The 115,394-nt window shown below is 42.3% G+C and overlaps 13 protein-coding genes across 19 annotated transcripts; 11 read left to right on the forward strand and 2 right to left on the reverse strand.

The window, feature by feature from the left end:
- Positions 1-2,261: 2,261 nt before the first annotated feature.
- matn1 (matrilin 1) lies at positions 2,262-8,114 on the forward strand. 2 transcript variants are annotated; one of them, XM_041054006.1, is made up of 10 exons: positions 2,263-2,570; positions 4,075-4,259; positions 4,356-4,520; positions 4,601-4,823; positions 5,774-5,896; positions 5,997-6,169; positions 6,257-6,488; positions 6,593-6,745; positions 6,856-6,936; positions 7,061-8,114. In XM_041054006.1, the coding sequence occupies exons 1-10, from the start codon at positions 2,483-2,485 to the stop codon at positions 7,108-7,110; spliced, it is 1,473 nt and encodes a 490-aa protein (XP_040909940.1). In that variant the 5' UTR covers positions 2,263-2,482; the 3' UTR covers positions 7,111-8,114. The 2 variants fall into 2 exon arrangements, with proteins under 2 accessions (XP_040909941.1, XP_040909940.1); XM_041054007.1 differs by lacking the exon at positions 5,774-5,896 and having other exon boundaries at positions 2,262-2,570.
- Positions 8,115-8,834: 720 nt separating this feature from the next.
- sesn2 (sestrin 2) lies at positions 8,835-18,277 on the forward strand. Of its 2 annotated transcripts, none has more exons than XM_041054000.1 (11): positions 8,835-9,663; positions 11,154-11,219; positions 11,996-12,184; positions 14,087-14,269; positions 14,677-14,895; positions 15,058-15,196; positions 15,282-15,397; positions 15,563-15,646; positions 16,105-16,211; positions 16,320-16,464; positions 16,715-18,277. In XM_041054000.1, exons 1-11 carry the CDS (start codon positions 9,322-9,324, stop codon positions 16,799-16,801), a joined length of 1,677 nt encoding a protein of 558 aa, XP_040909934.1. In that variant the 5' UTR covers positions 8,835-9,321; the 3' UTR covers positions 16,802-18,277. The 2 variants fall into 2 exon arrangements, with proteins under 2 accessions (XP_040909934.1, XP_040909935.1); XM_041054001.1 differs by lacking the exon at positions 8,835-9,663 and adding an exon at positions 10,095-10,213.
- Positions 18,278-18,475: 198 nt separating this feature from the next.
- Positions 18,476-34,086, forward strand: yrk (Yes-related kinase). 3 transcript variants are annotated; one of them, XM_041054002.1, is made up of 13 exons: positions 18,510-18,607; positions 24,108-24,151; positions 25,083-25,328; positions 26,045-26,147; positions 26,737-26,835; positions 27,019-27,122; positions 27,314-27,463; positions 28,458-28,622; positions 30,125-30,304; positions 30,637-30,713; positions 30,801-30,954; positions 31,503-31,634; positions 32,513-34,086. In XM_041054002.1, the coding sequence occupies exons 3-13, from the start codon at positions 25,106-25,108 to the stop codon at positions 32,719-32,721; spliced, it is 1,596 nt and encodes a 531-aa protein (XP_040909936.1). In that variant the 5' UTR covers positions 18,510-18,607; positions 24,108-24,151; positions 25,083-25,105; the 3' UTR covers positions 32,722-34,086. The 3 variants fall into 3 exon arrangements, with proteins under 3 accessions (XP_040909938.1, XP_040909936.1, XP_040909939.1); XM_041054005.1 differs by lacking the exon at positions 28,458-28,622 and adding an exon at positions 29,252-29,407; XM_041054004.1 differs by lacking the exon at positions 24,108-24,151 and having other exon boundaries at positions 18,476-18,607.
- An 11,914-nt stretch (positions 34,087-46,000) lies between these two features.
- ahdc1 (AT hook, DNA binding motif, containing 1) lies at positions 46,001-53,312 on the forward strand. Its single transcript, XM_041053558.1, has 4 exons — positions 46,001-47,209; positions 47,339-49,062; positions 49,538-51,299; positions 52,440-53,312. The coding sequence occupies exons 1-3, from the start codon at positions 46,001-46,003 to the stop codon at positions 51,291-51,293; spliced, it is 4,689 nt and encodes a 1,562-aa protein (XP_040909492.1). The 3' UTR covers positions 51,294-51,299; positions 52,440-53,312.
- A 2,543-nt stretch (positions 53,313-55,855) lies between these two features.
- On the forward strand, positions 55,856-60,295 carry LOC121192049 (methyltransferase-like protein 24). Its single transcript, XM_041053603.1, has 5 exons — positions 55,856-56,262; positions 57,302-57,400; positions 58,262-58,398; positions 58,591-58,858; positions 59,520-60,295. Exons 1-5 carry the CDS (start codon positions 55,906-55,908, stop codon positions 59,823-59,825), a joined length of 1,167 nt encoding a protein of 388 aa, XP_040909537.1. The 5' UTR covers positions 55,856-55,905; the 3' UTR covers positions 59,826-60,295.
- Positions 60,296-61,520: 1,225 nt separating this feature from the next.
- Positions 61,521-69,405, forward strand: wasf2 (WASP family member 2). The gene is made up of 9 exons (XM_041053819.1): positions 61,521-61,642; positions 63,054-63,217; positions 63,414-63,548; positions 63,697-63,850; positions 64,811-64,928; positions 65,085-65,206; positions 66,098-66,256; positions 66,560-67,041; positions 67,891-69,405. The coding sequence occupies exons 2-9, from the start codon at positions 63,085-63,087 to the stop codon at positions 68,046-68,048; spliced, it is 1,461 nt and encodes a 486-aa protein (XP_040909753.1). The 5' UTR covers positions 61,521-61,642; positions 63,054-63,084; the 3' UTR covers positions 68,049-69,405.
- Positions 69,406-70,510: 1,105 nt separating this feature from the next.
- Positions 70,511-72,850, reverse strand: gpr186 (G protein-coupled receptor 186). Its single transcript, XM_041053862.1, has 2 exons — positions 72,784-72,850; positions 70,511-71,531 (listed from the first exon to the last, which is right to left on the reverse strand). Exon 2 carries the CDS (start codon positions 71,501-71,503, stop codon positions 70,511-70,513), a length of 993 nt encoding a protein of 330 aa, XP_040909796.1. The 5' UTR covers positions 71,504-71,531; positions 72,784-72,850.
- A 3,400-nt stretch (positions 72,851-76,250) lies between these two features.
- On the forward strand, positions 76,251-77,969 carry cd164l2 (CD164 sialomucin-like 2). The gene is made up of 6 exons (XM_041053876.1): positions 76,251-76,329; positions 76,755-76,841; positions 77,040-77,132; positions 77,219-77,260; positions 77,460-77,619; positions 77,876-77,969. Exons 1-6 carry the CDS (start codon positions 76,251-76,253, stop codon positions 77,889-77,891), a joined length of 477 nt encoding a protein of 158 aa, XP_040909810.1. The 3' UTR covers positions 77,892-77,969.
- A 1,911-nt stretch (positions 77,970-79,880) lies between these two features.
- Positions 79,881-88,269, forward strand: sytl1 (synaptotagmin-like 1). 3 transcript variants are annotated; one of them, XM_041054239.1, is made up of 16 exons: positions 79,881-79,990; positions 80,399-80,507; positions 81,372-81,498; positions 83,375-83,529; positions 83,638-83,755; positions 83,840-83,897; positions 83,989-84,025; positions 84,108-84,148; positions 84,445-84,567; positions 84,726-84,892; positions 84,994-85,096; positions 85,393-85,554; positions 85,932-86,010; positions 86,122-86,221; positions 86,482-86,687; positions 87,778-88,269. In XM_041054239.1, exons 3-16 carry the CDS (start codon positions 81,374-81,376, stop codon positions 87,918-87,920), a joined length of 1,617 nt encoding a protein of 538 aa, XP_040910173.1. In that variant the 5' UTR covers positions 79,881-79,990; positions 80,399-80,507; positions 81,372-81,373; the 3' UTR covers positions 87,921-88,269. The 3 variants fall into 3 exon arrangements, with proteins under 3 accessions (XP_040910173.1, XP_040910175.1, XP_040910174.1); XM_041054241.1 differs by having other exon boundaries at positions 83,378-83,529; XM_041054240.1 differs by having other exon boundaries at positions 79,906-79,985.
- Positions 88,270-88,398: 129 nt separating this feature from the next.
- LOC121192488 (zinc finger protein with KRAB and SCAN domains 7-like) lies at positions 88,399-91,394 on the forward strand. Its single transcript, XM_041054242.1, has 2 exons — positions 88,399-89,346; positions 90,192-91,394. Exons 1-2 carry the CDS (start codon positions 89,172-89,174, stop codon positions 91,085-91,087), a joined length of 1,071 nt encoding a protein of 356 aa, XP_040910176.1. The 5' UTR covers positions 88,399-89,171; the 3' UTR covers positions 91,088-91,394.
- A 229-nt stretch (positions 91,395-91,623) lies between these two features.
- Positions 91,624-93,554, forward strand: efcab1 (EF-hand calcium binding domain 1). The gene is made up of 6 exons (XM_041053373.1): positions 91,624-91,699; positions 91,905-92,063; positions 92,759-92,863; positions 92,973-93,124; positions 93,324-93,428; positions 93,504-93,554. Exons 1-6 carry the CDS (start codon positions 91,624-91,626, stop codon positions 93,552-93,554), a joined length of 648 nt encoding a protein of 215 aa, XP_040909307.1.
- rbm48 (RNA binding motif protein 48) lies at positions 92,672-95,482 on the reverse strand. Its single transcript, XM_041053372.1, has 5 exons — positions 95,354-95,482; positions 94,929-95,119; positions 94,685-94,830; positions 93,816-94,375; positions 92,672-93,741 (listed from the first exon to the last, which is right to left on the reverse strand). Exons 1-5 carry the CDS (start codon positions 95,480-95,482, stop codon positions 93,679-93,681), a joined length of 1,089 nt encoding a protein of 362 aa, XP_040909306.1. The 3' UTR covers positions 92,672-93,678.
- Positions 95,483-95,649: 167 nt separating this feature from the next.
- Positions 95,650-106,764, forward strand: pex1 (peroxisomal biogenesis factor 1). The gene is made up of 24 exons (XM_041054114.1): positions 95,650-95,841; positions 96,835-96,981; positions 97,124-97,207; positions 97,354-97,468; positions 97,768-98,462; positions 98,594-98,713; positions 98,855-98,975; positions 99,172-99,278; positions 99,454-99,539; positions 99,640-99,772; positions 100,019-100,115; positions 100,219-100,389; positions 100,519-100,673; positions 100,763-100,949; positions 101,133-101,299; positions 102,326-102,460; positions 102,560-102,624; positions 102,782-102,924; positions 103,337-103,440; positions 103,558-103,734; positions 104,128-104,370; positions 105,288-105,482; positions 105,713-105,843; positions 106,423-106,764. The coding sequence occupies exons 1-24, from the start codon at positions 95,734-95,736 to the stop codon at positions 106,505-106,507; spliced, it is 3,771 nt and encodes a 1,256-aa protein (XP_040910048.1). The 5' UTR covers positions 95,650-95,733; the 3' UTR covers positions 106,508-106,764.
- The last annotated feature ends 8,630 nt before the right edge of the window (positions 106,765-115,394 follow it).

Here is a 115,394-nt window from a genome sequence, read left to right on the forward strand (position 1 = left end):
GGACTTACAGGAATATTTCCTTTTTCAGTAGGAAAGCAAATATGCCATGTCTTTATATTAGATTTCTATTTTGCTACCAAAAAGGTAAATAGAGAAGGAGAAAAGGGAAAACAGAAAATAGCTCTACCAAATCTAAGCCTTTGGGGTTATGGTAAATTTGCTAAACTGATATGTAAATGTGCCGGCATAAACATGTCTTCTGAGTATGTGCTGAATAGGAGAAAACCATTGAATTAGTGCTGAAAATTATGAGCCAACACATTCCAACACATGAGGAACCAGTACATTTGGATTTGGCTTAAAAACTGACATAAATCATTGTTAATTAAAATGGTTACTGATTAATTTTCTGTTGTTTGACTAATAGATTAATTGACCAATCATTCGGCTTTCGATTAATCATCTAAGTCATGTTGACTGGTTCAAGCTTTTAAATGTTTTAATTCACATTATTGTAAGTTAAATATTTTTCGGTTTTGGACTGTTGGTCAGACAAACTGAGCATTTTGAAGACGTCACCTAACAATTTTGCAGCATTTTTTCCTGACTAAATGATTAATCAAATAGTCAAAAAACTAACTGACAGATGAATGAACCAATGAATGTATTCGTTAGTTGCAGCCCTACTTTGGACATGTAACGTGATTAGTAAAGGCTTATTGGAACTGACCTTAGTGTATCACATGTGAAATAGCATGTCATGTCATAGATATTTGAATTGGCATTACAGCAGACGGTAATTTTTATCAGTTAAGACACATTTCAGACCTTTTTCTCAACAGTCCTGTTATTGTGTAACTCTAATCATATGCAAACACAGGATGATAAATGAGTGATTTTCGTGGCGTTGTGAAATAGTTCACAAATCCTGATGGATGCAGGTAAGGCTCGTCCAGCTACCTGCTTATGTTTGTGTTTGTCCCGCATGCCAAGCAGACCGGGTTACATAACCTATGTGTGTGTATGCTTGTGTGTGTACTGATTGTGTTTGTGTGTTTGCTTAAAATATGTGTACGTGTGTGCGAGTGTTGTGTCTTCTCCCATAAGCCAAATAGCCAATTCCCAGTGATGGCACGCTGTCCAGGAATAACATCTCGAATCTTTCATCCCCAACCCATCATGACCATACACACACACACACAGTTGATTTTGCAGCTTGTTTGGTTCAGTAGAAAATCTGTCTGGCCAGTTACTGTACAGCCTCAGCCCCAACTCCTCCTCTCCTCCCAGACTACCCCCTCAATTGCGGCTTGTTCGGGTTGTGTGTGGAGGAGGAGGAGAAGGAAGGGGTGGTGGGGCGGTGAAGAGGAATGCAGGGTTGGGTCGGGCAGAATGAGACGTCGGAGGGAAAAGAGGGGTCTCTGTTTAGTGTGTATGTGGGCTCTATAGAGAGATTAAAGATGTGTATGAGAGCTTATTGATGAAAGAGTGTTTTCCTACTGTGTTTACTCCACTGGGGCACACTGCCTACCTGACAGTGGAAAGGAGGGTAATGGAGAAATACGCGAGAAGAGGAGTTAAGGGGAAAGGGAAATGTTTTTTTTTTTTTTTAAATCAGGGGATCTTTGCCTTCAGTGAGTTAGTTTGTGTCGTATGATCTGTGGTAAACTTGCTGTGCACTAAAATGTGTTAAAATCAAGTTGGCAGCTTTAAAAACCTTCAAAAGTAGGGAGGAAGAGAGAATAAGAGAAAGTGTGGATGTGGATAAGAGAAAGTGACAGAAAACACAAAATGTTATGTATAATTTAGGAGCACTCAGCTGAACTTAGCTGAACTTACAAAACCGGGAACTGGCATGTATACCTCAAGTTGTACAGAAATGCATGCTTATGCAGAAATGCACACGCATGCCAACGTGCAGGGCAGCGGGAACACTGTCGGCTGTGTATGGTGGCTCGCCTTCACTTCCGCACCATAAATGTGTGTTTGCTATACGAGGGAACACGGGGAGAAAAGAGGAATTCATGTTGGTGTTTATTTGAGCTTTGGCCAAATCCAACCTGGGGCGACTGCATTGGCGGGCACTCTGCACCAAACCCCAGCCGCTCCTGTACCCCCAGCCAGTCACACACATACTGTACTCACTCAGGCCTTCAAGCGCACACCCAACACAAATTTTACTACTTTCACACACACACACACACATACCTGTCCATCCTAGCTGTATCAAGGTGTGTTTGTCTTTCCCTGCCCACCGTTTTAGGTCCTCCCAGAGCAGGTATTTCCCTTTCTTACCCACAGACACACACACACACACACATACACTGGAGCTATAGAGGGGGGCTGTCTGTGGGCCGAGTGTGTGAAGCACTTGCATTGATAACCTGCAGCTCAGAGTCACTCAGTCTCACTTTGTGGCCGTCCCCCTTGCCTGGAACTCCCTTCGCCCTGCTCTGTCTCCTTTCTGGCTTCTCACTCCAGGACCGTCCACGGACGTGCTCGGACCCCCGCGTTTAGTCATCACCCCTCTGTTGCTGTCACCATGACGCCTACCCCGCCGTTGTTTCTGCTGCTGCTCGGCCTAATGGGAGCTCAAGCCACCATGGACCTCCGCACAGCTGCCGCCATGGGTAAGAATGATGACCTTTAACCCCTAAAGTTGATCCTAGTCCTGCCTGGTGATGGTGTGATGTCTGACTATTACATCTTACCCTGGTTTTTACTCCTTATCCTAAAAAAAACTGAAATCTGATCTCAGCAGGTGACTGAGAGGTGAAAGACATTCTTCTAAAAATCAATTTGTCCAGATAGTGAAGAAGCCAACTTTATTTCTTGCCTGTGTTCAGTCTTTTTCATATATCCAGGGTGGTACAGTGTGTATGTGGAGTGGAATAAACTCCCAGAGGTAACAGAGCCAAAGGAGAGGAATGGAAAAAGTTGATTTTTTTTGTTTTAATCCTGCTTTATGTGGAATTTAAGTATTTGTTTCAATAATTGTCTGCTGTGATTATTTTGTTAACACAAAAGATTGTAATCCCACAATTTTAAAGATTTCCCTGTTTTTTGGTGTTATTGGATATTTATTGATCAGAGGCTATTGATTTGTCAGTATTACAGACAGTTATGGTTTTGTTTTGTTGCTGGTGTTTAAATGACTGGTTTCAAGTAGTGTACATGCAGAATTTGGATGACTGTTTCGGGGATGGAGTGCGTCAGTTGATGCTCTGTGCTTATGTGTGTGTGTGTGTGCGAGAGAGAGTAACAGTGGCAGAAGTTGGTAGGAGGGAAAAACTCAAGGGAGGGAGAGAGGTGAAGGGTGAGAAGGGAGATCAGTGATGTTTAACAGACACTGTAAGTTTGAGCGAACCGGCAATTTGTTTAGCAAGGCCACAGACGGCTGAGCTCACACTGTAAATGCTACCCAGCATATGCTTTACTATTATCAGACAAAAGAAAGTCAGAAAAGTCAGAAAATCTCTGACAAAGTTCTCTGTCACACACACGACACAGCTCTATCAGGTGTTTTCAGCTGAACAGGTAAAGTTTCAACAAAAATGTGTGCATCAGTATTATTTCATCAACCCCCCCCCCACCCTCAAAAAAAACCTCAATGCCCACTTTTTCTGAGCTTTTTCTGAAATTTTAACCACATCTCATGTTCTTCCTCAGTGGACTGAATTTTCAGAGTTGGCAGTCAAATAATGATAATTTATTGATATTTTTATGTAAGATACGTAAGAGGCTTTTAAAAAATATATTTCAAGCTGTTGGCTTCTCGTTTGATCTTTCTTTCTTCTTCAGCCTTGTTTTTCTGGCCAAGCTTTCCTCCATCTCTCCCTCCACCTTTCCCTCTCTCCACCCCTGTTGCTTCCGTGCATCCTGTTTTTCTGTTTCCACCTACCTTCTCTCATGTACATCTCACCGGCCCTCCATCACTCCTGCCCTCCCCTTTTTCTTCTCACTACCTCCTTTCTCTCCATGCTCCTCCCACCCTCCCTTTTCCTCTTTCCTTCTTCAATAACTATTTCTCTGTCACCATCTACATAACTGGAAATTTTTGTGGGCCTATACATTTTATACAATCTATTAAAATATGATTACATGATAATCACATTTCTCTGTCTCCGTGTGCAGCGGCAGGTTTGTGCAAAACACGTCCCACAGACCTCGTGTTCATCATTGACAGCAGTCGGAGCGTTCGTCCTTCAGAGTTTGAGCAAGTCAAGGTCTTCCTGGCTAAAGTCATCGAGGGGCTGGATGTCGGACCCAACGCCACCCGTGTGGGAGTTGTCAACTATGCCAGCCGCGTCAAGAACGAGGTATAGATATTTAAACATGTATTAACATGTTTTTGTCATTTGTTGAACCACTTTATGTCAAAGATCCTAGCTGACCTTGCTTTCACCCAAATGTAGGTGTCTCTTAAAACTCACCGCACCAAAGCTGGACTGATTAAGGCTGTGACCAAGATCGAGCCCCTGTCCACCGGAACAATGACCGGACTGTCCATCCAGTTTGCCTTGAATGTGGCCTTCAGTGAGGGCGAGGGCGCTCGTGTCAAATCTCCTGATATCAGCAAGGTCAGATGCATATTTTACCCTCAGTCTTTCATAATTCTGTGCATCATACTTTATTTAATTTAGCACCTCTTCCATCACAGGTTGCCATCATTGTGACAGATGGGCGTCCCCAGGACAATGTGAAAGATGTAGCCCAGCGTGCACGAGATGCCGGCATTGAGATTTTTGCCATCGGTGTGGGACGTGTGGACATGAGCACTCTGAGGCAGATGGCCAGTGATCCTCTGGACGACCATGTGGACTACGTGGAGAGCTACAGCGTTATCGAGAAGCTCACCAAGAAGTTCCAGGAGGCCTTCTGTGGTAAGTCTGGAGGAGAGGGGAAGAGGAAACAAGAGAAGAAGAGGGGAAAAATGTTGGGGATGTTGTTTGGGTTCATATTTGCAGTGGGAGAGAGGTGGAGACAGAAAAGAGGGATTAGTTCTTAGTGAAAGAAGTAGGGATCACTGAAAATAAATTCTGTCAGTGTGGGACAATCATTATCCATGCCTTCATCCCCATGGAGAGAGCTGTCTGCTGGCCACCCTATACTGAGGGTAAGGTTTCAGGACTGTCATCTTTTCATTCCAATTTATTGTTCCCTCCCTTTTGTCCTCTGTTCTTCCTCAACAAGACTACAGTATATTCACTCAGCCATGCAAACTCATTAAATATTCCCAGTGAACGAGGGCATCAGGGCAGAAACAACCTTTTGGAACGAAATTCGCTCCTGTTCCTCAGTCAACTCTCACATAACCGAGAGGCGAGACTGATCTATCTGTAATTACCGATCCATTAGTGACAATCATTAAACCTCTAATTAGTGATGCCCTTCGGCGCTCCCAATCTGCTGCAGTTTTGACTGCTGCCTGCCACTCGCTTTGCAGCAGCCAGTCTCGCTGCAGATGTTTCGTCTAAGGGCAAAGCAGCATGATCGCAGTGTTGGATTGTTATTGGATGAGCCTGAGCACGTTACGTTCAGAAACCGACAAACAGATGTTGTTTATTTAAGGCTACTCCAATCTTTTCCACCTGTTTGTTTTAAGGATCCACTGGATTTATGCATCATCCATGCATGTTAAAACATTGTTGAGGTCAACTGCAGGTCACAGTGGATCATTAAAAATCTGTGTTAGATTTTCATACTGACATAGTTTCATTCTCTCCTCCTAACCCCAACTACCCATCCCCCTCTTTTTGTGTGTGTGTACTGTATGTGCCTCTACATATTTACTGTGTGTACGTGTGTGTTCTGCATGCACACACACACACAGTGTCAGACCTGTGTGCCACTGGGGATCATGACTGTGAGCAGGTATGCATCAGCACCCCCGGATCATACAAGTGTGCCTGCAAAGATGGCTTTACCCTCATGGACGATGGTCGCAGCTGCAGTGGTGAGTGCATGTATGTGTCTATGAAGGTATTTGTCCAAGCGTGATCATTGTGCTACCACATTAACAAGCTTTGTTGTGTGTGTGTGTCTGACATTGCCAGCTTGCAGCAACGCAGCGACAGATGTGGTGTTCCTGATCGACGGCTCAAAGAGCGTTCGTCCCGAGAACTTTGAGCTGGTCAAGAAGTGGATCAACCAGATCATCGACAAACTGGATGTTTCCGACAGCAAGGCTCACGTTGGACTGGTGCAGTACTCCAGCTCGGTCAAACAGGTATGTGTCCGTCTTTCGCTCACAGGATCACCAGAATGAGCCACTTACCAACTCCCTTATCAATGCGCGGTTTCTATCATCCCACAGGAGTTTCCCCTGGGCCGCTTCAACAACAAGAAAGACCTGAAGGACGCTGTGAAGAGGATGGCCTACATGGAGAGGGGAACCATGACAGGTCAGGCCCTCCGCTATCTGTTAGAAAACAGCTTCAACCCAGGTCAGGGTGCCCGACCTGGAGTCACTAAGGTGGGCATCGTCTTCACTGACGGACGCAGCCAGGACTACATCGGAGACGCCGCCAGGAAGGCCAAGGAAAACGGTAAGGGGGAGAGGAAAGATTATGTCTTTATACATGAGTGTAGTGTAAGTAGACTATTAAAATACTTATGCCAGTCAGATAAAAGAACTGCGTGTGTGTCACAGGCTTTAAGATGTATGCTGTTGGGGTGGGCAATGCTGTGGAGGATGAGTTGAAAGAAATTGCCTCTGAGCCAACTTCAGAGCACTACTTCTACACCGCTGACTTCAAGGCTATGACCCAGATCGCCAAGAAGCTACAGATTAACATCTGCCAAGGTCAGAAGTTCACATTAAATACACACATTAATAAATACCTTCATTATTACTTGTTATTTCACTATAAATACTGGTGCAATAACTCAAAACTTGTGCTTTTGATCCCACAGAGGAGGACCCTTGTGAATGTGACTCCCTTGTAAAGTTCCAAAAGAAAGTAGAAGATGCCCTACAGGCACTAACGAAAAAATATATCCTTTACAACAGGTGAAATGTTCTGAGAATATGAGGTTGGGTTGGAGGGTTTAAATGCTGTTGTCATATTTTTTGTCTTTTTGATTGTTTTCATGGTTGCTTTCCTTGACAAAATCTTACTAGAGAGTATGTCGAAGAGGATCGCCCTGCTGGAGAACAAGATCGTCTGAGGACTCACATCCCACTTTTCCCTATACATCTGCACACTCACCCACCTACACACGCAAAAAACACACACGCAAACAATTTTTACTTCCTGTAAAATACTGAAGAGGAACCCATGTGTGTGTTTGTGAACCCTGACCTCTGCTTGTTTCCTGAGCTCTCCCAAACCTTCTCTGCCTCCTCCTTTCTCAGTCTAAGCTCCTCCATCCTTGGGTCTCCCAGGAAATGAAGCGCCGGTTGCCATGGGGACCACACCTCAGTGTATGTGTGCGCTCCTAAGGTCATCCTCCATAGCCAGCCTGTGTGTTTGTTAATAAAACTCTTCCCTCATAGGGAAATGGTGACGGTACACTGAAGGGTTTTTTTCTTAGTTGCTACCACAGTGTTGAAACTTCCCAAACCCCAAAGAGTCTGTCTCGTCAAACGGAGCAGCACATCACCTCTACTTGTCTGTTTATATTTCACTGTCATCTTTCCTTCTCTTTCCCCTCTTATCTGAAGGCTTCACCTTTCTTCTCTTATCCCCACACAAAGGTATCTAATATTATAAATGGTATATATATATATATGTGTGTGTGTGTGTGTGTATATATATATATATATATATATATACACACAGGTAAATTAATATAAGATATATGTCTGATAATAATGTGGTACACCATTGATGTTTTTTATTTTCCTAAATAAAGGTGATTCAGGAAGTACATATTATAAAACTGTGAAACTATTGTATGCCAAATTAACAATTATAGACACATGCACACACACAGATAAAGACTTATATACAAATGCACACGGTTTCAGTTGATTTAGACATATAAAGACAATATAAAATCTAGAATATCTCTACGGTCTGTGCCTCCTAAAAGTGGGCTTTGTGGACCAGGAGGGCTAGATGGGTGTTTCCAGTAAAATGGTGACTGGTTTCAATTCACTGCCAAATTGCAGTTCAGTACAAAGTCTTAAAAAGTACTTTTTAAAATTATTTTCAAATTGCAGTGATCAGTGCAACATTAAAGTTGAATCCATAACCTGTTGTGGATCCCTTCACAAAGTAATGGATTGATTTAATTTATTGTTTTTCAAGTAACTGTCATTAAAAATTTAGCATTATAAAAGCTTTTTTCTGTTTGACATTATAAAATGAAGGCTTTTTCTTGGATGACAGTTTAAGACATTGCCTAAGGCTCTGGTAAGTGTGATGGGCATTTGTTCATCAGTGTTAATATTTTACACCTTACATAATGAGCAAGAAAAGTAGATACTGAGCTACAGTAACATAAAGTAGTACATTTTTTATGAAGCTAATGTCAAAGTTTGCGAAAACACGTTGATGTACAACAGTTTATATATATATATATATATATATATATATATATATATATATATATATATATATATATATATATATATATATATTTTTTTTTTTTTTTTTTTTTTTTAAATTTTCTAGTAGTTTTAGTATAACACGTGGTAACAAGTTAAATGAATTTAATTGAAGAAGCTCAAAACGGTTTACCAAAAAAAAAAAAAAAAAAGAAAATTCTTCTAATAAAACAGAGCATATATACAGAGATTAATTTAAAGCGAGAAGAAACAAGGCTCCCTGTTGTTCAGCTCATTAGCGGAAAGTTTCGAACGCGTCACGATGACGTTGCATAAGAGGAAAACGGGCTCCCCTGAACAGATGAACCGGCAGCTGAGATATGCAAAGTCTGTTTGGTGACTCATGCAAGTTGATTTTAGACTTAAATTAGACTGAGCCGTATTCAGGGAGTCCGGTACAAACACAAACCACTGGCTCACAGTGGTTTTTTTTTTTTTTTTTTTTTAATCATCGATCAATCGTCAAATGTGCTGCTGATGCACTTTGCAGCATCTGCTAACAGCGGCTAGGCTAGCTCAGCGAGCTAACCGGCAGACCGTCCGTACAGTCAGGTAGCCCGGTGTGAGAAAGAGGAATAGGCTACCTGGTTTCTTTGAAGGTGGCGCGTCTTTGTTAATGATTCGTGGAACTGATGATTGCGCAGTGAAAGGAGACAGGCGACACACACCTTAAGTATTTGGCGGTTAAGAAAACCAACGCTTGCATCAAGCTAACGTTAAAGGTTTGGTTTAATACGTAAGCTAGCAGCAGCTAGCACTAAGGTTAGGTATCTCAGCTCAGGTGCTTCAACAGTCAGTCCGAGGAGTTTCCGGGACCGAGACAAGAAATGGCCAGTAAACCCACGGCAGGTTTCACCTGCCAGGCTAATGGCGACAACACACCGGGACGAATGTCCGGTTCTGGCCGCTCATGTCGCCACCAGTCCGAGTCAGAGTCCGACGTTGCGCCGACTATGAAAAGCTTAGCACGGCTGTGCAGCAGGGACGGGGAGGAGCGGGCAGCTGCTCTGGAGGAGCTAAACCAGGGGGTTCTGGTGTGTTTAGAACTGGACCGACCCGGTTCGGCACGGCTGAGTAAACAAACTCTTCTGCATCTGCTTCGGCTGTCCCGATCCTGCCCGCTGCCGGACGTACGAGGGAGAGCAACCGAGCTCCTTAGGACCGCACAGGTAACGTTGGGACACCGTTTACAGTCCATGATGTTTACGAACCTACGGGGACACAGAGGTGGAGGCGGGAGATGGGGCATCAATGGGGCAAATAATAACTCTCCAACAAGAAATATTTTAATAAAAGACCGAAGTTTGCTATATCAGGACTGTTGCGTTTGCATTTTATATGGTTGACATGGTGAAATTTCAAGGTCGGGGTCAATGATTGGTTAATAGACGAGATGACCTCGCAGCTGATCGGCCACCGTTATCAGCTGATTACCATTTTGTGTTAGATTGCGGGTTATTTCATCAGACGTTGAACTGTAATGAGGTGATGCAAGACTCTGCTGTGGTGTGCACAAACAAGCAGGCCGGACACGCCCCCTCTCGGTGCCCTGAAAAACACAGCAGACACACCCCCCCGAGTCTCCTCACAGCCCGCTGCACCTTTTAGAAAAAGAAAGTTATTCTGCGTTTGTTCGCACTTACAGTTTATTTGCCTTCACTGTCGGAAATAACAAGAGGTGACTACTTTTTTTCTTTTGCCGGCGTCCCGATGATGTCGGTGAGTTTAACGGATGGGTTGATTAAAACTGTCTGCGATTTTTATGAGCTTGCAAGTTATGAAACGGGTCTCTCCAGTTACAGTACAGCTGCTCCGGTCTAAGTAGGTCCAGTCAAGTTCAAGGGGTTTGAAGCTGTCTGAGGATATTTTTGGTTTATCTTAAAATTTTCTGCGTTACAAAACTATTAAATGTTAACGTGGAATGTTGTTGATTCACTCACAGTCCAACCTTTTAGTTCAGATTGTTTGCAGAATTTTGAAATGCAGTCATACATCAACCCGTATTTAAGGAAAAACTGGAAATCTTAAGTGATTTCTGTACTAGATATTGAATTTGAATTGAACTTTTTTCTTCTGTACTGAGGCCAACAGAACTGTACTTTGGGCTGTGAATGAGGGGAGAGTCCCCTCCCTCCTTAAAAATAGCCTGGCTTTACCTGAATCAGAGTCATGGATCATAAGGACCTCTGTGATTTAAAAGGACAGTCGTTGATAGAAAGGACCCACAGACCTTGACACTTAAATGCAACAGCTTCTTTCAATTTCCTGTTTTGCAGGATGTCAGGCATTTCACCCTACATATGACGACTCTGTTGTTGTTCGGTCTGTCTGCTTTGTTTAAATTAACAAAAATTTAAAAAAATAAAAAATAAAATCACATTTTAAAGTAAAGCTGATACCGAACTTGAGACAGTTCATTGATAGTTATGAGAGTTTGCTGTTTTTCTTTTTCTTTGTCGTGATATGAGATACTGAAATCAAGATTTTAGGTTTTGGACTGTTAATTAACAAAACAAGTATGTGATGTGCATTTTTTGTAATGTTTTCTGATATTTAATAGATTGAATAGTTAATCAAGAAGATAAGTGGCAGATTAATCAGAAAATGAACTAATTATTATTTCACTGTATGATTAACGTGTCTTCCTTCGTCCTACTAGGAGCAAGGAGTTGAAGTACCTCGGGCTCTGGCCTCAGGTCCAAGTGCCTTCATTCCTGCAAAAAAGGTGTGTGAGACCTATTTACGTACATTTGTTCATATATATTATAGTTGTTCTTGTATGAAACACATGAGACGTCACATGTAATGTCCCAATTAAAACCTGGTCAAAAGCGTTACTTGTGTTAGCAAGCACTGGCAGTGTTTAGCAGTGTTGTTTCACTTTGTCATTTGATGTTTATAAGTTCTGATACCCTGGAGTCCTGGCTTGTTGCAGGCTGGCATCATGATAAACAGTCAGATCAGTTTCTACATGTTTGTGTCAGTTGTTACTATTAATGTAGAAGAATTGTACTTGTGAAAGATGCGACCATTTGCCCCCTTCAGTATTAATATGCTTATTTCTAAATTTTTTCTTTAGTTCCACATTGGCTTATATTTATTTTTTGTTGTGTTTGTCAGGAAGAAATATCTTCCTTTTTTGTGTACCACATATTTTGTTATATTTAACACTAAAGACTTGAATAAGTAGTGTGGCTAATTATTCTGCTGCAATACTGCGGGGCCTGTTGCCTCATGTCATCCAGAGAAGCAACACCAGAGAAGTGTTGCAAAAGCTGATGACTGAAAATGCTGATTTCATACGTGACTCACTCCAAGTTTTCTACAGGAGAAAGTGGGAGTGTTTTATCATCCCCGGACATTTTCTGCCTCCAGAGGCTGCTTGTTTCTGGCCATAAGAGAAACATTTTTAAGTAAATCCTCGCCAATGTGTCCTCAAGCAGTGAAGTGAGTCAGTTGTCTGTTTTGAACATGTATTTGGTCTTACTTTTCCTCTTTTAGATATTGAAAGAAGAACTGGACCAGGACATCCTGGTCGAATCTTTTCTTTCACTGGGTCGTGTGGACCACTTCACCATGGTGATGGCCCTGCACCCTGCCTACCTCAGCTGCTTCCTGAGGACCCAGCATGCTTTGTTGGAGCTGGATGGCCCTTTGCCCCGTCACTGGAGACATTACATTGCTATTATGGTAAGAAAACCACATTGTATGATTTTTAACCAGTGAGACCTTTCAGGACTTTCAGATTCCGACTCCTGGATCTGATATACAGTCCTGAAAACAAGGAGCTCAACTGTATCAATAAAAATTACTCAAATAAAAGTTTTTAGCAATTAACTGAATTTAAAATTGAGCTAATGTTCTCATTGATATGTGTTACATCAACTGGAGCTTTGTTTGCAACGTTAGATTTGTTGCGTTTGATTTGCAGTGCATTGATAGATCTACAGTTTACATGCACAATGAACCCTTAGAAAACAAGGTGAAATCAAATTTACTCTTTTTGTGTTAAATGAGGCTGAAATAATAACTATAAATGCTGTAAAGCCTGTAATTGGTTTGTAAAAGGCTTCAGGTACAGTGACTCTATCCTTTTCAAGCACATGCAAGATATTGCAGGACTAATAACTGAAACATTCAACATAATGGCAGATTATACAACTGTTTTTGTGACCAAGTCAGGGGTGCTTGTGTTTAATGATTTGTTTCATTTCATACATGCATTTAATAATTTGGGTTTTATGGTGCTGCTGTTATTCCTGTTTCCACTAGCAGTTGGACAAAACCATAATGTTGCAGTCACAGAGCTCTATTAATATTGCTGTAATGCTGTTTCCCCTGCAGCCCACTGCTTTTACAGTCCCAGTCTGTTCAGCTGTAGCTGAACCAATAAAAAAAAATGCTTTCAGACAGGGTCAATGGCTGAAACCTCTGAGTGAAGTGATACCATCGCACAAGTGCTTTTTTTATTTCTTACAGAACCTGTCACTGTTCCATAGATGGATGCGTGTATATGCAGCTAGTAAAATGAGTGAAATTGCACATATGTATGCATGTAGGTGTGCTAAAAATCGTAGCAAACACTGACAGTAATAGCTATCGTCAGTGCTTGATCTTTACGAACCTTACTCAGACCATTTTTGCTGCATCTGTGAAAAGGACCTTTGACAGACAAGTGCACCTGTTGTTAGAGCTACAAATGTTACACGGCTTGTACAGTTTACACTTCAAGACATTTTACACTATAGCTTACAGAACAACCACATGTTTTTGATGTGATGTCATTATGATCCTCCATCTTGGACTGTGAAAGAGGTCACTGACTCATCAGTGTTTCATTGTCCATTGAACCAATGGGATTCTTTGTACACTGGACTGATCACCTGCTGAAGAAGGGACAGATTTGAGACACGCTCCTGTATATCTAAAGATTTAAGAGTTGGGTTCTACAGACCTAGATAATAGATCATTAAATGTCAAGTTTGTCTCCTGACTTGTCTCCTTAAAGGTTTTCTATTTTTTCAGGGTGTAGTAGGTTCTTCTGCTCTGTTTTCCTCTCTGTAAAAGTTACAGAACACCACTGGGTTGTAGGTAAATTTAAGACCACTACAACTGACCATTAAACAAAAACAGTTTTATTAGTATTGCCCATGGGGGGGGGGGGGGGGGATGACTGTGACAGAAAAGTCAGAAAATTTTGTAGAAAATTATATGATCTTGAATTAAAGAGAAATATGACAGATGCATTCCTGAGAATTATCCAGCTACTACTTCATAGCGAGCCACTAACAGGTCTGTCCAAGCCTGTCATCCTCCCATAATCATTTAATGACTCTCATCGCTCGTATATACATCACATTAGCTGTCCTTTCACTTCAGAAATGCCAGACATTAAACTCATAATGATCTACTGGTGGAAAGGTTCACCTGTGTTGCTTCAGCCTCCCAGTCCTTGATATTTACGAGCACAGACCATTTTTCTGCATTATGCAGCTGACACACACAGATCAGAGATCACGCATTGTTTTTAATGGATGGGTACTTTCTTTGTTTCCTCACATGTTGTCTTGGGCTCTTCCTTATGTGTCGCAGGCCGCAGCCCGACACCACTGCTCGTACCTGGTGCAGCAGCACAGTGCGGGCTTCCTGGAGGCTGGAGGAGAGGAGAGCTGGCTGAGCGGCCTGGAGCACGCTCCCACCAAACTCCGCAGCCTGCAAAAACTCAACAAACTGATGGCACACAGACCCTGGCTTATCACACAGCAGCACATCCAGGTCAGACACAACACCCATTTGCCCACTCACTCTCTCACACCCTCTCACCAGTTCTTTTTTTTTTTTTGGCTCATACTCTCATCATATACTGTAATAGTAATATGGTTTCACACTTGATATTTCTGACCTACGCTTTCTCTGAAATGTGTCTCACTGACTCACTCACATCTCCCTACATAATAATCACTCATTTTGTGTCATCAGTGACAGATGTAGTTTCACATCCTTAAAATGCGATCCATGGTGGGATTTTTAACAGAAAGTTTGTTTGTTCTGTAGAGGGCATAAATTTGGACACTCAAATAAAATGGCACGCAGCTTTAAAAAAAAAAAATACCTCACAGATGTCAGGGCAGTCCCTCCAGTAGTTGTTGGGATATTTCATTATCTGCTCCTCTGTTCTGCAGGAGCTGGTGTGTCCGGGCGCAGAGCCGCGCTGGTCACTGGCTGAACTTATACACGCCGTGGTCCTGATGGCACACGCTCATTCGCTCTGCTCTTTTGTGTGGGGCTGCGGCTTGAACCCGGAGCCCGACCACATTGGAGGTCACACCTTTCTGCCTCCTTCACCAGGTCACTTCCCACGTAGTCCCCACAGCCCCGCACATGAGGACAGCAGGCAAGAGGTGAGTCACTCAACAATTAGTTTTTCACCGCAGGTATGACAAGTCTGAAATGTGAACAGGCAAAGGATGAAGAGGTCACCAGTCACACTGGTTTAGTAGCAGTAGAGGACGCTAAGTACTAAATAAGTTTGTTAAGCCCTTTTCTCTTTTTATCTCCACCAGTTGGTTGATGGTGCGATGGAGGTGGAGGTGCTGATGAAGAGGATGGTGGAGCTGCAGCAGCAGCAGGAGGAGGAGGAGTGCACACAGGAGGAGATGGTTACTCGCTTTGAGAGGGAGAGGAGCGAGAGTATACCAACAGGTACAAACATGCCGGTTCTTCACTCTATCACTCACCTAGTTGACATTTGTTGACTCGCTTCTTCCTGTTTGCTGTGTTTGTTTAGCAGCGGTGCGGGAAGCTCCACCCGACATGATGTTGCACCTGGTGGAGGATCCAGAGTTCAGATACGAGGACTTTGCACCCAGAGGAGAGCAGGCACCACCCACCATGAGAGCACAGGTAGTTTGAAGCTTCTTTTTTTTTGTTTTTGTTTTTGTGTTCAGTTTCATCATCATCAGATAAACTATGACACAAGTTCTCAGTTTATTTGAACACTGATCAGTGACCTAAATTTCATAGTTTCATAGGCCTGTTTTTGTTGACGATGGTGTCTGATGTGTGCAGGACTATTCATGGGAGGACCACGGCTTCTCTCTGGTCAACAGACTACTGCCAGACATGGGCCAGCTCCTGGATGAGAAATTCCAGGTACCCTCAAATTTAATGTAGTAGAATTACACTAATTAACACCACTAAGTTTATTTAAAAAAAAAACTATATTAAACTGATGTGTGGATAACATGACAGGTCTGTCAGCTCCAGAGAGTTTCAGTGATACACAGTGTAAACTGAAACTAAGATCTGGAAGAAATAGCATGGACCTACATGTTTGTCACACAAAACTGGTTAGTGCCAGGAAAACAAGTGACTACATGTGTACACTCAGATTTTTGCCTAACCTTTGCTTTACCTCGTCAGACCTCTAAACATTATTCAGATGCTCACACCTTTTTAACATGCAGCCTGTAATCATATTTTTCCTGTAATGATATATATAAATTGCTCTTTCACATCTTGGTATTTGATTGCAGAATTTAAATTCACTTGACTAAAAGAGAAGAGATGAATTTTCTATATTTAAATGCGACAAAATAATCACATGACAGGTGGTGAGCAACTTGACATACCACAGGATGGCCATGCATGAGGGTGTGGACACTCACACTCTGAGAAAAGCTCTGTGGAACTACATCCACTGCCTCTACGGGATACGGTCAGTTTCACACATGCTAAACTGTAAAATGTGCAACAGAAATATTTTAAATGCTTTTGAAAGCATTCTCCGCTGTGTCACTAACTTTTGTTACCTTGCATTTCGTAGATACGATGATTACGACTACGGCAGCGTGAACGTGTTGTTGGAGCGCTCTCTGAAGGTGTTTGTTAAAACCATGGCATGTCACCCCGAGCAGACCACGGCACGAGTTTACCATGCCTTCTGGAGGCACTTCAGACACTCTGAAAAGGTATAATTGAGTTCAAATACGCACCTGACCTGACCTCTCCACTCACAAAGCATGAATCATGTCTCTCTTTAGTTCCTTTTCAAAAAGACTGAATCATTTGACATTTCGGTGTGTCCTCTTTTCTCTTCCTTTTTGAATGTCATTAGAGAAGGAAGTGTTGAAGACAGGACTTGAAAGTGTGTTACCCAGTAACCTGAAGGTGATGACGACATGTTTCCTTTTTCTTTTCTTTTTTTTTTTTTTTGTGCAGGTTCATGCAAACCTAATAGTGATGGAAGCCCGGCTACAGGCAGCACTTCTTTACACCTTGCGAGCCATCACACATTACATGAGATGACACAGTCTCTCTCTCTCTCTCACTTCTGCAGATACTGAGCCAGCTGTGACATACCAGAGCCCAAAGCATTACACAACAACGCCAGAAAACTTTGCACACATGCACGCACGCACGCGCACACACACTACAGTGAATGTTGGTATATGCATATCTAATGTTTCAGTGTTAATGTTTTGATGCTGCTTTACAACTGGAATATATGATATTTAAAATGTGTTACTTATTTTGCACTGAAATATATCAGGGATGTGTTTCCCACTTGAGCCTCGGGTGGCACATGTATCTGTCACACACAGACATATCTACATGCTACCTGCCAGGTGCGTGGGTGGTATTAGGTCTGACTTAACTAAATAATCATTGTGATTCAGGCGCATTTCCTGTGCAGACTTGTGGTTGTTTATTGGACATTCCTGTAACGACCAATATCTGCTCACCACTTTTCAGCACACTTCAGTCCTCTCTTTCTGCCGCACGTGAAGGCTGAGATAAAACAACTTGTATTTTTATATACAATTAAAAAAAAAAAAAAAAAAAGTTACTTTGTTATCAAAATCAAACAGTGTTGTGAGTTTGTCTGAATTTATTCTGATGTTCTAGTGGACATCATGTGGTTGAAAAAACGTAGTGTCCTCAATATCAGCATTTTGTTGTTTTGATTTAAAAGCTAATGCAAGAGGAAAAAAAAATATATATATATATACAGATATACAGATAGATGAAGTTTCTTACGTGTACATAGTAAGTCAAAAACGGCCAAACAAGCCTAAATTACTGGAGATCTCTTCGAAGTTACATTGACACACCACACGATGGAGACAAAGGCTTTCAGAAATTGTGTCAGTCGTTATAGTTTATCAAGGCAGCTCAATGTTCAGTGTGAACTGCGGTAGGGTGACAGTTGACTTCGTGGTGGAAGTGCGGGGTCTGGTTGCGATACGTAGGTATACGCCTATGATGAAACCCGTTTACAAAGTGGCATCAGCAGGAGAAGCGGTAGTGGCGTGCCGGTAAATCGCACAAAACATGAGATTCCTCCTCCTTTAAGCCCCTCTCACGTTTCTTTTTTTTGAACGCGGATATCGCACCTCGTTCAGTCTTCCTGTACTTCGCACCAGGGAATGAATGTGTCGCATCTCGCCCTGCAGCTGCACTTCAGCCAGACACCGCGGCTCACTCGCGCTAGGCCAAGCAGCAGTTACCACAGGCTTTCGGTGTGTGTGTCTGTGTGTCTGTGTGTGTGTGTCTGTGTCTGTGTGTGTCTGCGGGCGTTTTAACTCGAAGCTGGTTTTTGTCTTGTGCGCTCACAGCAAAAACTCCAACTTTAATGACAGCCCAGTTTAACCCACTTTGTCCATGTAGCCTGGCGCGAGCGACAGCTAGGTTTTTGAATTATAGCAGTGAAAATTGAAAATTATATTTAAAATTTATTTCATGTTCTTCCATTTTCCTCTATTTGGAAGGCTAATAATTCTTGGGGGATCCGTTAATAAAAGTTTGTTGTCCCTTTTTCTTAGAAAAAAACAATATTATTATTATATATTTACACAGAACTACGCGCGTGTTCGTTTGGGGTGGACCTCATCGCGCGCGTTTAGTCCGTTCTCCGAGTCTTCCGGACGAGTCGCGCGCTCACCTCTCATTTCCCTTGCGCAGAGTAGCAGCAGCAACAGCATCAGAAGTAGCGCGCGGCTTTATTCGCTCCCCCCGTGCGTCCCGCGAGTGTCCGGACACCGCTGACCCTCATCACCTTCTCCGTTCGCCTGGAAGCAGGATTCCTCGGGATAACGACGAGTTTTGTGTCGGGTATGTCCGCTGTGTTTATCATATAGTTTCTGTTAATTGTGAACTAGAACAGGAGTGATTTCTTGTTTTAGTAGAGCAAATGGTTTACCACCAGCTGATGGGAATCTCACTTGACACAGGACGCATGAGACATGGAGATCTGTTTTTTTTAATATCACATATTACACGTATTCGTTAATTTTAACTTTGTTATTGTTCTGTATAGGTGGAGGAAGTTGCCTATAGTTCACATCTCTGTGTACAAGTGAGAACAAGTTACTTAGCAGTTAATTAACTTAGTTTGGTGAACGAAGACTGAAAGCAGCAAACTAACCCTGTACATATTTAAAATAAGTCAGAACTCTGTCGATTTCAGTGTTGTGAAAATTGGGTAACTTTGGTGTGCTGTTAAATAAAAGGAAGTTTGCCTCTGAGAAGTTAATCGAGTGTGGCCATCAGTACTTCCACTCTTCTGCTGGACAGATACCACAAAGGATGAATATGTAGAAATCAAACGGCCAGTGTTGCTGTATTGAAATAGTGGAATTTACCAGAGTGTAGTGACAAGCACTTTCAAGTGGGACCTCTTTGTTTGAAAGACCTTTTAATTAATGACAAGGCTTTATCAGTTTTAGCAGTAGCACATTTAGTGTCAAATCTGAAAGATCAAAATATTAGGATAGGCTCTGCATTTGTCTGTTTGTGGGTTTTTTTGCGAGTCTACATCATCTGGTGTCAACTGGACTTGTTTGTCTCTAAGGGTTCTGCACATCTGTCAGATTTTTGGTACATAAATTCTCAAAATGGTCTTCTAGGTTTCAAGTGGTCTGTCTGTCAGATTATATACATTTTGCTTCAGCAGCAGCAGCATACTCCTTTATTAAGTGTCTGTGATTTATTTGGCATTGCACCTACAGGAAACCACCATGAGGAAAAGGCAGGGCTGCATGCTTCCTTAACATTTCCATCTATCTGAGGTGTTTGGTCTGATTGGTGCAGGTGTTTATTCCCTCATAATGATAGGCCAGTCATTCCTCCATTTCCAAATCTTGGTTTCATGACACCAGAAAACTTCTTGTGGGTCTGCTCGAAGGAGTTGTCGTGGAATTTTTAGGGTTGGATGGGGAAAAATGCGATTAGACTGTCCAAGGCCATACTTCATCACTTCCTGTTTCTTTACGAGGTCAGTTCCTGTCTTTAGCCTCGGGCTTAGGCAGGAAGGAAGGGGGTGTGGATATATTTTTTAGTTTGGTTGGGGGGTGGGGGGGTGGTAGAACTAGACATTACAGTTATCACAAAGTCTCACCCGATGTTAGCACCCCCGGACACCACTGGGTGGAGGGTGCCAGCCGAATGTACTCTGTGCTGATGAGAATGTTTTCAGCCAGCAGTGTGGCCTTCTTCTTTCTGGTCTCATAGAAATAGGCATGTAATGTTTAAGAAACAAGATCCGGCTGCTTAACCTCAGGAACTACCTTCATGTTAATGAAATTTATGTATGCTTTCCAACAAGCCACCTCAGTTCTCTGTTTCAAAAGGAAGTGATGACTTCATGTGGAAACAGGATGTCCCGATGACCGAGACACCTTTCTTTTCCATTGTCCTCTGTCTCCCTCTCATTTTTGTGTGTATGCACTCTATGTGTATGTGTTATGCGTGTGAAGGTTCGGTGACTGCCTTCTTCCCATTGTCCTATCATTCCTGCCCCACTCACACTCTGCATCCTGCTGGGCTTCCTGCTAATAATGGAGAGAGTCGGAGAGAAAGGGACGTAAGAAAAGAGCTGGAGAAACACGAAAAGAGGAGGATTGGAGAAAGTCTGAGCTGAGCCACAGAAGTGGTTTAAAAGTACAAAAACTCCACAGATCTGAACAATTGTGTGTGTGTGTTTCCCAGTGTTCCCATGGTGAATTCCCCCACTGGGAGCAGCTTATCTGCAGTCCACTGTGCAGGAAAGGGTGTGTCATTTGGATTTGGATGTTTGCGAGTGTGACGATGGAGGGTGATGCCATTGTGATTTTATAAGGGTGCACTGAATGCATGCTAATTCTTTGTAGGTCAGAATTTATTTGCTTCCCTATATTGTTCAGAGAGTACAAATATACAGCAAATTACTTTTCTGCAGTTGTTGTTCAAGGTCTGTACTTTGTACTTGAGTTACTTAATTTTTTGCTACTTTACACTACTACTACTACATTTTTTTTACATTTATTAGTTACTTTTCAAATTAAGGTTTTACATACAAAACCTGTGATGACATATAATGTGTTGTTATTGATTAAATTACCCAACAGTATACAGTAGTTTATATTAGCTCTACCATCATTACAGTACTGCTTACATGCAAATGTATGAATAATAATGGTCCAATAATTTAACAATACAAAGAGGTTCATTTTGCATAATGAGCACTTTTACTTTTTAAACTTCTAAGTACATTTTGTTGGTAATTCAATACTTTTACATAAATTGAACGCGGGACTTGGCTGCGCGGCTATGTGAGAAAATGAAACAACCCTTGAAAAACGTCAAGGACGTGTATGCGCACTATTATCTCATTATTTGTCTGTCTTTGCTGTTACAGACTTGTCACAAACCATTACCACACGTCTACCCACCAGAGGAAGCTACCTGCCTTTCGCAAAGTATTATGATTTCCTTTTCTCGTGGTAGTAGTATGATTTAAAAGTATTTGTTAGTAGCATAAATGTTTAGGAAACAGAGGCAAATATAAATAATGACTGTGTAGCATGTTTACATGACAGAAGTTTTTTTATTTTGTTTTTTGAAAAGCAGCACAGTCGATCCTAAATACTCCATGACTTGAAAATTAGATTCAATTCAAACTAAGATTAATTCCTTTTACAGCTGAACTCTGACAGTGTATCTTGTTTTCATCGCTTGGTTTCAAGAAGCAAAGAGGAACTCAGGCTATTCTTAAGTTTCTCTGGTGTGATCACTTAAGCAGCACTTACACAGACTCTTTTTACACACATAAAAAGCACCAGTGAGTGCACAGTTCAACTGCTCAACCCCCACTTTACCAACCATCACCCCTGTCACACACCCACACACTCACGTACACTTTGCTGTAGTACCTCAAACATTTTTGGCAGATTAAAAAATAAACCAAATTGTTATCACAAAGCACAGACGAGGAAATACACACGCACTTGTTTGTGTTTCATTCTGCACCTTGACATGTTACATACCAGCATGTAGGTGCACAATTGCATGTCTTGGATCTGTGTTGGCACTCGCTTGGTGAAGCCTTTGTCCAGTGGAGCCATGTCTTGTGTCGTAAATGTAGCTTTGGAGATGAATAGTGTTTCCTGACAGTGTTTCTTTTATGTATCAGCTCCTCAGGTCAACTCAATTATTAGGTGCTATTTATGACTGTGTGTGTGTGTGTGTGTGTGTGTGTGTGTGTGTGGATACGTATCCCTGTTATTGTGCTAATGCTGCCTGTGGTCATCTGCCAAACTCCGAAAAGCTGTGAAAGAAGAGATGAGTGAGAGGACAGCGTTGACATAAAGATGAAAGGGAAGAGGCCAGTTTCACCCTCTGTCACTTCTGCTTTTTGTGGTTCATCAGAAAGAGAAAGAAGTTATCAGTTGAAGGGTGGATAGGGGGAGCATTAAAGGTTATTGTTGGAGGGGTGTGGGCCAGGAGGAGCAGAGAAAAACAGCAATAGAGAGGAAGATGTGTTTGTGTGTGTTTGGCACTCCAGCTGCTTGTTGTGTGCGTGTGGATGGAGTCTGTCCTCAGTTTCCAGGAAAAGGGGGGAGCCATCACAGGGGTGGACAGGAAACTCTAACAGGGCTAACTTCCTGTAGTTCTCCTGATGGCTGACCTGATAGTGAATGAGTGTGTATGTGCATGCTGGCATCTGCACACGTAAAATCTTTGCATATTTTACTCTGAGTGAGCAACAGACTCTTTCAAATGAGGCCCGTAATAGTTTATGTTGCTTTAAAGTGATTGAGAGGAATGTCTGGGAATTTGTTGTGCAGATGGGACAAACCTGGCACTGTTCTATGGAAACTGTGCTGCTTTTTTCATAATGAACATGAATTACTTTTTTTTTCTTTCTTTTTTTTGTCCCCTTCTGCCATAACCTGTATTGTTCTTCCTGTGTGTGACTTCCCTCACATTCCTCAGAAGGTCCGGACGCTGCAGTCCGGAGTTTAGTCAGCTTGAAAAGTTGCCAGTTTGAAGTTTTGCAGGGCTACTCAGCTGCCGGTTTATTAGGTACACCTCACTAAATCCAGTCTCACACAGCAGTCCTGGAATAAATCCCACCTTCATTAAGGTTACACTGCTCAGTTTGGTTGAAACCTTTAGGGAGGTGTTGGTTCAACTGTGTGGTAATTTAGGAGGCTTTAGCTGGCAGTGCTGTTAGAGCTGGATTACACTATGTTGAGAGGTGTTTCTAAGATTTTGCCTGCCCCATTTTCATAAGTGTTATAAACAACATAGTTGAATCTAGGACTGAGCGTTGCAGCCTTCATGAATATAGGATTTACTGAAGGACTAATGTAACAGACTGCGTCATTTTAAAGAAACAGTTTGGGTTTTTTTGTATGGCTTATATAAATAAGATAGAATTAGTTAATTAATGAGCTTATAGGTTCCTAGGAGATGGATTTTTTTTTTTTGAAAGAGCCGAGGAAGCTGCTAAGCTAAGCTAAGCTAACTGGCTGCTGGATGTAGCTTCACGTTTACTACCATCTTCATCTTACGCTCTGCAAGGGAGGATTTCCCAAAATGTCAAACTTATGTTTTAGGAAAAGTGTACATGATAAATCTTTGACTGTTGCTCCAAAAAAAATGCCATTGAGAAAGGCAATTAGCAATAGGTATTCAGGTTTTCCTGAAGAAATGTCAAAAACAAAACCCCAGTCATGTTGATGACTGGATGCAGGCGTCTGTGCGCACAACTGTAAAAGTGTTTTACAGCCATCTCTGTATGTTATTTCCTCTTGATGTTGGCACCAAGTTGTGTTTTGTCAAATCGTCCTATTGAAACAATGTGGTCCGCTCAAAACTGGAAGTCAGGATTGCATACGTGTGTGTGCACATCGACACAATGATCTTCGTGATACGCATTTTACACTGTCAGTGGCTATCACCTTTTTGCCAATTATTATATCTATAAGTCTGTTTCACCACAAACCTTAATGTCTACACACAGGGACACGGACACACACACACACACACACACACACACACAGCTATTGACCAGAGAGAATGAGTGAGTACCCTCTCTTGAAAGCGTTTGGCAAAAGGGAAGTGGCAAACCTCAGATCTACCGCTGCCTTCCCTTATCGAGCTGTCTCTGACTCTCCCTTCGCATGTCTCTTTATTCACGCTTTACCACTCTTGAGCATTTCTCTAACATTCTCCACCACGTTTTCCCTCTATGGTTCTCTGCCACTCATCCTCTCTTTGCCCTGCTCTCTCATTCCAGCCGTTGTCACTCACCTCTTCCTTCTCTTTCCCTCTTTTTTTTTTTTTTCAGTGGCGATGGTGATTGGCAGATGATCTGACAGAGGAAGACATCAGGTGAGAAAAAGTTAACTTCTCCTTCTTGCCTGACCTCCTGCTCCTCTTCCCCCTCCTTCTCCTCCTGCTAGAGGGAAGCTGAGTTTTTATTTAAAGTTTGTTACTTCTCTCTTTGCAGTTTGCTTTATTTATTTTTATATTCTTTTTTTCACTCCAGGGTGCTCCCTGTATGTTGCTCATGTGTTGCTTTCACTTTCGACCAGTTTTTCTCTGAAGTCTCAAGCTTCATGAAGACAAGAATCAGGGGCAACTTACTACTTGTAGCAGTGTGAAAACTGACTTAGTTCTATGTTAAATCTTGTAATGATCCTCTAGCTTCTTGTTTTTTTTTCTTAATTTTATTGATAAATTGTGATACTGTAATTAATTATGCAGTAATCAATGTCATTTAAGGGGCACTTCAATGATTTAGCACATGAGGTTCAATTTACTACTCATACTCATCCTGTGTATAATGTCTTTCTAAAATCTGAAAAAATAACGTGGCTTTGACCCGAAACCTAAAATTTTTTACTGATAGCCTGGGTCACAAACTGTTGCTGGGAGGGTCTCATTGAGTTGCATTATGGCAAATGTAGGATCTGTTCTTTTAGGGGCATGACACATATTATGGACTAAAATACAGAGTATGCTGGCCTCTGCTGCTCTGGTGCTTTTGAGGTGAAATACTAAATCGCTGAAGTGCCTCCTTCAACAGACTTAATTTTGGATTTGCATATTCCTTCTTATTGTTATTCTAAACAAATGTTTGCTGTTATCTCTGTAAACAAGCAAGTCTTTGCTATGGATTATTTTACATCTACTGGCTTTTTAAGAAGGCCTTTATGAGCTGCATACAGCTTGAACCAAGTGTATAGCATCAAACATTAATAAAGACAAAAAAAATCTTGAAAAAGTCAGAGCCCTTACTTCAGTTCTGCTCCTTTCATAGACGCCGTCTCCGTGCTGGTTATTATGGGGTGTGTCTGTTGCAAGCAGAAGAAGTCCACCAAAGCAGCAGCAACAACATCAGCAACAGCAGTAGACATTACAGATCTGTCTCCTAGCAACGCAGATGGAGGGTTGTCCTCAGTCTTGACTCAGAGCCATCAGACCATCCCAGACTTCAACAAGGGCTTCGCATGCAGCACCATCTTCCCCAACACCAACACACACCAACGGCCTGGATGCATAACGGGTATGACTGTGTGTGTGTGTGTGTGTGTGTGTGCGTGCGTGTGTGTGTGTGTGTGTGTGTGTGTGTGTGTGTGTGTGTGTGTGTGTGTGTGTGTGTGTGTGTGTGTGTGTGTGTGTGTGTGTGTGTGTGTGAGGCCACCATGAAAGTGTCTCACAGTATTACTTAGATAATAGAAGGTGAGAATCAATAGTACCTGTTAACAAGTTTGAAATTAAAATTTAACCTGAAATGATGCCATATTTGTTTTTTCTGCATCCCCCCTAAACAAAACAAAACACTGTGACAAAATATTTGAAACCATTTAACCTCAGTTTCCTCCTTTTTAGCCTGACATATGGAAAAATCATGTTATTCCACACTGTTCGACAGTATAACGTACATATTTTGTTATCTTGTTCCACTTAAGATATATGATGTTCACACTGAGAAAAAAATTAAAACCCATGTCCTGGGCATGATTTTATGTACATTTTCTCCAAAATTGAGCCAGAGATATTTGTATCTTTGGGAATTTTTGGATCTCCGCTAGAATTTGAAATCATGTTCTGTGGGTTTTAACATGTTTAAGTGCACAGCGTGAGTTTGTAGACTGATCCACCATCAGGCTGCTGCTTGCTAAAACTTAACTGTAAAAATGACCCCAGAAGACTTAACTGGAAACGTGTTGTATGTGTGTGTTTTCATTTCCGTGTGTCTTTGTGTGAACATGTATGCAGGTGGTGGAGTCACTCTCTTTATAGCTCTGTATGACTATGACGCTCGCACTGAAGATGACCTCACTTTCCAGAAAGGAGAGAAATTTCAGATCATTAACAATACGTGAGTACAGGCAAAACACAGACACAACTGCATTTCAATCATCTTTATGCAGCGAGAGATAGAAAATGAATGTTAACTATATGTGACCAGTGTTAAATGTGTGAAATGAGATCAGCTCTGACTCCCAGATGGTAATTAATTTTGTTTGCATACATTAAATGCCACAGGCTACAATTAAATGCCATCAATTGACACTGTGAACTGTCAGAGGTCTAAACTGCTTCTGGTGACGCTGACAAGCTGCAGAAATCTAAAATAAGTTTGAAAGATGACGTTTAATTTTGCCTTTGCTGCCTGGGTCATGCCGTAATGTCCCTCAGCCAAGTTCACGCTCATGCTCTTTATCTCCTTTCTCATCTACACACCCTTTGTGTCTTCTCTTCATCTGTATGTATACACAGACCTACTTATTTAAAAAGACTGGTGTCAGTTTTTACACATATTGCTCATAAGGAGGAATAAATAAGGAATTTTGTACTGGCACTATTTAATTTTATTTCACTGTTGTGAAAAATATCATAAATATGAAGTATGAGCTTATGTATTTCATCTCGACGAGCAAACTGATGTTTTGTGTGTGGTTTGACAGAGAGGGAGACTGGTGGGAGGCTCGATCTTTGGACACTGGCAACTCAGGTTACATCCCCTCCAACTACGTAGCTCCTGTCGACTCCATACAGGCTGAGGAGTGAGTACACACACACACACACACACACACACAGTGTAGTGACAGCTACATGAGGTGCGCTATCAGTACTGATGAGTTTATGCTGAAAGATTTTCTCAGTGATTGACATGACGTCTGAGGGCAAATGTTGCTTGATGTGTGCTGTTGCTGTGGTGACCTATGGCGTTGTTGTCATGGTGACAGGTGGTATTTTGGGAAGATGGGGAGGAAGGATGCGGAGAGACAGCTGCTGGGCCATGGCAACCAGAGGGGAACTTTTCTCATACGAGAGAGCGAGACCACCAAGGGTAAAGAGACCACACACACACCTACACACACAAAGACAGACACACATACAGTACTCTCTTTCTCTTTCTCTTACTTCTCTAAATACATAAAAGCTTTCAATTTTTCTCTCTTCCTGTCTATCACCTCTACCCTGAGCTGTGCGTCTCGGTCCTCACGTTCCCTCCCTCATTCCATGCTCCTCTCTTTACAGGTGCTTATTCTCTGTCTATCCGTGACTGGGATGACAACAAGGGAGACCATGTGAAACATTACAAGATCCGCAAACTAGACAACGGTGGCTACTACATCACCACGAGATCACAGTTTGACACTGTTCAGCAGCTGGTAGAGCACTACACAGGTGAACCACATAAACACAACACATGACACTAATTCACTAATTCCTCTTTTTTTCTGCCTTTCCTTCAGAGTGAGGAAGTGTTTAAAGTGGTTTCAGCAAATCCAAGAGGAGTTGAACTGAGGTCAACTGGACTTGGATCTTGAAGATGTTTCACCTCTCATCCAAGAGGCTTCTTCAGTTATTCACTTCTTTCAGTCAGAACTGAACAAGCCTACTGGATGAGAGGTGAAACCTTTTTAACCGTAACAACCTAGTCCAGCTGCCCTCGATTCAGCTCTTCGTGGTTCCAGGTTAACCATGACCTGGATGACTGAGGAAGTATTCATGTTACACAGCCTCTGCTTCCATGCATTTAGTCTTAAAAACACCTTGAATCTTTGCTTAATCATTCACCAAATAAATTAAATATATCTTATTCAGCTTCTACTTGATTTATGACGTTAAGTTACCTTGAAGATTTGTTAGTTTCACCACTTTCACTTTGGTAAAATACTTGAAAACTTCTCCTTCTACCACTGACCATTAGTGACTTTTAAAGCTTGGCAGTGAGTCTGCCTGCAGAAGGTTCACACCTTCCACTTCCTCTGCTCTCTGTCAGTGTAAATCTGCCCCCTAGTGGTTTAGGCTGATAGAGCAAACACTCTGCAGTATGTGCACTTTTCTTGACACCATCCTCATAAGCCACCTGAGAGATCAGGGCACATATATGATGGACTTTTTCTGCTAGTGTTTATTTGTTTTTCTTACTATCTGTATGGTCCCTGTGTTTTCTTTTCTTTTGTATCTGTACATGATGTTGCTGCTGCTCAGAATGTGTGTTTATGTCTGTTTTGCAGAAATTTCCTTGTGTCTTTGTACTTTAGTTTTTGGTTTACTTTTCAGTTGCATAAGCAACCTGTCTTGTTCTTTCTTTATCTCTGCGTTTGCTCTGTTTTCTCTTCCTCTTGTCTCCTTTTTCCTTTGCCTGTCTGCTCGTCTCTCCTCTCTCACTCAGAGAGAGCGGCGGGACTGTGCTGCCGTTTGATTGGCAGCTGTAAACGGGGCATGCCTAAGCTGGCTGACTTATCAGTGAAGACCAAGGATATGTGGGAGATTCCCCGTGAATCCCTCCAGCTGATTAAGAAACTGGGCAACGGCCAGTTTGGAGAAGTCTGGATGGGTAGGAATATGTTGCAGGGGTGGGAAGGTAACAGCAGGAGCACACCTGGATAAAGACATATTAAAACAGGAACAGTTATATATTATATGTTCTATGTCTTGGTTATATTCAGTTTACAAAAATCAGAAATATTTCTATTGTAAAGACACAAGCAGACACACTGTAAAGGCCTGATTATCTGTCTGTGTTGTGCAGAGTGTCTGCTTATACCTGCAACAAATAAATGGGCTGAGCACATACACATAGTCACCACACACATAGCTGTTAGATGTAGTCTGGACCACCTTTTGATTGAAACCTGTAGCAGTGAAACAAATCCTTGAAAAATCCCTGTATGTCATAACAATTACACAGAGGCAAATGTTAATTAATAAAAATGTGTTTTATATCCAGGTATGCAGAGCTGTTCCTCTCCTCTCCTGTTGTTGCATGTGCATGTTTCATCATCTCACCTCACCTCTTTGTCACCCCCCCCCCCCCCCCCACCCCACGATCTTTCTCCCATCTTTCTCCAATCACTTCACATTTTTTCTCCCATTCTCCATCACCCACTCTTCCTGTACTCCCACTCTTTCATTTCCTTTTCCTACATCTCCACCCTCCTTGGCTCCATTCTCCTCCACCCTTAGGGAGTAATGATGGGCTGTGTTATTACCTGACCAAGCCCTGTCTCAACTCCACCCCTCTCACCATGGGCCTTGGGCGGGATGCCTGGGAGGTGCCCAGGGAAACACTGGCCCTGCAAAAGAAGCTGGGACAGGGCTGCTTCGGGGACGTGTGGATGGGTGAGACTGGTGCCTCCGACCTCTAATGCCCTCTATAGACTTAGAGCAGAAACTATCTGTTCAGCATCCTGTGTAGTGTCTGTTGCTGTCCAGTAGCATAGACTGTTGGTAATGCTGGCTGCAGCTAGCCATTCATGTTAGTATGTGTAAGCAAAGTTTGTTTTCCCCAGTAAATCATATATTAGCTGGTATTCCCACAGGATGCCCTTACAGTTACACCTAAGACCAATTTCTTGTTGAAGCCGTCATACAGTTTCCCCGACTAAATCCCAGTGTGTTGGATTTCTGAGCCGTGCAGTTTCTCCCTGAAGCCAGTCAAGCTCTGTGCCTGTCCATGTAGCTCAGGCGCTGCTGGTGTTGATGTAAGACCAGTAAACCTCCCTCTCTCCTAACATCACTCTGTCTCATGTCATGCATGCCTTCCAAAATAACAATCATTTGCATGCACCAGGAATTAGACCATCTGTGTTTTCACTATGGAATGCATGTTGTATACTTAGTTTTTATATATATATATATTTTTTCTTTTTTTTTCTGTATGTGTGTTTGTGTCCCCCATACATGTATGTAGCAAGTACTTGCACAGTATATACAGCCATCCACCTGTCATTATGCCAGAAAAGTAGTGTGTGTGTGGTGTGTATGCTTGTGCAGTATATCTCTGTGTGTGTGTCCATGTTCTGTGTGTGCATTAACATCCCCTTGTCTGTATGCCAGGCATGTGGAACGGCACCACCAAGGTAGCAGTGAAGACTCTGAAGCCAGGAACCATGTCCCCCGAGGCCTTCCTGGAGGAGGCTCAAATCATGAAGAGACTTCGCCACGACAAGCTGGTGCAGCTCTACGCCGTTGTGTCGGAGGAACCTATCTACATTATCACTGAGTTCATGAGCCAAGGTAAACTGTCATGCCTGTGATGCCCTGTAGATACAATATGTGTCAATACTGTTAGGTGGAAACCTCACTGACTTTTAAAAAGTGAGTTCCTAAGAAGTAAAATGTGTACTATTCCATAAATAGACAGCTGATAAATGTATTGAGAAAGCTCATACTGTTCACAAGGTGTCCAACTTTGGGATAACAATGCATCTGCAGAATAAGAATAGTAAATATTTAATAGAAATAACATAATATATAACAATAGAATGTGTTTTTGCTTTTTTTTTTAACCTGCATTTGGATCATATTAAAATCATGGTCATCATGATGCCACACCCTTTCTTTTTCAGGAAGTTTGCTGGACTTCTTAAAAGATGGAGAGGGGCAAAGCCTGAAGCTGCCTCAGCTGGTGGACATGGCTGCACAGGTGTGTTGAACACACACTGACAGACTGAAACATAAGTTTATATGTCTGCTATAGATCTGAGCTCCTTTTGCCTCTTCGTGTGCGCAGATTGCAGCTGGAATGGCGTATATCGAGAGGATGAACTACATCCATCGTGACCTGCGAGCAGCTAACATTCTCGTTGGAGACAATCTAGTGTGCAAGATCGCTGACTTCGGCCTGGCCAGGCTCATTGAGGACAACGAGTACACAGCTAGACAAGGTAACAGCATGTGATATTAAGTGAGTATGTGTGTGTGAGCATGAAGGAGACTGAGGAATACAGACTCACACAGTGCGATGATTTAAGGGCCAGTGTGTAGGATTTAGTGGCATCTAGCAGTGAGTTTGCAGATTGAAACCAGCTGAGTGCCCCTAACCTCACCCCTCCCTTTACAAGTGTCTAAGAGAATCTACGGTGGTCTTTCAGGTGATGTAAAAATGCAAAAGGCCCTCTCTAGAGCCAGTGTTTGGTTTTTCTGTCATGGGCTACTATAGAAACATAGCTGACTCTGTGGAAGAGGACCAGCTCCTTGTGTAGATATGAAGGGCTCGTTCTAAGCTAACGAAAACACAACACATTCTTAGTTTCAGGTGATTATACACCAATGAAAACATAATGATGATGTTCCATTTCTGCCAAGAGATCCTCCCTAAATCCTACACACTGTCCTTAAAGAGTATCTGCCTCTGCCTCCATGTCTATATTTTTATACATATCCTATCGTTATTATATGATTATGCATCTTCACTGTGTTGCCATGGTTTCAGGGGCGAAGTTCCCCATCAAGTGGACCGCTCCAGAAGCTGCACTGTATGGACGCTTTACCATCAAATCAGATGTCTGGAGCTTTGGCATCCTACTAACTGAACTCATCACTAAGGGACGTGTACCATACCCAGGTACTACATGCTACCTGTTTGTTCAGTGTATTTTTATTTCCCAGTAACGGGTTGATCGTCATTGGGAGTGAAAATTCTCCAACATTAGGCATTTTTCAGCTAAATTCTTATAAAGCAACAATCTGGAAAAGTAGTTGCAGATGATTGTGGAGGGTTAGAGAGTTTTTTAGTAGTTAGTTTTGGCTGGTGGTCACTGAGCGGCTGTACTGTGACTTTAGGGCCCAAGTGCCTTGCTCAACAATGCATCAAAAGTAAATGGAGCTGGAGGGGAAAACATTTCTTAAGAACCTGCCACCCTGCTGACCAAATTAGTCAGCAGATCATGACCTTTCCTCAACCAAACATCCCTGGTTTTACTGTATGTCCTTAAGCACTGATTCTATTGGGTGAATCTGAAAGAGATTTAATGAGTAATGCTTGTAAAATGTTATTGATACACTGACACCTGATTTTAAAAATGGATAATAATTTGCAATTTGTGGTGTTTATGTAAAATCAAAGTTGCATTGTTCCTTTACTCCAGACATTTTAATTTGGAGCTACTGCCTGTTAAAATGCCATAATACAACTTTATGTATGTTTTCATATGTATGTTTTCATCTTCGGCCGCAACCATATTGTGGTGTATTCCAGATTTTCATGCAGTATTTTAAACAAACAGAATACTGGTAGCCAGTAAAGTCAATGTATTATGTACTGTTTTGATCATATCTGGGCATTTTATTTATGTTTGTCTTGATTCTATTTATTTATTTATTTATTTATTTGTTTATTGTACTTTTCTCTGTATTTTGTATGTGTTAATTCAACTCTTTTTCTCTGAACCCTCTCTCCCTCTCCTGCGTCTGCATTCCCCCCTCCCTCCTCCACCCCTTTAGGCATGAACAACCGTGAGGTGCTGGAGCAGGTGGAGAGGGGCTACAGGATGCCCTGTGCCCCCGGTTGCCCCGCCTCGCTCCATGAACTGATGCTGCAGTGCTGGAGGCGGGAGGCCGATGAGAGGCACACTTTCGAGTATCTGCAGTCCTTCCTGGAGGATTACTTCACCGCCACAGAGCCGCAGTACCAGCCCGGAGAAAACCTGTGACCACACACTTGTAGGACAGACATGGAGCAACAAATGGAAAAACAGAGGCAGACAGACAGACCTATACACAAATACACTGACAGACATGTTGTAGTAGGCTAAATGTACATGCTGTCATTGTATTTGTGCTCACATACCCTAATGGAAAGACATACATATGCACACATATAACACACGCATATGAACATACATATCATTGCCTTGTTTAATTGTTTCCCTTTGGTCATCGATCACTGCAGCCCGTTCAGGACAGATCAGTCAACCATGCTGAAGAGCAGAGTCGGAGCTCTGCTGATCAGGCCTTGCAGTAATGTTGCTTTACTCTGTAACCATGACAACAAGGCCCTGAAAGAAGATGTAGATGGTTGGGCTGAGGTGGGGGGAAGTCGAGTTGGTACATGATGTGTTCTGCTACCATATAGGTTTATCTCTCTCTCGCTGAGAACAGTGTTTTAGTAGATTAACTATTTACCTGAGATAAATGCAGTGTGTTATTATAGAAATGAAAGCAGATGCAACAGGTTATTAGGCAACAGCTGGAATGCTGTTTTTGAAAAATGTCAGAATGAACCTCATGAACCTGCGTGGTCTCTGAGTAGATTATGTACAGACACGGGCTCTTCTATGTAAGCTTTAAGAAGATTGACGTTCCTCCGGTAACTGAACAAAGGACTGCTGTAAACCGTGTCATGTTATTTACATAAGAAGTCTTTTAACCTGTGCCTTAAAGTGGTCAAATTAAGGGCTGTTTTAGATTTCTAAGTACCTTTTATACTGTTTTAGCAAAGTCTGAGAGATGGTAAGGAATGCTCTTTGTTTGTCAAATATTTTCTATGACAATTTTGTATGAACTGTCTCTGTTTTAATTTAACACAGATATATCTGTGCATCACAAAGATTATAACTAGTTAGCATGTATGCAGTTTCCATCCATTGGGAGGGCAGGGTGAAATGTTACACATAAAGGGCAAAGATTAATGTCACTGGAGAGATAGTTGTATTTTCGTGATAAGAATGTAACCTTTGTGTTCAGATTCTCCTGTCATGTTATTTTAATAAAGATCAGATATCTTTCCCAAGTTAAGGCATGTCTCTTATTCTATGTGTATTTGAACAATAGGTGCTGTTTTAATTGGTGTTTTCTCACAAATAACAAAGACAGCAACCATCACATAGAAAAAATCATGATTATATGGGAATGATTCTTCTTTAATGTGATTTTCCTGAAACAAAAGGCTGACGTGAAGAAGCATTTCTTTGTTTTACCTTTCAAGCAAAATGTCCTATTTTCCCTGTTCACTCAGAAAGTGGAACTGATCAAAAAAATAATAATAAAAACAATCTTGAGCCAATTCAATATATGTTTGGCTTCTACACTATAACAATACCATTATTATATTAAAAATTTACCTAAATACATATTTTAAAAAGACATGCTTTAGCTGTAGCTTTGAGTATTAATATAAAATATAATATGATATTGGTGTTCTTGGTGTCCCAGACAACCCACTCTTTCTCAGCCTCTCTCTCTCTCTCTTTCTCTCTCTCTCTCTTTCTCTCTCTCCGCTGTCTGCTTCATTCACACTCACGCGCTCTATCTTCAGTAAACTACTCTTCCCATAGTTCCAGAGGTGTAATGTGAGGCCAGCTACGGGTGCCCGGATGGCTTTGACAGTCGGGCACGTTGGAGAGGCACAGCGGAGACTGGGGCGCAAGAGAGACACAGAGCTGGAATTGCAGAGGCAGAGACGCACGGGCGCACGGTCGATTTTCGCCTCCCGCATACTGGGGAGTCCCGTGCCTGTCACCAAAACCGGAGGACAGGGCTCGAGCGCGGTTATGTCAGCACCTTAATTGGGGAGAAGACTGTGAACCAACGTCCCTTCTCCCTATTTTTTAATTTCTCCCCCTTTTATTTTTTTTTGCTTTTCCATCTTTGTGGGTGCAGATATTGATGTGAGCCAGAGGAGCGGTTTTTCCGTTGAGTCGCACGAGACGGTGGCGCGCGACGGCAGGAGGAGACAACGTTTACATTGATGTGGGAGGACTCTCTCCCTCCGAGGTGGGGAGCCCAGATGAAGGGGAAATGCTGCGCGCTGACGGCTGCAGCCGTCAAGGCAACGGCTCCGTGACCCGGGCGAGGAGAGGAGTAAAGCACCGCCACCGACAGCCGCGCGAGTCGCCAGCCCCGCCAGCCAGCGTTGACACCGCAACAGCTCCAGCAGCCAGCGCGAGCCCCCAGACTCTCTCTCCCCCTCTCCCTTGGTGAGTGCGCGTGCAGCGTCTTGTGTACACAACACCAAAAAAAAAAAAGAAAAAAATTGCTTACTGTCCGCTCGGCCAGTTGTGCTGCGCACCTCTGACTACGTTTCTTTTTGAGTTTTTTACATTAACCTCATCGGTGCCGTAAACGGACGGAGCTCTGCATGCGTACCGCTCGTGCTGCTGGGTCATCTGGGCTTTACTGTAGGCATGCAGCGTGTGTGGTTAGATCTTACATGATGATGTTCAAACACACAAATACGCAAACACACGCACGCGCGCGCGCACACACACACACGCAGTGTGACTGAATGTGCGCGCAATGAACCCTGTATACCCCCACCTGTTTTTTTTAGATTTACAATATTCTCACCTTTTAGCCTCATTATCACTGAATTTATATACAGTGTAGGAAAAGCAACAGTCTACAGTACCTGCCCAGGTACTGTCACATTGCTGGCACACACACACACACACACACACACACACACACCACACACACACACACACACACACACACACACACACACAGCCTCTTGTTTATTTGCCGTCTCCATAGGTTGGCCCTGTGGGTGAGTTTGATGGGACTTTTCTAATGATGAATTTACATACCAGTGGCAAATACCAGAAGTCTGACTGTGAGCCCAGCTTCTCATGATGGACAGATGTTTGCGTTACATATAAACAGGAGACACAGAGAGCCCCGGTGAGCATCCGTCCAGCTCCTGGGGGTTTCCATCCCGGCAGCCCGCCTGAGCTCTCAGGGCAGTTAGGGAGGACACAGCAGCAGCACATCCTGCAGTGGCAACAGGGCCAGAGTGTTGGAGAGACACGGCGTACTCATGGTGGTGATTATCAGCTCTTGTCTGTGGTTTAGTGGGGAGGAGGGGCTGGGGGGGGTGACAAAGGAAGAAAGAGTGCATGAGAAACTGAAAGAGAGGACAGGGAGCGAGGATGAGAAGGAGAAGGAAGTCAATGTCAATGTCTGGGCAGTGACACTTCGTTATTTAAGGGCCCCTCTGAGACGTGCACAGGCTGCCCTAGTGCAGGTGCTGTTGGTATGCAGAGTGATGCTCTGTCTGTCTGTCTCTCTGTCTCACACTCACACAGTCTCACTCTCTCAGTCGCTGTTTGAAGAGTGAGTTCTCTTATTGGCAGGTCCACTTGGACATAATGAATAATTTCAACCCTCTGAATGCTGGAATGAAAAGGAAATGGCCTCACCTTGGCATGCAGCCGCTGTCTGTCAGACTTGTCTTGAGTGCATGGCCCTGTGTGTGTGTGCGCGTGTGTGTGAGTGTGTGTGACAAACAAAGAGAATGTGAACATATAACAGCTTAGGCCTATTGTGCCTCCTACCTGTGTGAGCGGGGCTAGTTGTCATAGCAACGGCCTTGTAGCTCCGTTGATGTTCCTCCTGTCCTCATTGGCAGGGTCAGTGCACCTAACACACCACATCTCGTCTCAAAGCTCTGTGTGTGCGTGTGTATGCATGCACATGTGTACTTCCAAGTGTGTGTGTGTGTGTGTGTGTGTGCGCGCGCACTGTGGAAGTACCTTTTGTTTGTGCCTTGCTGCAGTTCGTAGGCGTGTGGGTTGATGGCACAGACAAGTCAGAGTGTGTGTGCGCGCACACGCACATGTGTGTTGCAGTGTCACAAAGATGCACCCTGCTGATATGACAGCCGACAGCTCAACCAATCACCTGTTTTCTCTTTCTGCCTATCAGCATGTGAGGTTGCCATAGTCAGACGTCCTCTTGATATGGAGGTCGTCATGGAGATGGAGAAGACAGAATGGACACATATTCATGTATGCGCACACACACACACACAAACATACACAGACACATGATACATGGATTGGTACAATATTTATTGACTTCCTCTGATTTCCTGGTGCTTCGGGAAGTTTTGAGTTCAGGATGGTGCAACCTGTTGAATGGCTGAATAATGGTTTTAGAAGAGTGACAGTTTATTGATGCACCAGGTCCAAGCATGAAGTAGGCTAGCCTGAAAGGATAGAACCCGTCATCAAATCTCTTTCTGGTCCTGTCATTAATCTTTCACCTCAACGAACAGAACTGCACATTTACTGCCACCAGACAAGCTCCAGTAAATCAGAGGATATCCTACCAGAGATTGAGTCTGTTCAAACGCTGATTCTCCAAAAACAATCTCACAACTACAAAGCATCTCATTTCATGCATTTGGCTTCTAGCTGTGCGCAAGATTTGTCAAATGCAACAAAGGGCTTTTTTTTTTTTTTTTTTTTTTACTGGTTACAGATGTTTTGTGAAAGTCAGCTGATCATTCTGGCACTCCTCTTTGAACTCTTCACAACAGATATATTACTGCCATTCAGGAAAAGGGAATCTACACCAGCGTTGTGAATGAGTCAGGCCATTATTACTCAGCACTTGAAATGCCTCCCAAAATACACGAGAAATTGATTTTAGGGCACAGATTCACGTAAACAATTCACATCTATTCACACTGACAGAATCTGGTTGGTTAGAGCTCAGAGCTTTCTTCCAATGGCTCAGAGCTATCAGAAGATAGCTTTAAGCGTAAACTGTGATGCTGAGATGCAAATTATATTAGTGTTTCTTTTGCTGTTTTTTTTTCCCCAAATCAGAGACGTCATACTGAACTGCAAGGTTTCCAGTATTTTAATACCGAGTCGTAGGACATTTTAGGAATATTTTGAAACTTTCAATGTTTTTTCACTATGCAACAAGCTACTGGCAAAAATAATTAGCCATTACTTTGTCCTTGGAGTGAAGGGTACTGTCTTTTACGACTCCTATTAATCTAATCGTCACCTGAAGTGAAATAGCTTTCGCCACAGGCAGGTAAACGTGGTTCAGCTCCCACACACACACACACACACACATACAGGCAAACACACACACATACACACAGATGCACCCACACACACAGCAACCATTTAGCATTAGTGTAAGCAGTGTTTGTATGCTCCATTCTGTCACCTCCCACACGGTACATTCATAAAACGGCTCCTCCACGCCAAAGGCACTGACTCAATAGAAGACATCTCCCCCTTCTCTTTTTCTTGCCTCCTTCCCTCTTTTAACCCCTGTGCCCCCCCCCCCCCCCCCCCCCCCCATGTATCTGTCCTTTAGTCAGTCCCTTCCACTGCTTCTTCTTTTTCTTCCACTTATCTTCCTCCCTCCTCCTCCCTTCCTTTTCCCTCCTTCCCTGCATGTCCTTCCTCACCTACCTCCTCATTCTCACCCCCCTCCCACCCCCCACCCCCAAGGGCTGGTTGCAGCCGGTTTGAGTCTGACAGTGGAGAGGAAGCTTCGACCTCTCACCTCCGGAGTATGAAGGGAGGGAGGCAAGAGGAGAGGGATGATGGAGGGCAGCGGGGTGGAGGGATGGGTGTGGGGGGGGTTGCAACTGCAGGAGACAAGGGAGAGGTCAAAGAACTGGAAGGATTTGAGAAGAAAGAGGGAGAGGAGAGCTGGGGGAAGGGACAGGGAGAGAGAGAGGACAGGGGGTCAGGGAGGAAAAGGAGTGATAAATGAATGGAGAGTGGCAAGATGGAAGGATGAGGACGGAGAGATAGAGCGTGTGAGAGGATGAGAAGGAGAGAAAGACAGAGTGTGAAGCTGCTGTGTACCTCCCTAACAAGCTGGACAGAATCAGCTCAATTATTAAAGAGGAGCGAGAGATGGGGAAAACACGCAGACACACAGACGTACACGCACAAAAGCATCTCTCGGTGTCTGGCACACAACACATACTCGCCATCTCACACACAAGCAGGCGCGCACACACACACATACATACTCTACCTATCTGTAGATCGACATACTTACACATGTACAGTATGTCTGATTTTTGTGTTTCTTCATGCTCGTGCGTCAGAGTTGTCTTTGTTTTTAGCGGTGTGTGAGTGTGCGTATACATGTGTCTGGGTATGTGTGTTGAAAACAGTGAGTCAGAGGATAAGCAGAGACTTGTTAGTGATTCTCCTCAACACCCCCCCCCACCCGCCCCCCGCCACCCCCCCTACCCCCGCCACCCCCCTACCCCCCTCCTCAACCCCCACCCCCCCTCACCCCCCCTCCACTCTACCCAATTTGGCTTCAGCGCCGTCTCAACGTTCCAGCACCGTGGCTTCAATGTCGTCCCATCAATATGAACAGAAAATCAGAGCACTGAGGGGTCTGTCTATAAATCCCCACCGTGAATATAGTTTTCACCCTGTTCCCTTCCTTCCCTCTCTCCCTCCCTCCCTTCCTCTCCTCTCCCTCCTCCTCCTCTTCCTCTCTTGCCCGTTCCACCCTTGTTTCTAGTTCTCTTTCTTCTTTCCCTTTTCCCTCCTTCTCTGAGGAAGTGTATGCCCCCAAGGGACCAAAAGATTCGCTACCTTCCAGGAGCGAAAGAGATTGTGTGTGTCTCTCTGTGTGTGAATGTGTATCCTCCACGTGTGTGTGTGTGTGCCAGGATGATAGTGTGTGTGCGTGAGAACACACACTTCCTGAGACAGAAAGGGAGAGAGAGGCAGGGATGAGCAAGTGAAGAGCGAGTGAGAGAGTGAAAGCAGGAGGCTGTGGAGGGGGAGGAGAGAGAAAGAGATAAGAGAGAAAGACAGAGAGTAGTCGGGGAGAAGGGGGAAGATGGATGAATGCACTGCGCACTGAGTGTGTGTGTGTGTGTGTGTGTGTGTGTGTGTGCGTGAGTGAGTGAGAGAGAGAGAGAGAGAGAGAGAGAGAGAAAGAGAGATGGTAGGGAGATGCAGGTAGACGGAGAGGGACGGAAGGGTTTCTTATCCTCTCAGCAGAAGTCATAATTTCTTAGAGTGTGCACAGATGTGTGTGTGTTTGTGCGCATGCCTGATTGTGTTTGTGTCTGAGTGTGTTACCTCGCTCAGGCTTGAGGCCAAGAACCGGAGAGGTACAGTGGTGTAGCGTCGGTGTGTAGTGTGAGCAGCATGCGTGTGTCTGTGGGTGCTTTTTGAGAGGTGTGTATGTTGAGGCTGTGGCTGATGAGCTGTCAGTACCTACAGTTGGAATGTTCACAAGGCGGCCATTGTTGTTCAAACAGCCAGCAGCCTTCTCCTTGGCAACGGGCGCTGCAGCAGCGTCTCCCACAGCAACTGTGGAACAGGAGTATGGAGGGAGGAGGAGGAGTCAGGAAGTCAGGGCCGCAGCACAGAGGCCCCTCTCCAAAACACTGGCCTCCAGGTCTGAGTGTGTGTCGGGGTCCAAGCATCTGGTTTGTGTGTCCTCTGTGTGTGAGGTAGAAATGCATGACTGTGTTTATGTGTGTTGGTATGTGTGGTTTTTTAAAGTGTGTCTGTGAGTTCTCGCTGGCGTGACTACGTGGAGCGTGCATCTTCGCTCGCATTCGTGTGTTTCTGTCTGTTTGTGCGTACATGACAGCTGAGTGTGTGTGTGTGCGTGTGTGTGCACCTGTGTGAACTGTAAGTGGGCGTGTTTCTTGTGTTTGCACCTAAGTGGTTGGTTTCATCTTCTTGTATTTGCATGTGTTTGTGTGTTTCCAGAAGTATCCCTGTGTGTCCTTGTTTTGTGTGTAATCCTGTATGTGCTTTTTTGTACGCACATGTGCACACACTCCTAGCTGTTCCCAGCTGGTGCGGTTGGTCACATGACCTGACTGAGGGGCAGCCATCAGCAGCGCCAGGAAACTGCCTGCAGGAGAGCGAGAGAGGATAGAGAGTGTCAGGCTGAGTTGAAGATGAGGGAGGGCTGTTGGGGAGTGGGAGCGTGTGTTGTGGGAGAGAAAGCGGGGGTGGGAGGTGTATGTGTGTGTGGGGTGCAAGAGAGATGAGAGAGGGAACCGTGAGGAAGAGAAATGAGGAGGGGGGGTGAAGGAGGAAGAGGAAGGGGTAATACAGTCCTCCTTGCCTTAAAATAACTACAGCATGTAGGTTCCTGACAGTCAGATAGTGAGACAGTCAGATGGGGGTGGGGGGTCCTGGCTATGTGTTGTCTAGTGTTTGGAGCTACTTCTCTGGTCCCCTGTGTGCATCCTTGGCAGAGCCGCCACTGTATCTGGTCTGTGTGAAGTCTGTTTACGTTAGATGTGTGTCTGTGTGTCTGAACGTCTGTCTGCCTTTTTGTTTGTCTTCACATATGGTTTATGTGTTGGTCTCTGTTCATTTATAGGCTTTGTGTGTGTAGTTGTTGTGTGTGTGTGTGTGTGTGTGTGTGTGTGTATGTGTGCACGTGCTTGCTCTTGGCAGGAGATATACAACGCGCACACTGATGATGGGGATCATTAGGAATTTCCTGCAGCTGGGGAGGTGGTGGTGTTGTTTTTTTTTGTGGGGGGGGGCAACATGGATGGGTGGGATGTGAGTGGGTGAGAAAGAGAGGAGAGGTCAGAGAGAAAGAGAGTGTGAGTGAGTGGGTGAGGGGTGAGGGTTTGTATGTAAGTACGCTTGTTGGACTGTCTCTGTTTGAGTGACGTGTGTGTGCATGGAGCTGCTGCCCAGCAATGCCCAGAGTTCACCTCTGTTCTGAAGGGTTGTTGGTGGTAAATTGTGTGCAGGCATGTTGGCCCCAGTAGTGCAATATGTGTGTATAACATTACTTGCCCCCTCTGGCACACTTACACACACCTCAAGCTCTCACACAACTCAGGTCTGTTGATTGGAAGAGTTCGGAGATGCTTAAATTTTAGCAGTTCACTGTTGCTGCCTGTTGGGCTACAATGCACTGTGGTCAAGACAGTGAAGACCTTATAACTTCAGATTTGCTTTTTTTTTCCTTTTCATTTAGTTGAATTAAAACTTTCCACAACTTGGCCAAGTATTGAATAAATATTGAAATATTTTTCCCACAGTGGGAAGAAAAATAGTTCCTTCAACTCCAACATGTCGACATATCATTTTAAGATGAAGTGTAGGTTTGTTTTAGGTTGTGGGGGGTTGCTGTTGTGTTCTGTGATGTGGCTTAAGTTGAATAAAGTTCTTTTTTTTTTATTCTTAAAGCTGATGTGAAATACATTTCCATTTTACTTTGGCCTTTGGCCTTTGGCTAACTGGCCTCATATTTGAGTTGATCACCGCACACAGGCAGTGTTTATGGTTCATCAACCACTTTAAAGCGATGCTGTGTCAATGTTATATAATGTGTGATGTTTCATTGACAAAGTCAGACTGGTGTTTACCATCTGGAATACAACATGACACACTTGTTTCCTCACTGTTTCCCACTGAAAACATCTCATAAATGACTCCAAAACAGTTAGTCATCAAGTTGTCCAACAGTTTTGTTGTTTGTCTTTTGCATTATTTTTCTCATAATTCTCTTGGCGGATGTTTTTATATTTGTAGGAGGAGTTGCGCGCTGTTGTGTGTCTTGCATGATGGTTTGAGGATGCTGGAGCTGCCGGTTGAGGTTGCATCAGGGTTTAGGTGGTGTGGAGGAACGAGAGGCTGATGGTAGCTGAGTTTCTGCACGGTGTCATTCAGTCTCTGTGGACCCCCTGACCCACTTCCCCCTCCCCACCTCTCTTTCTCTCCTGGCCTCACATACACTTTCTCCATCTCGCTCCATCTCTCTGTTTTACCCCCCCGCCCCCCTCCCTTCTTATCTAAACCTCTCTGTGGAGCTCCCCCCCTCCTCCCCTCACAACCTCTCTCTCACTACCTTTCTCTCTCTTTCTCTCTCCCCTCTGTGTCCCCCTCCCTTACACCCCCCCCCCCATGCTGTTTCGGTGCTGCTGCCTGTCTCTTAGCAACAACTGCACACCCGTTAGAGCTCAGTGAGTGCTTTTACAAACACACCCAGGAAGACACACTCATACACGCGCACATTCACAGACACACACATGCGTGCCTGCACAAACACATCCACATCCACACTCTCACACACACACACGCAGGGTCTAGTTCCTCATTGAGGGTAGCTGCTGGCAGGCCTGTGAGTCTGCAAGCCTTTGTGGCAGTGAGATAGATGGGAAGAGAATAGATATGCTGTACAGCTACCATGTACAGAATGATTGTTCCTCTCAAACTATGCACAACAGGGAAACTGCCCAAACTGGAAAATGACAGGTTCTAGTCTCTGCTTTCACACTGGCATGTGCGCACACACGCTCTATGGCATGTTGTGTTGTTGTCGCCTTTTCCTGTAAACACACAATAGCACCAAAAACTTTTATGAGCAGATGAAAAATGTACAATATCAAAAATGTTCAAACAGTATCATTCATATGAGAGCTGCTCTTTGTGAAACAGATTCAACAGATCATCATGTGGGAGCAGCGCACACCATCGGCTGTTTTCACAGAGACAATACTACGCCACTGTGTGTTCCAAAGCCCCAGAGCCATTCACAGTAAAATGCACCAAAACGCATTTGCTACGTATGACGGTGAATATATTGGGATGGCGGCTGATGGATGCCAGGAGTATTTGCTTAAACAATGAATCATAGTGGGAGCGTTTGATGGGCTGGCATCTAAGCCCTGTCAGGATGCCCCCCGCAGAGCACAGTAGAGGGATATTTGCATGTGTGTCTTTGTTTTGTGTGTGATTGTGCATGACTATATATGTGTGCGTGTGTGTGATATGTATGTCTTTATGTGCAAATCGATGTGTGAGTGTGTGGGAGGATGAAGCTGTGGGGGCATATTTGCATGTGTCTTTGTGTGTTGGTACGTGTCGCTGTGTGTGTGTGTGTGTGTGTGTGTGTGTGTGTGTGTGTGTGAGTGACAGTGCGCGCATGTAAGTGTAAGCACATGTGCAGCAATGTTTAATTAAAGCATGTGTTCTTCTCCGTCTCTCACACACCGGTCAGATGGAGCCTTAATTAATGAATGCTGTTAATTAGACGAGAGAGAAAGTGAGAACGAGAATAGGAGAGGAGAGACGGAGGGATGTAGAGAGAGAGAAAGTGAAGCAGGGAGACAGTGGGCATGGCAGAGAATGGGTGAGGGGGTTAAAGAAACTATGTCTAATGTGTGTGTGTGTTCATCTCCATGTTTGTCTGTCCCAGTTGTGTCATTCCTCAGAGCAGCAGATCGTTGAGGTTGCTCTGCTCCATGTGTTCAGCCCCAAACTCTGCTACAGCAAAACTCTCCCACTCCTCCTCCTCATTTTCCTCTACAGCTTCCTTCTTCTTCTTCTTCCTCTTCCTCTTTCAACTTTTCCCCCTGATATCTAAAATCTGTTTGCTTCAGTCTGTTCGTCCACTTACCATCATTTCCCTGTCTCAATCACGTCTTTCACCTCCTTGAACTCCCTCTGTCTCTTGCCCTTTCTCATACTTTCTCACCCATTCCCTCAGTCATTCTAGTGTCTTTCACCTCCTCCGCTCCCTGTTCCCTTCTCTTTTCTTTCTCTCTCGCTCTCTGTCCTTCTCCCACCCTCCTAATCAGAGCCATATGTTGGAGAGGGAGGCAGAGAGATCTGACGATGGACAGGATTGTGTTGTATGTGGAGAGTGTGGAGCAGTGCTGGAGCCAGCCGTGCGTGTATGTATGCGTGCAAAAGTGGCACGCATGCTTGTATTTGTGCTTGAATCTGTGCACGCTTGCAGTCACGTGTGAGTATGATTGCACGTGTGGTCCAGATTTCATAAGATTTCTGTTTCTTCTGGCTGTCCGTCCTTCCAGTTCTCCTCTGCTCTGGGTTTCTATAATCCTCCAGTCGTTCCTGTCTTTCTGTCACCTTCATCTCTCCATCCTCTTAACACCTCTCTATTCATCACCTCTCTGCTTCCCCCTGGTGGCTGCGATTATTCACACATTCTCATTCTTCTTGTACCCTCCAAGTCTAGTGCTTTGTACTGCATGAGAATAGTTTTGGTAAAATGTGGCGTGCTGTGTGAGTATGCCTGTGTGTCTGTGCTTTTCACCACTATGCAATTGTTTATTATAATTTCTAGATTTTTACAACATGTACATGCAGTCACTCAAATATGGTGAGATTGAAAAATGTGGCAAAACTCACTTGATCTCATACATGACACGTCTGTTTCTTCTAGTCTGGTCATCATCATCATATAGTTGTGATCAACAGTGTGTGTGTTAGTCCAATAGGAGAGAGTAAAGTGGGTCTGGCTTACTTGTGTCCCTATGATGTGCTGGCACACGCCGAAATGAAACACTAACTACAATTACACTTTAAATTTTTATATTGCAAGTCATCTTCCAAAATAATTGAGTCTGATGTGAGATGGTGCAGCCCTCACCAAAATACTGATTCTAGTCTGGTCTGATGCGTGCCGTGACATCATGTACTAATCTCTTATTCTTTCTGCTCCACCCTCCTCCACACTCCTTTCTTTTTCTTGTTTTCCCCTCTCACCCTCTCTTCCACCTCCATCAACTCTCTGTCCCTTCCTCTATCTGTCTGTCTGTCTGTCTGTCTGTCTCTCTGTCTTTCTCTCACTCTAGCAACCATGGGCAAAAGACAAGAGCAGAGGGGAGAGGGAGAAGTATGTGAGCTCTCCACTGCAGTATTGATGACCCAATGATCCCCTGCAGAACAGAGCCAGTCAGGCAGACAGAGTGAGGCTCAACTCAGAATCAAAATCAGAATCAGCGCCACAACCATTCGGTAAAAGCAACCAACTGAGCGGGATATGAATGGTAAATGTAATCTAATGTTGTAATGCTGCTGTGTGGGTGGCACAGTTAATAGAGTAGAGTGCATTACAGATTAGGTTTATGGCCCATTGCCAAAAATGTTGACGATTCCATCACAGAACCACAATTCCATCTGTGCTGCAAGTGTCTGATTTTTATTTGTACAGTATATTTGATGCCTTACAATGACCAGTATATTTAGCGATCTGGAGTTTAGATTAAATGCATTAAATGCAACAAGGAGATGTTAACTGATTTGTGGACTTCCTATCCCAGTTAATAATAATATTTTTATCTCTGTCCTCAGGTATTTGAATCTTCTTGCTAGCTGTTAAAGGAAGACAGCTACAAAGAAGAAACACGAATTTACATACAACAGAAAACATCCCTCTTTTCCCCCCACCACCAGCAAGACCAGACACTGAATGAGTGGCTTGTCAGATCACCTTTTTTCAGGCCAATCTGGGGCTCCAGTGGGCTGTGGTGGGAATCAAGCAGAGGAAAAAGGGTGTGTGGAAGGGTTGGAGGAGCTGGCAGAGCCTGAGCTCTGGACTGGGGAGCTTGGGTTCCAGGCGGAGTCCCAGGATCCCTCCAGCGATGGACTGGCACCGGTGACCTCCGACCCCTTTCCCCCCTCATCTCCTTCTGTCCTCGCCAACGGCCTCCACCTACAGAGAAGGCTGGGGCACAACACCTGTCGGCGGAGGCAGACGGAGACTCACACTACTGCTGAGACACATTCATTCACAGAGACGTTTAGAAACATGCAGACGCACATAGACCCAGATGTGCATGCGCAGGCTGTTTCACACACACACATAGATAATTGTGGACACATGGATATCAATGCACATACAGGTTCTGTAGGGTCAGAACACTCCAGAACTCTCACACCAGAGACCATACACACAACCTCACCTCAACCCCTGTCTTTGACACTTGGCAATCATCCTGCCTCCACCAATCAGCTGGCAGCCCCAGTCCTCACAGCAGAGACAGACATGCCCTCAACCTTTTGTCCAGTCCCTATTGGCCCCAACCCAAACACAGGCTCCTCTCCTCTTCCTGTCGAGGCAGAGAAGAAGTATGCACTCCGTAGCTCTGGACGTCCCCGCTTCCCCTGTCACCTGCGCAAATCCTCCCGTCTGCGTCGAAGCATAGAGGATGGGGAGAAGAAAGCGTTGAGGGAGAGGGGAGGAGAGGATGGTGATGAAGTATTAGAGGAGAAGATCTGGAGGATTAAAGAAGAGGAGGTAGCAGTTGGTGAGAAAGAAGAGCATTCATCTGTGGAAGCTGTTCTCCCCACACCTCCCTGCCCTACAGACATCGCTCTTGCTTTAACCGTACCCAAACCTGTACCTAAAGCTATACCTAAACCTGGGCCCAGACTTGGGCATAAACCTGGACCTAAATCCAGGTCTAGGCCCGCACCAAAATCTGTCCATAAAGCGGGTCCTAAAAGTGTCATGAAACAGCGCCAGGCAGCGCAGTCCATTGCTCATCGTGTTACCCCTCATCTCCCATTTGCGAACACATCCACCATCCCTGCATCTCTACTGACTGTGAAGGAGGAACGTGTTGCAGAGTTGGGGGTGTGTCCTCCCAATAACCGGAGATGCGGACGTTTTGTTGGTGTAAGTTAATTTGTTGTTACATATCACTATAATTGCTCATAATACATTATACAGTGCCATATCATGTATAAAACAGATGTTTTGACCATTTGCAATTGTCTATGTTTTATGTTGGTCTTTGCTTTACAGGTGAGGAAGATTGTTGTCAAGGTGGCTCGCATTCCTGTCAGCCTTAGCCGCAGACAGAAGAGCTACAAGATTTCCAATTTGGAGACAATTACAGGTACAGAGAAAGGCAATGATGGTGGGCTTGAAGGCTCAGAGGCAGCTCGAGAGCCAACGGCGCTTCTCCGCATGAAGAACAATGGGAAGAGCGTTATGGTGATGTTCCCTCCTGGAGAGTTGCCTGTTATTCTCAAACGCAGGCGGGGACGGCCGCCTAAACAGGCTCTGCCAGGAATACCAGGAGAGCCTCCCAATGCTGGCAGTGCTGGTGGTAATGTAGACCAGCCCAAAAAGCCCCGGAGGCGTCGTCGGACTAAACTCCCTTCTCCTTATCCATCTTATGTTAATGATACCAACGATGTGAAAACAGAGTATGGGGATGTTCTGTCCAAACTGGCCTTTTTAAACCGCCAGCCCCCTGCCACTGGCCGCTGCTCTCCACCCCGATGCTGGACACCCAGTGAGCCAGAAAGCTTTCATACCCCCTTGGAAAACCCTGGAATATCCACCCTACTCCACCGGCTCACTGGGTATAGACGCCCGCGGGGTGGCAGAGGAGGTGGCATTGGAAGAGGTGGAGGAACAGCAGGGGGGATTGGGGGCAGTGAGCGCAATAAGAGCACCTTCAGTGACTTCTTTGAATCCATTGGCAAGAAGCGGAAACTAGGCCCCCTGTCTGAGCATGGATTACCTAGGAAAAGGGGGAAGGGTGTGGGTGGGGTTGGCAGGGGAGGGGGTATTGTAGGAACTGAGCCTGGGGGAGAGAAAGTAGTCAGGAAGAGACGTATGAGAAAAAATGGCGCATTTAAAGGAGAGGGGGTGTCCATGGGGCAGGATTGGCCCAACGGGGCAGGTGGCTGGGGAGAGGAGGGGGGTATGGAAAAGGAGAAAGGTTTGGGTGGGTTTCAGCTCTGCGGATCTCCAAGGGGGGGCTTTTCCTCTTGTGAGGTTGGAAGGGGGGGCGCCTATAGCAGTCCAGGAGGAAGCAGAGGGGTTGGGCCAGCTGGGGAGGACTCACAAGGCCTGTTTGCTGGATATTTCCGGTCTCTGCTTGACTCGGATGATTCGTCAGACCTGTTGGACATCTCCTCCTCACAGTCAGACCCCCGCAAAACTTCATCCACCCCTGGTTATGAGCCATCAAGCCCGGCTACAGGTCACAGCTGGTCCCCTGCATTCTCCAAGTGGTGCTCCAAGGGTGGTGCAAGTTCTGGGGCAGAGGGTTCAGCCCAGACACATTGCTCTTCAGCCCGGCCTCCATACAGCTATGGCAGCCTGGCCCAAACGTCACCCACCACTTCTACCTACCCCAAATCCACTCCTCCATCTCTCTCACACTCTCCTAGCTCCCCCCACCCTGGCTCTTTTGGCCATTACTCCTCTGGCTACTCCTCCTCTTCCCCTGCAGTGTCACAGAGATCCTCTGACTGCAGCTTTGCTTACGGGTCTGGACACAGCAGTGGTAAAGCAACCCCTGTTGGCCAGATCAGTTATTCTAGTTACCAGGCAGCAGCCAAGCGGGGCTTTTGTGGATATCCTGCAGGTCTTTCCTCCATGGTGCGGGGGGAGTCAACAGGACCCACGTCACCTGGAGGAGGGTACATGTCTGTGGCCAAAGGTAGCCCATTCAGCTCCTCCTCCTCCCCAGAAGGATTCAAACAGTACAACTCGAGCCAGTGGAGCTTCAGGTAAATCACTAGTGGCAGCTTGTGATCATTAAAAATCCTCAAAAACCAACATAATGAATTCAAGAAATGTCTGAATCTAACGTTATATGAAAGGGTTTTAAATGAATATGTGATTAAATGTTTTCTTCCATTAAAAAGAGAAGTACAAACTAATAAAAGTCTGACCGTTGCAGGATCAAAGTGATGTGATCTGCTTAATATAAATGTTTCACTCCGACACATCATTTTCAATTATACCATGTGTTAATAAACAGTTGATACCTGGCATTAGGTAACTCATTGCTACAATGTGCTCTGTTGTTATCAAGCACAGGAATACAAAGTTTTCTCTTCAGGTTCCTATATATCCTTTATAGTGTATATAGATATATCCTATATCCTATATAGTGAGAATATAACTCAAGTTCAGACATATTACTCAAGTGATGTTTGTTTTATAATTTGCGTTGCTGTTTTTCTGTGTTTTTTTCTAAAGACAAGGTTATGGTGGCTGGTCAACAGACAGCTTTGGGCCTCAGTATCATGGCTTTGGTGAATATGGCTCCAATGAGTCCAAAGACATCTTGGATATCTCGAACTACACCCCTCAGAAGGCCAAACGACAACCTTTTCCTGAAAGTCTATCAGAATCCTCCTCAGACTCTTCACATCTTGGATCTGTACCCACTGGTAGTGGGCCGAGCTCCACAGGTGGCACATACAAACAGAATGAGGCTGCTTCTGTTAGTGCAGAAGGGGGCCAGTCAAGTCTCTCTAGCCTGGAGAAGCTGATGATGGATTGGCATGAGAGTGCTTCAGGGCCCTCCTATAACTGGAGCCAGAGCGTCCTCTTCCAGGGTGGGGGGACCAGCAAGCCCGGCCGAGGTCGCAGGAAACGGACTGAACCACAATCAGAAAAAGAGGGGGGCTCTGCTTTACACTCTGATTCCCCATCCAGTCCCTCACCAACGCCTACTCCAGGACCTAAACGGGGAGGGGTTGGTGGACGGGGAAGGGGATCTAGAGGAGGCAGAGGGGGTTTGTCTCCATGTCAGAGAGAGCGGCCATCAGGGGCTAAAGGCAGGGGCAAGGCTGTCTCTGCATCAGGGTCTGGAGGAGTAGTGTCTGCTGGAGGTCCAGAGGGGTCTGGGTTGTTCCAGGAAGTGCTGGACTATTACAGCGGAGACAGTAGTAGCCTCTCTCCCCTGGCCACTCCCAATCCTGCACCACCTTCCAGCTACCTCCAGGACCCCTGTGAGTACCCCTCCCCTTATTCTGCCCACCCCTCCACACCTTCCTCTGAGGAGCGATATCCAGCCTTATACCCTGGAGAGTCCTCCTCTTCCCTCTCACCCAGTGTCTCATCTCCCCCTTACCCTCCCAAGCCCACCCCTCCTCCGCCCCAGTCTTACCACCCAGTCCCGTCCAGGACCTTTTCCCCCTCCTGCTCTCCCTCACCAAGGGTTACACCCCTCTGCGGCACTGCACTGAGTCCCTCACATCGCCCCCCTCCAAAAGACCCACAGTTCTCACAGTATGACTCCCCCAGTTATTGCAGCTCCCCCTACTGGTACGGACAGACGTCACACAGCGGCAGCCCCAGCCCTCACTCACACAGCACACACTCAAATACAGCCGTGCACACACACAGCAACCCGCACACAAGTCCTCACGGAAATGCACATGGTAATCCACTCACTATCTCAAATGCAAACACACACACACACATAACCCCGACAACCCATGACACACATCATCACAACACACAGCCTCATGCAAACCTGAGCTCACACACCAACACCCATCCCACCTCACACCTCCAGAGCAACCCCCTCACCCTCTCAAACCCTCACACCAACAGTCAGCCCCACCACAACGCACACACTAACCCCAACCCTCACCTCCCATCCCATGCACACTCCAACCCCAGCCCCAGTCTCCTCTCCCACTCAACACCTGTGCTTTATGAGGAGCGCAGCCCTCCCTCCACCATGACTGCCCACAAGCGGGATCTGACCCCACACCCCATGAGCACAGGCCATCGCCAGGGCCACCTGCCTCACTCCCCCTACCCCAAACCTCCCCTGGACTCCTCGCCCCATCAGGAGGACACTAGTGGTTTCTCCCTGTCCCACCAATCCTATCAGGGAATGGGACACCGCTACCCCTCCCAGGTGGCTCAGGGAGGTGGGGTGCTGTGCCAGCTCCTGGACCCAGCCAGTGATGACAGCTTCAGCGTCACCAGCCTGTAACAGCAGGTGAGTTTATATAACTTTCATACGAGCAATAAGGCCATCAAACATCTAGAGGACTGTTTGATTAATAAGAATGATCTTTGTTTTTGTTTAAAAAATATGACATAGAAAGTCTTTCCAAATATTTTTTTTAATTTTAGAATAAATTAAAATTTAGAATGCAAAATGATGAATAAATAAATTTAAAAAAAAAAAAACTAAATAAAATAGAAATAAAACAACCCAATAAGATTACTAACCCCTATATTTTACAAGCTCACCCCAACACCTACCTCATGTGCACACACACACACCTTCAGCTAACTCCTCACTGGCTGGGGAAAAGGCGAACTGGCAAACAAACACACATAAGCAGACAGGTACATACTGAGATTAATCGAAAGGCAAATGATGCAAAACGTTAAAATGGGTAATAAAGGGCTGCCATGTATGAAAAAATTTCTCCCTTGAGCTTCTCAGTGAATATTTTATTTTCTCAAGTTTGAGAAAAAAAAACACATGACATCTTGAAGCCACTGGGATATAGAACGACTCTTGGAAGAGTTCCAGTGTAACAGTGTGATACGTCTGGCTATGGGAACTGTGACTGTGATTATTTGTTTTTGTTTAGAGTTAAGAGCTAATGTTTCATTGGGGGTTTCAAAAATTTCTACCAGTGGACATGGATGCAAATTGAAATTGAGTACTTACTAAAACCCACACCAGTAAATATGGTGTTCTGGACACAGCAAAGGGTGCAAAGGCTGTTATGACAGGATGTGTTCCTGAAAGCTTAGATTTGGAAAGATGAGCCCTATACAATACTTTAAGAGACTGGGTCGAGCACAAGATGGCTTCATGTTTGCAAATTGTAGCTCATTTATAAGGAAGTAATTGGTGCATTTGAATGTGTTTTATGGTAGCTCAAAATATATTCAAGCTGAGCTGAGACAGTCCATGTAGACTCTTGAACTTAAATACAAAAAGGTAAATAAAAAAATTGAGTGCATATGAAGGAGATGTGTTTATAAAGACCTGATTAAATAGTGTCAAGGTACATTTCATTCACTTCATATTATACTTTTCTTTACCGCTGTCAAAAATAACAGTCTCATTTTACTCTTTCTCTTCGTCTCTTTCTCTCTCCTTTTGTTTTTCTTTCAGGTGCATTCAATCCAAGCTTTTACAGATTTGCAAACATTTTTTTTTTTTCATTTTTCTTTAAGGCAACTTCTTTGTGAGAGACTGTGAAATGAAGGGTGAGAATTTAGCTGCCAGCTTTGGACAGTAAAGCTTTAATTCTCCAGCACTGACAATCAAAATCAACCGCAACGTAAACACCCAAGCATGTAAACACACAAATGCACACACACACACACACACACACACACACACACACACACACACACACACACACACACACACACACACACACGCATGTGCAGATGAATTCACTACCTAGACATGAACACATAGAATCATACATGTGTACACTGACTCACATGCTACGCTGAGGGAATGGCCAAGCGGAGCTGACAGATGAATACCAGACGCTGACGGACAGAGACAAACCTATTTCCTCATCCTGTTGAGTCCTGCTGTGATACATAGAGGACTCCGTTCCCCAGAAGTCTGTATCTCATCAAATCTTTCTGGTCTTGTTCTGTACATCTGCAATATGGACAAACTAGGATCACACTGCTCTATCTCTCTTTCTGTTTCTTTCCTCTGTCCTCTCTCAACCCCCCTCCTTTGCTAAACCAGCAACCGTGTTCTGCACTCGACTCACCAACACTGCATTTCTGTCTCGTGCTCTAAACCTGAACCGCATCTGAGCCCAAATCAACTTTTTAAATACCATGAGCCTTGCAAGTGTCCTGCTCTGTGCACTCCTTGTGTTGTGACCCATAAGAGAAAAGTGGACTAAACCAGTTTCTGCTCTCGAAATACCAGCATCTGTACATACGACTCCAGCTCCAAGCCAGGGGCCCCCTCTTCACTCTGAAGGTCTGTCATCAACACGCCCTCCTCAGCGTTCTGCCATGGTTTCTCTGCTCTTTGGGGGTGGGGGTGGGGGGGGGGGGGGGTGTAAGGGTGGGGGCGAGCTTGGTGGGGGGGGTCTGCAGCATGGAGACTCAACATCCTGTGTTTTGCTGTTTTAACTACAAGGGAAAGAGACATTGAAATCACACAATGGCCCCAAAGAGACTCTTGTTTTCTGTGTGCAAAATGTGAGACAGATTTGGTCTCAAACACAGGTTGTGTTTGCGTGACTGCAGTAATGCATGTATTTGTGTGTATGTGTGCATATATGTGTGTGTGTGTGAGTGTGCGTGCGTGCCTATGGGGTCAAAAGGAGTGAAGCTCCCCAGACACCAGTCTTGGAGGGGCCTCGTTCTTTCTTTCACTCTCTCCCTTCTTTTTTCTGTGGTCTTGTGTTGTTTGGTGGTTTTTGTGATGAAAAAAAAATTGTATATCTGTCTGTTACATATCATGTATGTATCTGAGGTGCAAAATATTTAAATACACATTCTGTTCTTGCCATTGGTAATCCTGTCTATAGCATACTGCTTCTGTAAGGGATTAAGGGAGGTGTGAGCATGTTTGTGTGTGTGTGTGTGCGTTTTAGAGCCTCCCTGAGTATTGGGCTTTGCCCAGGCTGTCTGGGACTGTGAGCGAGAGAGTTCAGTCAAGGACACAATTCGACAGGGAGTGAAAGGGAGGGGAGGAGAGGAATGGATGGCGGGGAGAGCAGGGGAGGATGTGTTGGAGAGGAGAGAAAGAAACCAGACTGAGGAAATCAGAAAAGAGTGTCGGAGAGGTTTTGAAGCCACTGAAACAAAATGCACAAAAATGTAGTGCTCCAAAATTCTTCATCCAAATAAGGAAATGTACTAAAGCACAGCGTAAAGGCTGGAGGTACCAGAGAGCTGACAGGAAGAGACCCATGCATGTCCTCACAGGGACTCTTGCTATAATACAGCAAATATTGTACATCTGCAGCTTGTGTGTATTGTGTATGTGTGTGTGTGTGTGCCAGACAGAAAGGGAGAGTGAGAGAGAAAGAAAGCAGATGGGGGGAGTTTACTGGCTGCATATTGTGTACAGTTTGTCAACAGGCTGACTAAATAGACTCAGACATGGCCGGAGGAAATGTGTTTGCTGTGACATTCCACTGTAAGCTGGAAGGGGACACGCACTGTCGACAACACTACATGACAGACAAAGAGGAGGAGGGTGGAGAGCAGCAGCTCTCTTACACACTTTTCTTTTGTACTATATTTATACATAAATAACAGCATTTCATTTAAATATAAAATGAGCATTCTCTGTGCTGAATCTAAACAAAATTACAGCCAAACTAAATCCCGTACTCTCAGCAGGTTTAAGGACACAAATCTGTTTAACAATTTCTCAACAGTCAGTGGGAGGAGAAGTATTCAGATCTTTTACTTAAGTAAGTGAAAGCAGAAATATCACAATGCAAGAACCCTCTATTACTAGAAAAAGTCCTGCATTAAAAAAACTTAAGTAAAAGAATCATAGTACTATCATCAAAATGTACTTAAAGCAAAAGTAGAGGTAATCATTATGCAGCAGAATGCCCCCTGTCCGTAGCCTACATTAGATTATTTAATAATGGATCTGAGCAGCATTTTAATGTAGCTGGTCAATAGGGAGATAATTTTAACCACTTTATGTTCTGTTGGGTTGCATAATCTAAAAGCACATATCATAGCCTATCTTATAATCTCATCATAGGTGTAGTATGTAAAATGCTAATCTATGAAGTAACTAGCAGGTCTGACTGTCAAATACATGGAATGGAGTGAAAAGTACAATATTTCCCTCTCGTATATTGTAGAGTAAAAGTAAAAACTAGCACAAAATATAAGTATTCAGGTAAATTAGCTTACTTCAAAGCTGTACTTAAAGTACAGCAGCCTAGTTACTTGAGTAAAAGTAATTAGTTACGGAACACAAGCAGTGACTGGGCTCAGTTTTTGTTTTTGTTTTTAAACCCAGTCCAATAAAGGAATGTTTTGTTTTTGTGACTTAACATTTATGGATGTGGTATTTGGCAAGAGAAAAGGTTAGATTAATTAGGCTATGAAGAAAAAAAAACCCTTTAAGATCATTATTAAAATTGATACCCTGAAAAATACAACTTTAAAGACAAACAGAATGTTAGTGTAGGTGTAAGATGAAGTAAACTTGGTAATGTCAAACCAGGATATCTGTGTGTAGTTGCAGGGCCAAAATAAATGGAGCACTGTCTGTGTTTATTCATCACAGAACGAAGAGCACAATTTGTGGAGCGACTTGAAAGAAATTTCCTTCACCTTTTCTGTGTTGACAGAAATTAAAGAGGTAAAAGTCCACACTTGCTTTCAGGGGTTAATTGTGGGCTAAATTAAACGGCAGTCACTGTGTCAATAAGGCCACCAGGAATGCGCTTCGTCATCACAACTTTCCCCTGGGGGTAAAGAAGAAGAAGGAGGAGGAGGACGGGGAGGAAAGAGGAGGAGGGAAGCTCTCAGCTGGGACTTTCCTCACTGCCCTCCGGAAAAAAAGTTAAATCGCAGGGCACCACACCGGAGATGTTCCCCGGTGTCGCCACGGAGGAGGTATGCGGACCTGTGCGCGATGGTGGGGCCGAGGTAGTCTCCCCCTCCGCTCGGGAATTCTACTTCTTTTAATCCCACCGTTTCTCCTCGCGCTCCAGCTCCTCGTTGTGGTCGGGCCGCGGCTACCTCGAGCCGGAAGGGTCGCGGCGGCGGCGGCGACGGAGGAGGAGCGTGAGGGCGCGGTTGCCTTTTCCGTTATCAGCATCGAACCGGAGAGGAACTCGCGCCGTTGGGGAGCCCCGTCCCGGCGACCGGGTTTGAAGGAAGAGGATGAGGAGGAGGTGGTAGAGGTGGAAGATGGGGAAAGGAGGGAGGGGACACGAGCCTATGAGGATGAGAACGAAATACACTGGCGCCAGGTAAGTGGTGGAGCACGAGAGATAAAGTTGAACTGAAATGTTTCTGAACCTTTGCATCAAGAAAAGAACAGATATTAATTGAATCACATAAGAGCTGTTGACTTTTGGGGGAAAATTATACATTTTCATCATCTTCACCTACAGGAGCTAGATTATATACTGAATATTACATGAAACACTCACCAGTTAATTTTATACCATACTGATTATTTCAAAGCCAAATAAAGATTATTTAAAATATACTGACACTGAACAGAGTTTAGGCAGATATGGGGCTAAAGCCACTCAGTGTAGTATAGACGTTCAACTGAGCTCTTTTTACAGCTATAAAAAGATGCTGCGGTTTCCTCTCTGGGTTTATTCATTATGCTGGGTCAGTTTGTGCACAGCCCTGTGAATTATTGCAGACATGATGGAACAGGTGAGCGCAGAGGGAGAGCGCGGCCCTGACCCCAGATCAGAGAGAGAGGTGACAGCTGTTCTCTCTTTGCCCCTCAGTTGCACAGTGCTTCAACCTCCATCTGTGTTTGTGTGCGGGTGCATCTGCCCCCTCTTTACCTTCGGACTCCTTCCCCTCACTCCCCTCCTCGCCTCAGCCCCCCGCCTCCCTCTCTTTCATTCTCCTTTTCCTCTCAGTCTCTTTTTCTGCCCAAGGCTAAACTCTCTGACTCATTCTGTGAATCATCACCCCTCTCCACCTCCTCCCCAATGAGGTTGCCATGGTGACCAGCACAGGGTTCACTCTGAGTCGGGTGGGGGTGGAGGGGGGGTCTTTCTTTGACTGTGTGTGTGTTTGTATGTTACTGTGCCTCAGGCAAATGTCTTACAAGCAGCACTGAGGTCAGAGCCTGTGACCTGCCTCCTCAGCACTATTACCTGGGGCAAGGGTTGCAGCAGACAGACTCACACGCATTACTGTCATTCCTATGCATTATTATTCACCCCCCCCCCCCCCCCCCCCCCACTCCACATTCCCATGAATCTGCTGGTGTTCCTTGCACATATCAATATATTGATAAGTATGTCTGTATGTTCCCAGGTTGGATCCAGAGCACTGGAGGTGCAGCCGTGGGCGGCCGACAAGCCGTCATTCGCAGCAGAACTCAGTCGTATCATCACATACATCACCAGCCCACAGGTAGGTTGCACAGAATATCACATAAAACATAGTGCTGCTGTCAAATAAAAACATCAACTCGCTGGCAGAGTCGGAATTAAAAAAAATCAGCCTTGTTCAATCAAAACACAGTGTTCACCTCTCTAATTGGTTCATTTCAACATGTTTTACTGGCTTGAAGAGGTAAAACTATCCAGTATTTTATCAGAAAAAAACACAAACATTAAAAAAAAACTTCTTGTGACCCCTCAGATTTATCTTGGGAGGGTCCCAATCATTCATACTGACAATCACTGTTCCAATATATAGGGCCCTGCTTGAAGGTCTCAGGCTATACTCTGACTCATAAGGGACCTACAGATGCAGCCAGGAGTTAGATCTTGCCAAGGCTTAAGAGTAATCGATACAACTTCACTTTTTCAACTGCTACTTCTTCTTCAGTTCACTTTTTCATTTCTACTACTGCAGACATCCAGTGTAGGGGTTAACATAGTAATATGATCAGTCAGGCGCTGTCAATATGCTGGCAGCAGAATTCTGCCAAATCTGGAGCCAGTAAAGCCTTTCAGTTCCAGACTGGAAACTCCCGAACAAGAGTTAAGACTTATGTAACACCAAGTGCTGGTGATCTGGGAGGGAAAATTATATGTCTGCTGATTAAACCTACTATATTGCGTTGATTTTGATCATCTGAATCTCACATTTAAGAGTCAGTTTTAACTGAATCATCCACTTAAAGGCATTTGGAAACATCACTTAGCATTTCACACAACTTCTTAAACTTCCTCTCCTCTTAGTGTTATGTTAATTGTGTGTAAGACTGTTCTCCGACCTCTGTCCAGTTCATGTCATTGTGACCTCTCCTCCTCTGTCCTTCACCAGCTGAACTGCTCCAGGGTTTTATCTCCAGGTCAGGCTCAGGCCTCGCAGCCCCCTGTACCTTCACACCACTGGCTGCTGTGTGCCGAGGACTGGCTCCTTCCAGCTGCAGACAGACCATGTGTTGCATACTCCTTCAGGTGTGCCCATATGTCTATATAGTACATGCATGTGTCAGCACATGTGCTGTGATGCTTATGCATTCGTATTGCTGGCAGAGTTGGAATAAAAAATGCAATGCATATTTAATCATGCATGCAATAATCTTCAAACCACCTCTGTGCTCCCCTGCCTCTCTGTCTATCTTTTTGTGTTTGTCTTTGTCTCTCTAGTATGGATGGAAGAGATGCAGACTTTCTAAAGACTGTGTCAGGGCTAGGATGTGAAGTGCACAGTTTCGATCCCAGCAACTCCAACAAATCTTATGGTCACCTTGGCAACAGTTTGGCTAGTAACCATGGTGATGGAGGTGTGGTTAGCCAGCACAAGATGTGGCTGGAGTGGCGCGCTCCAAGGAAGCGCAAGCACAAGACAAGAGGCAACCTGGGTAGTGTTTCTCAAACACTGGCAGACATCATGGCAGCTCTGGGACATCACACAGTAAGGCACACGCGCACACACACACACACACAAATTTAGAGAAACAGTGCCAAACAAACATACCTTAAGAGTTTTTTCACTCCAACATACCCAGAAAGCTCTCTTACTTGTACGTTCCCATGGCAACAGGGCTCTGCGCCATCCCTGGCTGCCATGGCAACAATTTAAGTGAGTGAATCACACACTGGCCTAGTTACATCCTGCATCCACAAGAGGGAACTACATACCTACAGTTTGAGTATGTGTTGGTTGACAAATAAATAAAAAGCGCCTGGATACATTTAGAAATATTTAATAATGATTTTAACATGATAACAAAGAAACAGGTATGTAATGGAAAGCAGAAAAGCTGGACAACATGAAAAATTATAATACGTTCTTATAATTGAAAATACAGACAGTAACGGGAATTGTAATGAATACTGACAAAATGTTTACAGTTCTGGGAACAGCAGTTGCCTGATATTAGGATGGCTGGCTCAATTGCCTGTCATTTTAAGAGCAAAATAGTCCCATCCTCTAATTTGGAAATTTTAAAAATAATTTTTAAAACACATATTGAACTTTTTATTTGTACTGTGAATATATGATAATCATTATGCAGTCCTAAAAGACATTAATTAATTTTTATTTTCTTCTCTGTATTCTCTGTTTTCATTAGGTTCACTTTCTATATGCTGACCTGCTCAGTGCTGAGTGGCGAGTTTTCCAGAACTGGATTGAGTCAGGAACTCTGCAGAGTGTCCATCATCTGGTTGCCACAGTGCACCTGCAGTGGGCCGGGTTTGAGGTGGGAGGAACTGATGAGGAAGTGCTCCGCTATTGGTTCAGCATCCTACAGGGTCTCCACGCATCTGGATTCAAGCTGGTCCACAGCTCTGCAGGAGAGGGTCACAGTGTCCTTAAACGGACAGTAGCAAATGCTCACAGCTCCTACACACTCAGCTGGGTCAACACAAGACACTGACACTCACACACGAATGGGCACAGGTGTACACACATGACTAGACATTGTGGATGGCCTCAAACAAAAAGGAGAGGAGGCTTTACATAGTTGGTGAAGTTTCTTACAAAACTTTTTTCCCCTTTCATTTCAAGCACACACATTCCTTGACATGACATCTCCCTCTAGTGGAGATGAAAGGATCTTCCCTTTTTATGACTCCACCCTCAGAGGGAAACACTGTTGTCTGTACATAATAGTGGCTAATTTGACTAAATATGGAGCAGAAGGGAGGCTTGCTGATTTAACTGGGCAACAGCGCAATAATATGATAATTACAGCCACAGATTTTACTTTGTCTCACTTGTAACATAAAAAAACAGCAAATATGTAAATTGTAGCTTCTGCTGGATTGTGTCCTGATTACTCCAAAATACCAAACAGCTGTCTAGTAGCCATCGACACATTTCACTTCTTTTTTTTTTTTTTTAGTTGATCAATAGACAATAGATAATAATATGATACGATTATATCAGTGTCATATTATTATCACACAGTGCAACCCATTTTGCATTAATCCAGCTGTAGTTTGAATGTAGATTCAATCGGTTATTTGATGTATTTATTTATTTAAGTACATCTCTGCAGGCCTTAAAATGCTCTTATGTGCAATGATTGTTTACACTGAAGAGAAGCTTAAATTATATTGAGACTGATACTGCCTACTGTGAAATATATAGAAACTCTTCCATTATACTGATGTATATTTGCACTGTTCTGTGTACTGTATGACAAAGAAGAAAACAATGAAACCATGTTACAAATGTGCATTTATATCACAATAAAATCCCAAACTAGCCAAATCATCCTTATACAATGTATAGAGAAGTATACAGTTACAATTAATAAATTCATATAGAAGTTTATTCTGCAGAAGAAAACAAAGATGCATATGCATCTGTTACAGAGCGGTCTCTATAGTAGGTGTAAGCATATGAATTACAGTTTATGTGATACCTAATCTGTTCTCAAGTGTGTGTAATTTGAATAAACTTGAAGTTTTAAGTAGTCATTCAATGACAGCGTTTGTGTTTTCCTTTTAAATGTATTAGCACTTCCTCTATAAATCAAAATTAAAGAAGGGATGCAACAGTGACTTAATGTTTGTTCCAACACAAATAGGCCTGCACGCTGGCTCTGCACCGCAAGAAAAGGCTATAATTACTATCATGTTGCAACGTTCAAACAAACAAGGTTGTCTCAGTACAATCCTTTGACACAAGGTCATAGGCTGTAGCCACTTAATAAATGACCCTTTACTGGATGATGGCTTGATTCTCCTACCATAAACCTTGTGTACTTTCATTTTACCCGGGCTGAGCTGAGGTAAGGGATGCACTTAACATTCACCCGGTGAGGTTCACAGGACAGCTATTTATCCTCTTAAGTGCTTTTCTCCACAGCGAGCTCTTATTCATAAAGGCCAATGCCAGTCATTCCTCGGACTCGTTCCAACTCGCTGAAGCGCACGTAGGAATGTGCTTCTGCCTCCACCCTGCGTTACGCAAATTACGCACAGATGTTTGCCACTAATCAGGGTGGAGTTGCGCTTTTTACGTTGAAATTTCCACATCCTGTACTCAGCAGAAACCTTCGACGGGCGCCGTAGCCAATCAGCTTTGAGAAACTCGGTCGCTCGGCCAATGAGAAGTTCACAATCCCGGGACTTTTGTGATCAGTTTCGCCCGTCCGCATACCGTACCGCTCAACGTTTCTTGTGGAAATCTTGAGATAGGACAACAACCAGAGTGTATAGGGACAGTCTACAGACACATTTGACGGTAAGTGAAGTGTGCGTTTAGTCAGTGTTGTTTTCATGAAGTGAAGAACCTAATTGTACTTTTGTTTGGCTGTTCCCTCAAAATAAGGAGCGCCTGCAAGTTACTTCCTGCTCTAACAAGGCCGAGATCCCAAGTTACATTTTAGCCCATAGCTAATACTGTGGGTGTAAAACTGTAGAGTATCCGAATGTTTCTTTATGTTTTAGTTACTTATTTATTTATAACTTCACCACGTATCCAAGATATGAAACCTCATTAATTTCGGTTTGTCAGTGTGGCAGAGAGCGGTTGACTGTAAGTTACTGCCGAACATACCACTAACCGCTCAGTACGAAGCTGCATTTTATTCAACAAGGTCGACTTTTCATGAAGAAACGTATAAACCTGACAGTCCCAGGGTGTTCAAGTTTGGAAAGGCGAACAACAATGTGGCTGTCAACTTAAGGAGAAGTGCAGTCATTTGAATCTTCCTAGAAACACTGTTTGCAGACGCCCCGGCGTTAACACGAAACACTTGTAATTAAGCAGCCCAAATGGGGAATAGGAAGCACAACAGGGTATACTTATAGTCACAGTGAGCTAAACTCTGGTTTCTTGCATTGCCTTGGTAGCAGGCAGAGTCTGCAGCCACTCCAAGTCTCTGAGCGCCTGTGGGAGGTGACATTTTCTGAACATATTCCATATGGTACTGTAGTTACTGCTTTTTTTCTGGAGAGTTGACTCACCGACTGCGATTTGTCCAATATATTATAAAGTATTTACTCTACTTTAAGCGGAATGGTGCAGAAATTATTACTCCGCCAAGTTTTCCCCTCTTCCTTTCTGTAATTTTACAGGTTTTGTTTGCATGTAATGGGTGGATTTGGGGTGTTTGCTGAGTGGTGCAAAACTTTAGTTTTGCTTCTGCTTTAGCTCTGTCTGGCTCAGTGTTTATTTATACATGCCTATTTATGTGTCACATGAGTATATGACTTATTTAGGGATGCAAGAACCTAGTATTCTCATTCTCAAGTTTGTTGTTTTTGATTAATTTTAGTCTATAAATTGTCATAAACCAGTGAAAAATAGACCTCACAATCTCTCAGAGCTCAAAGATGTTTTTAAATAACAGGTCAAACCCAAAAACATTCATTTCACCATGATACACAACATAAAAAATAGCCCATATTCACATTTGAGAATCTGGAACCTGTTAAATGGTCTGTGTTTTTGCTTGATATGTTACTTACTTCTGTCTGTAGACTATCAAAGAATCAGCTTGATTGTTTAAGCACTGGACTTATTAGTTAGTATCACAGATGCTTGTAATATATAGTAATACATCTCTACACCAGTGCCTCAGTGCTGTGCTATAGTCTCTTAATTTTTCCATATCTTTGTCTAAAATGACCGCCCTTTTCTTTCCCATCAGGGTTGGGTCCACCTACCCAACACACCCCACCATGCCTTTGGTGACGAGGAATATAGAGCCGCGGCACGTGTGTCGCCAGACCATCCCTTCAACCATCCGCAGTGAGCTGGAATGTGTCACCAATATCAGCTTGGCCAACATCATCCGCCAACTCGGCAGCCTCAGTGAGTGTGTGCTGTGTGTGATTTGGTGTCTGTCATTAAAATATGGTTTGGATGGCTCATAACACGTGGCAGATATGCATGACACGTGTCTACTTGCTTTATGTAGTTGAGAATTATAAGTCTATCTATTGTGCATGTGTGAGACAAATACTATAATCTGTACAGGTCATAAACCCATGTGTCTTTATGTTTGTAGGTAAGCATGCAGAGGATGTGTTCGGGGAGCTGTTTGTCCAGGCTGGACAATTTGCTGGTAGAGTAAATTCACTGGGAGAAAGAGTGGATCGTCTGCAGGTCAAAGTCACCCAGCTGGACCCCAAAGAGGAGGAGGGTAAGTACTCTCACCTGTTGTTATTATTACTACTTACGTTAGTATTAAAGTAGTTCATTGGTTTGAATACAGCTAATTATAAAAATAAAATTTAGCATGATAAACACTCAGTAATATTCTCTCTGTTTCATCTATCTGTTTCTCTCAGTCTCTCTCCAGGCCATCACTACTCGTAAGGCCTTCCGTAGCAGTGTGACCCAGGATCAGCAGCTGTTCACCAGACCGTCTCTGCCATTGCCTGTACAGGACACCTACACGACCTGTGATCCACCTCCACCACTCAACCACCTCAGCCAATACCGGTAGGACACAGCAGACACACAAATACTTGTCCAGGGCTCATATTCATAACGTACAAGAAATAGTAAGACATGTGAATGCACATGTGTGCACATGGACACACACACATACATACTGTGTTTTGGTCGTGATCATGCAGTATTGAAAGCCACCTCTCTGATGAATATGCTTTCAAAGCTTAGTCTTCAGTTAAAGCCAGAGAGGACTATTGCAGAATTACAATATTTGTGACGTCAAATATCACTGACACTGCTGCTGACATGTTGCTAGGACACATGTGAGCCACTTGGGTGAAATCCCTCAGATTCATCATGCTGATTCTCAACAGTTCTCTACATTTTATTAGTTGACATGTTGCAGCGAATATAGTTTTGACCCATTTATGTAGCCAAGCAGGTTTTGTTATAGTTAACGGCAAATGGGACTGGATCCTTTATATTATATGGAAGCGGCAATGAAGAAATTCAGTGGGGAAAACAAAGACTGTATGTGTCACAAACCAGCTGACACGTATCAGTGAGATCCTGAATATAAAGTATGCACGAGGCATGGCATGTCATTGGAGGTATGACTAATAAGAAACCAGAACAGAAGGAGGTTATGGTGGTAGAGGCTGAAGTCTGTATAATCATTAAGCACATCGGTGGCATCAGTGATGAGCAGAGTGAGAGTGTAAGCTTGTCCAGTTATATCATAAAGACTCTCTCTGAGACTAGTTTGAATCTGAATGTGGTAGTAATCTGACTGTGACAGCTCTGGCATGCATACTAGGTGATGTGACAAAGGAAAAGAGCCTGTTTCTGGTAAAGATCTGAAAAAGAAAATGTTATCCCTTGTTGATGCACTGACACACAAGGCAGATAAAGGTCTGTCTGTTGATATTGGATGTTATTTATGTCTGTGCACATAAGATAACATGAAGTGTAACTGGTACCCGAATGTAATGAAATGGTTGCCTGCAGGGAGGATGGCAAGGAGGCCCTGAAGTTTTACACTGATCCCTCCTACTTCTTTGACCTGTGGAAGGAGAAGATGCTGCAGGACACCAAGGACATCATGAAGGAGAAACGCAAGCACCGAGTGAGATTCTTACTCTGGCTCACACACACACACACACACTCACACAAAAGAATGAGTCACAGAGTTGAGACAAGTTAACACCGGTGACATCAAACAAAGGGCATTTGGGTCCAGTGCTCAACTTACTCTTATTTTTACTGTCTCCTTTCTGAGTAGAAGGAGAAGAAAGACCATCTGAACCAAAGGACACTCAATCCCCGAAAGATCAAGACCAGGAAGGAGGAATGGGAACGCCGAAAGATGGGAGAGGAGTTTGTGGTGCCAAAGAATGAAATGATGTAAGTGTCAGAAATTTGACTGAAGCGAGCTGAAGCCTCTGCAGGTTGCACGGGTGTGAACTGGTGCAGAGTTGTGGTCATCCACATACCTAAGAGGTTTTTCAGTGGATCTCAGCAGTAACTTGAAATAGAATGTCTTGATGCATTCATTATTTCCTTCTCTAGTTAACACAGTAAAAGTACAGAACGGGTATTCACATGGCAAACTCCACTCTCCCCTTTCTTATCAACCAATTTGTACATAGTGATATGGGTGGTATTTCCTGTCTGAAAATGCTCTCAGGGGGTTGGGTGTAGAGCTGGATGTTATTGGTAAACTGCAGTAAACAAATGTGTGAGTCACACCAGACCCTAGAGTTGCAAACGTGTAAAATAGGCTCAAGCGTGTAAATATAAGTGTCTAAAAACCTCTGATTAATTACCAGAGAAAAATCTCAAATTAGAGATAGAGTTGACTAGAATGAATGTTTTAGTGTTTTATTCTCAGCTGCATATTATTTATTCTACATTTTCCTGGCTGAATGAGACACAGTGCTAAATCTGTAAGTAAGTCATTTTCTGGCTTGTTTTTAACACATGCCAGGCCTGATGAGGAAAAAAACAGTAAGTTGATGAGAAGCCATTCTCTAACTGCTGTGTAAGTTACTGCACTTTATGTGGCTGTTTTTTTTTTTTTAATAGCTGTGCGTGACCCATTCACCACAAGTGTCTGTGTTACTATTTCTGTCTGCTGTTTTAGTAAGTCATGATACTTCCTCTTCATTTGTTGCCTTGTAAAATCTCATAATCAAACAGTGCATGCCCCACAACTGTTTATTAAGGTTGTAAATTCAGATAGATGGGATACCTTTTTTGGGGGGAAAGATAGTAATGTCTTGAATTTGTTTAAAGGAATTCTTCTGAGGGTCTCAATGGCAGTATTGGATCTGGAGATGGCTTCACTTCTGAAGGCCTCGAGCAGAGTACCAGCTCCTACGCTTATGATCCCGGCTCCCCTCTCCCTGGGTCTGGCTCCGATGACTTCCTGCCTCCTCCACCTCCAGATATGGCGTAAGTAGCATCATGCATATCAGCCTACACATACTGCCAACGCACTGCCATCCCTTCCAGTGTGTAGTGAATGTACAGCTGCACATCCTCTTAATAGATGTATAGCGTTCAATAGGAGCAAAATGGATTATACACCCACTGTTCACTTTCTGCCTGTGATTCTTTAGTGAACATGAGCTGCTGGGTTTGCAGGTGCACAGAAATTGAAAGTTAATACACTGTCAAATGAACAAATCAAAAGAAGAGTCCATTTAGCCATTTAATTTATTCTTTTATCTCTGACTTCGGCTCTATCCCTTGCAGGTACAACGATGGACCAACCCAGAAGCGTGTCAGCGTGCTCAGTCCAACCCACCCACCTCCTGCTCCACCTATGGCTTCTTCCCTGCCCAACTCCCGCCCCAACGTTGCTCCTCCCCCTGCACCTCCTCCCCCTCCTCCGCCCTCTGGGTTTGGTGTACCACCGCCTCCCCCTGGCTTCGACACCCCACCTTCCCCACCTCCTCTCTCCTCCTCTCCCACTGCTTATCCCTCCCCACCTGCTCCCCCACCTCCACCTTCTCTGTCCACTGTTTCTCCTCCTCCACCGCCCATGCTTACAGGTGGTGGTCCTCCACCTCCTCCTCCTCCACCACCACCTCCTCCTGGCCCTCCTCCCCCACCATCCTTTAATAACTCTGCTCCCTCTGGTGGTGGGGTGGCACCTAGCTCTGCTCCCAAACCGCAGCCAGCGCCAGAGCCAGCCGGGGACGCTCGCAGTGACCTGCTGCAGGCCATCCGACAAGGTAAGACACAACAGGAAACAGATCAGTATATAACTGATATTTATTGTACTTGTTGTAGTGGTTGAAAAATCAAGTACTATACTCAAGTATTGTGCTACACTGTACTATACTATACTATACTATACTAGACTAGAGAGTATATCACTTATATGCTGCTTTATTCTTCTACTTCAGGACATTTCAGAGGAAACTTCACTATGTATTTTTCACTCCGTGACATTTACTTGACAGTTAAAGCTACTGGTTACTTGTCAGATTCAAATTATAAAAACCTATAATCAGCATGTGAAATACAATACACTGTTATTACACAATAAATGTAGCTGCCCAGCTTGACAGCTCTACTTAAACTGGCTATAACACAAACTAATAATAACGATCCTATATAATGTCAAATAAATGGACAGTGACTTTTTTAGATTATTGGTATTTTTAGGTTCTGATGCCTTAAAGGTAACAGGTTGAGTTTTCTTGTGAAGAAATTATATTTGCATTCAATGTTTGTGACCAAAACATTTCTTTTCCTTTCTCATAAAACTTTTGTGTGTGAATTTTTTTTAAAAGTATATCCTGCATTGTTTACGTCTTCCTCTTCCTTACCGTTGCTGACAAATACTTTGTTTCTTGGCGTGCTACTGCTGCGAGCTGTTGATTAGTGAAATAGCATGAAGCTTTGGGCATGAATGTGTATACCATTGCTGAGTGTGTCACTGAGTGTTTCACTACTTAAAACACCTTTGTGTGTTGATATTTTGCAGTGTGTCTATGAACAGAATGACGGAATGATGCTTAAAGACTATGTGGATGCTGTCAGTCATGCACTCATCCTCAGTCCTAAATCCCCTTTAGGTTTCAACCTGCGTAAGGTGGAGGCACAGCGGGAGCAGGAGAAGCGGGATCACTTTGGCAACGATGTGGCTGCCATCCTGTCCCGTCGTATTGCTGTGGAGTGCAGTGACAGCGAGGATGACTCTTCAGAGTTTGATGATGACGACTGGTCTGAATGATCCTCATCGCTTTTCACTTTCAGTATCTCTCCTCAGCCTAAAACAACATTCGAAAATCACCACTCAGATTACATTCTTAAGTACCAGTGGAACAGAGGTCCATGTTCTGTCTCTGTGTGTGAGTAAGACAGAGTTTGAGGGCATGCGTGCACATAATATGTACACGTGGCCTATTACTAATCACATTCCTTGGCTCATTTATTTCTATTTATTCAAAATGATTCAGATCAGAGGTGCAAAATCTGAATATTTGACTGAGTCTATGTGGTTGTATCCCAATTTCACATTGCTGGATGACACACCACTGCAGTTGATGAGAGGGTGGTGTGTGATGTGATGCACGTCTCCCTGCTGAGTCTGTGCGTAAACACACCATCCCTGTCCCTGTTTTAGTTTCTGTGAGAATCAGGTGCCCTTTGCTGCAGGCCAAGTGCCTGATTTTATCTGCTTTAGTAAATCATGGCAAAGGATGAAAGAGAGGTAGCACACACACACACACACACACACACACACACACATGCAGGCAGCCTCTTCTGTACGCAGTATTTGTATGTAATCAGTGGAAAGACACAAGGTGTTGATGTCAAAACATTCTCCCTTATTCATAGATTATATGATATAGATGTAAAGTTTATATTACATATTGAATCATATCTACTAAAGATTATGCAGTCCCTTTAAACCCCTTTTAAAGCACAAGTTTTATCACTTTTCCTCCCCTCACTTTTATAGTCAGTCTTCTGTTTTTTTCTGTGGTTGTCATGGGAGCAATTGACTTGTGGATGAGACACGGTTGTAGCTTATAAACAAATTCACAAATGAATTATTCAGTGTGATATGGGAAGTATTGGCTCATGTCAGACACCTGGGGTGTTTGTTGATGAGATCACCGTACAGAACATATGGAGACATTTAACACAAATATCATGATTCATTTTGTACTGTGTTTCAGCTCTGTTACGTATGTCTTCCTGCATTTTTTTAACTGAACTTTTCTGGGCTTGAACTAGGCTTTGATGCTTTAATCAATGAGTAGAATCAGGCACCATTTTGCCTTATCCTGCTGCTTGATGAATATCTGTTTTCATTTTCAGTACAGGTTTGATTTTGCTCATCCACATCCGTCACTGATCAGCTTCTTCCAAAAAAAAAAAAAAAAAAAAATTAACAGCTGCCATTAATGAGTCAGATGTAGAACTGACTGATGTTTAGTGTGGACCACATATGTTTCAAGTGCCTTCTATTTTAAGTCTGTGTGTTAAAGCACAATCACAGCATGCTTAGCCAAAGTTCTGCTTCTACTGCCTTAAATGTCCAAATGATTATAGTTATTTCAATAAAGATAGAGTGAATTACAGTGATTTTTTAGATCTCTTGTCTGTGGGAATGTGTGAATAGTGTATCTGCTATGTTGTGTTAAATAACAAGTTCTGAGGAATGGCAAGCCTTGGCCTCATGCTTTATCCATGACGCATCCTCTTTATGTCAGTGCTATACTCCTTTTCACAGTGCCCAGTGCTGATTGTGTAGGGAGTGTGAAAATGAATCGACTGGATAAAAGTAAAAAAAAAAATAAAGTAGAGTAGGAGGAGAGAAAAACCTCTTGCATAATCACTGCATCCTCATGGCAAGGCTGCTTTGTAGATTTTGAAAGGCTGCAGTGGGTGCAGAGTGATGGTAATAACATTGAAGATTGCTTTAGCCACCAAATAATTTAGGATACAGGAATAGAAAGCAGCAGTCTGTGCCTAATTGAGATAAAGGGAGAGAGAGACAGAGAGAGACGAGCACACTAAAAGCCTCTGCAGCAGTGAAGAGAAGAGTGCTGACATCACGCAGTAGAAAAAAAGCATATTTTTTATTCATCAGTATAAAATATTCATTCATTTCAAAAAGGTTGTGCAACACGAACATATGGTCAGTACCTTTCAAAGTGCCTTTAACAGCATGTGCAAAATAGAATCTCAAAGATCTAGAACACTGTTTTCTAGACATTCAAGTAAATAAAATTGGGCTTTGGATCTCACAAGTCATTACACTGTGATAGATTTACAATTAAAACCCATCCCTTCTTTCATCTTAAAGTGCAGATGGTCATTAAATCCACTTTTTATGAGTGGGGACATTTATACCATCCCTGTGATTGTTTCATTCTGGGGATCCAGTGTAGCTACAATTGACTGTGGATGAGGCACAAAGTACACACAAAACAGTACATTTAATCTTCGCAACAACAGTCGCAACAGCAGAGCTGTTCCACCAACATGGCTGCCGGCCAGGACAGTTCAGTACATTCTGATCTCTTGAAGGACGTTTTCTCTCAGAGAAGTGCTGCTTGTGTGTGTGGGAGTGTGTATGAGCCTTCATGTTCTGAGTCTGGATGACAGTCAGTGCAGCTATGTGTGTATCTTGGCACACAAACAGTGATATGTCTAGCATAGATTGTGTGTTGGTTTGGCAGTCTACACATCCACTGGGTAGTGTATGTGTGTGTTGAGTGTGTATCTGTGGGGGCAGCAGGCCTGGAGCAGCACCTTACGAATGTCTTTATTTCTCAGACTGTAGAGGATGGGGTTCAGCAGGGAGCTGCCTGCAGCTGGCACCAAGGTGGCATAGGTGTACAGAGGAGGGCTGGACGCATCTCCCAGCAGGCCCCAGAGGGAGAAAGGCATCCAGCAGCCCACAAACACACTGAGGACCAGGATCAACCGAGAGAAGCCCCTTCCGCTGCTGCGATTGCTTGCATATGATTGGTTGGTTGGGAGGAAGTGCCTCTGGGTGGCGATGGCGTGGGCGTGCCGCCTTGCCACGCGGCAGATCCCAGCGTACAATTGCAGGGTTACCATGACAACCACCAAGAAGCCACCACACAGCAGCGATAGGTAAGTGCGGGTTAGAGGTCGTGCTACTGAACAGGAGTCTGGGTCTCTAAGACAGTGCCATCCCATTGCTGGTCCCGCCCCGATGACACATGCACCCAGCCAGACCAGCAGCAGGAGGACGGCAGCTCTGCGACGTGACTGGCCTGAGCCATAGGTGAGGGCGTGGCTCAAGGACAGGTATCGGTCCAGAGCGACACCCATCAGGCTGCAGAGCGAGGCAGTCAGTGATGTCACCAGCAGTCCTGAGGTTAGCAATTCTGACCAATCACTGGACTTCACACAGAAACGGAAGAGGAAGTGAAGGATCAGAGCGACACCTGCCAGGAGATCCGCCAGTCCAAGGCTGGCCAGCAGCAGGAAAACAGGGGCGCGTAGAGACGGGGTGGCCAAGATGGTGGTTACAACGATTGCATTCTCAGTGGCGATGAGAGTTCCTGAAACACACAGGGCCACGCCCCAAACGGTGAGAGGCGGGACTTCATATGGAGATGAGGCATCCAGCTGGTCCACAGGGAAGAAGGGGTCCGCACCTGAGGACTCATCCCAGCCCAGGTCAGAGGCGTTCAGGATCATGGCCGGTCAGCAGTCACACAAACACAACCTAAGAGAGAGAGAAAATGAGAAACATGTTTGACATTAGCTCTCATGGCTCATTAGTGCGTCTCCATTTGTCCATTAAACAGCCTTTTCCCGACCAGAAGCTGTGGTTTCTGCCTGTGGAGCCGCTGGAGGCCGGATGTGGCATCAGACAGCAGAAAAGAATTTAATGAGGTGATGGAGTACTTATAATCTCGCTTTCCTGTTATCTAATACAGCTGAGCTGTATAAAATAGATTAACATCATTAGTGCATTAAGTGGTATTTGTTATTGTCATGCCATGCAATATTCACTGATTAGACTAATAAGCCTCATATTGTATTTATAGCACATAATTATGTTTTTTTAATAACCTGTAAATATGTTCATATTTTTATCACAGATTTTTTTTTTTTTAAACAGTAGGCTGGTTTTGAAGTGACGTCACCATCTGTGCTCGTGCGGGAAGTCACGCAAAATTAATCAATATGTCGGCTTAATGCAACGCGATAGATAGAGTTACCAGAGCATTAATGCAAAATTAGGTTATAATCGATTAAACTATCTCTAACGAATCTTTTTCTCTTGCACGTCACATTAAATCCGGGCTCTCGTTGCCTCTCTGCTCTTGATCTCATCCTGCACACATTTCAGAACCATCCCAACATTGTAAATATCTGTAAAGTGAATTCCAGACTTGTCTTGGGAGATGCGGTTTGAGGCTTCCCTCCTTGTTTGTCAAATGTCCAAACATAATGTTCAACAAGAGGCACGACACTGTGTAAACCTCGGACACATTCTACATGTACCGTGCACTGCTCCATATCTGGAATGAGAAATCCTGCACAGTTAATAAGGCTACAATTAGGCTATTTAAAGAATTCGCCTGTTACAAGGTTTAGATGCCTGTGGTCTCTGGTATGTTATCTTCTTGTTCTTTACCACATGTCAAAATGTACTGTATGTCGACTGAAAGGAAATAGGGAAATACCACATGGTTTCTGTATAACATTAACATTATTTTAATTTTTTGATTGGTTTTTTGCTCCTACAGGAGGAGACTTTTTTTGAGGCATCAGGAGTCTTTCATCTTCCCCCCTCTCGCATCTCAGCGTGGGGGGTATATCCCACCTCCTATAGAGCGGAGGACCCTATTGTATAATACAATTGCGGGCTCACTGCACCACAGAGGATGTCCCCAACACACCTAGGCACACATGAACACGCGCGCACCGCACAGATACATATATGTGCACCTATTTATTTTTCATCTCACCTTATTAACACGATTCCGTGGTTCCTTTGCAGGAGTTGAACAGATTTGTTCTCTTATAAGATCCAAGCCAAACCGGTAGGGATGAAGTGGATGGTGTCCGATGTGATGCTCGGCTCCGGTTTATATCAGGAGGACAGTCCTCGTGTACGGTGCTCCGTGCTCCTGTCTTCATCAAAGTTGCGCCAAACTCTCACTTGGCGTCTCTTGCATCTCTTTTTCTTCAGTCTCAGCCCGGAGCGCGTATGGGAGGCAGAATGGATGCTCTTGCGCGCCGACTCATCCACAATAGAGCCTGCCTGACGTCAGTGACTGGGAGGCTCGACCAATCAGGGGCCAGCGCTGAAGATGCGGGCAGAGCAGGGAGGGGATGAATATGGAGTAATTTCATTCAGAAAAATGCGGCATCTCTGTAGCCCCTCCCTCTGCGGTTCACTTCTGTTCTCATTTCTTGTAAATAATCACCGCCGATTGACACCCCCCCCCCAACACACACTTTTTCTCAATAAGACCCAGGGGCCTGGTTGAATGAGAGGATATTGTTTTGTGCTGGGCAGGGCTCATAGGTGTCGAGCTGTTGGGGGAGGGGGCTCAGGGCTGGCGCTGTCCTCGGTGCTGAAACGCATCAGGATGACTCATGGGGAGATGTCCTGCTCAGCCGCAACCATCTGTGAGAAACAGACACTTCAAGTGAAGCCTGCCCACCCAAATGGGCAGGTTTAGGAACAATTATGCTCAAAATGTGAGATAATTAGCCCTTTACACACCACAAACTATGGTTTCTGTTCTTACACATTCTTATTCTTATTCTTCGGCTGAAACAATAACACACATAATAATTTAATCTAATACAACATCTGTACAAACAGCTTCAAAAAGAAACCATAGACTTCAGTAAACACCTCCCTGACATTGTTTATTGAAATTAGACATTATAAGCTTTACACGTGTAATCTCATAACCCTGAAATCGTTTAGAAAATAGGCCGGTGCGTGCATGGGTACAATACAGGCATGAAGAGATTTGTGTTTTTGGTGTGGTGTGGTGTGGTGTGGTGTGGTGTGGTGTGGTGTGGTGAGGGGTTTTCCCGCACTCAGACAATATTTCTTTCGTTTGTTATCACATCTCTTGATTTGTCATTTGATTTAAGCATCAGCTCATAGAAGGACAAGCCCCTGCCCACCTACAGTAACAGAACAGTAGCAGGGGGACTCATGGCTTCCCCGGTTTGATAGTGAGCGTGGGTGCTGCAGAATGGGCCGAACTGCCGTCTACGTGGTCGCGCATATCAATGCGTTCACTCGGGGAATCTCGTCCCGCTCGAGCCATATTAGGACACGCTTCCTGCCGATAAACCCCTCCTACGTCACCGAAATGATCTGAAGTGCAGCACTTGACACCTTAGAAGCCTGCATTATGCAGCTTCTCCACATTTCTGCAACATCAGAGTCGTTTTTCTCTCCTGAAAATCATCTTCTCTTCACGTCCCATTATTCAAGACAAATTTGCTATTACCACTACAAAAGAATTAAGTATGAATTAAGTAGTATAGTTTTCCTAATATCATAGGAAAATTATACTAAAGGAATGCTGTGGAGTGTCCAGGTAACTGCCCCGTATAAAACACTGAAATGTGATGGATTCTTATTTTGTCCCCCTGGACTCGTGTCATTTATTCAGGCAGATCATGTATACTGTTGTAGCCTGCTAATACTAATAAGTCGTCTCACCGCCCCAGTAAATTGCAGCATTGTGCACCCGTTTGTCGCTGGTGTATCGATTATTCCCAGCGGTGGGTGCATCAGTGGAGGAGGAAATCGTGTTCAGCAGGACTGTGGAATATCCCTTTGTGTTCTTTTACTTATTTATTTATTTTTAATCACGCCAACACATAAAACCAGGCACCCAGTGGATCTGCACAGCTCTGCCCGGGCAATGAGAGAGCATTACTGTACGAGATGTGGGAGTACATGAGCCAGGTCGCTGTGAGAGAAGGAAGTGGTAGTGGTGGTGATGGTGGAATTCACCGCATAAAGCTGGGAAGTGTGTCGTGATGCTGGGCTTAATTCACCTGGTTCTAAGAGCTTGGTTCGGGGGTATGAGTCAGTGCATGACAAGCAGAGCACCCTGAGCTCCCTTTTAGTTTTCTCCATTTGCTTTTTCCTGAGCTTTTATACAGCTAGTGAAGAGTATTTCAGTAATTATTTAGTACGTTGCTTCATATATGGACTTCATCATCTACCCTGAGTCGTTTGTGATAATCAAATCAGTTATTTTTGATCTTTGAGGGGATTGACAAGTGACCAGGCAGCACTTCATCACAGTCAGTGACACATTCGAGGTGGTAATTGACTATTGACGTACAGGCTTTCTACTGCATGTAGTCACATAAGGTCTGACCACCCCCACCTCCCATGCCGATGTCATTGTGTGACATTCACACCTGCAGTATATTTGGGTCTGTCTTAGTTGATTTGAATCACTCAAGACACATACTGTTAACTACTATATCAAAATCAAAATGAATACCCAGATAGTGTTGTTAAAGTGTCTTAATCAGAGCTTTTCACAGTGGACGCCTGTGAGTCTTGAGATAAATTTACTCTTGTTGGTTCTTGTTCATTTCCCAGAATGGTGATTGCCACCTTTAATTTGTTTGTGATAGCTTTAAATGCAGCTACTTGACACCTCTTGTCACATTATGACTTTATCATGGACCAAAGCTGCAATCAGTTTGATTGAAGAGTATTTTTTTCCTTTTCAGGTGATTTGGTTGTAAGTATATGTAGAGGCCTGGAGAGGTGATCTAGTATTTCACAAGGAAAAAGCAGAGAAAGTTGTACAACATAAATACATTTTTAGCCATAGTAGCAGTGTGGCTTGCAGCGTTGGTATTTCAGTCAGTTCATCACTTTGATCTTAAATATCCCAACAACTGTTGGCCGGATAGCTATGAAATTCGGTACAGACATTCACAGTCCCCAGAGGGCAGGCTGTAAAAGCTTTGATCTCTTGACATTTCGTCTACCCTGAGGGGTCCTGAGCCCCGGATTGGGAACCACAGTCTTAGGACAAACACCCAGTTTCAACATCTGAATAATGATAAATAAAAAAAATACAAAATATTAATTAAAAAAATACACCTGATGGCTAAACTTGTGCCGTTTGTAAAGACATACAGTATATGTGAATGCAGGCATGTGTGCATGCACTGCCTGCTGAGGTAAACAGGTGTCAGTCCGTCCAAACTGGTGTGTGTTTCAGGAGTGCTGAGGTGGGCCAATTGGTTGCCAGGGGAACCAAGTTTGGGTGTCGCTCATGTTACACACAGGTCTCTGTCTCTCCTGTCTTTTTCTCTCTGTGTTGTACCCAGGAAACACATCTTTATTTGCAACTACTGGATACCCTTTTGAGAACTACATACAACTCAGATCATCAGCGTTTCCAGCTAGTGCTCTGTGGCTATCAGGATGCAGCAGTTGGTTCTGAAGGTCCTTTGCTCCTCACTGCTTCTTCTAGCAGTGCTGCCCTCTGTCTACTCACAGTCAGGTAGGGATGCCTCTGCATCTCTTAAACACTTTCTTACTGTATGACTGTCTTGAGAGAAATCTGTTGGTGTCTTCCTACACTTTGTATCTAGTGCCTCCTTTCCTTGACTCTACCCAGTACTTGATTGGAGTCTTTCCATGTTACTTTCTCTCCTGTAATTTACTGTGATGACGGCTTGTTCTTCTGTATTCTGTTCAAATGGACAACAAGTAAATGTGTCAGAGGTGAATGAGGACCTACCATCCTTTCTTTGACACGGCTCTTGTCTTTTGTCCACTCACTTTTTCCTGTTCTGACACTGTCCAGACTGGTGGTTATTATTATGCTTTTAAGATATTTCTGGGTGAAGATAACTGTGCATTGGCCAATCAATTGGCATTGACGGACATTTCCAAGTGACTGCCAGCTTTTTTTTTTTCCTACAGACTGTTCCCAAGCCACGTCATGTGATCTGTGTGTTGGAGACTCCATGCTCAACCTGACAGGCTGTGTCTGGAGGCTTTGTCCAGATGGTGATGCGCCCATATGCACACACACACACACACACCTGTGACCTCTGATAGTAATTCAATCATCACAGCTACTGTAACATAAGCTTCCCTGGTTTGTACAAGATGACTGAATTATTTAGTATGCTAGGAACGCACACAGAACAGAGACAGACACACACAGTTACGCACACACTAAAATGCTTGTTCTCTCTGTCTCAGGTAATGATACAGGCCTGTGTGTGACTGACGAGGGCGACTCAGCAGACAATGGCATGAACTGTAGCTGGACCAGAGTGTCTGAATTGTGCACAGGTAGCAAACAATTCCCTCTGAAACTAACAAATCATTTCTGTGCAATTTCAGTATCTCTGATCTCTTTTGTTTGTTTCATTTCCCAGTTGTAGAGACTGTAGCTGAGGGAGGAAGTGAAGGTGACTCGGGTAAATTGTATCAGCTCTACTCCAGCATCCCCTCACACCACCTTCCCCTTTCTCTTGCGTCAAACATTTATTATTCCCAGAAGAGCTGAGTAAAATGTTCCCCAATGCCACTCACTCCTCTTTTTCCACCCTAGCTTGCTTTTATGTAATTTCACCTATTAAACCCATTTACCCATTAAGCTCTGTCCTTTCCCTCCAGGTGATGGCAGTAACACTAAATCATCCCCAGAGTTCTCCCAGGCCAAGTTTGACATGTCCAGTTTCATTGGCGGTATCATACTGGTTCTGTGTCTGCAGGCAGGTGGCTTCTTCGCCATGCGCTTCCTCAAATCCAAAGAGCAGAGCAGCTATGACCCCATGTGAGTTTGTGCATGTAGGTGTTAGAGAACCGAGAATTTAGCGTGACTGTATCAGTTTAAGTATGTGCATGTAAATATGCTCATGTCACTGTGTGAAGTGATCATGTGTTGGCGCAACAGCAGCCTCTAGTGGCAGGAGCGATCACCAGCACCCAATGTGCAGGGCGACTCACCTTCAACATCCCTCTAGATTGTGTTTTGATTATGATCACTGGCCCCATCTGTCCATATCAAAATTCTTTCTGTCCTCACACAGAGAGCAGCCACAATGAAGACATGATATGTGAAGGACAAGCAGATGAGGGTGGAGGACAGCAGAGCAGTGACTCATCGACTTATGACGACAAGTTGTTTTTTTTTTTTTTCCTGAGCCCCTGTCATTTCTAGTTTTGTCCTCATTTGTACCCCTGAGGATTGGGTCTGTTTATAAGAGGATATTTTTCTCAGATTACTGCATTTGGTAAAGAGTGTCTGTGCATTAGTTCACTCTCTGTGACAGCATATTTATATTTCAGAGACATTTTGGCTGTTAGTATTCATACATTCAGACACCTTTACCCTTGTGATTAACACCCAACATAATCCTTCACAAAACTAATTTAACTAGTTAAGAGTTTGTCCTTTTACAAACAACAAGCAACTTACTGTATCAAATGAGCTGTTTCAACTGTGTAAACAGTACAGTGCAGTTAAGGGAAAGGGTGATATAATCCCATGTACACAGAAGGTTAGACAAGGTCATTACAGGCATTACAGGACTTTTTTCAAGAACACTAAAAAAGGCCAGAATGAGGCTGTGGAACATGATCATCTAGGAGTTCTTCTGTATTTCATGTAGAGTTGTGAAACTTCATAATGTTTTAATGAAACCAAAAAATACATATATACACATATGTCTCTTATTTATTTATTTTATATATTAACTTGTGTGTGAAATAGTTCATCTGGGGACCCTGAGGAGTCATCTTGAGGGCTCCTGGTGGTCCCTAGACCCCCCTTTTGGGAGCATAGAAAATGATACTTCAAACTCTAACATCCAAGGTGTAATAGAAGTGGTAGACCTTCAAGCTTCATAAAGACCCCCAATATGGCTCTAGCGCTACACGCTACTTTGATTTGTGTGTTTTTGTTTTGAATTGTCAGTAGCTTGAAGTCTTTTTTTATAAGTTAATTTTCATGGAGGAGATATCAGGTTTGATTGCTCATATTTATGTAACATACAAATAAGCTTTAACCCCTGAGTGACAGTTGAAAGAGACGTGATGTGACCCTGTTTACTCTTGTTAATAATCGTTAGGTTGATTGTTATGAAATATTTGGGATTTTTTTGGTGATGCCATTAGAATGGAAAAATGTTTAACAAGGCTAGCAGTCTGAATAGATTAATAATAAATAATGCTTTCTCTCAGTGTGTTGTCACAGTATGTGTTGAGTGCGTATTTGCCCATACTAGTCGAGTGAGTGAACTGATTCGACTGTAATCTGGGTGCGACCAGAGGCATGTGTAGATAAGAATTGCCTATTAATCCTTAGATGTGAGAGTGTCAGTATGGATCCCAGCTTCCAGCAGGAACAGAGTGTTGATGGAGGCCTTTAGGGGAACAGCAGGATGGTTGGTTGGATGCACCAGTCACTGTCTGAGCCAGAACCTACAGGCTTGAATAAACCCACACAAAAAGCTTCCCAACTGGGCAGACTGTGGCTGTCATCCAAGTCTGTTGACAAAAGACAGGACTGAATACAGGTCTTTTTTCGACGCTGAACTCCCCCTCCCCCTACACACACACACACAAACATTTCTAGTGCGAGAAAGGAAAAGTCCAGCACACACACATTATCACAAGTCCACACTAAGGTTGAGGCTGTTTTCATGTGCTGCTGGCTAGTCTATCTTCTGCTTTAAAACAAGCAGAAAGCTCTGTTTGTATATGTGTGCATGTGTGTGTACAGTGGACTAGGTGCAGCAGCAGCCTCAGTGTGTGGTCAAGTGTGTGTTTAGCAGGTGTGGAAGGCTACAAGGAGGAAAGTTACATCCCACCTCCACCCTGCAACTGGTGGTAAAACATCCGTGTGTGTGTTTGTGTGACTCATATCACACAGTCAAACAAATGCACAGTATCAGTCCGACGCTTTAACACGCACACAATCATCCTCCCCTCTCCGCTGGATACTTGCTGTTTGTTCCGCCTCACACTCAGCTCCCGGCTGTGAGCAGCCCCTGTGCGGACTGACTCTGGAGGGCGTGTTCACTCCATTTACTCAGCCCACAGACACAGACACACACACACACCCGCACACATCCACCGTACTCAGGACAACTTTTCACCAAACTTTTTTTCACAGATGGAACTGGCGGAAGCTGTCAAGTAAGGTAACACAGTTTTGCCTGGGGTTTTTATGTTTCTCGGTGTGTATTTTTAATGAATGTAAGGGGCTAGATTTTAACCTTTGATCCAAAAAAGGGAAAAAAGTGGCGACAGGTGTCTTCTCTCTCGCGGTGTTCATGATGAAGGAAGTGCCTATTTCAGGCCTATTTTCCCTACAAAGAAACTTCATATATATATAAATGTCCAAACACGTAAATAACCAGTAAAAAGTGTCGCATTAAATATTACAGTCGTTTTACCTTGTGTTAAAAACATCAGAAACTGTTTAATCAATTGAGTACATTCTATGCAAAAATAAGGTTATACAAATTATATTATCTGAATAAAAAAATAATATACTCAATGTCATCTACTCCACACTACAACGTTATCATTTTTCTGTTCTGGTTTAGATGTCAGCCTGTGAAAGCTGTGGTGCACTTTTCCTGTGATATCCTGTTTGCCAAACTCCTAACTGCTTGGACAAGAGAATCGTTTTGCGCATGCGTTGAGTACTCAAAGGTAACTAGCCTCAAGGCAGTGGCCACACGCACGCACACCCAAAGACAGAAATCATTTAGTAGTGCATCAGGTTAGTTTATTACATACAGAGGTTTGCTATCTTTTTAAAATAATATCTCTTCGGGATCAGACCAGGTAATGGCAGCGTAAATAGTAATTTAATTTACATTTATTTTCAAGCCGGTTTGTGGTTTTAGTCCGCCGTCTACAGAAGAGAACCTTTGGTGCAGGAGGGGATGAAAGTCACAGAAGCAGACGGGAATAACCTACCTGAAACAACATGTGTCCTCACCCACTGAGGCACCAGAGCGATGCAAGGACACGGGAGTTCAAAGTGTACTGTACCCTGACAGTGTGCAGTGGTTCCCAACCTGGGGTTCAGTACCCCTCCAAAGGGCCCTGAGATGATATACAGGATTTTTTTCTGATGTGTTTTTCCCCCTTTGAATCTTTTGCTGGTTTCTTGTGGGAAAACTGGACTTTAATCTTTTCAGGGTTTGAGAGGGATGAAAAAAATCACTTCAAACCTACTCAGAACTCACAGGCATATGCAACATGCAGCATGTGATTGGGGCCTTCATTTTATGGGGTCATAGGGCAGGAAGCACTGGTTTGGCAAAGAAATTGTGTACCAATGGAAAATAGTAGAAGTTCCTGCGGCAATATCAGTATTAAACCAGACTTGCTTTAGGCTCTGATACCTTTTTAATCATGTATTATAGTGAGATCCTAACATATAGCATGTTTATTTTATTCACTGGCACGGCATTAAACATTACCATTAGGTCATGAGTGTAATTAGAGATCAGCTGTTTTAACTGTCTGTTGGTTTAAGGATTGTGTTTGTATGTACTTCTCTCTCAGGGATGGAGGGGGAGCAGGTTGACTCTTCTCTTGACCTGAGCCACCTGACAGAACAGGAGCAGTTCATCATCCTCCAGGTCTTACAACGAGACCTGGAGTTACGTCGTCTTGATGAAGGACGTGTAAGGTCAGAGGTGATTGTTTATCCTTTTAGGTGCCAGTTCCAGTAATCCAGCAATAAACACTAACATACAGAGGGATGACAAATTAATGGGCAAATTAACAACATAAAATGTCTGTAAGAAGCTGGACCACCATGCGCTTCTAGAACAACTTCTATGCACCGTTGTATGGACATCTTGCTACAAACGATGTTCATAGTCCCTCATTTTGTGTTGAGGATGGTGGTGCAAAGCGCTGGAGATCTAAAATCTCCCACATGGGTTTAATAGGGTTGACATCTGGCAACTGTGAAGGCCATAGGCTATGAATCACATCATTTTCATACTCATCGAACCATTCAGAGACCTGTTGTGCTCTGTGGATGGGGGTATTGTCATCCTGGATGACACAGCTCCCATCAGGATAAAAATGGTTTATCACGTGATTATAGGTGATGACTAAACAGGGAAAAGTCACAGTCAAGTCAGAGTGCACAGTGTTAAATGCTAAATGCATAATTGTGTCATACAGTACACCTGTCAGGAAGAATCTGCATTTGCTGTGTTTCTCCACTCATTTATTCACACTTTTCCTTTAATTTGTCACCTCTATGTTGTAGTTTTAGGTTAAAAAAATGTTTTTTGAGTGTAGTCTCATTTGTTAACTGAAGCCTCAGTATGTAGAGTCAGATCATTACAGTGCATTTACAAATGCGCCTCTATCCAGGTTTTGAGTCTTATCCTGGTTTTGATCTTATTCAGGATACGATGTTTACACGAAACATGAGATCCCAGTGTACATGTTCATAACAATATCCAGGTTTCTGATCATCTGGCAGCAGATGTGTCTTGATTCCTCAGCAGCTCACCCACTTATTTCTGAGGAGGAACACACTTGTGTTTCTGGCTGTCTGAGCTCTGTTACATTCACACTGTGGGATTTAGCTTCTCCATTTGATCATGAGTAATGGAAAACAAGAGCAACAAAAATATTGCTGCTCATATTTTTCGTTTCACTAACTACTATTTAACTTGAGTTGGTGATGCAGCCATGGTATTCTAAAGGTTTCTTTCCGAGGTATCTCAAAACCAGGATATGATGTTTACATGCACAACACATAACCAGGATATTCAAGAGACCTGATCATAACTATATATGAATATTTAAAAACACTCCACGTCGGCTGACTGGCAAACTCAAGTTCTTTGGCTTTGCTCCCTGAATTTTATGTCAACTGCTGAAATAATTTCTGCCTACATCTGAGAAACGTTTGCACATATCAAAATGGTTTTGACCACTGAGCACATGGTCAGGGAGCTCCATGGTACCGTTGGTTTTGTTAACAAAATGTAATAGTCAAAATACCTACTGATTAATCTTCAAAGTAGGACTTACATTACAAATTTTATTAAAAATTAATGTATTGATTTTTGTTTTTGAGGTATTGATTCATTATTCAGTCTATAAAACATCAGAAATGCCCACCACAGCTGCTCAGGACTGAAGGCAGAGAGCAAATCCTCACATTTGAGAAGCTTAACACAGGCAATATTTGACTTTTGTGCTTGAAAATTGACTTAGACAATTAGTCAGTTAACCGAATTGTTGCCAGTTAATTTTCTGTAGACTGGTCAATTGATAATTCAACAAATAATTTTAGCTCTGCTGTCATGGGGGTGAATGTAACAGAAAGAAAACTTATTAATGTACATGTAAATGTGGCAAGTCATATTTTTTTTTAATGAGGAAAATTTACACGTTTTAGTCTTTTACATGTTTCTGGTTCTGTGACACCAGTGACAACCCTCTGTTTAGTTTCTTATGTCAGTTGACATCAGCTAACTTTCGCAGAGAGGAAGTTGTGATTGTTTGCTGTTTAACTTGGCCCTGTGTCAACGTAGCAGGACCCTCAAGCAGACAGAGACGGACCCTGCACGTCTGCGCTCCCTGTCTGGAGCATGGTTCATCGAGGAGCGCAGCAAACGCCATTGTAACCAGACGTCGGGCTGCGACCTTGTCCATGCCACCATACGCCAAAGGAAGACAAAAAGCAGAGGTCAGTTTTCAGTTAATGCGGTACTACTGTTACTGGCGTGTGAGGCTGCTTTCCTGTTGGTATTGGGGTATCCTTATGATGGGCCTGTGGTTGTTGCCGTGGTAACAGATGTGCCCCTGACTGGATTGTTTAATGGAGAGGGAGAGGAAACTTCCCACAACAACAACAACACCTCTCCTGGGGCAGAGAGAAGACTGAATGACAACAAGGAAGAGGATAAAGGAGGGTTAGTGAGTGCAGAGAAAAATCATATTGCTTGTTGCAAAATTTGTTGGATAATATTTTTCCACTTTCTTATTTGTGTTCTCAGGAGTCCAGGAAGTTTGAAACCCACACCCACACCCAGAACAAAAAGTCCTGTAGCACAGGTCTGTGTGAGCATCCTTGTTTTGTGTCTCCATGCATGAAGCTGATTTCTAAATAATCATCCAGATATAAATAAACCATCTTTGATTCCAGGGCCTCCAGCCTAGAAATAGTTCTCTGTCATCCAAAGGTATGAAAGTTTCTTTTTCAGTGCCTCTGTACCTGTCTAGCTATCTCTTGATTCTAATATTAACTTATCATTCTGCTCATAGAGTGTGAAAGGAGAAGTAATGGCCGCTCAGAGGAGCCTGAGGTGATTATAACACACACCCACATTCATAGATTATCATGACTGATGGTTCTGATGAACACAGCTTTTAACTGGCCAGTTATTCCACTTTCTATACAGACATACAGAGTTAATTTTTAGCCACTCATAGTAGGGTACAATAGAGGAGTTGAAGGACATGATATGTAGACAGAATGTACTAATTGATAGATGATCAGAAGTGACGTATCAGTGTATCTGAAAATCGTGTGTGTGTGTGTGTGTGTGTGTGTGTGTGTGTGTGTGTGTGTGCGTGTGCGTGCATGTGCGTGCGTATTTAGGATGAGTTTCACGGTCACAACAGGGACACTGACACTGACTCTCTGAGCAGCAGCCTGACAGAGCCAGACCCAGCTTCTCTGAAAACCAGCAGCTCCACCAGCAGCCTTCATTCAGGCTACACGGTACACACACACACACAAACACAATCACAGACACGCATTCGTGCACGCACACACGCACATTTGATTAATTGGCTATCCAGTGACGCAAGATGACTCAGCTCAGGACAATGACGTAGGTGCTGATCTTTGTTCTCTCTGTGTATATGTGTGTGTTTTAGCTCAGTGGAAGCATGATGAGTCTGTTCAGCTCAGGAGATTTCGGACTGGTGGAGGTGAGGGGCCGTATCCAATTCTCATTGGTTTACGAGACCCAGAAGGAGGAGCTGCAAGTCAAAGTGTACTGCTGCGAGGACATCGCTTCAGCACGCAAGAACCGCTCTGACCCGTGAGTGACAGTGCACGCATGTGAATCTGAATGAGCATATTGCAGCAACCGCGTTATGTAAAACCAGTCTCATAATGTCTATGTGTATGCGTGTTTCACAGATATGTTAAAACGTATCTGTTGCCGGACAAGTCGAGTCAAAGCAAGAAGAAAACTGCAGTGAAGAAGAAGACACTCAACCCGGTCTACGATCAGACACTCAGAGTGAGACACTCCCTTGTTCACATATTACATAAAGTGGCAGCCTTCACAAAAATTCTTTATTTGCCATTTGTCTCTCAGCTCTCCTCCACGTGGCCTGCAACATGCACTGCAGTCACTTATTTCTATAGTTTTAAAAATGTCCTTTCAATAAATTACCAGATTTTACTTCTTGTAGCTTATGGTGACATTTCTTATGGTGGCCATATATCACCATAAATGTAAGGTCCCATAATAGCTTGTCCTGTCCCTCCATCTTGCTATGTGTTAAATGTCTGATTGTGATTATATGCTTTCAGTATAAAGTGAGGATTGGGGAGCTGCGTAGTCGGACTTTGAACCTGTCGGTGTGGCACGCTGAGTCCCTTGGGAGAAATGTGTTCCTGGGTGAGGTGGAGGTGCCTCTGGGCCTCTGGGACTGGACCTGGACTCAGCCACTGTGGAAGGACCTGCAGCCACGGGTAGGGAACAGTAGATATGAATGACTTGCATGCAAATGCATATTCACGTAGTCAAATAAATTAGCATGTGTGTTTGAATACTCCCATAGTAATATTTACCAAAACACTATGATGCCTGCATCTACATTTGTTTAGTATCTGAGTGTCTGTGCAACAGCAGTTTTGGCAGACACCGAATGCAGGGAGGAGTGTCTCTTGTGTCTGGGATAGCTGAGGGGAGAGGAAGACATGCTGTGAATATCAACTAAGGTTTTATGTAACCTTAATCTTTTCCTGCTTCCACACTTCTGCTTCCCTCCTCCTTGCGTTTTCTTTCTTTTGTCTTTTCCCCTATTTTTATCTTTTGTCTCTTCTCTCCTTTTTAACCCTCATCACAGGTTCATTTGAATCCAGACTCCATTAGCAGTCGCGGGACCATCATGCTCTCTATTAAATTCATCCCAGACGGATTCGAGGGTGAGCAGAACACATACATCATGGACGCACATTATGTCCTACTTCAATATCCCAATCACCCGAGTCTCATATATTTTCTGTGTGTGTGCGTGTGTCTGTGTGTGTGTTAAGGTAGTGGTCTGCCACTGACAGGAGAGCTTCACATCTGGCTTCGGGAGGCTCAAGGTCTCCTTTCCAATACACGAGGTGCCATAGACTCTTTTGTTAGAAGGTGCGTTGGCTCTGAATCATATTTTTTGATATTTTGTCATCAATTATTTTTCCTGGCAACAATTTTCTATTTGCTGCCACATTTTAATTATATTTTTGATCATTGTGTTTTAGTGTATCACCCAACTTGTACCAGCATGTATGATAGATGGTAGTGTCGTTTTTGAGTCATCTCTAGTAGACAAAGAATCCATCAATCCATCTGACTCTGATTTGAACTCACAAGCATTCATACTCATATCACATTTTAAACCCCACAAGCTACATACTCCCAGATGCCAGTAGACAGAGTGGTCAGAAGACGCGGGTGGTGAAGCGCTCCATCAGCCCTACCTACAACCACACAATGGTGTATGATGGCTTCCACACCAGTGACCTGAGAGAGGCCTGCGCTGAGCTGACCGTCTGGCAACGCGAAGGGTTAAAGACACACGTCTTAGGAGGGATTCGTCTGAGCTGTGGAACTGGTTAGAGTCTCTCTACACTGTACATTTTAATACTTTGAGCCTGTGATTTTGCCTCCTAAATATAAAATGCATATCAGATTTTCCCACAGGCGTTTAATTAGTATAAGCTCACATGAAGCAGTTAAAGGCTGAAACAGTTGGCAAAAGAAAATAACAAACCAGAGAGTTTTCATTATGATCAAAAGAACACCTATACTAAAATAGGAACTCCATTTTCAGAGCAGTGAAAATTGACTAAGGTGTTTGTACTACACTAATACAAGAGCTTTTATCAATAACTTGACATCTTTACAAGTATGCAACAGTGAAAAATGCTAAGACTGGTCGCTTCCTGATTCAGTGGAAGCCCTTTGTGACAGAGAATATTGCAAACGACAGTTAAGAAGGGAATTGATGTTGCTGTGTTTATATTGGTGTGAAAGTAGCCTTTTATGCTTCATCTGCAGTGGTGTTTAGGAGTGGTGTGGTGACAGCATTTTGGTCCAGTACTTTGCATTGCATTGCATTTTGTTCTGTTGGCATTTCTAGGTTACCAGAGAGCATCTGGCACATTGCTGTATATCCCATATTGGATTGCTGGGTGTTGAAAGCTTCCACCTAGACAGAGGGATGGTGTAAAGCTGGTGACACAAATGAAATTGTATACATTTATGAAATGTGGCCTGAGATAACTTCAGTTATGACTTACTTCTACATAATTAAAGTTGATTTGACTTGACTTGACCACTGTACCATTTTGGATTTGTTCATTGTTACTGCTTTCAGCTTGGGGGCTGTCAGGCATCTTCTCTTGGATCTCAGTCTGCTGAGAGATTAATTTGCTTCTCCAAGTGAGCCTGAGTGCTGACCGAAGGAAAAACATAAAGACTGATTCGTTGCCTGTCACCATAGCAATGTTTTATGCAACATAACACAAGGAAATACAGTATATGTGCATGTACATACAGGAACAGTGGTCAGTTGATGGGATGGTCTCCGTGGCCTCATAAAGAAAAGCGTCATTCCTCAGTGTGTGGGTTGTGACATTATGTTGTAATGTCTTCAACATAAATAATGAATGTGTGTTGTTGTTTTTGTTCTTTAATGGCAGGTCAGAGTTATGGTGAGGCTGTCAGCTGGATGGACTCCACGGAAGAGGAGATTACTGTGTGGACCTCCATGATCGAAAACCCAAACTACTGGATTGACATGACTCTACCAATCAGAACTAACCTCGCTCACAGGTCCATGTGACTCAGACGCAATTCATGCACAAAGACACATTGGTACACGTGTTCAAATAACGCTTGGACTGAAAGAATGCTCATCACATAAGCGCATTTAACTTCTCTGTCACAATAATGCACACATACACTGTTTATTTTTGTTGTTCATGCATACAGACACACAGACAGAGGTAGTAAGTAGTGGTGCAGTGTTGTGAAATAATGGTGTAGATCAGAAATATTTAGTTTTGAAACCAAATCTGTCTGAATTTCAAATGTTTTATTTGGGTTTTTTTTTTCAATTCTGTCCGTGTATTATCTGATAAAAGCACATTTGTAATCCGCTGTAGTTTATTAATTAAATATCAAACCTAAACTGAGGATTTATTTAGTGTTCTGATTTACCTGCTGATCCTACATCAAGGAGACAATGATAGAGACATTATTTTTAAAATTTAATATCCGATAGACACAGATAACACTGATAACAGATAATTGTTTCTTAATTATTTTAGGTTTGGTCCCAGCTCTTTCCATCACATTCAAGTATGTCAGAAAAATTGGCCTTATGACTTTCACCCTGAAGCAGACATATTGTGATTATTAGGATTTTACATGTCATTACTGTTGTTTGATAGGATCCAAAAGGCCTGCAGTGAAATGCATTCAGCTTTTACTTTTGAGGGATTAGCAGACTGCCGCCTTGTGGTCAGACTTTGTACCTATTCTATGGACCTTTCTGGCAAATAACAGAGTGGAATGTGAACAATAAGGTCAAGAACTCAAGAAGACAATGCTGTGTAACTTATCCTCACTTTTTTTCTCATCAAAACAGTTTTACATTTATCTTCTGTTTTATCCATCAAACGACAATGGGGGAAGGCATTTATCGTAGGACCCAGAACTCCTGTCCAGCAGATGGCAATCGTAACTTTCTTCCATCAAGCTGAAATGGGACCGGAAGTAGAGCTATTTTGCTTACAAAATAAAGTCTCAATAAGGGTACAGATGTTTTGCGTCCTCTTAACCCTTGTTATTTATGACAATGTAAATGTAAGGACAACACTGAAGCTATAGTATAGTTCCATTGCAATGCACTGTTCCTTATTCAAGACAGTGCCCATTCAAAATCTGTGAGATCCTCTGAATGTATTGGATATATGATACTTTTATTTTGAAGGATGTACTCGGACATAATAGCCTTATATTTTTGTCCCTCGATTGACACACCTACATGGATGGAGTCTGTGGTGTAGGTGAGGTTTGATAGCTGTTTAAAATGTCTCGCATGCAGCTGCTGAAGCTGCTCATCACCGAGCGGCTGAGCGCGGCAGCAGAGGAGATCTTCACAGCGGTGCAGAGGACGATAGCAGAGTACGAGGAGGAAGCAGCTCGCTCCAAAGAAGACAGCGACCAACATGGACTTAAACAAGAAGCGCGTTTACACAGCGAAGGTTTGTTTCGACTTTGTGTTTCGTCCTAAACCAGCCATTAAATGGACCTCCACTGATTTCACACCTCAAAGTCTGTTCACGGGTCCTGTAGAGTAGCCTACGACTGCATATGTGTAATGTTGCGTGGAGATTTTTTGTGAAAAAAGAGATGTGGAGTAGTATCACATTCTTCTGACCAAACTGGCGGCGGTGGGCATTGTGGGTAATGTAGTCGACACATTTTACAGCGGTGCCCAAAAGTCTAAGTTTTAAAAGTCTTAACTCAAAATTTAAACTCCATACTAAACAAAACTGATTAACTTGTAATCACTTTAAACATTATTTAAATTTCAGGCGTTTTTATCAACAAATACTGAGCTAATGTTCTCTGTACATTGTCTCACTGTGGTAGTGGTTTAACGTGTTTAAAGTTGCTCTCAACCATATGTTTGAAGTAGTGTGAGGGCAGCTATATGCCTGAAACTTAATTATTAGGCTGCAAATCCTTATATTGTGAAAAGGTGATGGTTGTATTCCATGGTTCTTCAATTTTCTTTTAGCAGAACTTTAAAAAGCCAAGTATTGTGTTTGAAAGCTGTGTTCAGAGCCACATTGTAATGATACCGAAAGATAGCGAAGCCCCATGATCACTGATGGCACTAAGCAGTGTCTCTTCCTGCTCTGGGGCTCCTGACAACATTGAAGTTTCTTTGGTTGTGCTTCCAGTGTGTATGACTTGTCCAGACTGATGCCAGCAACTGACTAGTCAGAACTTCTCTCAGCTTAAATGAAAGTAAACTGTAATCCTCGAATACAAGCTCAGCAAACTGAGTTTTAAAAAATTTCTTCTGTTTTCCTCTTAACAGACCCGCCGCAGGTCTCTGCACATGAGCAGAAACACTTTGAGCAGGAGTGGAGTCCCAAGAGCTGCCACAACAGCCCTAGTGTTGACCACAGGGACTGTAGCCTGCTGGTCCCAGAACCTCCAGAAATCAAACAGGAGCAGCAAGAGCCGTGGATCAGTCCAGGGGGACAACAGCTATTGAATATGGAGGACTCTGATCCCAGCACTTTGAAACTGACTCCCACCTGTATGAAGAGTTGCATTTACTCGGACTTGAGTGAGATGCAAACTCATGACTCAGGAAATGAAGACAAAAATCCTATACCCAGCTCCTCAGCGGCCCACGGTAAGGTTGATGGAAACTCTCTGTCAAGCGATGAATGTTGGACTTTTTTGCCAGGTTGTTCTGTAACTCTAAATAACATTGCATCTGAGTTGAGTTTAGAAACACTGACAGGCTACAGTATCAGTAAAGTCCACAAGCCGAGCCACACAGGGAAAAGCCAGCGGAGTAAGGGATCTGAACCACATAGCCCAACGCCTCCACCAAACAAAGAGACAAAGGGAAGAAACAAACCCTACTGCTGTCGTTTCTGTGGCAAAAAATTCAGCCGCAGCGCACACCTAGCTGTACACAATCAAATCCACACTGGGGAGAAACTGTTCAGCTGTGAAGTGTGTGGTAAAGAGTTCAGACACAGCCAGAGCGTGACTGTGCACATGAGGATTCACACGGAGGAGAAGCCGTACCGTTGCAGGACTTGTGGGAAAGAGTTTCGCCACCTAGGAAACTTGAACGTACATATGAGAATCCATACAGGCGAGAAACCGTACAGCTGTAAAGTGTGCGGAAGAAAGTTCAGTAGAAATTATGTGATGACAAAACACATGGCTGTACACATAGGAAAGGTCAAATGAGTTTAAGCACAAGGAGTGTGTTAGGTTTCACTTTAAGAGATCTGAGCACTGGTGTATTAAGATATATGATTTATTGAAGGTAATCTGTCCTAAAAAAAATTAACAGAGACCTAAGAAAAAAAGCACATGATGGATTATAGTTAAAGTTATGATTCATTTTAATACCTTTTTGTTTGTTAAGCATTGTAAATAAAGTATAGTTTTTTTCTATATGTGCAAACCTGACAGTGTCTCTTCACTTCACCTATTTGTAATGCAGACACTGCATTACACTGTCCAAAGTGCCGGTGGCTTAAAGGTACTGAGCTGTAGCTGATTAGTCTTTATTAATAAACTCTTAAGCTATAACTTTAGTTTTGATTCTGAATGTTCTTTATATTCTATATTCCTCCCCTTATGTAAACGCTGTCCAGTTTAAACAAGCCGTCTTTTTCATACAATAGTGCTAGCTTGAATGGTACGTGGTTGCCTTAGCGACGGCGTGTCAACATCGACCCTGTCGGAGGACTCGTGTTCATCCTGTCCTGTCTCTAAAAATGTCAGAAATGTCTGCTATGAACAGAAAGTTGATACAGACTCTGTCAGAAACAATCTCTAAACAAGCGGGGCACTGTGAGTACTCAGTTAAACCTTCTCTTGTCTAATTATCCTGTGCTAAGCTCATCTAGTTTGTTAGTGTGTAAGTTGATGCACTTTCCGCTCTACGCTACAGCTACGTTTGTTTTTAATTAAGCTCCCATTGGGGGGAAAAAAGCAAAATGTCAAACAGCTGATATTACATAACGTAAAATGTCAGCCATTATTCCTGTGACCCTAGTCAGTAAAACAGAGGTTGAGTGCCTTATCCGAGAGTTTAATGTTCTCCTGGGCGAGTCTGCTACCGCGGGGAGAGCAGCCGTCGGCCTGGACAGAGGGAAGTTCAGGAGCATCCTGCACAACATCTTTGGGATGACCGATGACATGATCATGGACGGAGGTATTCTGTTTTTGTTTTTTCCCCCAATTATATTAAATGATACAAACATTTTCTTATGCCATGTTGATGCTTTGGATAAGTGTGTAGGATGTTAAATATTTCATATTTGGAAGGACAAAAAAATTGAGATTTATGTGACGCTTAATTTTATAGATCAGGATCAAGGATCAAGGAACTTTATTGTCATACCAGGACATTTACATGTTATGGTACGAAATTAGTACTCAGGTCCCAGTTTAAGCCATCAAGAGCAAGACGTGAACAAGAATGAAATCTAAGCATAAGGGCAATGAAATCTAAACATAAGGGCAATGAAATCTAAACATAGGGGCAATAAAATATAAACATTAGATTAGAGAGATAAATATAACATTAGAGAAAAATAAAAATAAACAAGATCCGTTATTTCTTAATAATTTCTTGAGTTTCTTGCAAAGAACCATGTAGTTTGTCTCTATTTCTTTCTGTAATTACAACCAAAGTTCTCAGACTGTTATTTTATTTAGATCAGTGAGTTGTGTTGTTTGTAATTGATTTCCACATGAAGTTCAGTGAAAGAATTTGCTCAAGTTAAAGCCCAGTAAATATTTAGCACTCATTCATTCAGTAATGGAAACTTTATTATTCATTTATGCTGAATTGTATGATTGTTTTGAGACATATTTGTTTGGAGACACTGATAATCTGTCCTACAGTATTCAGAACATTTGACAAAGACAATGACGGCTTGGTGAGTATGAATGAGTGGATTGAAGGACTATCTGTTTTCCTTCGAGGGACTTTGGATGAAAAAATAAAATGTAAGCTCTCAGCCTTATTTGCAGTGCTCAGTTTTACACTCCAATACATAAAAATCAGAGTTACAATTTATTATCCAGATAATAGCTCTTCCCTTTTTGCATGGCTCAGACTGCTTTCACGTGTACGACTTGAACGGTGACAGTTACATCTCAAGGGAGGAGATGTTTCACATGCTGAAGAATAGCCTCATCAGACAGCCCACAGAAGAGGACCCTGACGAAGGAATAAAAGACCTGGTGGAGATCACACTCAAGAAGATGGTAAGGGTATAGTTGCAGCTCAAACATCCTGGTTTACTGCTGTAACCTGTTGAGTTACTTCTGCATACTCACTCTGTACAACGTCCTCAAAACTAGCTTGAAATGTTCATTTCAGAGGGCAAAGAGGAATTTAACTCTGTTTTACAATCTACAAAGAAGCTGACCTTAAGCCTGTTACCAATGTTGTTTCCATTGGCAGGACCATGACCATGATGGCAAACTGTCTTTTGATGACTTTGAAATGGCAGTGAGAGAGGAGAACCTATTACTTGAAGCTTTTGGAAGCTGCCTCCCTGACACCACGGTAATCACATGATGACAAATGTAATACATTTTTCAGCCAGAAGTTCCTATTTTTACCTTTTTTTTTCCTTTGCAGAGTATTGAGACATTTGAGCAACATGTATTTCAGGAACAACTGGAACCATGAAGAAATCATATTCATGAACATTTTCAGCTGTGGCTTCTTTAATACAAAAATTTATAGCTGTTTGCATTGTGATGCAAAATGTGTGAATAAAAACAAGCTGCCATGAGAAACTGAACTGGTGCGATCAAATCCGACGACGCGGTTTCATCTTTTTCTCCACTGGTTTGACATCAGGAACTGATCCCACCTGTTAAAGATGACTCCATGAATTATGACATCTATAGTGAAGAATTGCTAAAACCAAATCATAGTATAGGTTACCTGTTTCATTGTGTTCCTGATGAGGCTGACTGTTGTGTTCAATGATTCATCCTCCATGTCCAGTTTAGGTGGTTCAGGTAGCTTTGGTCCAATCAAAGGCTCATTTTTTCCAGAAACATCAGTCAGTGAGTTCACTGCAGCCTCTTCCATTTTGCGTTTCCTGTTGTCCAAGTTTGTGGTCCTCGGGACAAATCTGACTGCAGAAGCCTGATTTGTTGTGTGTTTGTGTTGTGTCCCTTTGTCTCTGACTGAAGAGCTTTGACTGAAACTTGAACTCTGAGCTGGCTGCTGTTTTGTGTCGATTATGGCGTTATGTAATGTCCCCATTTTGTCTTCTGTTGGTGTACTCCCATGTTGAACTTTATGTCCATAGTAATGATGTTCCTGGGGAGGTAATGGCAGTAAAGGAAAGCCTGAATAATGGCTGATGTTTGAAGTCTCCCCTGTATTATCACTGTTAGGCATTTCATCATGTCTGGAGATGATCTCCTCTGATGTGGTGGCTGTGTTTGATGTTGTGGGCTCCTCGTTTGCTGCCTCTTTCTGTTCCTTTTCTCTTGCTTTTTAACAAGTAAATAAGAGGAAAAACAACAAATAGTTTAAGTTAACATTTATTTGTCATTCCAACTATAGAAAAATACAACTGAAAAGATTTTTTTTTCTTCAGGACTAGTGTCTAAAAACCAACAAAGCATAGGACAATCTGTGTAGTATCGATGTAATAAAGGATCTGAGTTTAAAAAAAAAAAGCGGAAAGTAAAAAGAAAAGACAACATATACATATAAATACATATATCAGTATCTACCTGTCTATCTGTTTATTTATAACTGCCACACATTCATTAATAGTGATTTCCTCATTAGCGTACCTTTATTCTGAGCAGCCCTCATCACATATCTCCTCCGGTCCTGCAGTTTTAGCCTGGTGTCTTCCACAGTCTCATATTCTGGGACGTAGCACACATGCAGCACGCCACCATAGAAACTCTTTTCATCCATGTGTCGTTTGGCTGCTCTGAAACAAACATTTTAAACCAAAGAAAAAATATATAGCAGGTCTTTTCAACCCTCAACCAGTGCAGTATAATGAATAAGGTAAGTCAGATCCTGAACCTGGCACTTGTGAGTTTCTGGAACTTGACCAGGTAAACCTCTGTGAAGTCCTCAGCAGGGTACTCATCCAGGGGCTTGTATTCCTCCACGGCTCCATACAGGGCACACAGCTGGATCAGCTCTGTCATCACTCCAATGGCTGGGACCCCTTGGACCATCAGGTAACGAGACTCTAAATTGATGGTGTACACCTAATGAGAATGCATAAGACAAACATGGTGACATTTGCTCTGCAGTGACTTGGCATCAATCTATCAATCTTGCATGCGAATGACAATGGTCAGGCAGGATGATAATGTAAAGACTATATTATTTGTAGTGTATGTTTATGTTGAGTGACGTTTACCCTCTAGCTAAAGTGTCTCAAAGCTTATGATTCATTGTGTTTCAGTTAAGATATTTAGCAGAGAGGGACGTTTTCTCACCTTAACCGCTTTCGCTTTCCTTCCCTCCCTATACTTTGGTCTAGAAATGCATACTTTTCGCTGTTCGTGATGTTTGTAGACCTCCGGAACACCCCAACAACCTGAATTGTTGCCTACAGGTGCCGCCATGTTTCTGGAAATAAATTTTCCGGTTGGCACACTTCAAAATAAGAGCTCATTCTCTCTCCCAGACGCATTCGTTCATTGCGTGTCCAAGCATAATGTCTTATTTTGAAAAATAGTGTAGCTCGATATCAGCTGCTTTTGTCTAGCTGGGCACAGTCAGAGCACATCGATCGACTATGAACTTTGTTGCACGTTTAACGTTAGCAGAGCAACCTGCCTGCAAGTTACGGAGCTAGTCAGGCAATGTGGAAAATATGTTTAATAATCAGGGCATTCAACCCGTAACTGTGGTCTTTAACAACGCAAAAAACTGCTTTCTCCACCTCCCCCCGAAGCTTATATCGCATCTTTCCCTGAATGAGGTAAGTTAGCTGATAGCTAGCTATCCGGCTGCCAGTTTCAACTATCTAATAATAGTGGAAGTTCAGTTTGGTGAAACAGTGTTTAAGTAAAAGTGCCAACCTGTTTGCGAAAACAATGTATCTTGCGTTTGTGAGGCTGTTGTTCGTTTTCTTTTATTGTTAAACGGTAGGCTGTTGGTGTTAGTTCTAAACGTAATTAATGTTTCAGCCTTTTGTTTGTTTTTGATACCTTCCAGTCAAAATTACGTCTTATTATAATCAATAATGGCGACCTATCAGAGAATTGAAGACACAGCAACCAATATGTCAGTGAGAAAAATTCATCAACCATCAAATGGGGACAGACTGTGTTGTTTAGAGATTAATTCTTGCTTTCTGTTTGGGTTTAATAAACATTCAAGCGATAGAACCAAAATAACAAATACCGCTGAATAGATGTGTGAAACAGTGTCTTATCAAAGATGTAGTTAGTATTTTCACTGTTGGTTTCCATTTTGTCAGAAGCATTTTTGTAGTAGTTCTCTTGGAATCTCACTTGGTGGTGACAAAGCATTACATTAGAAATGGAGCAGGAGACTGGGTGAATGCCTGTGCATTCCTATAAATTACTGCACTGTTTTGTATTCTTCTTTGTTATGGTCATTAACATCTTTATAAACTTATAAAGAATCTTGTCTTCTTTTGTTGTATAATATTATTTGAAGGAGCGTTCATAAAATAGTTCCCATGATATTTGTACAGGCTTTTCTCCTTTCCTGTTTGGCTTGCTGGTCAGAGGAATTATTGGCTCAACCCCCCCTCTCCTCCAGTTTGACATCTTTACACAAAAATCAAACCTGCTTTAGCTCTATCATTGATTGTTGTTCTAAGCTGTGTAAAATAACTGTAAAATGACAGAAAGAGGGGAACCTTCTGGCTAGCAGAAAAAGTAGGGAGGCCATGATTCAGACATTTAATAGTACTCTAGCAAAACCTGCTTTTTATGTGTTTCAGAACCAAGCTTTGGAGTTATCATGGAGCCATGGGTCTCCGTTGTTCCTCAGCTGGACTCAAAACAGAACCTCCTCCAGCTTCGACAGCCATAAAGTGGAGTTGTGTCGGCAACTAGGAGAAAAGCTGGGCCTGAAAGATGGAGAGCAGGTAGAGGAATTTGTTTTGCACTATGTCTCCCACATGAATACCCTGTTATCTTTAAATGTTACATCCTGAGAGACTTTTGACATTTTAAAGTAATTGTCAGTTACTCTTTAGGTTGACTGACTAGTTGTGCGTTTTCCTTCAGGGCTTCCTGAGACCATGTCACCAGGTCTCATCAGTGCATCAAGTGTTTGTGGAGCCTCTGTCGTCTGATGACTGGGAGATCCTAGTGAGTGAACATAGTGACTCAAAGAAACGTGGAACCTAATTTCCTCATACAAGTATACATTATATTTAAATACACTCTTTAATCACTATCACTTACCACTTTTAAGAAGCATTAATTTATTGGTTTCCTCTGCTTGGCACTTTCAGGAGCTTCACAGTGCTGCACTGGAGCAGCAGCTGTTAGATCAGATCAGAGTGGTGTTCCAAGATGCTGTCTTTCCTGTGTGGGTGGACAGTCACACAGCCATCTACATCCGAATAGGTCAGAGTTAATGCAATAATTATTATCCTTTGTCAGTAGCCAACAATCTGTTAAATGAGCCTTGAGTTATTCAAAATTAAGAAATTCATGAGAAAAAACATAGGCTTTGATAACTTTATAATCAAAAATGTAATATTTCATTATGTAATAATTGTAAAATATTTCAGGCTCTGTGGTCTCTGCGAGTAAAGTTTACTTTCTAAAGCATTTGTTAAGCTCTTTTTGAAAATTTTATATCTTGATCATATCCATAAACAGTATTCATGAACACAGTTTGATCTGCTTCTTGCTCTGTTCAGCATCACTTTTGCCATCTGTGCCCTATGGTCGACTGGAGCAGTTCACAGAACTAGTTGTCTCTCCGAAGACTCGTGCTGAAATTAGTGACCTCAGTGGTTCTCCGGTGAGGAGCAGTGAGAAACAGCATCTTCATAGACAGCAGACCTCAGGTCTCTCCTCCTCCTCGGGACAGACATTAGAAAATACCACTCATGTCCCTCAAAACCACCAGTGGGGTGGCATAGCTGACCTGAGGAGCCTCCTGCGCTATTTGATTAAGGGCACATATGACACGGTTAAAGAACTACCACCAGTACCTGGCATCCCTCCCCTTCTCACTGACTCTATCTACAGAGTGTGCGGTGCACCTCCTGACCCTCTTTGCTCCATAAGCCACGTTTCAACTGCTGTTATTCATTTATTTCCTTGGCGGCATGGACCAAATGCTGGACTAACTGGAGGTCAGTCTCCCATGACATATGGCCTACTCTCCAAAGTTCCTTCCCCTAAAGAAACTAGGGACAGAGCCAAGCAGGCCATGGAGAAAAAGAAGAACACAGGAGTTACTCAAGCTGCTGCTTCTGTGGATGGAGGCAAAGATATAAAAGAAGAGGAGGAAGTCATGGTGGTCAGGGTGGTGTGCCATTGTATTGAGAAGCTAGCAGGAGAACAAAGGAGTCCCAGCAAGGGAGAGATCCACAATGGAAGAGTATGGGTATGTATGCTTTTCAAGAGAGTAGTAGTTGGTCCATTTATGCACCAATTAACAAAGGCCATTTTTAGTATAGTGCTCTGCTGCCCTATAAACTGTCATGTTTTGCAAAAACAATTAGATTTTTTTTTCAGATCCCACTGCCCCTGGCCATCAGGTTGAATATCATGCCTCATTCAACGGTTAGAATTAAGCCAGTGAAATCGACCATCAAAGTGGCCACCGCTATTCGTCTACAGCCTCTAAAACCACTGGTATGTGCTGGAGTAGCCATCTGTAGCGGCAGTGTGGTGCACATTATCAAGTATCAACACATTTAATTTGTTCAAAGCTGCATAAAATTTAATTTACCCTTTTCCCTTATGTCCGCGTGATCTCTGACATTTTCTCCTCAGCCTGAGGAGGATGATGAGGAGATCCAGACAGCTTTCCTTGGTTGGCTGCACACTCAGAGTCATGAACCTTTGGCCTGTCTGATTGCACGGTCTGGCACCATCCTCCTACATGGAACTGATGGTGATTTGTTTCTACACTTCTTTTTCAAGCTTGTCAGAAATGTATTTATTAATCATGTACAGATAAATATGCAGATGGCTTTGCAATAAGGTTCCCAAAATATTAAATATCAGAAATCATGAAGCATAATTTAAATGATAATACTTTGAGCTGAAATAAAATGTCACTGTTCTCCCCTCTTTTTCCCTAATTATAGCAAAGTTAGACTTTGCTTTAACTGTGCTGAAGCCAGAACCAGTGAGTGATCCTCCAGACCAGCTGTTTCTACTCGCGCACAGTCTTATCCAGAAGGAAGACATACAGGTATCAGTATGCACATATTGAGTTCTGCCCATCAATATTCCAATACAGTTTCCACAAAACAGATTGCTCCTTGCAGTTTTTCTCTACATAATTCCATTCAAATGATGGATAAAACCATATTTTGTTTAAAGTCTCTGTGGTGTTGTTCACAGTTGTCACTTTGTGTCACCTTCAGGTAGACAGAGAGCTAGTAACCATGCCAGCTGTGAAAGCTGTATCTGAAACAACCAACCCAGAGCTTCCCTCCCTCAGTATTCTTGGGTAAGTCTGTAGTTATTTCTGAGCCTTTGTATGATTTTAAATAAGGATCCTTTTCAGCATTCATTCTCTGTACATCTCTGACTCCTTCGTCTTTTTCCAGTGGGATTGATGAGCTTAGTAGGACTGGATTTGAGTTCATCTCCCACAGCCTTCTGGGTACTCCCCTCTCGCGAGAGCTTGGTACCACTGGACAGGGACTCCAAGGAGGGGCTCTACTCATTACTGGTGCTAAGGTATTTCTTTACATAACAGAAATAAAAATGTTTACATACTTCTGCTTACAACACAGATATTGTTCCATTTTAAAGAGTAAATTAAAGTCTACAGTGATTTTGAAGAACTAACATTGACACTGTTGATTTGCCAGCTTAAACTCACCAGACAGCAAAGTAACTAACTGAATACATTACCATCGCAACCAATATTGTTTTACTAAAGTATGTGAAATGTTCTGTGTTGTTGCTTTTTTACCCTCACAGGGGAGTGGAAAGAGTGCTCTGTCCTGGGCCCTCTGCAGGAAAGCTAGAGAAGATTTGGATGCACATGTGGAGGTGGTGGACTGCAGGAAGCTACAAGGTCTACAAATACTCCCATGCAAACACTTAATGGTGGTCTGGTTGGTTAAAAAACTTGGCTATATTTATCAGAAACCATCATGAATGAACTAATTCATTTTTAGGTAAAAGGGCAGAAACCGTGAGACAGATGCTGCAGGATATTTTCGAACAGGCGGAGTGGAGGCAGCCTTCAGTTGTTCTTCTTGACGACCTGGATCATGTGACAGGGGCACCAACCTCACCTGAACATGAGCAGGGGCCTGAGGCGTTGCTGCAGCAGCTCATTGCACAAAGTAAACTATACATTTTTTACTTGAATGTGTGTGGAGAGATTTTTTTTTTTTGTCAAAACATATCACAGACAGTATTGATAATTATTTCTGGCCCTGATGTTAGTTCTTCTTGTCTCTTTGTGACTGAAGGTCTGAAGGATGTGGTGGATGAGGTGGTGGTCCACTCCAGCCTTGTGTGTCTGATCATCACCAGCCAGAGTGAGCACTCTCTCCACCCCTCGCTGACCGAAGTGCAGGGGTCCCATTTCATCCAGGGATTTGTGAACATCCAACCACCAAACCAGGTTATTAGACGAAAATACAAGCACAGACACATACACGCTGGTAAAGAGAAAAAGCACAGAACCAACAGCTAGTGCGTTACTGTTTGCAGGCCCAGAGAGCAGAGATCCTGCGCCATCTGATCCTCAGAAAGTCCAGTCTGTCTGAGGAGACTTTACAAGTTCTTGACCTGGTGGCCGTTGCCAAGGAGACAGAGGGTTACACACCTCAAGACTTGGTACTGCTGTTGGAGCGAGCTGTCCACGCTAACACTGTACAAAGAGGAAACAGTGACCAGGGTAACAAAGAGTTTGTTTTACACTACACTACAATGATATAATTCATAATAAAGTTTCATGTTGTTTATTCGAAGATCACTTTTAGTTGTTCTTTGAGTTCTTTGTGATTCTTGTCACTAATTAAGCTAATGTGCTTGTGTTTATTTTACCACCGTCATTATCTGGGCTCTTTATTTTTCTCAGGTGTGTGTCTGTTGTGGAGGGACTTTGCTCAGGCTCTTAAAGGGTTCACACCTCCCTCGCTATGGGGGGTAGACCTCCACACCCCATGTGGTCATGGGTTGGAGAAGGTGGGAGGGCTGAGAGAGGTGCGACAACAGCTAATGGACACCATACTGCTCCCTGCTAAGGTCAGTATCAGCCAATCAAAAGACAGCCTGGTGTGTTTTCAGTCAGATGGAAGCTCCACTGTTCCATACACAAGGAACAGATGTAATGAAATTAAATAGCAAAAGTGAACGTGATGACAGTGTCTTAATCATTTATCACCATAAAGGCTACTGATTGTTAGCTATTAAAAGTCTCAACGCAAGTGAGTGTAACAGCAGAGAAGTGATAACAGCAGATGGGAAGAAATTGAACACATTCATTATAATTAACTGAAACTGATTTATTTAATTACAAAGTAAAATACACAGGCAATTTCATCACTCTTATTCAGCTTACCTTCAACCTCAAAGCTGTTTCATTTAGAACAATAACTATGTAAACTGTGTTCCTATTTATATGTATGATAGAAACGGGTGATAAATGATTAGAGTCGCTGTGTTTTTAGAAAATTAACCTGATCTTAAGCTCTGTCTGTGGATTCCACTAATCCCTTAAGAACTTGTAACCTATTTCTAACAGAGTTTGCCTTTTTTTAATGACTTAATTTTCCACTTCTCACATTAGTACCTTCTACAACAGTAATTCCAGTTGATTTAAAAAACAAAACAGAAAACATCAGGTTGTGATTTCTAGGATTTGATTTATTTATACCATTTAATATTTGATGCTGCCAGCACTTAGTCATCATCTCTGTTGTTTTGTTCCTAACCCAACCTTTGAGCAGAGTACACCAGCACTATTATTTATAAGCCTTGTAAGACTTAAGACTGTTAGTGTGATTAAAAAAAACTTAATAAGTGTATCAAGTTAGTCATTAAATCTTTCACTGTCCAGTGTTGTTCACAGCATCCTAGTGGCCAGTATCATAATTGAAATGATACTTGTTTCATTATTATATTATGAAACAATCCATTATTTTTCATGTCTTATTATTTTACATTAAATCACAGCAGATGTAAGGCTGTTTTAATGCAGATTAACAAAATGTATTGTCAAAGTATTAAATTTATAACAATAATTCACTGTGGGTTTTCGGTGTGTTGCAGTATCCCATCCTTTTCTCCAATCTTCCTATCCGCCATCGCTCAGGAGTACTGTTGTATGGAGCTCCTGGTACAGGGAAGACCCTGCTGGCCAGGGCTGTAGCTAAGGACAGTGGTATGAACTTCATCAGCATCAAGGTAGGCTGGACTTTGGCTCAGACTGTCAAACAGAAGTTTGTGTTTCTTTAAGAGAGCGCCCCGTATCTTCAGTGACACAGGATATTTACCTCTCCCCAGGGACCTGAACTTCTGAGTAAGTACATTGGAGCCAGTGAGCAGGGAGTACGTGATGTCTTCCAGAGGTTAGTGAGCATTTACAGTCCTCTCAACACTACACTGTAACTCCATTGTGAATTTCGTTGCCAGATATGATGAGTAACATCAAATATTTAGCCCTTCATATGGTTGGAATAATTTACTTTCCTTCCATTTAACTACTTCTCACTTTGTCTGTTCCAGGGCACAAGCAGCCAAGCCATGCATCCTGTTCTTTGATGAGTTTGACTCTTTGGCCCCCAGGAGGGGCCACGACAGCACAGGTGTAACTGACCGTGTGGTCAACCAGCTCCTCACCCAGCTGGATGGCGTGGAGGGACTGCAGGGTAGGTCATACAGAAGTATCCTAATGTTACTATACGTTCTGCATAATGACAATCCATTGTAACAGTTAAGTGATTATATTGGTGTATTTAACTTTTGTATTCAGTGCTGCTATTATGTTTTTAAAGGAACAGTCCAACATTTTGAGAAATACATGTAAGTGAAGAACTGAAGTGTAAAAATGAATTGTAGTCTTTTTTGGAGGGTTGTGTGCTGCACTAATTCCTGTCTGGGAGCAGTGACTTTCAGGGATTTCCACTGGTTGCCAGGCAACCCCACCATGACTAAAAAACTCCAGGAGGTAACTGAGCCTGGCCAATAAATAGTCAGCACCTAACCTTCCATAAAACCACTGTTTGTTATTTTTACACTTTGGTTTTTGAACAGATTTTTTTTTTTTTTTTTTTTTGGTAGGTGTTTATGTGCTCGCAGCTACCAGCCGTCCAGATCTGATTGACCCAGCCCTTCTGAGACCTGGACGACTGGACAAGTCCCTCTACTGTCCACCTCCTGATCTGGTCTGTCCAATTAGAATCAGTCATTAACACCATTAATAGTGCTACACTTTAAAACTCAGTTTATATGCAGATTATCCGACTGTTTACAAACCATCTCCCCCTGTGTCACATCTCCAGGAGTCTCGTGTGGAGATCCTCAAGGCTCTGACTTCCGGTGTGCCCCTGGCCGCTGATGTGGACCTGCAGCAGCTGGCAGCTGCAACAGAGCAGTTCACTGGGGCAGACCTGAAGGCCCTGCTCTACAACGCACAGCTGGAAGCCATCCACAACAGCTTGGGCACCAGCACACCCCATGTGAGTCTATTGTATTTTCATAATGTCACCACTTATGAGTTTATTGTGCTGGGTTGTTTTGGGCCATAATAAAACAGTAAGCCAGGAAACTGATGGTCAGCCAATTTTCCAAATTATGTTTGGTTAATGCTGAAGCAGCCAAGCACTTTTTTGTCCCTATAGGATAATTAAATAAAGAGTTTTATATGCATCTCTGCACATGTGATATGAGTCCACTATCAGTTTACAACATAATTTAAATTATTCCCAACTATGGTGACAAGGGTATGTTGAACTTAAATTTAAGCCATTTTAAACTGTAGAAACAAGTTACTTTGCTTCTTTTTTGGTGCTACGAAGCCTTTTGTACTAGTGTATCCAAACTTAGGCCCTCTATTTTTGTGTGACAATCAGGAGCTTGCCTCTGGCTCAGACAGCGACATGAGCCTGTCCTCCATGATCTTCCCAAACAACAGCAGTGGCTCAGATTACTCAGTGGGGGACGGAGACCCAGGCATGAGTTTGGACCAGTCCATGGTTCTCCTGGAGCCTGATGAGCTCCAAGCAGAAGATGATCAACATCGCAGCAATGTCTGGAGACTCTACTTTGGAAGCTCCTACGAGTCAGAGTTGGGGAATTCACCGATTTCAGGACTGGTGAGCAGTGCAGTCAAGATACCTCAAAATTGTTGTTTTTTTCCTAATAGTTCATTTATATTCAGGTTTAAACAGTAGTTTACCCACATTAAATAGTCAAAAGTGAAATACAACCCAAACTTTAAACGCATTGCACCAGTTTCTGCACAGCACGCTGTATAATTTCACTTTACAAAAAGTGTAAATTATGCATTCAGTGGCACTACAATGCAATAATGAGATCATAGATTTGTGTTTAATTGAGCCTTTCCAGTGTAAGCTGAGATTTCACCTCCTTTAGCAAATTTTTAAGATTTAAAGGACTAGTTCACAATACATGACTGAGAAATGTGCTTTCTTGAGATTTGAGATTAAGATGAGACGATTGATATCAGTCTCACGTCTAGACATGATATCAGTCTTCTCATCTCACCCTCGGAAAGAAAACAAACATGCATATTACCAAAATGTCAAACTATTTCTTTAAAAGGTTTCCTAGCTCTCCAGACAAACCCAATTAATATGGTAGCCGTGCTACAGGAAGAAGTCCATAAGTAATATCTTCAATTTGCAGCAAATTCCTGTGGGCAAGTCTTGAGTTAACTGAGCATGATTCTAAAGCTTTCTGACTTGATAAAAATTTAAACATAGCATTTTAAAATACTACAGTACAGCTGCAATCCTAAGGCAAACACAAAATGTTATATAACTGACTGTGAATTCTCAGAAACTTCTGTCGTGATGCTATAGTTTAAACCTTTGAGCACATTTGAGAGCATTTACAAAATTCTGCTGTTTCAGTTTTGCAGTGGCATTGATTTAAATTAAGAAAGACACTTAAAGTATGTCCTAAATGCAGAGGTGTGATTCACTGGTTTTGAAACACTTATTTCTTACATAATTTTTGTGTCTGTCCATTTCCTCTCTTTCTGCCTCAGAACTCCCATTGCGTATCTGGACCCAACTCCATGACCCAGGACTGTACGGGGGCATCAGTTCGGGAACCCAGCGGCTCTCTCCCTCCTTCCTACATGTCATCCCTCCAGAGTGGATATGAAGAGCTGAGCCCAGAGCAGTTGGAGCGCCTACAACAAGACATTAACAACATCAAGAACAACTACAGGAGAGCTAATGTAAGTGATAACAATGGATAGGAGGATACTAAACTAACTATTGCTTTCTACATGCTCCATTCAATACTGCAGTCTACTACTCAGTTACATTCTATATTGCAGTTTTTATTACTTTTCTATTCCGTTAGACTTTTATATTATTTCAGTACTTGTTTAGACTGTTCATGGCTAGTGTACAACCAAGTGCTGTGTGCATGATTACGCTTTTTTTTGTGTGTGTGTCTGTGAAGGAGGAGTGTGTCCGGGTTCATTCAGCCTCCATCCAGCCGGGCCTGTTGCTGTGTCAGGCTCACGTGAACTCCGCCCTGGCTGCCACCAGACCGTCTCTCAGCAAGTCTGACTGGAACAGATACACAAAACTGTGAGTGTCAGAACACGACAAAAAGAGCATAATCTCTGGACAGACAGACAGACAGAAGAAACCATTGTAACAATAACAGTTTGCTCTACAGGAAGTAAAGAAGTCATGTTGGAGGAAAAAAAAAAGTGTTAATAGGTTTAATTCACTATGAAATTTATCAAGAATATAATGAGCCATTTGAAGTCTCACCTACAAGAGGAAAAGAAAAAGTTTTGATAAACTCATGTTTCAAAAGTGTTGCCAAGTAGCAGCAAGTGTAATTTTAATTAATAATGTAATTCCTCTCACAATATTCAGCATGTTTTATCAAGTCAAATTACTTCGTTGTGTATTTTGTCAATTCACTAGAACTGTAGCGGAGCTGGAGCACAGAAATTGCAGTCAACTATATATAGCTGCTGACTCATCTCATGTGTCAAATGAATGAATAATTAATTTATTAATGTTGGAAAAAACAAGATAAATACTGTTGATCCTTCCTGGTGTTAGATCAATCAGTCAGATCTAGTTGTTTGTATTTTATGGTAATTTTGATTGAAATAGCATTTTATTAAATCCTTTTTCTGTCTTTTTTTAAAGGTATGAAGGCTTTGGTGGTTCAGGAGATGGAAAATCTCTTCATTCTGTCACATTTAAACCCGGGCAACGTGTGACTTTAGCTTGAACAAACACATTAGTGTGACTCACCTAATCCCCTGTTTTGATGTTTATTAATAAAAGTGGTGACGCACCGATAATTAATTTAACAATCAGTGGAGTCTGAGCTCTAAAGACAATTGTTGTAAATTAATATTATGTTTGAATAAACTGTTTTCTACTTGATTATGAATAAGACATTTATCTACTTAAAATGTAATTACTGTACATATGTGTAAGGTCAAGATTATAAAATATAGAATTGTTGGAAATAAAAATGGACAATTCAGATTTTGCCTTCAATATTTCATGAATTGATTGAGAACTGCTTTTATTATTTTTATAGTTTACAGCCACTGGATGGAGACACAGTAAATTGTTCTCACTTCTTGACCCAAAGTTTTTTACTTTACTTACTTACTTTTTTAGTGAGTTAAAAATATGATTTGCTAACATAGTATAGAATAGTATAATGTGAATTACAGTATTTAGATAATTAAAGGCCCTGCAAACCCTTTGCTCAGGCTATAGTTGAGTGGAACTATGTTAGGAATTAGATGATGTCACCCAACTTTTGTTACTAATGATTTAGGGGTAAGTTAACCCTCCCTAAGAAGTCTAACATTACAAGAGAGTCACAGAGATGTCCAATGTCCAGTCTTCTCTACACAGTGCTGAAATGAGGCTTATTCGACAAAGTGAAAACACCTGTGTGGGTTTACCATGAGTGTGCAAGTGCAGGGACTTAAAAATGACTCAAATACACTACATTTACTGAGGTCTAGACCTTCTTATGCTGCTGCTCTGCATGTTAATTTACTGAAAAACTCCCTGAACTAAAAGGCAATAATCCATGATAAATTTTTACAAAGTTAATATTAATCGCTGTTGGCTTCACATTTAACTATAAACTGAGAAAGTACTGAGATGAGGAACAAATTCAAAACAGAGTCACAGTGATAGCAAAGAAAGAAGCTCATTACAACACTGTATTAAAATACTGGTTATACTAAACATCATAAATATTTTGCCTTCACACATTTGGGTTCGAGGTTTAATCTATTATGTAACACACAAATCACAGGCTGCAATAGCATCATCACATTTACTAGCAGAGCTACACAGGTGTGGCACATTAGGTTGAAAGCCAATTAGCAGCCTTTGTCAGCTGTGTGAGGTCCAGAAATCAGCACATTAATAAGTTTGCAAAATTACACAACCAGCAGAGCATCAAAGAAATTAAATCACCAATTCCCATCTCTATCAACTATCTGCCTGAGGATCTTTAGTCGGTCTCATTTTTACCAACCTAAAAACCATCTTTTATTTTTATAGCTTATCTCCCACTTAAGTTCCCTTTCTGTATCCATTCAAATACAGATGAAATCATACATAACAACTTATAATATTAACAGTCACAATTAAAACTACATTTGTTGGCAAGAGACGCTAAACTCAATTTCTTTGTGACAGTCAAAGCAAGCATTTAAATTAAGAAGAAGAAGCAAGCTAATATATACATTACACACGTTTTTTTTTTTTTTGTTTTTTTTTAAAGAAAAGGAGAGGAAAAAGCAATACTTAGCAATGTTTAGCAATCTGTTTAGCTGTTTCCATCCTTTCCTTACTGGTTTTAAACCTTAAAAGCTTTCTGCTGGTTCTGTTTCTCAATAACTCCAAACTGAAGGGTCCTTGGGCATCTAAAACAGCAAAGAGTCTTACCTGAGATTGAAACAGTAGTCGTCAGCCTGTTCTTTGGCTGTGGCAGGGCACCGTCTTGACAATATTTTCCTGTTGAAGCGCTATGCCAGCTGTCATCCTACACACACTGGCACTGGCAGGTTCTGCAGTGGTAAATATAGATGCACAGGGCTGGATTTGGCTTGCCTTAGTCTTGTGTCAATCCCACACAATGCAGCTTGGAAAAAAAAAAGGCCCAGTGGGAGACTTTTCTCTCTCCTCCTTTATCGATCTGCCTCTTTCACTTTCTCTCACACACCTGTGCAGGAAAAGAATAGGAAACGAGGAACTGTTATTCAAAATTCTTTTAAATTCCACAGAGAGAGAAAAGAGCAGCAAAACTGACATGATGAAATGTATTCCTGTGTCCTGGGACTGTCCCTGTGCAGACAGGAGAAAAAATCTTGGACGGATCTGCATACAAAATAATATTTTGTGATGCCTTATCACTCAGTGAATGGGAAACTTTGTTTGCCATCCCTCACTTGGTCTTGAACTCATCAGACCTCCTGGTTGGAGGACACCTTCCTCCACCCCTTAGGCAGTTGTTTCATTTGGTGCAGCCTAGGGTGGGGCCGGCAGAAGGGAAATCCAAAAGATTTATTGATGCATCAGACAGACTTTCCCTGTGGTCTTCAGTACATCATCATCCATCTTTCATTTCCCCCCACATGTCTTCTCTATCAAAGCCAGACACTGTCTAACATATGGTGACTTTCAAAAACTCATGAGCAATTAGAGGAGCAAACCTCACAGTCCACAAAGAGACACCCGAGGCAAAAGTTCAGCTCATTTGTTGTCACATTAAAACAGTCTCTTCTTCATCACCTCCCCCTCCTCAGCGGTGCTCCAGCTCTTCAAAGCCATTCTGAATGATTCATGGGCTCCAGTTTACAACAAAGTACCCGTCCATTTTACAACATCAAGAGGTGTCAACCTTCACCAGAATTAGCTCCTGAGTGACACAGAGGAGAACAAAAGACTTGCATATGACATGTTCACTTGCTGAGAGTGCTTTTCACCAAAATAGAACAAAGGATTTTGATGTGTATGTATGTGTGTGTGTGTGTGTGTGTGTTAAAGAGGAAACAGACGGGAGATGAGGGCGGTTTAGCGATGTAAAGAGAACATAGAAAAAAGGAAATGTCGTGGTGGGGTTTAAATAAAAATGTATATGTTGAAGAGATGAGTGAGAGACAGAGATGGCAGATGACTGTGGGACCGTTTTTGCTCTGTTAGGTTTTGTTTCTTCATGACAGGTACGTTTCCTGGCACCTAGGAACATGACAAGAGGCGCCAAAAAAAAGGGATAGAATTTAAGAAATACAGTCATAGTATATTAAGGCCCGAGCACGAAATTCATGCTAAGCCCTATTGTGACTGAAGGCATTATTATTATTCTACTCTTTTATTTTTCTTCCGCCGCTTTGTTGGCTAATTTGACCCCCTGAACGTGCTTAAAAAATCACCAAACGTTGCCCAAAAATGTCCCCCTACAAAATTTCTTGTTTGACACTATCTGTGTGCCCGGGCATGGCCAAACGGCTCTGCTTTTTGACTTTTTTTGGCCGATTTTGACGCCTTACTATACTATGACGTTTTTTATGACATTTTGAGGAAAAAAAAAATGTAACTTTTTTTGGCCGATTTTGACGCCTTACTATACTATGACATTTTTTATGACATTTTGAGGTCAAAAAAAAAAGTTGACTTTTTTTGGCCGATTTTGACGCTTTACTATACTATGACATTTTTTATGACATTTTGAGGTCAAAAAAATTTTTGACTTTTTTTGTCCGAAAAAAACGCCTTACTATACTATGACGTTTTTTATGACATTTTGAGGTCAAAAAAAATTTTGACTTTTTTTGGCCGAAAAAAACGCCTTACTATACTATGACGTTTTTTATGACATTTTGAGGTCAAAAAATTTTTTGACTTTTTTTGGCCGAAAAAAACGCCTTACTATACTATGACGTTTTTTATGACATTTTGAGGTCAAAAAAAATTTTGAGTTTTTTTGCCCGATTTTGACGCCTTACTATACTATGACGTTTTCTATGACATTTTGAGGTAAAAAAAAATTTTGACTTTTTTTGGCCGAAAAAAACGCCTTACTATACTATGACGTTTTTTATGACATTTTGAGGTCAAAAAATTTTTTGACTTTTTTTGGCCGAAAAAAACGCCTTACTATACTATGACGTTTTTTATGACATTTTGAGGTCAAAAAAAATTTTGAGTTTTTTTGGCCGATTTTGACGCCTTACTATACTATGACGTTTTCTATGACATTTTGAGGTAAAAAAAAATTGTGACTTTTTTTGGCCGAAAAAAACGCCTTACTATACTATGACGTTTTTTATGACATTTTGAGGTCAAAAAAATGTTTGAGTTTTTTTGGCCGATTTTGACGCCTTACTATACTATGACGTTTTTTATGACATTTTGAGGTCAAAAAAAATGTTGACTTTTTTTGGCCGAAAAAAACGCCTTACTATACTATGACGTTTTTTATGACATTTTGAGGTCAAAAAAAAGTTTGAATTTTTTTGGCCGATTTTGACGCCTTACTATACTATGACGTTTTTTATGACATTTTGAGGTCAAAAAAAATTTTGAGTTTTTTTGGCCGATTTTGACGCCTTACTATACTATGACGTTTTCTATGACATTTTGAGGTAAAAAAAAATTGTGACTTTTTTTGGCCGAAAAAAACGCCTTACTATACTATGACGTTTTTTATGACATTTTGAGGTCAAAAAAATGTTTGAGTTTTTTTGGCCGATTTTGACGCCTTACTATACTATGACGTTTTTTATGACATTTTGAGGTCAAAAAAAATGTTGACTTTTTTTGGCCGAAAAAAACGCCTTACTATACTATGACGTTTTTTATGACATTTTGAGGTCAAAAAAAAGTTTGAATTTTTTTGGCCGATTTTGACGCCTTACTATACTATGACGTTTTTTATGACATTTTGAGGTCAAGAAAATTTTTGAATTTTTTTGGCCGATTTTGACGCCTTACTATACTATGACGTTTTTTATGACATTTTGAGGTCAAAAAAAATTTTGAATTTTTTTGGCCGAAAAAAACGCCATACTATACTATGACGTTTTTTATGACTTTTTGAGGTCAAAAAAAATTTTGACTTTTTTTGGCCGAAAAAAACGCCTTACTATACTATGACGTTTTTTATGACATTTTGAGGTCAAAAAAATGTTTGAGTTTTTTTGGCCGATTTTGACGCCTTACTATACTATGACGTTTTTTATGACATTTTGAGGTCAAAAAAAATGTTGACTTTTTTTGGCCGAAAAAAACGCCTTACTATACTATGACGTTTTTTATGACATTTTGAGGTCAAAAAAAAGTTTGAATTTTTTTGGCCGATTTTGACGCCTTACTATACTATGACGTTTTTTATGACATTTTGAGGTCAAAAAAAATTTTGAGTTTTTTTGGCCGATTTTGACGCCTTACTATACTATGACGTTTTCTATGACATTTTGAGGTTAAAAAAAATTGTGACTTTTTTTGGCCGAAAAAAACGCCTTACTATACTATGACGTTTTTTATGACATTTTGAGGTCAAAAAAATGTTTGAGTTTTTTTGGCCGATTTTGACGCCTTACTATACTATGACGTTTTTTATGACATTTTGAGGTCAAAAAAAATGTTGACTTTTTTTGGCCGAAAAAAACGCCTTACTATACTATGACGTTTTTTATGACATTTTGAGCTCAAAAAAAAGTTTGAATTTTTTTGGCCGATTTTGACGCCTTACTATACTATGACGTTTTTTATGACATTTTGAGGTCAAGAAAATTTTTGAATTTTTTTGGCCGATTTTGACGCCTTACTATACTATGACGTTTTTTATGACATTTTGAGGTCAAAAAAAATTTTGAATTTTTTTGGCCGAAAAAAACGCCATACTATACTATGACGTTTTTTATGACTTTTTGAGGTCAAAAAAAATTTTGACTTTTTTTGGCCGAAAAAAACGCCTTACTATACTATGACGTTTTTTATGACATTTTGAGGTCAAAAAATTTTTTGAGTTTTTTTGGCCGATTTTGACGCCTATGACGTTTTTTATGACATTTTGAGGTAAAAAAAAATTTTGAGTTTTTTTGGCCGAAAAAAACGCCTTACTATACTATGACGTTTTTTATGACTTATTGAGGCCGAAAATTTTTTTTGACTTTTTTTGGCCGAAAAAAACACCATACTATACTATGACGTTTTTTATGACATTTTGAGGTCAAAAAATTTTTTGACTTTTTTTGGCCGATTTTGACGCCTTACTATACTATGACGTTTTTTATGACATTTTGAGGTCGAAAAAAATTTTTTGACTTTTTTTGCCCGAAAAAAACGCCATACTATACTATGACGTTTTTTTATGACATTTTGAGGTCAAAAAAAAAATTGACTTTTTTTGGCCGAAAAAAACGCCTTACTATACTATGACGTTTTTTATGACATTTTGAGGTCAAAAAAATTTTTGACTTTTTTTGGCCGAAAAAAACGCCATACTATACTATGACGTTTTTTTTTGACTTTTTGAGGTCAAAAAAAATTTTGAATTTTTTTGGCCGATTTTGACGCCTTACTATACTATGACGTTTTTTATGACATTTTGAGGTCAAAAAATTTTTTGAGTTTTTTAGGCCGATTTTGACGCCTTACTATACTATGACGTTTTTTATGACTTTTTGAGGTCAAAAAAAATTTGACTTTTTTTGCCTGAAAAAAACGCCTTACTATACTATGACGTTTTTTATGACATTTTGAGGTCAAAAAAAAATTTGACTTTTTTTGGCCGAAAAAAACGCCTTACTATACTATGACGTTTTTTATGACATTTTGAGGTCAAAAAATTTTTTGACTTTTTTTGGCCGAAAAAAACGCCTTACTATACTATGACGTTTTTTATGACTTTTCGAGGTCAAAAAAATTTTTGACTTTTTTTGGCTGAAAAAAACGCCATACTATACTATGACGTTTTTTATGACTTTTTGAGGTCAAAAAAAATTTTGACTTTTTTTGGCCGATTTTGACGCCTTACTATACTATGACGTTTTTTATGACAGTTTGAGGTAAAAAAAAAATTTGACTTTTTTTGTCCGAAAAAAACGCCTTACTATACTATGACGTTTTTTATGACATTTTGAGGTCAAAAAAAAATTTGACTTTTTTTGCCCGAAAAAAACGCCATACTATACTATGACGTTTTTTATGACTTTTTGAGGTCAAAAAAAATTTTGACTTTTTTTGGCCGATTTTGACGCCTTACTATGCTATGACGTTTTTTATGACATTTTGAGGTCAAAAAAAATTTTGACTTTTTTTGGCCGATTTTGACGCCTTACTATACTATGACGTTTTTTATGACATTTTGAGGTCAAAAAAAAATTGGACTTTTTTTGTCCAAAAAAAACGCCTTACTATACTATGATGTTTTTTATGACATTTTGAGGTCAAAAAAAAATTTGACTTTTTTTACCCGAAAAAAACGCCTTACTATACTATGACGTTTTTTATGACATTTTGAGGTCAAAAAAAATTTTGAATTTTTTTGGCCGATTTTGACGCCTTACTATACTATGACGTTTTTTATGACATTTTGAGGTCAAAAAAAATTTTGACTTTTTTTGTCCGAAAAAAACGCCTTACTATACTATGACGTTTTTTATGACATTTTGAGGTAAAAAAAAAATTTGACTTTTTTTGGCCGAAAAAAACGCCTTACTATACTATGACGTTTTTTATGACTTTTTGAGGTCAAAAAAAATTTTGACTTTTTTTGGCCGAAAAAAACGGCATACTATACTATGACGTTTTTTATGACTTTTTGAGGTCAAAAAAAATTTTGACTTTTTTTGGCCGATTTTGACGCCTTACTATACTATGACGTTTTTTATGACATTTTGAGGTAAAAAAAAAATTTGACTTTTTTTGGCCGAAAAAAACGCCTTACTATACTATGACGTTTTTTATGACTTTTTGAGGTCAAAAAAAATTTTGACTTTTTTTGGCCGAAAAAAACGGCATACTATACTATGACGTTTTTTATGACTTTTTGAGGTCAAAAAAAATTTTGACTTTTTTTGGCCGATTTTGACGCCTTACTATACTATGACGTTTTTTATGACAGTTTGAGGTAAAAAAAAAATTTGACTTTTTTTGTCCGAAAAAGACGCCTTACTATTCTATGACGTTTTTTATGACATTTTGAGGTCAAAAAAAAATTTGACTTTTTTTGCCCGAAAAAAACGCCATACTATACTATGACGTTTTTTATGACTTTTTGAGGTCAAAAAAAATTTTGACTTTTTTTGGCCGATTTTGACGCCTTACTATACTATGACGTTTTTTATGACATTTTGAGGTCAAAAAAAAATTAGACTTTTTTTGCCCGAAAAAAACGCCATACTATACTATGACGTTTTTTATGACTTTTTGAGGTCAAAAATTTTTCTAACTTTTTTTGGCCGAAAAAAACGCCTTACTATACTATGACGTTTTTTATGACATTTTGAGGTCAAAAATTTTTCTAACTTTTTTTGGCCAAAAAAAACGCCTTACTATACTATGACGCCTTTTATGACATTTTGAGGTCAAAAAAAATTTTGAATTTTTTTGGCCGAAAAAAACGCCTTACTATACTATGACGTTTTTTATGACATTTTGAGGTCAAAAAATTTTTTGACTTTTTTTGTCCGAAAAAAACGCCTTACTATACTATGACGTTTTTTATGACATTTTGAGGTCAAAAAAAATTTTGACTTTTTTTGTCCGAAAAAAACGCCTTACTATACTATGACGTTTTTTATGACATTTTGAGGTAAAAAAAAAATTTGACTTTTTTTGCCCGAAAAAAACGCCTTACTATACTATGACGTTTTTTATGACATTTTGAAGTCAAAAAAAATTTTGACTTTTTTTGTCCGAAAAAAACGCCTTACTATACTATGACGTTTTTTATGACATTTTGAGGTCAAAAAAAATTTTGACTTTTTTTGTCCGAAAAAAACGCCTTACTATACTATGACGTTTTTTATGACATTTTGAGGTCAAAAAATTTTTTGACTTTTTTTGGCCGATTTTGACGCCTTACTATACTATGACGTTTTTTATGACATTTTGAGGTCAAAAAAAAATTG

The sequence above is a fragment of the Toxotes jaculatrix genome, chromosome 13 (assembly GCF_017976425.1).
Source record: "Toxotes jaculatrix isolate fToxJac2 chromosome 13, fToxJac2.pri, whole genome shotgun sequence".
Taxonomy (NCBI): domain Eukaryota; kingdom Metazoa; phylum Chordata; class Actinopteri; family Toxotidae; genus Toxotes; species Toxotes jaculatrix.

Bases quoted from the DNA above. Each gene is read 5' to 3' on its own strand.
- sytl1 (XM_041054239.1), top strand. From the start codon at position 81,374: ATGGAGGGGGAGCAGGTTGACTCTTCTCTTGACCTGAGCCACCTGACA. The intron at 84,026-84,107 runs GTATGAAAGTTT...TTCTGCTCATAG, and splicing joins TAGTTCTCTGTCATCCAAAG to AGTGTGAAAGGAGAAGTAAT. The intron at 86,222-86,481 runs GTGCGTTGGCTC...AAACCCCACAAG, and splicing joins ATAGACTCTTTTGTTAGAAG to CTACATACTCCCAGATGCCA.
- ahdc1 (XM_041053558.1), top strand. From the start codon at position 46,001: ATGAGTGGCTTGTCAGATCACCTTTTTTCAGGCCAATCTGGGGCTCCA. The intron at 47,210-47,338 runs GTAAGTTAATTT...TTTGCTTTACAG, and splicing joins GATGCGGACGTTTTGTTGGT to GTGAGGAAGATTGTTGTCAA. The intron at 49,063-49,537 runs GTAAATCACTAG...TTTTTTCTAAAG, and splicing joins TCGAGCCAGTGGAGCTTCAG to ACAAGGTTATGGTGGCTGGT.
- LOC121192049 (XM_041053603.1), top strand. From the start codon at position 55,906: ATGCGGACCTGTGCGCGATGGTGGGGCCGAGGTAGTCTCCCCCTCCGC. The intron at 58,399-58,590 runs GTGTGCCCATAT...TTGTCTCTCTAG, and splicing joins TGTGTTGCATACTCCTTCAG to TATGGATGGAAGAGATGCAG. The intron at 58,859-59,519 runs GTAAGGCACACG...TGTTTTCATTAG, and splicing joins CAGCTCTGGGACATCACACA to GTTCACTTTCTATATGCTGA.
- efcab1 (XM_041053373.1), top strand. From the start codon at position 91,624: ATGTCAGAAATGTCTGCTATGAACAGAAAGTTGATACAGACTCTGTCA. The intron at 92,864-92,972 runs GTAAGCTCTCAG...TGCATGGCTCAG, and splicing joins TTTGGATGAAAAAATAAAAT to ACTGCTTTCACGTGTACGAC. The intron at 93,429-93,503 runs GTAATCACATGA...TTTCCTTTGCAG, and splicing joins GCTGCCTCCCTGACACCACG to AGTATTGAGACATTTGAGCA.
- gpr186 (XM_041053862.1), bottom strand. From the start codon at position 71,503: ATGATCCTGAACGCCTCTGACCTGGGCTGGGATGAGTCCTCAGGTGCG.
- LOC121192488 (XM_041054242.1), top strand. From the start codon at position 89,172: ATGTCTCGCATGCAGCTGCTGAAGCTGCTCATCACCGAGCGGCTGAGC. The intron at 89,347-90,191 runs GTTTGTTTCGAC...TCCTCTTAACAG, and splicing joins AGCGCGTTTACACAGCGAAG to ACCCGCCGCAGGTCTCTGCA.
- yrk (XM_041054004.1), top strand. From the start codon at position 25,106: ATGGGGTGTGTCTGTTGCAAGCAGAAGAAGTCCACCAAAGCAGCAGCA. The intron at 25,329-26,044 runs GTATGACTGTGT...ACATGTATGCAG, and splicing joins ACGGCCTGGATGCATAACGG to GTGGTGGAGTCACTCTCTTT. The intron at 30,714-30,800 runs GTGTGTTGAACA...TCGTGTGCGCAG, and splicing joins TGGTGGACATGGCTGCACAG to ATTGCAGCTGGAATGGCGTA.
- rbm48 (XM_041053372.1), bottom strand. From the start codon at position 95,482: ATGGCGGCACCTGTAGGCAACAATTCAGGTTGTTGGGGTGTTCCGGAG. The intron at 95,120-95,353 runs GTGAGAAAACGT...CATTCTCATTAG, and splicing joins GGAAAGCGAAAGCGGTTAAG to GTGTACACCATCAATTTAGA. The intron at 94,376-94,684 runs GTACGCTAATGA...CTTGTTAAAAAG, and splicing joins GAGGGCTGCTCAGAATAAAG to CAAGAGAAAAGGAACAGAAA.
- pex1 (XM_041054114.1), top strand. From the start codon at position 95,734: ATGTTTAATAATCAGGGCATTCAACCCGTAACTGTGGTCTTTAACAAC. The intron at 97,208-97,353 runs GTGAGTGAACAT...TGGCACTTTCAG, and splicing joins CTGATGACTGGGAGATCCTA to GAGCTTCACAGTGCTGCACT. The intron at 102,461-102,559 runs GTAGGCTGGACT...ACCTCTCCCCAG, and splicing joins TGAACTTCATCAGCATCAAG to GGACCTGAACTTCTGAGTAA.
- wasf2 (XM_041053819.1), top strand. From the start codon at position 63,085: ATGCCTTTGGTGACGAGGAATATAGAGCCGCGGCACGTGTGTCGCCAG. The intron at 63,549-63,696 runs GTAAGTACTCTC...TGTTTCTCTCAG, and splicing joins GGACCCCAAAGAGGAGGAGG to TCTCTCTCCAGGCCATCACT. The intron at 67,042-67,890 runs GTAAGACACAAC...AATCCCCTTTAG, and splicing joins GCTGCAGGCCATCCGACAAG to GTTTCAACCTGCGTAAGGTG.
- matn1 (XM_041054006.1), top strand. From the start codon at position 2,483: ATGACGCCTACCCCGCCGTTGTTTCTGCTGCTGCTCGGCCTAATGGGA. The intron at 2,571-4,074 runs GTAAGAATGATG...CTCCGTGTGCAG, and splicing joins CCGCACAGCTGCCGCCATGG to CGGCAGGTTTGTGCAAAACA. The intron at 4,521-4,600 runs GTCAGATGCATA...CTTCCATCACAG, and splicing joins AATCTCCTGATATCAGCAAG to GTTGCCATCATTGTGACAGA.
- sesn2 (XM_041054000.1), top strand. From the start codon at position 9,322: ATGGCCAGTAAACCCACGGCAGGTTTCACCTGCCAGGCTAATGGCGAC. The intron at 12,185-14,086 runs GTAAGAAAACCA...TATGTGTCGCAG, and splicing joins GACATTACATTGCTATTATG to GCCGCAGCCCGACACCACTG. The intron at 16,465-16,714 runs GTATAATTGAGT...TTTTTTGTGCAG, and splicing joins ACTTCAGACACTCTGAAAAG to GTTCATGCAAACCTAATAGT.
- cd164l2 (XM_041053876.1), top strand. From the start codon at position 76,251: ATGCAGCAGTTGGTTCTGAAGGTCCTTTGCTCCTCACTGCTTCTTCTA. The intron at 76,330-76,754 runs GTAGGGATGCCT...TTTTTCCTACAG, and splicing joins CTCTGTCTACTCACAGTCAG to ACTGTTCCCAAGCCACGTCA. The intron at 76,842-77,039 runs GTGATGCGCCCA...TCTCTGTCTCAG, and splicing joins CTGGAGGCTTTGTCCAGATG to GTAATGATACAGGCCTGTGT.